This window comes from Cibotium barometz, chromosome 13, assembly GCF_041138505.1.
Source record: "Cibotium barometz isolate CiBa-2024 chromosome 13, ASM4113850v1, whole genome shotgun sequence".
In the NCBI taxonomy this organism is placed as follows: Eukaryota; Viridiplantae; Streptophyta; class Polypodiopsida; order Cyatheales; family Cibotiaceae; genus Cibotium; species Cibotium barometz.
Genome location: NC_141058.1, coordinates 43,785,808 through 43,929,986, shown reverse-complemented (window position 1 = coordinate 43,929,986; position 144,179 = coordinate 43,785,808). Strand labels below are relative to the sequence as shown.

Sequence of the window (144,179 nt, the reverse complement as noted above, 5' to 3'; positions counted from 1 at the left end):
TCACCCAATCTTCTTTGTTTGCTTGGCATGGACATTTCTGGGGAATGTGGCCTCTTACTAGATTCTGCTGGCATTACTAAATCTTGTTGTGCAACTGATGCCTCCTTGTGTATTGGTCCTTCCAAAGAATGATCTTTCAGTGTTTGTTCTCCAGCTTCCTCTTTGTGCATCTCCGCTAGTTGTGAATCCTTTAGCAGGGACAGGTCTTTGAATATTTGTTGTGCATGGCTCATTGGAGGAGAGAGCTTTTGGTGTTGTTCCTGGCATAGTAGGGCTTTGTATTTTTTCTTGGAGAGCCTCTTGGTATGTCTTGATCTCTGATGCCACAGCGGCTTTCAATTGTTGAGATTCTGTGGTGACATCCACTAGTCTTCTTCTTTCGATCTTTCTTGATTGACTTTATGAACTGTTCTATCTCCATCATTAACATTGCTTGTCCTTCATCCATCCTTCTAGTAGCTTCGGTAGGTTAACTGGGGATTAGGGCTAGCGATAAGTTTTCCTTTGGTTCATCTTTTACTGGCCATTGTGCCACATGGTTAAGTATTTGTGTTAACAGGTATGGGTTGTTGACCTTGGACTGATGTGCCTTGAGATAATTTTCCATTCTGCATAAAAAAGGCCCAATCATCCTCCTTTTCTTCATGTGCTTTGGCAATTCTGTTAAGGCTGACCCTGTTATACCTATCAACTGATTTGATTTGCATCATCATGGACATTGCACTGCAAGCTTTCTCCGTGGCTTCATCCTTTATGTTCTTGTACACCCCATCGGAGTTATAAGAATCTCTCTTTAGCATCTCCTTAATGGGCATTATATCTATTGTGTGTCTATGGGCCCTGACTGCTGCGCGGGGACTTGTAAGGTGTCTCTGATAAGGTCTTTTGTTATGAGCAGTTCTTTCGTGGTACCATCTGCCTTTGTAACTTTTCCTCGATTTGTGTCGATCCCTCTGGGTAACACTGTAGCCATTCTAGAGAGGCCGACTTTTTCTAGCTTATCTTTTACTTCTGCATCTTCCAAAATTCTTTACTATGGCACTGTAGAGTGATTTTCCCATGTGGTGTAATGACCTATCTTTTGATGAGTTTTCCCTGGAAGGACTGGGCATAAGGGCCCAAGAAGTTGCTCCTCAGCTTGTTGGCACTCTGGGACCCTGTGACACTACTAGCTTGTGTTGGAGGTGGTTGCTCCCGGGACTCAGATTCTGACATAGACAACTGTACAAGCATATATTGTTAGTCGAATGATTGGTGGAAGCCCACTCCCCCTCCTTTTTTTTGTGTCAGTATGTTGTGAAAGATTCGTGATGGCCTTCCCATATAGTAAAATGTGTGAATTTAAAGGTGTGAAAAGTTTCTGTGAAGCTGCTGACTCGGGGACGTGAAGTTCTCCAGTGAAAGTGTCCCGTGAAGTTGCACACTTGGGGACGTGAAGTTCCCCCGTGAAGTTGCGGACTCGGGAACGTGAAGTACTCCCGTGAAGGTTTCCCGTGAAGTTCTCTCTTGAAGTTCCCCCGTGAAGTTGAAGACTTGGGAACGTGAAGTACTCTCATGAAGTTCCCCCGTGAAGTTACAGTCTTGGGAACGTGAAGTACTCCTGTGAAGGTTTCCCGTGAAGTTCTCCCGTGAAGTTTCCCTGTGAAGTTACAGACTTGGAAACGTGAAGTTACAGACTTGGAAACATGAAGTACTCCCGTGAAGGTTTCTCGTGAAGTTGCAGACTTGGGAACGTGAAGTACTCTCGTGAACTTGCAAACTTGGGAGCGTGAAGTACTCCCGTGAATTACTCCCATGAATTTGTAGATTTTTACATAATTGCGTGACAATGAAGCTTGTTTTTATTTGTTTTCTATACCTTATGTTTTCATGTAGCTATTTTTCAGAAGGCGGATTTGCATTTTACGTTTTCATTTATTTTTCAGTCCATGAATCGGAAATTAAAAGAGATATACTTTAAACACTCATCCCAAAACTTTATACATTCAAAAGAAACAACGAAAACAAAGGATCAAAAAAGGAATGAAAAGAAGGGTATAGCTCCCACCTTGAGAATTCGCGAAGGCGATGTCGGGAGTCAAAGAGTCAAAAGCGCACAAAGAATCGATGAAAGAGAACGTGTAATCGCAAGTGAAAATGATGAAATTAAGAGAACAATCGCTTTTATAGCGTACCCGTCGGACAGGGCGGCTACGTTAAATGATCAATCCATGTGTCAGTTTGTGATTGGCTCCGCATTTTTACCGTTTCACGGTGTGAACTTCTTGTACTTTTTCACGACGTGAAACACTAAAATGGTTCACGTCGTGAAACAGTTTGGGGTTCTTCATGGCGTGAAACATAAAAAATAGTTCACGTCGTGAAACATTTTGGGTACTTCACGGCGTGAAACATAAAAAATAGTTCATGTCGTGAAGTATTTTTCTGCTGTTTCATGTGAAGTTTATAAAATCAAATTTTTGTACTCAAACACACCCGCATGCACATGATGATGCATTGATTTTTTACCATGGAAACCAAAGGTTTTCTTTGGTATTTTTAGGCATTGTTTGATGAAAATTTTTTAATTCTAATCGGGAGAATTACTGATGGAAATGTTAACATTTAAATACCCAATGGCCTTTGTGGTTGTTAAGTGCACACTACGAACTTTTGCATCCGTGTGTTCCAGGTTTGGTTTGCCTAAGGCTATCCAAGTATCATATGAGATTAAGTTGTGGCTCGATCCCGTATTTATCAATGCAACACTTGTTACAATGCCCTTATTTGTTGTGAGTCCCAACTTGAGTCTTGCTGGTTCAATGTTTCGATCCTCTTCGTCCACCAGAGTTATGGACGCCATATTGACATGAATCAGGTCCTGCATTTTAGTTTTTGCTTACCTAGCTTTAGCCTCGTCTTGCGCTTTGCTGGATCTTTTCTTTTGCTAATTGTTTCTGTTTTTTAAGAGGTGTTCTTGGAAGAGCATCTCCTAGGTTAATGGTCCAAAGTCTTTTTTTTAGTTTACTCCCATTGACATAGCCCTCCATTTGGATGTCATCAATTGTCTCTATTCGAACAGACCCTTGAGGTGTGATTTTTGATACTACGCGGAATGGTCCCAGACTGCGGTATTTCAGTTTCTTTTTCCTGGTGCTTCCCACACCATACATGAGGACAAGGTCCCCTGTTTTTAACTCTTTTTGCTTGAGGTTTCTATCAAACCAATGTTTTCTGTGCAACTTTTCAACCATGAGTCCGTGTGATGCTATCAACCGGGTTTCATCCAGTTTTTCCAAGTCAATTAGCCTTTCAGCTAACGCATTTTCAGTTAGATGTTCTTGTATAGCAATTCTTAAGTTGGGGACTAAATACTCCATGGGCATAACCGCTTCAACACCATAAGCTAGACAGAAAGGAGTATATCCTATTGCCACCTTATAGGATGTGCGGTAGGCCCAAAGAGCTGCTGTAACCTTATGCTCCCAATCTGTTCGACTTGCTTCCACAGTTTTCGTCGTCAGGATGGTACACAAAATCTTATTGGTACTTTCTGCCTGACCATTTGCTTGAGGGTAGTATGGTGACGATTTACGATGGATTACCAAGAATCCTGCAAGCAATTGATTAATCACCTCATTAATGAAATGTGAGCTGCGGTCACTCACTAATTCCAATGGGCATCCGAATCGTGATATGATTTGCTCATATACAAATTTTGCAGTTGTTCGTGTATCCACTTTCTTTGAAGTTATGGCCTTGGATGAGCCACTGGACTTATAGGCCCCACAAAATCTATTCCCCATTTCTCAAATGGTTGCATGACAATGATGGGGGTTAGTGGCAGCTTGTCTCTTTTTTGCGGGATGGCGAAACGTTGGCATTCCTCGCATCTTTTGGCGAACTCATTGGCATCCCCAAATAACGTGGGCCACCAGAGTCCAGCTTGGAGCATCTTTCGGGTTGTAATTTCTCCGACAAAATGCCCGCCTACTATCCTGGGATGAGACTCTTCCAGTATGGTCATGAATTCATTCTCCCTTACGCATCATCTGAGCACATTGTCTTTGCCCAGTCCATACAACTCACCGGCACAATCAATTGATATGGTGTTGCAAGCTTGATAAGCCTTCGCATCTTATCCTTATTTAAGGGTACGTTCTGAGGGAAGCCATAAGCTAGATACTCTGAAATCTCTTCACTCTACTCTGGTATCATATCTAATTTGAATAGACAAGCATCAGGGAGGTCATCGTCTACACCAATTGTTGGTTCTCCATTTGGAACTCTAGACAGGTGGTCGGCCAACACATGTTTTTCCTTCCTTACCGTGATAGTAAAGTTAAATTCCAACAACAATAGTAGCCAACGTATGATTCTTCCCATGGTGCAAGGTTTATTCACTAGATATAGCAAAGCTTGATGGTCCACAAAAAATATGAATTTGTTAGCCGAGAGATAATGTCGGTATTTCTTGATTGTGTAGACCATGGCCAATCCTTCTCTTTCGGTAGTGGTGTAGTTCACCTCTGCATCATTCAATTGACGGCTAGCAAAGCAAACTGGATAGTCCAACTTGAATTCACCAGGTTGGGGCTAGCACGCAACCAATGGCAAAATTTGACGCATCGATGTGTACGTGGAATATAAGATCCCAATTGGGGGGTCGCAAAATGGGTGCGCTTGCCAAGGCTTGCTTCAGACGATCATAAGCCTCTTAACACTCTTTGGTCCACTCAAAGACAATGAGCAGTTTATACAAGGGTCTGGCTATCTTTGCATAAAATATGATGAAGCGTCGATTATAACCCACATGACCCATAAACCTTTGCACACCTTTGTAGTTGGTGGGCGGTGGTAGTTCCAAGATCAACTTGACCTTGCTATCATCAGTGGATATGCCATTTTTTGAGACTATGTGTCCTAGTATCACACCATGCTTGACCCAGAACTGGCACTTCAAAGGGTTTAGTGATATCCGATATAATCGGCAACGTTCAAACACCTTCCTCAAATAGTTCAAATGATCTTCCCATTGAGAATGTGCACATAGATAATCAATAAACACTTCCAACCACTTTTGCAAGCAGTCCTTAAAAGCGGTGCACATCAATCTTTGAAAGGTTGCCGGGGCATTTGTAAGACTGAATGGCATAACCTTGTAAGCGAATGTTCCCCACATGGTATTGAAGGCAGTCTTATGTTGGTGGTCTTCTGGTGCTATGGACACCTCGTTGTACCTTGAAAACCCATCCAAGAAGCTGTATGCTTCCTTTCCAGCCACTCTTTCCAGGACATGTTCGGTATACGGCAATGGGTGATGGTCCCTTAGAGTGGCTGCATTTACTTTCTTAAGATCGACACATACTCTCAATTTTCCATTCTTTTTAGGCACTATCACCATGGGTGATAACCAATCCAATCCATATATTTGATCTCATAGATAAAGTTAGCAGAGCTTATCAATTTCCTCCTTTACAATTGCTCCATACTTTGGATTCATTTGGTATGGTTTTTGCCTAGTAGGCCATGATCCTTCCATAATTGGAATCGTATGTTGTACCACCTTGGGCAGTACCCCTTTTATTTCCTTATAGTTCTAGGCGAAACAATCCTTGTATTCCTTGAAAAGAGCAATAAGCTCTGCTTCTTCTGCAGAGGTCAAATCTTTGGAAATATATACGGATCTTGCTTCTTTTGATTCCGCAATATCAACCTCCTTGACTTCTGTCGGGCCATCGTATGATGTCGACAGCCCTTCCTCTCTTAACCTAGTGGCTGTTAACAGGGCCACTCTTCGATCATCAATTGTATAGTTCTTGAAATGGTTAGGCACTGAGAGTACATCCATTTTGTCCTCCTCATTGTCTTTTTTTGTTTCTTCCATGATTTTCTTGGCCTCATGTTTTGCCTCTGCCAAAGCTTTGTTGCGTTTTCTACATCCTATTTTTGTAAGTTTGGGTGTATCGGTTTTCTTAAGGGTGTTTTGCTCTAGATTCCTCCCTTCCAACAATATTTTACTTAACTCTTTGCCCCAATCCTTAGAGAATTCATCATGTACCCTTGTAGCCTCAAGGTATCTCAACCATTGGGCATTCGTTGGTTTGCTTCGCAGCAATGTGTTTCATGGGGCTAGGTACTGTTTTTGTTTCCGCCATCGCCTGATGCGCTGACTACTGGTTTGAATTCGCGCCACGGTGCCTTCTGTCGTAGGGATGTTTCCGGAATCCAAATACTAGGTTCCCTTAGGTTGCATCACATCGATTGTGGCCAACACATGCATCCAATTCTCACAGAAATCCGGGGAGGTAATGATGCATACATCTCCGTACCCTCCTTATCCTTGGTTTCCCCTTCTGTGAGCTAGCATATCTGTAGGGATGTGGTTTGCTCCGTTGTTGTGACTGAGTCGTTACCAAACAATTGCCCTTCCATGGGGTGTGCCTTCCATGCTCTTAGATCAATCTTTAATGTTTGTGAGTCCCCGCATACATATACATGATCCAAGGCCCAATCATGCACTAATTTGGATTCCCTCATGGAAGGTCATCCCAATATTATGTCATATGTATCAGGTTGGCATAAGAATTCCATGACCACCACAAATGTATGACAATATTGAAACGTAAAGAGTCTGAACTTCACATTTTCCAAGAGCCCAATGGGTCTTGAAGATGTTCCATCTGCCATCTTAACGATTAGATCTGCTCTTTTTAGATCCAGCTTACCCCAATTTTCCTAGCAATGTTTGGTAATGATGCTGACACCTGCCCTACCATCCATATGATGAATCGGAATGGTAGCATTCGTGTCGTCACTCTCATAGTAGCGTCCCAGTTGGTTAACTGGTATCTTAACCACTCGCGTTTCCTTTGCATGCCTCAAAGGTCTTTCTACCAAGGGTGGCAGAGCCTCATCCATATTCTCCGCTGGCCTTAGATCTCCTTCGACCCATTCTTTCACATCTGTCCATAGGGTGGGTGAATTGCGTAATAACTGACCCAAGGGCATCTGGACAGGCGTGGATAACACTGCTACTGCTAGGCTTCCTATATCCCTGGGTTCCTTAGATATAGAGTGTTCTTCCCATTGAGGTGTCTCGTATTCTTCCACAGGGAAGGAATGAATGGATCCCCCCAACTCATTTTCCTCGAACAGTCTAGTCATTGTGTTTGTTTGGGAGTCTGCTTTAGTTTCTTCTGGAATCGGGGTGGGTAGGTTCAAGGCCCTATTGTTGCGGGGTGGTACATCCAGTGGATAGATGGTATCACTTACTCGGCTGGCCCTAGGCTCACAGCTTTATAAATTTGTTGGTATTTTTCAACTAGGGCCTTGGCATCTGCTAACTTCCTTATTTCTTCGTCATCAACATTAGGATATTCACCAACCCCCCATTGGGGTTGTTGGTTGTTCTCCTTGTTTTCCCCAATCTAACCCTTCCAGATTGATCCCTTGACTCCCCTCTTCCTTTGATTGTGTGGATCTGGCATCAATTGTGTCTTCTTTGGATCCATCTTGGATTGTAACCCGTGTGTCCCTCTTTCCTAATTTCTTCACTCTTCTCCTGCGACCAGATTTGGAAATAGTAGCATTCGTCCCGGTTCCTCCCTTTGTCACTTGACTGAGCTTGAGCTCGTGTTGTTGGACATTAAGTGAGCGGTGTGATCTTCCTAGACTGTACACTAATGGTACGAATGGTGGTTTGATTAGCAGTAGAAGCTGAACCGCTTGCTCGGTAGGGACAATCTTTGATCAGATAATCAATTCCACACTTAGTGCAAGTGAGCACTCGCATGTCATTGGGTGTGGTCACTACTTGTTGTGGTTGGTGTGTCTGAGTCGTATTCTTATTTGGTTGGTGTGGTCACTACTTATTGTGGTTGGTGTGTATGAGTCATATTCTTATTTGGGCATTCGGCTACTCGATGTGGCCCACCATAGCCATAGCATTGTAAAGGTCCTCTTCTCAGATTTGAGTTGATTTCCTTGCCCTTCCACTGTACCGTGGTTTTTGAAACACAGGTACTGGCTTATTATTATGTAGGACATAATACTTTGGCGTGACATCACCCATATCCTCATAGTATTCCCTACTAAATTCTAGTTCCCGTACCAGTTCAATATCTTCCGATGGCTCTTCAATCACTACTTAATTGATCTTGGCCTCCTGTGGTGGTTGTGGTGGTAGAATTGGTGGTAGCAATGGCAAGGTGTCTTGTACCCGGAACATCCCCTTAGGTAAGTAAGAAAGGTTGGGTTGTACAACAGTGGCAGTGGTTTGCACAAGTGGTGCTGGCAAAGCCAGTGGGGCTCTATTTGTTTGCAATTGTGCTATATTTTGAAACCTTGGAAATCTACATGATGATGTGTCATGATTGCCCAATTTTACACAATGTGCACAATACAGTAATTGTTTGCCCTTAACTGCAGACATTCAGTGGCGGTATGGTTTAATCTATGGAGCACCACACCAGTTCCCTTCAGGGGTAAAGGTGACTATGCCCATGGCCCGATATCTCTCTTCCTTCCCTTACCTTTAATTTCTCCAATATAGCATTGCTGAGCTTATCCACAGTCATATGTCTGACTTGTTTGCTTCGAGTTCCAATTTCTTGATGACTCGAGACACGCGAAGTCGTGGTTGTGCTACCGATGTTCTAACATCCTCAGGTTGTGGCAATTCTAACATGTTATTTTCGTATTCGATTGCCAATTTGCAACATGCATCAAGGGAAGTTGGCCGGGCTAGTACCAAGTAATCATACATTTTATGGTCCCTAACCCAGATTCCTTTCCTCGTGATTGGAGATGGTTAACATTATCTGTCTCCTTTCTCTCAACTCTTGTCCTACGAGTATCAAGCTCTTGTTTTCTTAAGCTTAATTCTCGGAGTTGTCGTTCCACCTCACTTCGTTGGAAGTCCAATTCCAGTTCCTCGGTGGTGGGAAAGAATATTTGACCCGTCCTAACTGCACTTTCTATATCTCCCCTGATTCGAGGGGTGCTAGTATTTGACAGCCTAGAATTCAACGTCTGGAATGGCCCTTCTTGTCTTGGACCGAGTCCAGCACTAGTTGACGGACCCATGCTCGTAGATTGCGCCTCTTCATCATGACTGGTTTGGAGACCAAAAAATCCCTGGGCTATATCAATGATCCCACTGGACTTAGTTGGAGAGTGTGGTTTGTCACCTTCCCCAAACCCAGTGTATCTCAACCCTTCTTCCATGGACTCCTCATCACTACTGGTTTCTGCGGTAGTCAGGTTTCTCAAGACACTTAAGTGTGTGCTTGCAGACTGTCCCGATCCCACACTTCTTTGATAGGAAGTTCTTGGATGATTTGATGCACTATCGTCAGGCGTGAGATCGTCTTCGATGAGTTTTCCAGATCTTAAGTGCATGTATATATGATTTAATAAGATAGTATCCAACCCAAGTGGTTCAATTCCTTGTTCTATCGCTCTATTTAGAAGGTGTGAATTAACAGAGAATATTTCACACTGTGAAATAGCAGGACTTAGCTCATGTCGTGAAATTGCAGAACAAATGGTTCACGTTGTGAAACAAAAAGTGTTTCACGCCATGAACTCCTTCGAAAGTGTTTCACGTCGTGAACTACTCGAAAGGTGTTTCACGTCGTGAGAGTCCACTGCACTTTCACGTGATCCAATCTTTCTCCTTATTAAGATTAAACTCCTTCTTTATCCGAACCTCACAACCTTAGCTTTGTCAATTCGTTGGTTTTAGTCTTCTCGTGAAACAGCAGGATTAAGTTCATGTCGTGAAAACAAAAAGTGTTTCACGCCGTGAACTACTTCAAAAGTGTTTCACGCCGTGAATTACTTCGAAAATGGTTCACGTCATGAAAGTCTATTGCACTTTCATGTGATCCAATTTTTGGTGGACTGAATTGTGTCAGAGGTGTTAGGATAAGGGTTTCTATTTTTGGAATGTAATCTCATGATTTTCACCTAAAATTTTGGCGCTGATTTTGTGAGTGACTCGCGGCGTGAAATTGCAGGAAAATGGTTCACATCATAACAACTTCTTACACTTTCACGTGAAGTTTTCCGTGTCGGTAATTTGTAGTCTTGGGTGCATTATACTTATTCAATTGATGAAAATTAGATTGTGCCAATTCCAGGGAATGGAATGCAAGTTCCTGTCTCAATCAATGGTCCCTTATGTTTTTGTTTTGATGAAAATTAGATTGTGCCAATTCCAGGGAATGGAATGCAAGTTCCTGGCTCAATCAATGGTCCCTTATGTTTTTTATTTTGTTGAATTTTTGAAAAAAGAAGAAAACAACACACATTTTTTTATTTTTTATTTTATTTTGTGTGGTGCTAACATCAACTTATCCAATGAATCCTTTCCTAAACTACTTTCCATACTACTCACAGCATCAAAACTATATTTTTTTTTCAACCACACACACCTTATCCTTCCATTTTCCACACAATGCATTACCAAAATGCAAAGGCAACAATGAATACTATGCAATGGGAGCTGAAACTCTAAGAGTATGGAAGAAACAAAGGTGTTTCCCCGACAACGGCGCCAAAAATGTTATGCTGAACCACACCTCCAAGAGGGAACTTTACACATTCACCTAATGGATGAGCAATGAAACACAACCACTGTGGGGTACTTATTACCAATGCTTCGAGCTTGTGTCTCTTGAAGCCTCCAAGCTCGCATATATGCTCCAAACTCCAAGCTCCACCTCCTCACTGTCACCGTGGAGTTGCTCACACCATCACATAGGCCAATCACACTCTCTCTCACTCTCTCATACAAGCATAAACACACAAGCATGAGAGAGGCACAATGCTAGAATGCTCTCACTCCTCACTCTCTCACAAGTACAAAGGAAGAGCTCTCAATAGCACAAAGGGGATTGTGTTCTTTCATTATGAGAAAATACCTTATATACATTGGCCCTTATTCACACTTGGGCACCCAAAACTTACTAACTAGGCCTTGGGTGGCCAATGTCTCATAATGTACAACCTTTACAGTACCTTTACATAACACTTATTAATGTCCTCAATTGAGGATCATGGTGTTAATCCAAATGGGATTAATAATAGTGGACTTGCTTTAGTAAACAAGCCTATTTTATTCTATGCAAAAAGATATTACATCTTAACAAGCTGCACATTTGTTTATCAAGTAAGTGTTTGTACATCATGGCCTACCCCCCAGGTCATTATGTTTGATAGTGATTCTATGTTTTTCAATCACGATCGGAATGGAAAGAAGTGTAAAACTAGAGAAAGAAAACTGGTATAGAAAGAGAAAATCGAGTCTTTAGAATCTTTTTGAATGAGAATATGGTGCATCTTATTTTCAAACCAAAAATTATATTGTTCTTTACTTAGGAGGGGAAAAGAGAAACAATAAAATCAATTTCATAAGTGGAGAAATAATTTCCACACCATCACCAGAATCAAGCACAATACTTGAAAGTTGAAACAGGTTAAAATGTGACAAGCTTCTTAGCATCCCAAATAGGACCTAACAATCGAGAAGAAATTAACATGAAAGAATGTCATATTGCCTCACCGCCCGCCGGTAGTATAACATTGTCATAAAGGGAAAGCATTATATATCAACATACACTGCAGGGCCATTGAAGGTTTCGAACATAAGTTAAGTCATTTTCTCTCTTAGCCTTAGGGTTTAGAGGGGCCTCTGTCATAAATGCTCTTCTCGAGCAACACAAAGCTTGTTTTATAAACCCACAAAACCCTAACTAGATCTGTTGTACCTTACCTCGTTGTAGAGAGGTGCCTCATGGCATGCAAATTTGCCCCTCTGTTTGCCCAGTGAAGGCTAAACATAAGGATAGAGAAAGAATTTCCATTTTTCACTTAAATAAAAAACTCTTTAATATTGGTGAAAATCTTGATGCCATGTAAAAAACCACAAGGTGCTTACGCAAATATAATTCCTAGGCATCACATTAGGCGACCCCCTACATCCACACACTCACACACACACACACACACACACACACACACACACACACACACACATGTATGTATGCTTGCTCGTGAGGAAGGCTTGAAATTAATAGGAAATAGATATTTGCACTTGGCTTGTGTATGAAACTCATACACAGTGGGGACTAGATCAACAGTCAAAATCTGGTTTCAGAAAGGGGAGGTGAAGGGTGATGTACTGGAAAATCAGGCTCCTAGGGGCTGTTCAACTGAAGCTTTGGTTGAGACTTGAATTTTGCTTGGGTACCAGTTGTCTTGGGATGAATCTTCTTTTGTCTCTGAGGATGATAGATGGGATTTAGTGTGTAGCTTGCTTAATGGAGGTTGACTTATCTGTTGAAAGCTGATTGTGGGGCTAGAAAGAATGCAATGTAAAGTTTTTCTTTTTTTTAGAATATATTGGTCCCAAAAAAATAAAAATAAAACTCATACACACCACTGCCGGCGGCAATTTGTACAAAGGTACGCATGATCTCTCTGATAACACTCGTCCTCTTACACCATGGACAATCAAGGCACAAGGAGAGGAGAGAAAAAAAAATCTTAGATTTATAAAAAATAAGAGAAAAAAATCCCTTCAATTGACCCTTTGTATTCCGGTTTTCGTTCTTGGGTTTTCGCATTTTGTTTCTTAATGTCTTTTACATACCGCAGCATAGAGCGGGTGGTTGAGTACTAGTATATAGATATATGTTCTTACATACACACAGACACACACACACACACACATATATATATATATATATATATATATATTCGAAACAAAAAAAAGTATATATATATATATATTCGAAACAAAAAAAAGTATAATTAAACTGTTATTTCGTCGTAACAACAGAGTGAACACCATGGCCAGAAGGCGGGGCGAGGCCTACCATATCAACAACACGAGCGAATCCCAGCTTGCTGCTTTGATTGATTCGGCCACCACATCGCCTGCCAACGCTCTGGATGTCGCCCTCATCGCCTCCATCAAGCAGATGGTTCGTCTCTCCGATTCAAACGTACGCCTGGCCTTCCGCTTTCTCATGGACAAGCTTAAGCACAAACATTCTCAGGCTAGTTACATCCCAATCTTCATTGAAGTTTGTTTATGATCTAGGGCTTCGTGTGTATCACGATTCTTGTTCATATCAGAAGGGTTTATGACCTAAGATCAGGGTTTCATGGTGATTGTTTATGATTTGAAGAGTGATGTAAGGTCTTACTGTGTCTAATGACCTGAACCTTAAGTTCTACATGCTTGGTACCCGAAAGGGAGCCTGGTCCTTTACTCCCCCTCAGGTTCGCTTGTAGACAATGGGGCCTTCACAGTGATGCAGTGAAAGGACCTCAGATATGACAAAAGCTTACCCTTGACATGTTAGAGGAGGAACCCATGAGTATAGGTCTGTCCAATATCAGGTATTTCATGTGAAGGAATTCGCTTGATCAAATTTTGGCACTGTCCTCTCATGGTTCTTGGATAGTGATTGTGAATAAAACAAACTTGGTTTTAATGATGGTTGATGTGTTCATTATGTATAATGAGCTACTTTATGATGTAAGGGTCAGGGTTTACTGTGTAGAAGGGTGCATGTGAGACAAAACTTCACACAGCAACTAAACACTACCCAATGTTCAATGCCGATTGCATATATAAGAGTATCGTCATTTCCATAGTTGCACCTATATACTACACAAAGCCAATGTAGCATTGTAAATTTGAATGGCAAAGTCAACCAATAAGGTTGTTAGCATGCTCGTGTGTAACCTGGAGGATTTTTGGAAAGGTTTTTCTTTCAAATGTACCACTTGTTTTTATTAAAAGAGTTTTTTCATAATTTAATCTAACTAGTGGCTACATTGATCATGCCAACTAATATCTCTTTCATGATCAGGTACGCTACCTTGCTTTGTTGGTTGCAGATGAGCTCTTCACCAGATCTAAGCTCTATCGGACCCTTCTAGTCAATGATTTCGAAACATTCATGCTTTTTTCAGTTGGATATCGTTCTGATTGTCCGCTTCCCCCTCCAGTAAATCGCGCTACTGTCTTGAGAGCCAAGAGTATGGAAATATTGGAAAAATGGAATGATAGCTTTGGGCCACATTATAAGCCACTCAGATTGGGGTATGAATATTTAAAGAACACATTGCATCTACAGTTCCCCAATTTGAGGCAGGCTGCTGCTCAGGCAGAGCAACAAAGGAAGGAAAGGGAGGCAAGGTCAAGGGCCTTGGTATTGGAAAAATATGAGACTTTGAAAGAAGATTTTCCTGCTCTTTATGCAGATATCCAGCATACTCTGAAGCAGTTGGATGAATGTTTTGAGATTCTTTGTAGTGCCATAAAGCAAGAGGGTTCTTCTGGACAATTGAAGGAAGAATATGATAAAGGGGAGGTGGATGTAAACAATGATGATTTTGAAGAGTGTGGTGTGAACAGCCTTCGACAAATTTTGGCACAAGCAACATGCGGACCTCCTGTTCTGTGCGAAACGCAAGACAACATGCCTGTTTTTGATACAGTTCGTGACCTCTGCAGACTTATTGTCAGCCAACACGTTCCTGCTGTTCAAGGATGGATGTCTATCTTGATGAGGGTGGATACGCAGGATAGAGAGTCCCATGGCTTCTTGCTCAGGAGGGTCATTGATATCCGAAATCAGTTGTCCTCAGCAAAAACTAAATGTGTTGAGCTAGGAGTTGATGTTCATCAACACAGTGAGGCATATGAAGATACAAATGCAGACGACGACGAAATTATCTGGGAAGAAGGATGGTTTGGGGATGGTGAAGCTTCCGAACAGCAGGAAGTGCAGGCATTTGAGCAGATGTCGGTAAAAGCAGAAGAATCGATTCCAGAAGGGCAAAATAAGCCTGTAACACCCCAGAAAGCTGTAAAATCTGACGGTATCAGTAAAGACAACGGTTCTACAAGGGAAACACTCCTTGAGGAAGCTCCTCTATTACCATGGGGCTCATATCTAGACAGGTGGGGAATGGAACATGCGGTGCCTGTGAATCAAAGAGGTTTGCTTCTGGAAAGCCATTGGGGAAAAGTGGACTTTGATGCACTGCTTCCAGTCGACAAGGTTACTGAAATGAATATGCGGGCTTCTTATTATACATCCATAAAATCAGAGATACCACCTTGCTTAGCACCACTTAGGAATGGAGGGTTATGTCAAAGGCGGGACCTTCGAGTCTGTCCTTTACATGGTCCTATCAAACCACGAGACAGCAGTGGCAATCCCATTCCTTTAGACTCAGTTAACCAGAGTCGTAAAGCACAATCCTCATCAAAAGACATTAAGATTTCTGCATTTGATAGTGCCATGATGCCAGACAAGAAAGAGTTTGTGAAAGCAGTTGCGGATGAGGCTGTGGCCAATGTTAGAGCACAAGATGCCATTGAGTTGAGTAAAAAGAGAGAGAGACGACTGCAGGCTAAAAGAAATAGAGAGCACAATGCTGCAGTTCTGCGTGATGCTGCTCTTGCACGCACTTCTCAAGGTCTTGGAGAAACCCTTGGTGAAGATTTGGAAAGATATGAAGACCACAATGAAGGAGGTCATATACAACAAAGCAAGAGGGCGAAGGCTTCCTTGAAGGCTATGCTTCAACCCAAACCAACAGCAAAAGATCGACTTGCTGAACGACTACTCAGTAGTAGAGCCAATGATGCAACTGTTCGTGTGATTACTCGGGATGAGGATGCTGCATATAGAGAAGCTTTTTCAAACCAGTGGTGAGATGGTCCACTCCATGATTGGGCATGAGAGCCAATGGATGTTGTGGTATTCCCAACAAGCATGGATGTTAGTGGATGTGACTAATGTATCCATCTCTGCCATCTTGTAACATGTATACACCCAAAAACATCAGGACTTGATTGTAACCATAGCTTGTAATGTATATTATTTATATAAATGTCCGATGAGATGTTTGATTACTACATGCCCATCTGTGATCCAGCAGATATTAATCAGTGGCCTACAATAACTAAATACTAGATTACCAACCACAGGTAATGCTGCGAGTTGCCACAAATGGTTTTAACGTCTTGAAAGAAGAGAGGGAGAGTGCATGGACAGGGTCTGTCTTGACGAGAGACCTTGATCTCAGTTGTGGCTCGCTGGTTAATGATCGTGCACCTACGCTCCCGTCCCCGTCCCCGCCCCTTCTCTCCCTTCTCTCTTGCCTCTTCCTGTTTTTGCTTGCCGCCTCTCCCCCTTTTTTTTCTCCGTGTGAAAACAGTATTTTATCCAGCCGTGAAAGGTAATTTTCTGGATTTTTTGGTTTTATTTCATGTTTTGTGGGTCTTTGCTGCTGGCCGACAGCTTTTAGCCTGGTCGACCAGCAGCCCCACACACTATATATAGTCTTGCCTCATCACTTCACCACTTGCACCACTTCCTAGATATATTTGGTACCACTTCTGCTGCTGTTGCTGCTGCCGGGGACTGCACGTCATCTGCTTCAGCATCATCGAGCGTTTTACATCAGGCCACACCTTGGGACAGCAGCCCACTCTCTGCTACAGGTCAGTACATCAGCTTTTCATATTAGGCCACACTTTGGGACAGCAGCCCACTCTCTGCTACAGTAGTGGACTTCAGCGTTTTTCCTCAGCTCATGGGACAGCAGCCCACTCTCTGCTACACAGTACAGCGTTTTATCATCGATACCTATCTTGGGGACAACAGCCCACTCTCTGCTACAGTTTATCATCGTTTTTCTTCTTTAGTTCACCTTGGGACAGCAGCCCACTCTCTGCTCACCATCTCACCTCATTGGGATGGCAGCACTCCTCTCCATCCCTCAAGTATTGCAGCACCCTTGTCACCAAAGCTTGCACCACTTCCACCACTCGGGACGGCAACCCTCTCTGCTCGTCTCCATCCCTCAAGTATTGCAACACCCTTGTCACCAGAGCTTTCCCCACCACCACTCGGGACAGCAGCCCTCTTTGCTCCTTATCACCCCTCAGGTACCGCAGCACCCTTGTCACACGAGAGTCTGCATCACTTTGGCATCACTTCACCTTCCGCTGCCCACTACCACCTTGGAGTGCCTCTGCATCCACCGACGCGAGCCTTTGACATCGACCACCTCAAGGAGTGCCTTTGCCTCACATCGACACGAGCCTTCGTCATCGACTGCGCTTCTGCTCCAACATCGTCATTGCTTCTACACTGGTCTTCTACTCAGAGTATCCTCACATCAGAGGGCTCTTGTACATATTTTCACTCACCATCATATATACACTCACTCACTCATTTCATGTTGTGTTGTTTTGCTCTGATCTCTCGTTCATCTGGTCCTTTCGTCCTTTCGCCCTCACACAACACCCTTGTCACAAGAGCTTGCACCACTCGGGATGGCAACCCTCTTTGCTTATCTTCATCACCACTCAGGTACCGCAGCACCCTTGTCACCAGAGTCTGCATCCCTTCCGCTGCTCACTACCACCTCACATCAGAGGGCTCTTGTACATATGCTCACTCACCATTATATATAGACTCACTCACCTACTTCATGTTGTTTGCTCCGATCTCTTGTACATCTAGTCCCTTTGTCCTTTTGCCCTCACATGGATCAGAGCTATCGTGAGCAAAGGGATTGAAGACCTTGAGAGCGCACAGCATGGATCGCCTACCCCCACTCTCGAAGGACCAATTCTTCTCACCAGAAGTTGATTCTCCAAACTTTGATCCGGATCACAGAGGGAATGTTACTTCTTACTCAGAGGAGAGCCCCGTTCAAGATCTTTCTTTGGGAGACGATCAACCCATCTACATCAACTCACCTTCACCACCTTTAACTTTTGATCGCCCCCTCTGACTTTATCAGATTTTTTTTCCAGAGGGTGATACATTCCTTCTGCCAATGCCAGTGTGTCTGTGTGGGATCCTGGCATCCATCATCTTCTCTCATGGTCCTCTTTTTGGCCTGAGAGGTGGTGTAAAAACAATATTTTATCCAGTCCTAAAAAGGATATTTTTTTGGGATTTTTAGGTTTTATTTCATGTTTTGTGGGTCTTTGCTGTTGGCCGATAGCTTTTAGTCTGGTCGACCAATAGTCCCACACACTATATATAGCCTTGCCTCATCACTTCACCACTTGTACCACTTCATAGACATCGGTATCACTTATTGTTACTGCTGTCGGGGACTGCACATCATCTGCTTCATCATGATCGGCTCTTCAGATCAGCACATCAGTGTTTTACATCAGGCCACACCTTGGGATAGCAAGCCTACTGTCCGCTACAGATCAGTACATCATCGTTTTATATCAAGCCACACTTTGGGACAACAACCCACTCTCTGCTACAATAGAGGATTTCAACGTTTTTCCTCTTCTCATGGGACAACAGCCCACTCCTTGCTACACAGTACAACACTTAAGTGTTCTATCATCAGTACCTATCTTGGGACAACAACCCACTCTCTGCTACAATTTATCACATTTTTTCTTCTTCAGTTTATCTTGGGACATCAGCCCACTCTTTCCTCACCATCTCACCTCATCGGGATAGCAGTCTGCTCTGCTTATCTTCACCATCGACACCACTCGGGACGGTAGCCCTGCTTCTCACCATCACTCAGGTACTGTAGCACCCTTGTTACCAGAGCTTGCACCACCACCACTCGGGATGGTAGCCCTCCTTGCTCCTCACCACCCCTCAAGTATTACAACACCCTTGTCACCAGAGCTTGCACCACTCGGGATGGCAGTCTCTTTGCTTATCTTCATCACCACTCAGGTACTGCAACACCCTTGTCACTAGAGTCTGCATCTCTTCCATTGCTCACTACCACCTCACATCAGAGGGCTCTTGTATATATGTTCACTCACCATTATATATAGACTCACTCACCTATTTCATGCTGTGTTGTTTTGCTCTGATCTCTCGTACATCTGGTCCTTTCGCCCTTTTGTCCTCACACCTTGTCCTTGCACGTCCTCCCTTCCTTTAATCCTTCTTGGTTGCTTTTAGGATAAGCGTATCACACGTGCACCTAAATTGCCCTTTTTTGGAAGCAGAGCCTCCAAGTCGTCTTCCTCTGTTGTAAATTGGTTGGCAATAAACCTGCAAGGTGGCATATTTGGATTTTTTGGAAGCCACTCTTGTTTGTGGAGCACGGACACATCATTGGTATTCAATTCCTTGGGAGCAGCGACACCAGGGTCAAGTTTAACACTACCACAATTATAAAGAGAGTCTTGCAGTAGAGCCCCAATGTGGTATGCGGTACCCATGTGCACTTCATTTTGATGGTGGCAAAGATTCTCACCTGACTCAGACCTGTTTGCTGTCAGCTGTGATTGGGCTCATGGTCACAGTTTGTTTCCCATGCATGATCAAACAGCACCACAAGATCCTCTTGGTGATTGTCGATTGAGTGCTTGAGACCTCTCGCACTAAAACGATGACTAAAGCTCAAGCTGTAGGTCTCCTAACCATACAAAGTGCTCATTCTCTCCTTGGAGTATTTTTCACCTTGATCCCCCAATTAAATGACTCGCTCCTCCTCGAGTAGTGTTTTGTTTACCGGTAGAAAGGCCATTTTGTGTGATCTTTCCACATACCAAAATGCAACAGCTAGTAGATACCTTTTGAGCAGGAGTGGCATACCGCAAGTGACAGACACACTTATATAGGGGGTGACATGCCCCAGATGTTGAGCCCGAGGTAACATTCCCACTCAGTATCGTTACTTGCATTTAGTACTGGATGTATCTTTTGATCATCTCGTGGATTTGGTGTGTAAGAGAATACGTGTGGTGTATGCAAGGGAACACTCACAAGGACTATGATCTTTCATATCACAAAACTTTAAGCTGTAAGTTTTGGATCGGAAGGGAACCGTAGTAAGTAATGCTTCAATTGCTTCAAGGTGGTGATTATTCAAGTTTTGTGAGTTTACAATGCCAAGTAAAACAATGGTTTTGAGAATTGCACGATAACGGAGTTAGAGAAGAATATTGTATCATTAAAGTGATAAATAGATGGCAAACCCCCATCACACCTATGTGCTTCTATGAAGGGAGTTTTGATGGTTGATTTGGAACTGATGAGATGAAGGATGTATGCTAGTAGAAGCTAGGGAATAAACTCACAGTGATGGCTATGTGGAGAAGGGGTTGTTTGTATATAGGCCAATATATGTGGGGTGACTACGTAGGTCCGTGGTGGTAATAGTTGGTGCCACCATCCACGGTGTAGACTTGGCCTATAGCACTAGCTCATATAGTCGGGTTCACACTATGGACCTTGTGTATTATATTTTAGTAGTAGAGTACGTTCCCATATAGTATTTACTAGTAGAAGAAAATTCAGCCATCCATCTCTCGTGTGCTTATCTATACTTGTGTGTATGTGTGTGTGTGTGAAGAAGTTTACTTGCAAAGGATCTCAAGATCACCCTCTCCCCCTTGCATTCTTCTCATATCGGACCATAGTGGTAGTTCACTTTCGGGTGTACATTGAAGGGGGTGTTGGATATCAATACTCCACTCTGATATTGTATTGTCCAAGCATTGGTACTGACTAGCTCATGTTTGTACAACCCCCATTATGAGGAGTAGCCATGGTTGTGAGCACTCTGAGCACCATGTATTCACATGGGATGGTGACCTAGAAAGCCAAATGATGAAGAGACAACTTAGATTAGATTTGGCACACTGATAAATAGGCTACATATTATAGCGGACCATTATACCATTAACGTTCCACACATAGAGTTTATAGACTTTACTGTTTGCCTTGACATTGTGGGTCCAAACGGAGCCTAAGATAAGCTCGAATGGCCGTGGACTTAGGTAAATTGTGTAGCATTTTCTACAGTGACATGCGGAGGTGTTATCCTGGCATGTCATCCATATCCACACTAGTTGAGCTCGATATCTCAACACTCCCCCTCGAGCTCAACTTTGTACCCTACCTGTACTCCAAGTAAGCTTTCAAAACTTGGAAGCTTCTCTGTAACCAATGCCTTTGTGAAGATGTCAGCCACATGATCCTCTATGATGCTGACATAAATAAAAAATACGACACCTACTTGAACCTTCTCCCTAACAAAATGATAATGCACCTCAATCTTATTCATCCTAGCATGATACACTAGGTTGTTGGGAATATTTACATTCACCGTAGTGAAAATGTGTAATAGGTTAAAAAATAAAAAGGTTCTAGATCGTTCTGTAAACTAGCACTTGTCTATGTGTGAACCAGGGTTTAAATAAAGCAGCTCTAGTGTGTGTGACTTTAAGCACACGGTAAGACTGCTTTATATATACCAGCGTCATCTTACAAAAGTTGAGTGCCCGTTTGAGCGGGTAAGATGGCAAATGATAGGTTGGGTGAGCGAAACCATGTTAACCTATGGAGTGATTAATAAAAACATTTTTGGGTATCTCCTAAATACAAGTTCTCTTAGATTTTGGATTTTGCTATCCTAGAGTTGGTGCTTGCAGCAACTCAAATTCAACAGGGAGTTTTAAAACATAAAAAACTTCTTATGGAGCTGAGTATAGAGCAGCATTCATCACTCTGCCAAAGTTGAAGACAAGGGCAATGATCCATGACTCGTCGATAGTGGACCAAGATTCAAGGGCAAAGAAGAAAGAGCATTCAAGAGTAAAGTTCAAGGCTTTCCGATAATTCTTGGGCTTCCTAACATGAATTGGGCATTACCACACTATCACTACAAGGGTTTCTTCATAACCTTCTTAAATCCTTTATTTAATCACTTATAAATAGTAGTATATGCTCTTGAGGCAAAATCCAAGCTTTATCACATATGCCTTGGGCATTGTTGGCTGTGAATGTCGCATCTATCTTGTTATATCTTCTGACATTGCTTTAAACTTCTTGTCTTGGAGTGTAGACCTTACCATGTCCTTTCAAAGCACTCTAGCAAAATTGAGCTATCTATCTCATCATTTTCTGTTGCAAGCAGGTGTTGGATATTCTTACAAGCCTTGATTCGTTGTTTCCATTTTCACCTCTAATGACCAACCTATCCATTGGTTTTAGCTCCTTTAGATGTGCTCTTGGCCTGAATGCAGTGTTGTTCTCCAACATTGTTTACATCTTCTTATTGTGTTTCTTAAGAACATGCACCATCTCACTTATTTGGGCATTTTGTGCTTCCATACTATGCATTGTGTCTTGCAAATTTTCACACTCATTCTCTTTCTCAATCAATGATTTTGAGAGTTGAGTTATCATTACTTCCTTACTTGTTAACATACTGTGGGCTGATTTGTAAATATAATGTGATTGTTAGAAAGACTTCTTGTATAACCTAAGAGACCTACATAATCATTATATATATATACTTCATAAGGGAGGCTAATCTTGAAAATAGAGGGGAGCATTTTAATATAGAATGAATTGGATATTTCGACCCCTCTACCCACACAAATCCACATGTTTTTTCCATGCATTTTTGTTCTCTATTATTCTATTAAGGCAACCTCTATCCTCTTGTACATAGGTGTATACTCAGTATCAAGTTAAAGGTGAATTTCTCTTTTCTTTCTTTGTGTATCCTCTGCAACTCCATTAAAATCTTTGATATACATAAGTAATTCATAACAATATTGGATTAAATTCAGCTACAATAATCAAAACCAATGAACTTAAAAAAACTTTTTATCTTAAAACATTGATAAAGCATTAATATTACATATCATTAAACGTTAAATCTTTTAATAGAACATAACATTCAAATTTATGATATTAAAAAAAGTATAGAATACTGACTATTGCCATATATATATAGGCAGTGATGTGTGTGAACACAGTTAGGACCGCCGAGGCACTTTTTCCCTCTTTAGGAGGTTTTTTTCCCCGGCTTGTATATACGCCCATCCTTCTAGGGCTAACTTATCTTTGTACATTGACACAATCTAATACACTTTGTGTTGTGTGCATTCTTGCTTCTTCTTCTCCAAGCTTTGTGTGCTTTCCTGCAACCCTAATTCCAACAATTGGTATCAGAGCAGGCATCGGCTCCCAAGGCTACACCGCCAGCACCCTCCGACTCACGTTCTCCGATTGAGGTGAGCTTTCACGAGCGCTTGCAAGTCCCTATACTCTGTAAGTAAGCCCATAGGGCTTAGCGTTCTCAGAAATCGCATCTGAGGTCGTTTCGGGCTCCGTTTTTGCATTTCAAGTTCTGCACAGGTGTTTTCGTCATTTTGTGCAGAAATTTCGATAGTGCAATTTTCTGCAAAACAGGCATACGTGTTCTATTGTGGACCGTGCTACATAGCACAAGTTGTCTTCTGTTCAGTCTTTGCTTCATTACAGGTAGCTTTTGCATCAGTTTCAGTCAGTGGCCATGGCTGATGATAGCAATAATGTATTTTGCATATTGTCTGCTGAAGACAAACTGGATGGAGACAGCAACTATCCACTTTGGGCATACATGATGCAGTATGTTTTGGTTGCAAAAGGAGTGTGGAACATTGTGCAGGGTATGGATGTACGTCCAGGTTCTGTGGATGTAGGATCTGTTGAGGATATTGCAGGATCTAGCAGCTCTACTGTTGCTGCTGTTTTACCCACTGTTGAACAAGCTCGTTGGGATGGTAAAGATGCGTAGGCTCATGCCTTGATTGCACTTTCTGTCAAACGTAACATCACCCCACATATTCGTTCAGCTAAAACAGCAAAACAGGCTTGGGATATTCTAGCTGGTTTGTATGCAGGTCGTAATGAGGCAAAAATCTCTTACCTGCGTAAAGAGCTAGAATTGAAGATTATGCAGGAAGATGATGACATGAATGTTTTTCTTGTTGAGATTAAAGATCTCAAAGAACAGTTGATTTCTGCAGGTGAGATTATTCCTGATCATTCTCTTGTGCAGACTGTTCTTGATACTTTACCTGAGACATATCAGACTTTTGCTTCCACGTGGAGACTTCTTGCTGAGGACAGACCTGATGCTGTCAAGTATGATACTTTAGTCAACAAGCTCTTGCAAGAAGCACAGTCCAGGCAAAACAGGGCCAGGCAACGTGCAGTTGATCAAGTATTTATTGCTGCCTAGCAGCAGAGAAGAAGTGGTAAGGCAGCCCCTTCCACTGTTTCTTCTCCTATTAGTAGGTCTGCAACTTCTTCTCCTTCCCACAGGTAACAATAATAAGTCTGAGAAGGCTCTTGATAAAGGTAAGAAAAAGACCAGGTGCAACTATTGTAAGGCAAATGATCATGTCATTAAGAATTGCCCTAAGCTAAAGGCTAAAGAGGCAAAGAAGAAAGAGTCAAATGCAGCCACAATAGCGGATGCTTCTACAAATGCAGATTCTGCAAATATTGTGCAGGATACAGAATGGGCATTTAGCGTGTATTGCCAGTATGACCCATCTGTACATGATGCATGTTTGGAAGTTTCTGTTGACTCTCATGTTTGGTATTTTGACAGTGGTGCTACAAAGCACATTACCTCACATCGTGAAATGTTCACTTGTCTTGAGGCTATCCCTAATAGGAATACTGTCACATGTGCCAATAATGCTTCTTACCCAGTGAAGGGCATTGGTAAAATTATGCTTACTGCTGCAAATGGCAGCGTTTTCACACTTTCAGATGCTTTGTATGTGCCACGGATAAAGAAGAATCTATTGTCTGTCTCTGCGCTTGCTAGACTTGGACTTGTAATCAAATTTGTGGATGACAGATGTACTGTTCATGATTTGACTTCTGGTGATACGATTATTGTATCTAGCACCTTGTTTCGTGGGCTGTATAGGCTCAATTCTTATGACAAGTGTGTGGAAGATTCAGCAAATGCAGTTTCTGATGAAAAGGCAGTTTCAGATTCAAAACTATGGCATGCTCGTTTTGGTCATCTGAACTTTGCTAGTTTGCTGCATTTGCAGAAATTTGATATGGTTGCTTCATTGCCCCCTCTTGAGGCACCATTGAAACATGTTTGTGAAGGCTGTATTTTGGGCAAAATGCCGCGTTCTGCGTTTCCAAAGGATGGTTATGTGCGGGCCACTCGCAAATTACAACTTGTACATAGTGATGTATGTGGGCCTATGCAAACTCCGTCATTTGGTAAACACTTGTACTTCGTGACTTTCATTGATGATTACTCAAGGCATGCATGGGTATATCCACTAAAGGCAAAGTCCGAAGTGTTTTTGTGCTTCAAACAGTTTTTTCTTATGGTTGAAAATGTATCCAATTGTACTGTGGGCACCCTCCGTTCTGATCGAGGGGGGGAGTACATGTCTAAAGAGTTTGATGCATTTCTGGCTAGTCGTGGGATAAAACACCAATGTACAGTGCCGTATACCCCTCAGCAAAATGGTGTTGCTGAGAGAAAAAACAGGTCACTTATGGAGATGGCACGATGTATGGTCAAGAGCCAAGCTTTGCCACATGCATTTTGGCTTGAGGCTGTCATGTGTGCTGCATATGTACTCAACAGGTGTCCCACTAAGGCCTTGTAGTCTATTACTCCATACGAAGCTTGGCATGGCAGGAAGCCTTCTATTGGTCACTTGCGTGTCTTTGGTTGCTTGGCCTATGCTTTAGTGCCTATGCAACAACGCAGAAAATTGGATGATAAGGTTGTCAAATGCATTTTTGTTGGTTACAGTGCTGAGAGCAAGGGTTACAGATTGTATCATCCACAGTCAAAGCGTATCTTGATTAGTCGAGATGTTGTTTTTGTGGAAGATGCTGTGCAACCTTTGTTATCATGTACCAAAGAGACAGGTGTGAGTTCACGGGATGTATTTGATACATTGTTGCCTCTATTTACAGGTGGGAATTCAAATGTAAGTCCTAATGAGGCAAATATTCAGCCTATGCAGATTTCAAACGACATCATAGATCAGCTTATTTCTGATGCAGATTTACAGGATGTAATTCATGAAGATAGGGCTGAAAATGAGCAGGCTAGAGGTATGCCAAAATGGCTGGTGCAAACCTTCCGTGATAGTAAAATTGATGCACCTATGACTAGTTGTACTCGTTCAGGTTTTCAGCATGCCTCTTATACATCAGATTATTATGCTTTGGCTGTGTCTAGTATGTGTGAAGAGGAAGAACCTCTTTCATTTGATGAGACACAAAATTTAGAAAATTGGTTGGCTGCAATGCAAAGTGAATATGATGCTATAATGAAGAATGGTACATGGTCTTTGTGTGATTTGCCTGTTGGTAAAAAGGCCATTGGATGTAAGTGGGTTTTTAAGTTGAAACGAAAGCCAGATGGCAGTGTTGATCGCTATAAGGCTAGACTTGTTGCAAAGGGTTATGCTCAAGAAAAGGGCATTGATTTTGATGAGACCTTTGCTCCCACTTGTCGTATGACTACCATTCGTAGCATTTGTGCATTGGCAGCTCATAATGGTTGGAATGTACATCAGTTGGACATAAAGACTGCATTCTTGAATGGAGATTTGCATGAGGAGGTGTATGTATCGTAGCCTCGTGGTTTTGTTCAAAGAGGGCAGGAAAACAAAGTGTGCATGTTAAAAAAGGCTTTATATGGTTTAAAGCAAGCTCCACGAGCTTGGTATGAAAAGATACATGCATATTTGACTGCACATGGTTTTCAGAATAGTCCAACAGAAAGCACTTTGTATGTTAAACGTGTAGATGATGTACATCTAATCATTGCTCTCTATGTCGATGACATGCTGCTCACACGACCAAATGAGAGTCATATTGCTGATTTTAAGGCTGACTTGAATGCCTCTTTTGAGATGTCAGATTTGGGGCATTTGTATCATTATTTGGGGATACAATTTAAGCAGTGTGATGGAGGTATTGCTTTGTGTCAAACAAAGTATATTGAGACATTGTTGCGGAGATTTGGCCTTGAAGACTGCAAGCCTATTGCTACTCCAATGGAGACAGGTTTGAAGTTGAGTCTTCATGATGCTGGAGATCACTTTGATGTCACACTCTATCAGACAACTGTTGGTTGCCTCATTTATGTATGCATTACGAGGCCGGACATTCAGTTTGCAGTCTCACAGGTGAGCAGGTTTATGCATAGCCCAGGGTCTCAGCATTGGAAGGCAATTAAATGCATCTTTTGCTACTTGAGTGGCACCATACATCTTGGGTTGTTTTATCCCAAGGGGGAATCGTTGCCGCCAGATTTACATGCTTTTTCGGACTCAGATTGCGCTGGTTGCTATGACACAAGAGTGTTCACAAGTGGTTTTTGTTTCATGCTCGGTAGCTCATGCATATCTTGGTTGAGCAAGAAGCAACCTACTGTGGCCACTTCTAGTTGTGAAGCTGAGTACAGGGCAGCTTTCACAGCTACGGTTGAGTGTGTGTGGCTTAGACGGCTTATGGTGGCTGACTTGGGTGTTGGATAGGAGTCTGCCACCTCTATCTTCACTGACAGTCAGAGTGCATTGGCAGTTGCGAGAAACCCAGTTTTTCATGCTCGCACAAAGCACATTGAGGTGCATTATCACTATGTCAGGGAGAGACTCTCAGCAGGAGAGATCAACTTGGTCTATGTGCCAACACAGGACAACCTCGCCGATCTTTTCCACAAAGGTGCTTCCTCGTGAGAAGTTCGAAGCTTTCCGCAAAGCTTTGGGCTTGCTCCCCTTTGTGGACTGATCTACTTTGGGCATGGCACTCCCCTATACATGAGTGCCAGCTCTCGTTCACATCATCACTCCCAGGGGAGATTTGTTGCCATATATATATATATATATAGGCAGTGATGTGTGTGAACACACTTAGGACCGCCGGGGCACTTTTTCCCTCTTTAGGAGGTTTTTTCTCCCGGCTTGTATATATGCCCATCCTTCTAGGGCTAACTTATCTTTGTACATTGACACAATCTAACACTTTGTGTTGTGTGCATTCTTGCTTCTTCTTCTCCAAGCTTTGTGTGCTTTCCTGCAACCCTAATTCCAACACTAACCTCTATAGCTTTGTTCTTCTTTGAACTTGTAGCATGATAGGAAAGATCAATAAAGAGTAAAATGTTTTCTTGGCGCCATAAAACCAACTCACTCTTCATCTTTAATCCTTTTTTGCACCCTAATCTTTGTCACAGTTTATCACTATTAATGTGAGAATGGGGAAAAAAAGAAGGAGCTACCCACATAGAAAGGAAAAAAATAAGAAATTCATACTATAAAGCTAACATTATTTCAAAAAACATAGGATTATTGAAAATAATCCAAACCTTACAATCAAAGAATACTCATAGAATTTCTCATACTATAAAAAATTAAAAATACAAGCTAGACTATATAAATTATTAAAATTCGACACATTTAAAATAGTTAGAATGTTATAGAGTATCAAAAGTTAGATTTTGTCCCAAACTTGGTTAGGGTACACAATAATAGTAAATTATTTAATGAATCTATTATAATATTAGTAAAACGTGGTTCGAGAGAGTATACAAAAGAGGGAGAAGAGTCAATATTTTAATGTTATCTTTTCTCTCTCTCTTATCTATGTGGATGAGAGAAAGCTCTTAAATGGCCCTTTTTGGGTGTAAATTTCACCTAATGTCTCCAATAATCTTTCTGATAGATACATTCATTATTATCAATGGTAATGTAAGCCTCTTTCTAATAGATGCATCCACTTTATATGAACCAATCACATCAACATACGACTATCATAAATGTATGGATCCCAAAATCTCTCTAGGCACTTCAAATCAACAGCGCGCATAATAGTCTCTGTGAAACATGCATCAAAACATTGCACAACAAAAAATTGTCATTGTCGACACTTTGTCTTCTTTGTAGAGTGTTTGCAAAAACCTTGGAGGGCCAAAACAGGCTCCAGAATGGCCAAAATAATAATGTCCTTTGGGCTTCAAACATAATATACACTACACTTTTGCTTCACCGAAAGAGGGCTACTGGCAAGATATGGTAGTGTCCCCTCTTGTTGTGCTTAGTTACTATGCTTCACCAAAAGAGGGCTCTGTAAAATATGGCAGTGTCCCCTCTTTCTATGTCTACTACTGTTGTTCTTGACTATCTAGCTACCTGTAGATATTTTCTTCTAAATCAAAGAGAAAGAGATGAAATTTCATGTATTGCTTCCTTTACTTGTGTCTTTCTCACCTCTTGAGCTCGTTATGTAAACCAATGATATGATACCATGAGAAGAATACAGGGGAGAGGGTGAGCTTGAGCTCCTTATTTACAAGTAAAACTTCTTCACACACATATATGAGAGTAGACAAGCACACAAGAGAGATAAGAAAGATATAGATGGTTGAATTTTCTTCTTTCTTCTTATTTCTCTACAATTATAACATAAAGATAAGAACTCATACATACTCTACATACTACTAAAACATAAAGATAAGAGTATATACTAAATACTCTATATACTACTAAAACAGAAAGATAAGAGTATATACAAAATATTCTATATATTGCTTAAACATAAAGACAAGAGTATATAAATACTCTTTATACTACTAAAATATAAAGATAAGAGTACATACTACATGGGAAAGTACTCTACTACTAAAACATATAAGGTCCATGGTGTGAACTTAACTATATGATCTGGATAATCTCACCAACCATACTAATGGCAGTGCAGAGGTATCATACTAGCATGTCATCCATATCTGTACTAGTTAAGCTTGATATCTCAACATTTATGCATATAACTCTCATAGTCGCGCATTAAGAGCTCTATTACTTGTAACTCTCATAGTCATACCTTAAGAGTTATAGCATGTATATAACTCTCATAGTAATGCATTAAGAGCTTCATTGCATGCATTAAAACATGTATAAAATACATGTATAAGAGGTATACATATGTCTAATAGCTTTAATAAATGCATTAAGAGATCTCTTATACCGAGAAAGAGCTTTGATGCTTGCATTACAACTATTATGCATGCATATAGTTCATGTGCATGAATTAGATAGCTTTTGTACATGAACATAGCTCTATATTTTTTCCTTGAGTAGATCCTTCTATAGTAGCAACTTGAGTGCCCACTTGAAAGCGGCTTAGTCTCCCATCTAGAGGCATTATAATTATTGTTGAAATAATATACCAAATTATCATTAGTGACATTGGGGCGGCTTAAGGGCATTATGCTTCTAAGGTCTTCTATATCATATAATATGGTATATTCAACTACATAATTCCACAAGAAGAAGGTGCCTATTGCATTTGGGAAAATATCTTCCTTGCACCTAAATCTAGGCAAATCTTGAAGGTACTCAAATCAAGAGTAGTTTAGGGTTTTTCTTAAGGGTTAACCACCCTCTTAATCCATTGTACACTAGCCTATTTAAAGGCAATGATATGGTGCAATAATATAACATCTTTTTCCTATCTCATTGTGTCATTATGCTGTCCGTCTAACTAAGCCATGTGATTGGTGTTAATCTCATCTTTGCTTCACTTATCTCCATGCTTTCACCACCATGAGTTTAATCATTGACCTTAAGTCATGTGATTAGTGTTAATCATATACCTTAAGCCATGTGATTAATGTTAATCTCATCTTTGCTTTGCTTGTCTCCATGCTTTCACCATGAGTTTAATCATCGACCTTAAGTCATGTGATTAGTGTTAATCATATGCCTTAAGCCATGTGATTAATGTTAATCTCATCTTTGCTTTGCTTGTCTCCATGCTTTCACCATGAGTTTAATCATCTACCTTAAGCCCCATACTATCAACATGGTATCAAAGCCTAGATCCATAGTCCCTTGTCTAGATTTAATCCTTGATCATCATCTATGCTAATTATAATAAGTACTAATCACTTGTTAAGTCAAGATCTCCCTTTGCTTCATCTTCTCCAAAGCTCTCTCTCTTGGGAGGTCTCCCTTTGAAGCTCTTCCTAGCTCAGGGAAACAATGCGTGGAAGCTAAATGGCGATGAAAATGCATGCAACAGCCTAGGAGGAAGAAAGACAAAAGCACCATGTTTTTTGGGGGAAACCCTAGAATCAGCATCTACAGAGCATCAAGGCCTAATTACTCTCACTCCCTATGGGATTTTGGCCATAATAAACATGATTTGCTGCTAGGCTTATTTGTGGGTACATATGGAACATCATCAAGTTGAGATAGTACATGAATGTACCATCTTCCAGGGGGATGGTTGTCTATGATGCAGGTTTTTAGGATATCAAGATCTTCTTCTTAGTGGTGTAGATAATAGTGATAGAGCTACTGGATATGATCTCACTTAGATGTATTTACTTTCAATAATGTTCTTGCACCAGTAGTAGCATGTAGATGTAGTCTAGATAGTTGAATATAGTTTTGTTTGGAGCTTCCTGAGACACTCAGTTGATGTAGCCCCAGCTCTAGAATGTACCTGTATGCTTAGCTTGTGTCAACCGAGGTGGTTGATATAATATGAAACCAATGCAATCAACCGGGTCAAGTGGGTAATTAATATGTAAAGTTGATGCACCTGCTAAAAAAGGTAAGTTGATGGTGATGATGTGGAGAGATCCAAAAGAATAAAGGTGACACTGAAAAGGAAAGAGGGAATGAGAGTTTGTTGAGGGTACCGACGGCAGGCGACAAATTCTTTTTTGGGAGGAAGGAAGGTAGAATAGTCTTCCTTTTGATTTCATATAAAAATAGGTTTTGGCAAAGGAACGTGACATAGAGATAGAGAGGTTCTTGTATCTCTCTCTCTCTCTCTCTATATATATATATATATATATATAAATATATAAACAAGAACCAAAAGTGATGATGTGGAGAGATCTAAGAGAATAAAGGTGACACTGAAAAGGAAAGAAGAAATGAGATTTTTTGGGAGGAAGGACAGTAGAATAGTCTTCCTTCTGGTTAGTGAATGAATTGAGGAAGATGCGGTAGCTATGGCAGAATTTGGGAGCACTATGTTATCTCTCAGTCTCTTCTCTTTCACTGTGTGAGTATGTATGAGACATAGGGTCAGCGCAAACATTTTAGCAAGAAAAAAACTTTAAGGACTCTGATTTGCAACTCTGTTTATTTTCTTGAATCTTGTATCTTGTTTATCTGGCTTACTAGATAAGTACTGATGATGAGAACCTTTATGTTTACTTAGCTTCTCTGAGAATCTTTCTGGTTTCATGCTGAATATTACCTCTAAGTTGTTGTTAGAAGGTTGTGCTTGGGTGAGTTTCTTGTTGGTTGTTGAATTTCTATGAGATAGGAGCTACTGGATCATGTAGGACTTAGTTGCCTGTGGTTTTGAATTGGTAGTCTTAATGAGTGTGGTGTGAGTTGAAATTTAAGAGCAGAGCAATTCAATGTGAGAATAGAGTCTAGAGAGTGAAATTCTTGCAGGTGCAAGATTATCTATTAATGAGAGTGTGGAAGCCATGGGATTTAAACAAATAGCGTTGTCTTGTCTCAAAAATCTAGAGAGTTTAGGGTGTTCTGTTTCAGCCCTGAAATCTCCATACTAGAAAGAGTTAGGGTTTTGCAAGTTACTTATAGGTATATTGGTCGTGAGGTATGCCAAATCTCATCAAGTTTGGCACAGATGAAATTTGCATTTTGGAGATTGTATAGTTAGCTTCCTGAAGATTGTAAACTGTTTGGACAGCTTAATAGCCCAAGGGTCTGAAGGGGTCTAAATCAGAATTGGTCAGATAAGGAAAGTGTTAGATCAAGACTAAGTGGAGTAGGACTGGTCGGCGGATTACTATGTGGAGCAAGACTTGTTAGATAAGGAGCTAGTTAGATCAGAAGCTGATAGGTTAGGAGCTGGTCAGATTAGGAAAGTGTCGGAATAAGACTAGATGGATTAGAAGCTATCAAATTAGGAGCTAGTCGGATCAAGACTGCTGGATCAAGAAAGAGTTGGAACTGGAGTTGTCAGATTAGTAACTGTTCAGATTAGGAGCTGTCAAATTAGAAGCTGGTCAGAGTAAGACTAGATCTATTTTCAAATCAGGTGCTGTTAGATTAGGAACTGGTCAGGAGCTGTCTGAATCAGAACTAATGGGAGTAGGAAGTGTTAGGATCGGAAGTGTCCGATGTGTCCGAATAAGGAGCTGTCTCAATTAGAACTAGTCAGAATAGGAAGTGTTAGGATCAGAAGTGCCTAAATCAAGAGCTGTCTAAAGCAACAAGTGTTCGAATCAGGAGGTGTCTAAATCAAGATCTATTTGGATTAAGGATTTGTCTAAATCAGGAGGTGTTTGAATTAGTATCTGTCTAAATCAGGATTTGTTTGGATTAAGGGGTGTCCAAAGCTGCATTCAAGCAAGGACCATTGAGCTGAAGAGAGGCAAGCAAAGACCTTTAGTATGTGTGGTTGTTTTGTGGGGTTTGGGGTAGTGTCTCATGTCACTATTTCCTGATCAAGCCCTCTTATAGTGCTAGCTAGTTGTAGTTAGTGTGGGATTTAAAATATCTCTCAATGCCTGAACAAAAGTTTAAAATTGGATGTGTCTCACTTGACAGTGTTTAGGTGTATTACATATGTGCATGTTCTCGATGAAGTGAGAACAAAATTGGATCCAAAGACAAAGAAATGCATCTTCATTGGGTTATGCTTTGGAGCAGAAAGGTTATAAATGTTATAACCCTACCACTCGTGAGATGTGAATAAGAAAAGATGTTATCTTTGATGAGATGAGTAGCTGGTATGCACCAGCAATGAAGGAAACATAAGATATTGATGTAAGAAGTTCTGATGATGGTGCACCACATGTAGAGCAGCAAGCACAAGTGCTTAGTGGACTGGAGAAGGAGAATGAGATGATTTTGTGAGAGGGGGTGAAGCAGCATTTTTGCAAGGAAGAGGAAAATGGTGAGAAATGATAAAATGGGTAATTACTCACTAATCATGACTATTATATGTGATGATGAGCAGCGATTAAGCATGAATCACTTAGAATCATGGCTCTAATACTATGTTGGCAATCATAGGTTCAACCATGGAGCTATGGAGGATGAAACCTCTCCATAGTTGAGGAGGAGGAAGAAGAAGAGAGAAAAGACTGAGCAAGAGAGAGCAAGTTGGGCATAAAACAAGGTGATTGTATTATGAATAAATGATAATGAGAGATGAATGAACCACAAAGAACAATACCCTTTTATAGGCATTAAATCCTATCTTTTGACTCTATCTAAGAGGTTGTTCACACCTCACACCAAGTTGGCTATAAGCCTAATGACTGGATGCCGTATCTCCAATGTCACATGGTACTTTGGTGTATTATTTCAACAGTGTATGGGAGTCCAAGTAAAGAAACTTAAAGGATGTCATGCTCGTTGGTTAGCCAACCAAGCAAAGCGGCCTCCAGTGTTAGGCTCATAGGGTGATGAACCCAGAATAAACTATGAGGAAAGTGTGAGTATAGGGTGGTCTTGGTTAGCCACAAATGTTTCTCAATGATAAATCAAAAATCAAGCAAGTGGATTTAGGCATGAAACAAGTACTAAGTTCTTTTCTCAGTCCTTACCCTCAGAAATTCCTTGCAAACAAACATTCTTTCCATGATGTATAAAAGACATTGTGTGCTTTGCATAATCAATTTGTGATGTGTACTCATGTGGAAAAGGCATTCCCAAAATCATGTCAATACCACGCAAAGGTGCTACTAAGACAGTACGTTGATCCGAAAATTGTGCAAGAGAAAAAGCAAGATTCTTTACTTTCTTAGTGCAATTATTCTTTTGGTTTTGAAAAGCAGCCTTTACTTTAAAACGAGAAGGAATCATGTCAAGATGAAGAGCATGTGCAAGATGTTTAGAAATAAAATTGTGTGTGCTACCATCATCATGCAAGATTGTGATTTCCTTATCTTGAAAATTTTCCTTCATTTTAAGTAAAGTATGTGGTGAAAAAGAATGAGGATCAAGGTAAGAAGTACCTTCTTGATCAGATTTACCATTGAACTCATTACCGTTAAACTCTAGCTCATAGTCATCATCGTAAGCATCATCATCGTCTCCATTGCTAGTGTCCTCATCTCCATCCCACCATGTTAAGCCGTGCCATTGGCTTCTTCTTATTGTTGTTGTTGTTGTTGGTGTCATTTGAAAACTTATTAGCATAGTGTCCCCTCTGATGGCAAGTGTAAAATTGAACATTGCTTGCTTTTTCATCTAAAGTCAATGAATCTGGAACATTTTTCTTCTTTGGTTCTCCACTCGCTCCATTTCTATTGTTGCCAATCTTCGCTTTGTTGTTGAACTGTTGGGTTCTTTGATCTTGACCCTTGTTAAAAGGTCGCTTGAATGAAGAACGCCTGTCAAAACCACTATAAGATGTCGAATCTTTGGAGAATTTAGAAGTACAATTCTCCTGTTGGAACCTAGGCACACCATTTTTCTTTCACAATTTAGAGCAAGAGATTTAGTGGGGATTTAGCAGAGGAAAGTGTGTGAGGACGAAACATATTAACCTCCGCTCTAATCTTTGGATCCAATCTTGAGATGAACTTCCTTTTAAGATGCTTCAATATAGGTTTGGACATTCTCCCGTTTCAATTGCCTAAGAGTATCCCAATGCTATGGGCTTTAGTCTTGTACTGAGAGGAGGTAGAAAATGTTTCTTAATTTTGTGCTAAAAATCCTCCCAAGTACGAGGTTTATGCTGACCATTCTTGGTAGCGTTCCGCCATAAAAAAGCAGCATTCTGAATCAAGTGATTCACAGCACACTTGACCTTATCTTTCTCGAAAAAATTTTCTCCCAAAAAATAGTCATTGAATTGGCTAAGCCAAGCCAAAAGAGTGCGTGCGTCCTTCTTTCCATCAAAATTCTGTTAAGAAAAAGCTTTACGACTAATGCGAGATTCTCTTCGAGCTGTTTGAGCATCTAAAGTTGCTTTCATGGTTCGAAGAATAGGATCTTCATCACTATCGCCTTCAGTGTCATGCTTATGCCCCTTACGTGATTTCAATTGATCTTCTTGGCTTGAAGAAGCTTTGCGTATGAATCTCCTCTTATCTTTTTAGACCTTTTTGAGTAAAGCAAATATGTAATTTTTCTCCACCCTTGATTTCTGCAGAGCTTTCTCCACCGTTGTAAATTCAAATGCCCAAATCTTTCACGAAACCTCTCAGACAGGGTATAGGATTTGTGTAAGAGAACATGCCGGACGCATCTGACGGAACATATGTTTGATTCGGTTGCAAAATTGTGAGCCAATCTCCCAAGAGAAAAAGCGCCGTTTCGCGTTTTCGAGCTAGCTTGACGAGCGGGGGATTAGCAGCCGTGCGTAGAAGGTTTGAGTTAAAGCTAAGCTTAAGCTTAAGCTTTAGTTAAGCTTTGTCTTAAGCTTTGTACTAAACTTTGTTTAAAGCCTTGGATAAAGTCTTTATCTCATGGATATTTCCTTGATGTGTAACTTAAAGATGAAACTTTCAACAAGCCTTTAATTCCCTTCTATTTTCTGAATTTTTCTTCTTTCTCAGAAACCAGAAAGTTGCACGTACCTTTTCCCTTTCTTTTGCAAGCCTTCCTCCCTTTGTTTTTTCTCAATATTTTTCACCTTCTCTCTCCCCTTTGCTCTGATACCACTGAAACCACTAGGATCATGGGGAGACACACCATCCAACCAAATACCAACCTGGTTCATCACTTCAATCAAATTACCATAACCGAAAAATTAATAAATCCATTAGAATGCCAGGGGGGTAGAGGGAGTAGAGGGAGGAGGTGCATACTAGTGGGAAGAGGAGGTGAATGTTTAGATGCCCCTAGGGCCTACACCACTTTAGAGATGGCAATGTTTAGATGCCCCTAGGGCCTGCACCACATGACTAAGGTACGGTTGAAAGTACACTTGAGGTGGGAATGACTAAGGTACTACTTACAAAAGTGTTTCTCTGTTCGAGGCTCAGAAAACTAGTCCGCTTGTTTGAGTCTCAGAACGAGTCCGCTCGTCTCTGACCCGCCGGCTCGAAAAACAAAAACAAAAACAAGAAAATAAGGTATTAAAGTTACAAAAACAAGAAAATAAGGTGTAAAACCGAATTATATTTATTGAAGTTACAAAAGAATTGGATGGGAAAAAACAAGAGGGTTCGCCACCCTTCGATGCTCGCGCGTGGTGTCCTCTCTTTCCACCGTCTCTCTCTCTCTCTCTCTCTCTCTCTCGGCTTCTCTGTGCTTAATTGCATGAAAACTCCATTACAAATTAATGGAGCCTTCCGCCTCTCCTTCACAAACTATTATAGAAGCGCATGCCCAACAACCAGAAGAATCAGAAGACCTGAACACAGAGAGACAAATCAAGGAACCCATCAAAACTCTGGCCAAAGAAGTAGACGAAAAGGAGGAGGAGGAGGAGGACGACGACGACGAGGACGACGACCACCACCCCCCCCACCACTGCACCCCATGCCACGATGATCAAGAGGCAATCCTGTTCACAACAGGCTGCACCTTAACCATGGCTGCTCACGACCACGAACCAGCAGATTTAATCTTACAACAATCTCCTACCCATGAAAAAGAAGATGCAGAAGAATTAATGCCCCCTAAGCACGATTTTCTGGCTAACCTTACCCCTAATCCCGATAAAATCGACGCTGAGGATTTGCAGCTGCTTATTGATGAGAATAGCTCCATTATACAAGACATGCAACCTCAATTAAGCACTGATTTTATCTTTAATCCGCACGATAAGGTTGGAATTACCCCTTCCAGAGAGCTTGATACCATCCCGGAAACCACCTTAGAGGAATCGGGCTCGGCTGCAGAAGACGAGATTAAGGAGGTTAAACAGGAGCTGGGATTTGTTAAAGTATCTGAGAAAGAAAACTTAATCCCTCCTGCATTAGCACCTGCTAATCACGATCATTTACACAAATCCCCTCGCTTGTTCAAGAATTTGCCCCCCCTTTTGCCCATCACGCAGCAGCAAAGAATCGCGCCAGCCCCAATAATGATCAAAGTCGGCAAGAGAGAGCAATCTACTGTCAGGAGATTAAGCATAAGCCAGGTTACCGAAGCGGTTAAGGCCACTAATCATGGTTCGAAGAAGGCTAATGAGGGCAACAACAACAACAAGCAGCGCCATTCTCTTCCAAATCGGCCAAGCGTTTCTGCGATTAATTCTAAGAGGAGGATAAGCGCTGATAATTCCTCTAATCAGGACTTTAATCTTAATTCTCCCTCTTCAAGAAACACAACGGACAACGAAGACGAACAGCCGAACAATTGTGGCCGCGCCAGCATTGAAAGCAGCCCATGCCTTCGTAAGCTGATTTTTACTTTAATAACTATTAAGTGACAATTAAAGAATTAAACACTCTTATAAGCTTCGATAACTTTGTTGCTATTATTAACTAGATGCCATTTTAAATTCATAAATATAATTGAGTTTATTGGAATTATTTAAAGCACGTTTGATGCATTAGTTAGAGCTGACTACTAGGCTTTCGGTGCATTATTATTTAATGATAGACTATATATATATATGTATTATACACATATGTATGTATATACGCACGTACATACATACATACACACATACACACGTGTGTGTGTGTGTATATATATATATATATATATATATATATCATAATTACGTGCCAAGGCTAGAACCATGGACTTCACATCTAGGCCAACTTGCCATGGTGTAATTAACCTTCAATAACTAGAAATTGGGTTGACTTTAGCCTAAAGCCATCTCATTCTTTAAATATATATTAAAGAATTGAAACACACCAAAACTCACGTTTTTAGGTAGGAGGCTTAATGTGTGTTTAAATCTAGAAGCTTTTATGTATAGTGAAATGGGAAGCATGGGCTTGGATTTGTAAACGGTTTCTCATTTTTTTAACGGTAAACATCAATCAATTTTTAAAAGGGACACACATGGACAATCAAAAAAGAGGTTTGTCGCTTTTGAAGTAAAGGATATATAATGCACCCAAAGTATGAAAATGAGTCCTTATTGCCAAATCTTGGTCTCCTAGCAACATGGAACACACATACTCTTTTCACCCCTTTGTGAAGTGAGAGGGGGAGGTGGACCAGAATCTAACCTGTGTTCGAGAGGAGAAAGGATGCTGCCTTAACCACCCAGCTATTATCCCCACCCCCAGCAATATGTAGTTAGACTCCCATGCACACAAGGCCACAAGCATGTGAATATTGTCCATCAATAATAATGGGGACCACAAAGTTCCATATGTAGTTTGATCACTCTATGTCTAAGAGTTCTTGACACTTTTTTTTGACTTTTAGTTACACATGAGAAGCTAGTTACAAACCATACCACACACTATTTTTTTAAAGTGCCAAAAGCATTCCATCAATAGCTATTATCCTTTAGTTTCAGTCTTAAAACTTAGAAGCTTTGGATGGTTCTAGCTCATCTACATCCTAGCCCAATAGTAGTACTTATCATAATCCCTAAAAGGAAGGCCTTACTTCAAAAAACTTACAATGGCAATTTGTGAACAATGAGTCTACCAAAAGAAAGAACCTTCATGCCACATGTTGCTATGATGCTAACATATAATTTATTGGTAATAAAAGTGGTTTTGGGTTGTGAGCCCAATACATGTAGACAACTCATGGGATACAATGAGTGTTGACATGTGTATTATTTAGACGGTTGCTAGCATAAAAATATACGTCGATATGTTTGATGTTAATACATGGGTGTGCGTGTACTTGTATATGCTTGTGTGCCTGTGTATGCATACACCATGTATCTATATGTATGCACACATGAGAGAGAGAGAGAGAGAGAGAGAGAGAGAGAGAAAGTGGTTTTACATACTACATGCATTTCTCATCTTTCTCTTTTGATTTTAAAAGGTCAACGAGGATACATGAGCTCAGATGATGTAAGAAGATTCTCCTCTCTTCATATCACAAGTCGCTCTAGTACTAGGTCTGAAAGATCATCGTTAAGAGGTGGTAAAATTGATCGTGTTGCAAGGTAACAATGTCTTTCTCACTCTTTTTATCTCTCTTTTTTTACACAAATATTGTGTAATTTTTTAAATATTAAAATATCTATACTAGGAAGAGAGAAACAATGTCTATCTCACTCTTTTTAATTCTCTTTTTTTAACACAAATATTATACATTTTTTTAAATTAAAATATCTATAATAGGAAGAGATAAAAGAGCTATCAAGTCCATCAATATTTAGAAGGTTTCTAAGTCACTCAAGAGAATAGGCTATAGCCAAATAAACTATAGGAAAGACAATAGGTTACATGAATGCTTAGAAGAAAGGATAACAATTTATACTGGGAGCTCCATGCTACTTTTGTCAAAATATGAAGACGAGTCATGATAATCTACTTCATATACAAACTTACAAGAGTTAGAATATGCATAAAGGATGCTTGAGCCATGGTAATATACTTCATACAAACTTGAGTTAGAATATGCATTAGCATGAGTTTCATGTTAGCTTGGGGTCAGTTTTTATCTCAAGCATTAAGCTTAGTGGAATTAGGGTCCACAATAAGGTGTGTTAAAATTTGTATGTTTACAAAATTTTAAAGCACTTATTGGCACATCATATCATTGTAATGAGTGCACAAACCATCCTATTTACAACAAGGTTATGTAAGGCTCTAGAGTCTACACATTTTTCTCCCAGAGTTATTGTATGGGAGGTGTACAATTTGTTTATATAAATCCTACACAAAACATTGGAAGGATAGGTGAGGATAGGGGACAGTGAGATATAGTGCTCATTAATGAGCACTTATGGTAATTAGTTAAATAATTAATCTTTATATGTTGTAACCTCTTTCTCTAATTTCTTAATATAAGCAGCCTTTATTTGGAAAAAAGTAATAATTAATCTTTTATTGTGTGAAAAAGGTTGAACGATGGGTTTTTTTTTTTGCTTTTTGCTTTTTGCTTTTTCTTTTTTTAACTCAAAGCTCCACATGTTTTTGTGTGTTTTTTTTTTGGTGTTTTTCTTTCTTTTTGGGCGATCTCATTTAAGAAATTTGATTGTTGGTAAAGCCCAGATTTGCACAGCTGCAGAAGATATGGAAGAAGGACTCGTTTGTGAGGGCGATTGATGGGGAGAAGAGGCCACAGATCCTCCACCACCTCTTTGCCCCTCTGCGCTCCACCACCAACTCCACGTGAAGAAACATGAAGCATCTGCCATGCTCGTGTGCAAGACCTCAATCAGAACACACACGTACGTCCCCCTTTAAAAAAAAAAAAAGAATGTTCCTTACTCCCAAAACAAAGGTTTTTTTCCCCATTTTTAAACATTAATTAGTCCATATTTTGATCCATTTTTATATTAATAATTAGTTAGTCCTCCCATCTTTTATATTAATTAGTCCATATTTTGATCTAGGTCCCCCTCATTGTTGGATCAGGCAAAGCATCTCTCCTCATGTTTTACCTCTCTCTTGGTGTGGTGAAGCTCCTCTAGTGTCAATCAAGAGATAGCCAATGCAGTTGGAATTTCAAAATCTAATGAAAAAGGCACCAAAAATTGTCTCTTTCCTTCTTTTTTTAAAAATAAATTATCTTTTATGTTGCCTTGTATCCAATCCACCCACTTATCACCCCCGGCTCCCTACATTATCTCCACCCACTTATTTGGCCTTGCTCAAAATCCTTGGTGAACATTTCCTATGTTCCAATTTTTTCAAAGCTTTGGCTTGTATGAGTAGCTACTTTATCAATTTGTTCACCTTACATTACTTGGCTTGATAATATATAAGAGCAAACTATATTATGCTAAGTTATAACTTGATAATAATGAATTCCAAGCATACTTGCAACAAATAATTAAATGTCCCTTCAAAAGTCCTCGTTAGTTTTGTTTATTAGTAGCATTTGAGAAGAACTATTCACATGGTTTACTTATTATATAGCATGGCTACTTGATGTTTTCTTATTATATAGCATTTGAGAAGAACTATTCACATGGTTTACTTATTATATAGCATGGCTACTTGATGTTTCCTAGTGAGACAAAATAGAAACATGTGCAACTTATTTTAGAGGACGTTTTCTATGACGTTTTCTATTAAGTAAAAGTAGAAAGATTACTTGTTTTTATACTCAATGCAAATCAGTGATATCAGTGAGAAATTTAGGGTTTACTTTACCTACTCTTTTGTCCTATTTGAGCCATTTACTATTGATAAAGAAAGGACATTATCTAACATAATTTATAATCTTGATAGTACTTGTTAACCACTCCATAGGTTAACATGGTTTTACCCACCAGCCTACCATAAGGCGCTTTGCCATCTCACCACGTGAATGAGAACTTATCTTTTATAAAACGACGTTGGAACATATAATGCAACTGTTTAAATGGTACTTGTTAACCACTCCATAGGTTAACATAGTTTCACTCGCTTGACCTAATATGGGTGATGCCATTATTTTAAGTAGGACACTATTAGTCATGAACTTTATGGTCAAGTGGGGATGCCCATGTGATCATTGCTTTCACATAGGAATGTGGATGATGCCATTATTTTAATTTCATAATGTGAAGTACGTAGATCAGGTTAGTATTTATGTATGGGATGCGCCTTTTATTTATATCATTTTTCAAGATTAATAGATGTGTCTGGTATGATATAGTCAAGATTAATGTGTTTAATCGGTTGTGTGCATTGAGTAATATTATTTGTGTAGGCGATGATTGAGTGGCGAACTATTTGTTAGTCGCAGGTGGAACATGTGCTGGAACCACAATGAGATATCTTGGAAGACATGTGATCGCCTCTTAGGTTTTCATATTTGGCATTTATATTTTTGGAAGGCCTTAGGCTCAAACCTTTGTATATACCAAATAGTATTTTTATGCTTTTAGTAGGCCCAAGACTCTATAATTAGGCTTGCTATATTTTTGGAAGGAGCTTGTACGCTTGAAGACTGAAAAAGCTATTAGGCTTTATTTTTGGAGCATCTTTTTGTAAACTCAAGCATTAATATATTTAAATATGGGTGAGCGGTACGATGGGCCATACTCACCCAGGGGAGATCAAACCATACCTTGTGTCGATGGTTCCTTCTTTTCTATTTTCAAGGTTTCATGGTTTATGTTATCTTGTTGAATTGTTTACGTAAGGTTTTGATCTTTACTTTGTGCAAAGTCTATGTTCTATTAATTTTTGTGTTTGAGTTTGAGTAATTCTTCTCCAAGGTGTCATAAGATCATGACAATAGTATTAGAGCTTGGGGGCTACTCAAGGAGAAGAATTCTTGGACAAAAAATAAATAAAGGTAAAAATTTGTTTGAAGCTTTTTGGAGCAAGGAAGATTACTCAAATTATTTTGAGAATTATAAAGCTTCATCAAATCAAAAGGAAGTATTACGGGAATTTGGACAAAGACATGGATTCATTCAAAAATCCAAAGGGCAAAGGAGGCCAAAGTAAAGAGACCTTTGGACAAAGATTCAATGGTTTATGGAAAAAGTTTGGGCCATCGGATCAAGGGATAAAGTTTTAAGCCACCTTTATGCATAAAACCACTTTTCTTGAAGTGAAACCACCCTTCTTCTTTCCAAAACCACCTTCATGAATTTTAATCCTCTCCATAATCCATCAGTATAGATGGAATCATCCCATTGAGGAGATCACTGGCCTAATCTCACGATTGCTAAGCTCTCTTTGCTCAAATCGCATATTGGAGGACTACTATTTTTCTACAAATCCATGCTAGCGAAATTCAACCTTATGGGCAGTTTTGCGCTACCTTTATGCTTAAGTATAAGCTTAACAAAGCCTAGCTTATAGCTTCGTTACCTACCAAAGCTAAAAGCTATTAAAAATATCTTCTTTAATGAGCTACTCTCTAACCTTTCAATATTTCAACTCTTCAAAAATCGAGCTTCAAAACCCATGCCTTCTCTAGTGAACTAAAGGCTACAAATACCCCTTTTTGTTGGAATTTCAGAATTTGCACAAATAAACATAGAGTCCCAAAAATTCAAAATTTTCTTTGGTTAAAGATGGATATAGAGCGGGTTTCCATGCCATAAATTTTTCTTCATCCTCGACTCTCCTATTTTTGAAATTCGGGACAAAAACAAGTGTCTGGGGCTTCCACGCATACAACAAAGTTTGCCATATTGTTAAACCAATTGAAGAGGCTTTTTCAATAATTTTTCTGAGATTCCTCCAAGCTCAAAAAGCCACTCACATATTTATTTGAACCTTGGAGATTGATTCTCACTCGCTCAAGATTTGGTTCAACACTCGACTTCTAACAAATTGAAGCAAGGCCATAAGTATTATTCCACATATATATTGTTTGCTTTGCTTATCTTAAATACTTTTTACAATTTCATTTTATCTTCTCAATTTCGTATCATGAATAATCCCTAACCCCCAAAAGTTATAGAGAAACTTCAATCTATTCAAGCTCAACTTAACCAAGAAAGAGCTAAAAGAATGGAATTGGAGCAAATAGTCAAATCAGTAAGAAACGTGAACGAAGTGTTGAGCCTCAACTTGCCATTCGTCGTATCCAAGAGTCTTTTAGCAAGCAAGAAGAATGAAAAGGCAAGAAGATTAGTAAAAAAGCATTCATTTTTAAGAATTTTAATGGTAAGAAGGAACCAAAGATTGTATTGTCATGGCTTAGTCAACTTGATGACTATTTTTTCTAGGAAAGAATTTTATGATAAAAACAAAGTTAAATGTGTTGCCAACCATTTGGTTGAAAGGGCATCTCTATGGTGGAACGCCATCATCAAGCAAGGACGAGATAGACCAAGGACTTGGAAGGAATTTCAAAAGCTCATCATGACCACAAGAAATCAAGTTAAGTATAGATAAGATATTGTTCAAGTAAAGATCTTACCTTAGTCTTGTTGAAGCATGTGCCATCAAGTCTTGCCTTCGAGCTCCCATTGTAGGTATGTTAGCTTGTCTGTCGTATCTTTACTCCATTGTTACACCTAGAATACTCCTTGGCAAAGTGGTGAAGAAAGAGCTCTCAATGCCTAGATGGAGGCAAGAAGAGAGAGTCCTTCACAATGATTCTCTCTTTACAAAAGGCGCGAGAAGAAGGGAAAACCATTGTAAGAAGAAAACCTACAATCAAACCTATCTTGCATGCATCCATTAAGCAAGCAAGCAAGAAGAGAGAAGGAGAGCTCACAAGAAAACTATTACAATGGAATGATTGTTCATTGCTTATTGTCCAAAATGACTTATAACAAGTGACTTACTTTCACTCTAGGTCAATCAAACTTAAAAATGGTACGGCCTCTATTACTAGTATTAAGCAGCTATGTACACTAAGTTTGTAGACTTTTCCTATTTGACATTAATTGCATGGTAAGGTTGCTTTATATGTTACAACGTCTTACAAAAGATAAGTACCTTTTCGCGTAGGGTAAGATGGCGATAGGTCCAACGAGTGAAACCATGTAAGTTACAAAATGGTTAATATACCAATCTTCTTAATAGTGACTAGGTCCTCGTGTCATCCAAGTCAATGCTAAAGAAACTACATGGAGGGAAAGGTGTGGGTGGTTAAAGATACACCATGAGATTGGTGGTTGAGGTTAAGCAGTATAGTGTGAGACTGATCCGTAGGCTAGATGCAAGGCAAAGTGATGGAAAGCTTCATTGTATGCATTGTTATTTTCAAAGAATAAAGTATCAAGCTATCTCTATTTTATATATTAGTATTCATTGTTTGGGAGTGCCGTGGACCCTTCATTATGAGATAGTTGGTAGAAACGGTCTGCACCCTATCATTGGCAGAATGAGTGGCAGGATCCTATGGAATGATTGGCATGGATAGATGACAATTCGGAAGGTCATGGGCAACACGACAGGATGACGTTTAGAGATTAGGCTTCTACATATCAAATATGTAAACAAGGGCGAGGTGTTGGTGATGTTGAATTAGAGTCGAAGCAGGCAAGCTTGTTGGTGGTATCTACTACGAGGTGGAGGGTTCTTGAAGCAATGGGTCGTATCATGGGCCAAGCTTACGCTCCCCCATCCAGAGATGTACCTAGAGGGTTGGTGTTAACGAGATTAGTTGCACGTGCATGTGTTTGCATGTGTCATGAGATGCAACAAGTTAAAAAAATGTGATATCCGTAGTAGGTATTGTGCATGGATAATGGACGGAAGGTGTGTCTGTGTGGGTGCACTTCTCCAACACGAAGACGTCTCCAATCCAATTGCTTTCTTTGACTCTTTTTGTTGCTTTCTTCAACATTTACTTCACATCCTGATTCGTGGAAAGTCAAGATCATTAGGTTGTTGGAGGCATGGCAATAGACTTGTGCATGGCTTTGCCCATAGCTATAATGGATTTGGGCAACCGATGACTCAATGGGTTTGCCATGGTTGAGCACTTGGGATAGAGGCACTTGTGGGTCAATTGGGTGGTGATGCTACAAAAGGTTTCTGCTGATTTGAGGAAGGTCCAAGCGATTGGATTATAGGCCCATGGTTCCCCCATCCAAAAATGTACTTGGAGGATTATCGACGATGATCATGCCCAATGCAGATTTGTGAAAGAACAGTACCTATGTGTCTATAACATGCAAAGCCCATGTATATATTGCAAGTGGCGTGCATGGACATTACGTAAAAGGTGTGCATGTATGTAAAGACTTCTTTGTGTGAAAACTCCAATACCTTGCTTTCTTTGACATGTTTTATTCTACTTTCTTTGACTCTTACACATGGTTTGAGATAGGGAATTGATTGTTTGCTGTGTAATGAGGCTGGCCAATAAGACGGGTGTGACTAAGGTTGGTTTATGTTAAGAATGGAAGAACTAATGACACACTATCTTACAGGGACATTGGTAAGACGTGAACAATGGGTGGCTTGCCCTACATGGCTAAATTGATCCAGGTTTACTGTGAGCCTCTTTTTGAAGTGTTGGTGGCTCTTCAGTTCACTTGCTCTTGAAGCATGGTAATGGCAATGGAAAGTGATGCATTACCAAGCTCACACGACTTCAAGATAAAATGTTGAATTACCAGACTGTGAAGACCTTGGACATGTGGCGTTGCTTTGACATTTTGGCCATCTCTATCTCGCTTGAGTAGCACAAATTGAGGCAAGTGTTGTGCCTTGAAGGGAGATGTGGAGCATGGTGGATTGAATCCCCACTAAGTGTGAAGACCACCATTTAGGTACATGGATCCGAATGGCTCCATAGACCGTGATTGGGGTACCCATTTGATTGGGAAAGATGGAGGATTCTCCGGTGGCATCTTCACGAAGTCCTAGCAGCCGAGCAAAAATGGAAGGCTAGTAGCTCTTGTGAGTGTGCAGACGCCAGAATGGGAGCAAGAACGAGACTCAATGAATGAAGACGAGATAAGACAACTAGATCAAAGGCAAGCATGCAAATTGTTAGTATGAGGCTGCTACATGCACGAATGGGATCCGGTGTTGGAGTGCCTTGGTAAGGCATGGTTTAGATAATTGGATTCAATTGGCATAAGGCATGGATGTGTGGATTAGTGCCGGATAGAGCACAAGGCAAGAAGGACTATTTGGGGCCGTGTGAATAAGCGTCGGTGGAAAAAAGATGTGGCGACATCCGCCATGATGTGTGCACGAAGGTTCCTTGTGCATGATGGATTAAGTCAAATTTTAGATGAGTGAGTGATTGAAAAGGGTTTTGGATTGTCTAGGAAGATGCATTTGGACTTCCAAAAGAATAGACCAGATGAGAGCATCTTCTCATCAATGGCTTCATCCGAACAACAATGTTACTAGCGTCAAGGTTGGTGTGTCGCTAGCTCAATCATCTCGCTAGGTGGCTTGTAGCCTTATTGGATTACAGACATTTCTTCGAATGAGCCAACGAGTTGTTGACTGGGTGACTTTGTGTGTTGCCCACATAATCTTCATCAACAACACACATCCACCTCAGCCAATAGCTATCAAAGGGGTCAATAAATTACTTCTACAAACAACACTTAGGAAGGTACATATTTGGGGTTTTCATCATTTATTAAAAAAATCCTAGATCTTTTATCATTTCTTAAAACTACAGGACGAGGTTTATGTTGGTGCAGAGAATGGGGAGGTCAATCTCTTTCTGGCCTTGCAAAAGCTTGAGTCCTGACCTACTTCACAGCACTTTTCTCAAGAATATGGCATTAGTAAGCAATTGGGCATATGCTCGAAAGATAACTTCATTACGGAGCATACAGAGTCCTTACATCTGGCTTGCACGTAATGTCGCTCACACACAAGTCAAGGAGCTAAGCATGTGGTTACCATTTCGACGTCCAAAAAGAGTACATAAGTCAATAATAAAAGGTGCAAGGTGACATGTACACAGCCCCAAGAAGATAAATTGCACAATACCATCATTGCGAAATTCCATGTCAGAGAGTCAACATTGTGTGAACATGATTCGTCATTATCCGTGAAAGTTAAGAAAATATTACGCTCCCTCTATACGCATGCACTCACTCTTCCTTTCCATTCATAAAGAGAAGACGAGCATGGAAACCACGAGTGCAATTAATGGGGTAACACGTTAAAAGGAAACAGAGCAGTCTATCTCTTTGTTACAGATAGACACCCTTCATTTTCGTCACAAGCACCAGTTTCACGCATACAAACATACACATGCATGTACATAAAAGAAGATAAGCATGTAAAGCCCATAAGAGGTCATTTAATGGGTCAAATCATTAGACAAAAACAAATATTGTGCTCTCTCTTTCAGAGACATGTATCCTATCTATCGCTCTCTCACAACCATGCAAGATCTTTATCATAAGCCCCTCTCTCTCACTTCCACATATCTTGCCTTCCGATCCCAAGGCTTTTAAATCTTCTTCTTGGTGAGTCGCCTTTTCATGTAGAGAGGTTCTCTATGCAATGCCAAAACGCTAGAAGGACCCAAGGATATGATCATTTACTTATGACTAGTTTTTGTTTATGTAAGAAGTGTTGGACACATTCAAGGACAATTGTTATCATAATAAAGGGTAGACCAAATAAGCTTTGCTTTGTGAAAAAGAAGTACAAGTGTTCAGTAATGTTCACAATAACAAGCTACACATTGCATGCATTTTGATCGTACATAGTTTCGTATTGTTAAAATACGATTCTAAGGACTCCGCATACAAGTTTGCTATGTTAACACATGATTTGAAACATAATTTTATTTTTTTACAAAATTATGAGAAATTAATCTATAAATGTGGGGATATTCATGGAACCATTGTTAGTACATGTAGGTGGTTCGAAAAAATTGACCATACATGCACAATAGAGGGTTTTCACTTTATAGGATATACATGTTCAATATAAGTATTTTGATTAGTCTCAACTATAATTGGCTTATGAAAATTGAAGTCCAAGCATTGCATGCTTATGCGCGCTTGCACATGCACACACTCATACTTACATACACATCATGACACATTTACTAACATTGATTATATTTTTCAATACCATTCTTAATAAATTATGTATTATTTACTTCACACACACACACAAGCACACATGCATGCATTTAGCGCCTCTCTCTCTCTCTCTCTCTCTCACCTTGACACATTCTAAGATTAGTAGAATCATCATATAGGACCTCATTCAGTTGGACACTAGGAGGACATGGCTAGAGCCCTCACAGGAGTTGGGGACGAAGATGGCTTTCTATAGAGACCATCTTCTCCACACCACTGAGGATGGCTTTATACTTAGACCGAGCTACATGGATACCCATCTGTCTCATGGATTGAAGTGTGCCATTGGGCAGATCTGCACCTCTTCACATCAATTAGAGATAGAGACAGGCAAATTTAGAGGCATACCTCCAGGGGACAGGATTTGTTAGATTTGTTGGATAGAGCCAAAGACGGAGAAGCACTACATCTGTTACTGCACAACATATTATGAGATTTAAGGACGCTACCATTGCCTTTTCAGAGAGGGATTTGGACCACTGGCTAGAGTCATGGACTATTGTGATCAGAGATGCTTGGGTTTTTATCTCATGGAGATCCGCAGGCTCAGAGAGTCCATTATCAAGAGCAGACGCCCGATTGGCAAGGAGTCCACACAGAGACAGATTACTGACTTCTTTAGAGGGACTACCCGGGAGGACACACAGCCGATCGCCAAGCAGCAGACACCCTGTGGGACTCTAGTTGAGAGAGCTATCCAGTTGGGCAGATCCAGACGCCCGAGTTTTTGCGGATCCTCACATCGGAGACGATGCCTACACCGGAGGATTCAGAGCATCATTGCGAAGCATCGGGCTCATCCAACTAGGCATGTCACTATGGCAGATATCTAGGCCATCCGGCAGAGACTCATGCTAGAGCTCCTAGGATGATTACCACTCTAGCCATATACTATTGTACTCACTGTAGCCATATACTGTTGTACTCACTGTCACTTTTATACTCCCCCATATTCATGTATTCATGTATCCATGTACTCATGTACCCCATTTTAACTAGTAGCATTAGCTTCCCACTCTCCCTAGTTGTTGCTTCTTCCGGATGCTCACTACTGATGTATTGTAGGGCTAGATACTTACCTTCAGTTCTTTCTTTTCTTTTCCAGACAGTGTATCAGATGTCACATGGTTGTAACTTTGGTCTCATAGGTCACTTTGGCCTTTTGAAGATGTTAATATAACATTTCATTTCATCAATCTCTCTCTCTCTCTCTCTCTCTCTCTCTCGTTGGTAGTTCTGCCTTGCTCGCTGCTAGCGCCACGGGGCGTTGGTGGTTCTGCCTTACTCGCGAAAAGCCGCCTGGTCCATGGTGTGACGTAGTGCAAGCTCTCCGTGCTCGTGCTACGCGCTGGTGGTCCTGCCCGACTCGCGAAAGCCGTCTGGTCCATGACGTGACGTTGCGCAAGCTCTCCCTTCTCGCGCTACGCATTGGTGGTCCTGCCCTGCTCGCGCTACACGCTGGTGGTCCTGCCTTGCTCTCGCAGTGCGCACCCTGGTTATGCTACGCCTGGCGCTGCCCTCATGTCCACGCTGTGCTATGCCTATCCCCACCCGAACTGCCCTGCTTGTGCTGCACACCCCCTGTGCTGCTACGCCTGGAGTTGCTGTGCTTGCATTGTGTTGGCCTGCTTGCGGTGCCACCCAGAAATACTCTCTTTTTGTCTACTGCGATCCCTCTCTGCGATCCCTCTCTTGCTCCGCAGAGTAATCTTGAAGAATGGCTCCGAGTCTCCAAGAGAGGCTCGAGGCCCTCGAGACAGCAATGAAGGCACTAATTAAGGAAAACAAGAAGACATCCGATTCCAACCTCAATGAGGTGGAGAACAAGTTACACCGACACATCATGGCCCTCGAAGTACGGGTCGTGGAACTTGAACAAGAGAACACGGCATTCAAGGAGGAGGTGAGTGCATTGAAAGTGGAACTGGTAGCCATCAAGAACACCGAGAAGGAAGAAGGGGAGATCTATGGCAACACTCTCACAGCCATCAAAGAAGAGATCTCCAAGGAGATCACAAAAGACATGAAGGGGAAACTCGAAGCAAAGCAATCAAGATGGGTTGAAGTGCCGTAAAGAGATGAGGGAGGAGACTCAAAGGAAAGAACACCAAATCATTCACACCACCATTGAAGAGAAGAAGATGAGGCAGGCCCGCCGCCTCAACATTCGAGTCACAGGTGTAACCGAGACACCCGACTCCACTCCCGAGAAAAATGGACAGCTTCTATGCACGAAGCTCGGCTATAGGGAAGAGGAACCTCCCCCCTTCACCAAAGCATGGAGAGTCGGGATAGAATCAATAGGCAAGCGAGCCCTCATCCTACAGTTTGCAGGGGAGACGGAGAGGGCACCTTCATGAGGAAGAGGGTGATTCAACGAGGATTACAGGGAGATCCCATCTATTGAGATGACGACCTTACGAGGATGCAGATAGAACACAGGAAAACATGTATGCCGAGAGTCCTACACACCCGGAAAGAGGGCAAGAGAGCATTCTATCGCGATGGTCGTGTCATCATCGATGGCAAGGCCACCGATTAGCGCGGCAGGTGGCCTATGGAACATTGGCTATGAAGGATCCAGATTCACAGATACACAGAGCAGTTTGGAACTGCAATGGAGCACTTTGGACACATCCTGGGAGGATGGAGGAGGTCATGGAGGGACAGGACATTATACTACTTACAGAGACACACTAGAGCCTAGAGAGGGGACTACACAAAGTAGAGGGTTATCAGTGGGAGTCTACACACAGGGGGACCACATGGCAGAGCACATGGAGAGGATCTGGAGGTATAGCGGTACTCTTCAGGCGAGAGCTACATGGGTGCCTATGGGTGGTAGCACGTGACCAGGAGGCTAGATACATGTGGATCAGACTGCAGCTCTCGGTAGACAAGGTGTTATACACTGCTCTATGCTACTTCTCTCCTAGAGGATTGAGATATGTCATGACAGCAGAGGAGGAGAGTAGAGAGGAGGAGGACACAGGGCCATTAGGAGAGTCACCATATGCAACCCTTTTAGATGAGATCATACACTACTCCAACGTAGGGGAAGTCCTTATGGGGAACTTCAATGCACAGAAACAGAGCCGACAGTGCGACATTTATGATTTCGAGCACCCCGAGGTGATGCACACACTAGAGGTGGAGGACACGGGAGCTTGCAAGGTGTCAAAGGACATGGGGCCGGATAACACCAGATATGGTCATCACCTACTTGAGTTGGGAGCCCGACACCATCTTGTTATTTATAAGGAGATGAGACAGTGGCAGGATTCAAGAGCACTAACATGCTTTCCACGGTCAGGGGGAGGTAGCATAGTGGACTACATCATGGGGTTCATGGAGACCACACAAGCAGTGACATCTTTCACCATCCCCCCTGTCCTATCGGTGCGGATCACACGTACCTCTTGGCGAGCTCCACACTAGCACCCACACAGCCCACACAGGCATCGCATACCACTTTCTACTTCACCCATGACCTGGCAGACATATATGATCATCATGTATATGACGGGCTACTCCAGATGGATCCCCTGTCACCCCTAGACACACTCACCATTCAGATGTCATCTCTACTACATACGGCCACCACCCACAACTTCCCCCACCATACCCACATTGCACACAGATAGATCTGGGAATATACCCCAGAATCGGTGGTATGATGAGTAGTGCAGAGAGCTATACAGACACCTCCGTGCCCAGAGAGCAATGGGGACCTTTACACAGAGACATGCGAGCCAACAGATACGGACCCTCACACGCTGTAAAAGGCATGCATATGATGCGGCACAATATTGGGATATGTACCACCTCACATGAGCAGATATACAACCACTGCATGGCGCAGGATGAGAGAGCCTCACCCTCGTACCCCAATTGAGGATCCACACACATGGCACACATATGCAAAGAGCCTCTACCATATCCCTCAGCAACTGCCCATACCACAGCCACAAGAGCCCTGCCGTACCACCACCTCTACTTTCTTTATCGCCCCGATGGTAGAGAGAGCTATCTGCCGGTTACAGAGCATGGGAGATCGGTTGACCACACAGGTATACAGAGTGAGCATCTTATTTATGCAGCTGACACACTGGCACCCTTTGTTGCTCACCTCTTTAATAGGGCACTAGTGGAGGGCCTACCAGCTAAATGGACTAGGAGGGCCTACCAGCTGAATGGACTATGCACACCATCATGCCTCTCCACAAAGCGGGAGACATGCTAGATCCCAACAACTACGAGACTATCATGATTGGTCATACATTGGCCAAACTTTATGGTGCAGTGCTCGAGGCAGAGTTGAGCTCATATGCAGAGAAGGAGGGACTGCGAGCACCAGGGCTGTGGCTAGATTCCGAGGAGCTTCTTTCTCCACTATTGACCATATATTCACTTTGAGATGTTTGATTGATCAGGCTAGGGCACGGGAGAGGAGATTATACTGTTGCTTTGTGGATTTCCTCAAAGCATTTGACACGATGCCACAAGAGAGACTCTTCCAGCGCCTCCAATCATTGGGAATCCCATTAGAGATGGCCTGGGGCATCTATGCTTTATATGAGAAGGTCATCGAGCGCATACAATACCCCGAGGGGCTATTTGATGTTATTGCTAGCATCATAGGTGTGAAGCAAGGATGCCCACTCTCTCCTACACTATTTGGGCATTACATTGATGAGGTGGCTGACTTCATTGTTCACGGTGGTGGGGACGGGGTAGACATCTCAAGTACCACAGTCCACATTATGCTATATGCAGATGATATCATTTTGGTCTTTGAGTCACAGATGGGACTACAACATCATCTCCATGCACTCGATGACTTCTGCACACAGAGGGGACTTACAATGAACCTTGGAAAAACCAAGGTCATGATTTTCCACACCTCAGGGCCGGTTAGACGACATGCCATCTTTACACTAGCAGGAGGACAGGTAGAGGTGGTAGACTCATATGTGTACTTGGGGATTACATTCGTGACTCCGCCAAGAATATTTACCATGGCACAGGCAGCCAGGGATAGACTCACACGAGGGTATGCAGCTCTGGCCATGCTAGAGAGACAATGTCACCAGGCACACTTCCAGGAACCTTGCACGAAGGGGTGGTTGTTTGACACACTAGTTACCCCTGCTTTGATGTATGCTGCAGTAGTATGGGCACCTGGGCTCGCCACCTCCACATGGTCTCAAATAGAGAGGCCTCAGATTCTCATGCTCTCACGTAGCAAACCCTCCATCCCACATGACATTGTCCGAGCGGAGTTTGCTGCACCTCCTATGCTAGTAGAGGGTGTCTTCCAGATGATCTGCTTCATACAGAGGATCAGAGATATCATGATATGCCATCAGATTGACTCTCACATAGAGCTTTTGAGGTGTCCAGGCAGCTCACAGGGAGTGGAGATAGGAGATCATGGTATTCACAGATGATATAGTGGCTCACTCATCATGGTCTCCACATAGATCACCTGCCACCTTTCCAGTATGATATACATGCACCACACATCCAGCTCTCACAGTGAGAGGAACAGAGTCCTTCGACAAGATTTATGGCAACGATACACCCATGAGACTTGGATTACACCCAGTCAACCTCTACCGCCAAAGATGCTATACTACAGAGATCACTTTATGCGTATCTCAACAGATGGATTCATTTAGTGACCTGGATATATGGATGTGTACATGCCTCACAGTGCCCAAGTGGCGATTGGCCAACTCAAAGTGTCATCACACCAGCTTGAGATTGAGGCAGGTACGTAGCATGGATCCCCAGAGCAGAGAGGATATGACTATGCCAAGAGGAGGTTGAGAGTGAGGAGCATTATGTATGCAGATGCAGAGCATATAGTGTCATTAGAGAGAGATACACCATCTTCAGTGGACATCCCTCACTCTGCCAGATCATGGAGTTCGCAGATCAGCGTAGATTTGGCGTAGATTTGGCCAGTTTTTACCAGAAACACAACGCCACAGAGAGACACTGCTACAGACTCATACCATAGGGAGAGGTGGGTGACAACTCCAGCTCACTGATTTCTTCCAGAGATCTATCCCAGTGCCTACCATGACACAAGAGGGGGTTACACTTCAGCGCGCTGTGGACCTTCGAGTCAGATGGAGAGCGAGAGCACCAGGCTACCAGACTCCCTTAGTACATCAAAGGGAGAACAGAGAGATACGGGCTCGACATCAGCACCATATCCAGGAACAGATAGCTCACTTACACTCACACTCGAAGATCATGCTCCGAGGTTACACCCCCATTATGGTACTGGTTAGAGCTAGACAGATCTGCATTGCATTCTTGTATACCCTACGCATATGGATTGCATACTGAGCCTCTAGCAGTAGTGCTCCATCCATCACACCCCCCCACTAGCTCAACACTTCCATATTTTATTTCATTTTCATTGTCCTTTTTTTTTCTGGACATCCAAAGGACATTGACAATTGTACATTGATTTGTCTCATAGATCGAGTTTGGCCTCTAGTAGGCGTTAATACAGCTTTCTTTCTTTCTTCTCTTTCTCTCTCTCTATTATTCCTTTTCCACTTTTTTTCAATGTAAGTATCTTATTTATCATCCAATTTATGTTCCAATCTAGTATGTATTTTTTTGGCAATCATTCTCTAATCTATAAGGAGTGAGGCCACTTTAGTCACGTAGTTGACATATTAGGATACCTGAGATGGATGCATTTCCCTAAAATCTTCTTTCAATCAAAAAGTTTGACAAACTAAGTGTGACATGTCGGTTTAACAAAGAAAAACTTTGCTAAGGATGTTCAAAAATGGTGCTGGGATATTCACGATGCAAGTCTCATGCCTAACATTTACATATTTATATTTGTAAGAAAGGAAAGATTACAATGTTAAGGATTTGGCTTAAGATAATACGGCATGCAACTTTCAAGTTTTTGCAATGTAGAAAGCCTGCATAATTTGATTTTTGGATAAGCACACCCCAACCATACACCACCTCAACATGATGGACACTTGAAACAAGTAGTAGTTTTTCTTTAGAATAATGAATAAATTGGCCACACTATCATTAAAAAAAACCTCATATAAAAAATTAAGGACTTGCCATCATAATGTGAGCTCCATGTAAGTAATCTTAACCAAAGCTTATTCCAAAATGCAAGGGGGTTGAATTGCAATAGAGAATCTCGGGTTGAAACCCTCAATTTAATTTTTATCAGTTGTAGGAGAAGATGAGCTATAAGACAGCTCAAACCAACTTCATTGACATTTGCATGTAGTCGGGACTGACTCCAATGTTTTGTTGATTTTTTTGAATAAGGCCTCATGCATATCCAAAGCAACTAATTTTTCTGTTTGTCACTTTTGCTCCACTTATTGATCTAAGAATACATGCACAAATATAAGAGTTAAAAATGCTTAAATTCCTGCATTATGCACACTTGATGTGGCTAAGAGTTAACAAAGCATATATAATACAAAGGTTCAACAGAATACAACAGGTAATGATCAGGGCAAAACTTTGGTGTACTTGAATCCATTGCTGCATGAGGCACCCCTAGAGATCCAGTCCAAGACCCTTGACAAGATCTGTGCCACAAAAGAAGTGTGAAGGTAGCCATTTTTATGGCTTAATCTAAGAGGGGAAAACTAAAAAAGGTACACTCAACTATTTCCTTGCATACACTGTGAAATTGTTTAAATTCAGATAAGTGTTGGGCAGCCACGCAAATCCCTTTACATACAAGTGACTTATCATAATGTGAAAGACACGATTACACAAAGACGATGTGCTGAAGTGACGTGAACCTGCGCTGCTGCCCCCGCCTGCCCTCTGTTGCTTCCGCCTGCTTCTTTGCTGCTCCCGCCTGCCTCTGCTGCCTTCACCTGCCCAACTGCTGCCTTCGCAACCCCCCTTCACCTGCCCAACTTCTGCCCTTCGCTACCCTTTCAGTCCCCGCCTGTCCTTCAGCTGCCCCCGCTAGCCCCTCTGCTGCCCCCCGCCTGCCTTCGCCTGCCCCTTTTGCTGCCCCCGCCAGCCCCCCTTTTGCTGCCCCGCCTGCCCTTCAGCTGCCCCCGTCAGCCCCTCTGCTGCCCCCTGCCTGCCCCCTTTTGCTGCCCCGCCTCCCCCTTTGCTGCCTGCCCCCTGCCTTCTTCAGTCCCCCCTCTGCTGCCCCCGCCTGCCCCTTTGCCCTTGCTTCCCCAGCTGCTCCCCACCTTTGCCCCCCTTCCTCTGCTCTCCCGTTTTCCCAGCAGCTATTTTATCTGGATGATTCAAGTAAGCCGCCCACTTTTCTTGATTGGTCTTATGGCTTTTTCTGCCGCAGCCAATCTCTCATCACCCCCACTGGCCGGGAGAATCGTCAATTTTTCACAAGACGAGCTCACCTCTCTTCAGCACGACATTGACCTTGAGGTCCAAACTACCCTTGTTGCGAGAGTTTATGGTTCCCACCCCTCTCGTTCACAGGCCCGTGAATGGCTTCTAGCAACTCTCCCTTCGGAGCTGATTGTGCACTTTCAGGATACTCGTTTACTTGGTCAAGGCTTCTTCCAGGTGGACTTTCATTCTAGCAGCCCCTTTCCTCTTGGTCCTAGGAAGATTTTCTTCTTTCAGTACCAGGTGGGCTTTGATCCAGTGGTGGAGGATCAACGCCTTACCCCGGTCTCACTACAGTTCCCTACTCTTCCTCGGTCCTATTGGAAGCTTTTAGCTTCCATAGGGGCATCCTTTGGCCAAGTTCTAGAGGTACCAATCCTCCCGAGCTCTCCCGCCTGAGCTTCCGCAGACGTTCCCGCCACTCTTGATGGTGTACCCCCAGTCCTTGTGCTTGTTCCTGATCCATCGATTACTGATGATCATGTTATGCTTCAGAGACCTGACGGATCTCATTTCCGCCAAAGGATGGAGATAGCAGGCAAACCTGACCAGTGTCGGATTTATCGTCGACAGGGTCACAATGCTAGAGATTGTCCCAGATCGAGGGGCCACGCTAGGAGGCTGCCCATCAGAAGCCTTCTGCAGATGCCGAGACTCCAGCTGCTCCTTTGCCACAACAGACCACATAGCATTGGGTTGTGGTTAGGGATGGCAGGCACCCTTGGACCCCCGTACTTGCCCCTTCACCCACACCCCCTATGGAGCACCCTAACCCCTATGCAAGCTCTTGCCTCACAGGATGTTGATCCTTTTTTGGAGGATGAGGCCTTGCAGGCACATGATCTTAATCCCTCACAGGAGGATGCTGCATTACAGTTACAGGATGATTTCACCCTTGAGGATGATGTTGCTCATTCGCATTGTCATGGTACCTCTCCAGTTCTGAGGACTAGCCCTGGCTTTTCCCTGGAGTGGGAGAGAGAGGTAAGGTTTACACCGTCAGATTTTCCCTCCCTTACCTATGCGAGACGTACTTCCGCCTCTAAAGGGAGTCCTTCGTCGACCACGAGATCTGGTCGTTCCTACTCTGAGTCTTTATGAGGATTGTCTCTTGCAACATTCAGGGTCTTGGGGGTTTTTTTCCACGTCGATGGAAACAAATTGTAAAAACCCAGCTTCATTGTGCAGTCACAGGTGGACCTATGGATATATTGCTCTTGCAAGAACATAAACTGGATGCTAGTCAGTGTGGGAGATCAGGCAAGCTTCTCTCGGGACACACCTTTTGGTCACCGGTTGTTGGTACCAAGGGTGGTGTTTGTATCTCTGTTTTAGCTTTGATCTTGCCTTGCATCATTGGACATGGTGTCATTTTGCCTGTGAGGGCGCAGTGGATTCTTCTTATGTAGGGTACTACACGCATTGGTAAGAAGGATCTTGCCTTGCATCATTGGACATGGTGTCATTTTGCCTATGAGAGCGCAGTGGATCCTTCTTATGTAGGGTACTACACGCATTGGTATTCTCAACCTCTATGCTCCTAACCATAGAGGTGAGAGGATTGCCTTTTGGAAATCTCTCACTACATTGATGCCTCTTGCCGACCATTGGATTATTGGTGGGGATCTTGAATTTTATGCGTTTCTTCAAGCAATGGGACAAGCTGAAAGGGCTGCATTATTTCCGAAATGAGTCTCTAGATAGGTGTAGCAGGGTTGGTTGCCTGGTACACACTGTGGTGGCTCTCCTTTGGACAATATGTCCGGAGTCCTCCTCTATGCTCACAACGTATCACATAAGCTCACAACGCGACACACGAGACCCTACATAGCAAACACAACACAAAGAGACAAGACGAGACTGCGGAAGGAACATAACGCTTGCACTAATCAGAGAACACTTTATACAGGTCCCTCATTGTCCTTCACTGTGCTGTGCTCACTCAACAGAGGTCCAAGTGAAGAGGACGACACTGCTCAAAGACTGATGACACAGGTACAAGTGGTATGAGGGAAGAGCATAAGGATGTCCTTCAAGGTGAGAGGATGGCGCCGATGATAAGGATATCCTCTAAGGTGGGATGAGGGCCATATATGCTTGAGGTCGAGACGGTGGCATTTGCTATCCTTAGTGGATGCCTTGGGTGGCAGTGTAGCCTTTGGTATCTCTGTGTTAAATTTGCAGCAATGTGATAAGCTATGGTGGATCAAATGCAAGAATCAACATAATTAGCATGTGATTAAGATGAGATTAGTGAACAATTAGCATGTGATTAAGATGAGATTAGTGAACAATTAATCTAATACGATAATGTAGGCATGGGTACTCAAAACCAGCAATTTCTCATTAGGCCAATGTCTCAATTTATAGGTTGTACATCCACAAGATGCCAAGCATCTAATCCCACTGATTTCTCCTTGATTTGTGTCACCTCCCCTACATTTGGGGGCACCTTTTCCTAGAATCTTTCCACACCCCTATATTCACTCATGCTACCCTTGATTCTCTCATCAGTAGATATCTCTCACCTTTGCACTGCTACCCACTCAATTACAGACTCCCTTTTACAGTCTCTTGCTAAGGACTTGTTCCCGCACACACCCATTCACTTGCATATTTCAACACTCTGGAGATGTAGTGGAGTGTCAGTCAGTGCCGTTGGAGCCTTCAATTTACCTCCTTGCGTGGTGGTGCGTCTCCACTTGATGATCCATGCTTGGCGCCTCTGTTGACTCACCAGTCACGCTTTGTAGTGGACAGTCCACATTGGTGGAATCGAGGTTGCATCTTGGGTGGACAGTTCAGGTGTGTGGGCACCCTTGGTGGCTAATTGCATTGTCTAACTGCATGTGGAAAGACAAGCACATAACCATTTTCATCCACAACATCGCATACACGATGAATTCCCAATGTAGAAAGATTGTAGGCCTTCCTTGGTTGACACAAGGCAAGCGGTGAATCAAACACCTTACTCCAATGAATACTCTGTAAGAGTAGCGAGTTTCCTTGATTTGGAGGCCTGCCTGCATTGCAAGTGACATAGTATAAATTGCCAATCTCAAATGAGAGCAGTCGAATATGGAGAGCCTAGAATACGACCACGAAAATGCCCAAAGTTTATATCATCATAATCAATTATGCATCTGTTTGCATGTTAGAGCATAGAACTCCTAGCATGCGTGCCCATGGCTTGACTTGCTCTATAAATGCAGGTAGAAGAGTGGCTTCACTTGCCAGCATATGATAATGAATGTTAAGGACATTGAGCCCGTCATGCATTTTGGGCGAACAGATAAGGTCTTGCCTTAACAAACGTAAAGCTTTTCTATCTGCCTTGGTTTTCCACAGGCATTCCATTGCTTTAAACATGATTTGTTTGCTCGACCAAGGTAAGAGAGGAAGATAGAACTGGACATACTACGATTATCGATTGTACTATACGCAATCGCACATGTAAAGGCCATGTAGATAATTTCCAATATTTGATTTTAGAGTGCAATTTTGCCATCAGCCATTGAGTTTCATCTTCAAAGACAATTCCCAACCAATGGGATAACCAAGATGCCTAAGTATGTCTTTAGGCAGAATGATCTGACCCGGCCACAAAAGTTGATGCCAATCATAATCTTTCAAAGGAAGCAACTTTGATTTTTGAAAATTTACATATAATCCTGCAACCAAACCATAGAGGGACAATGCTTTCACGAGAGTTTTAACATCCACCTCTATATTCTTGGGAAAAAAGGAGTCATCAGCATATGCCTCTGCCACAAATTATGTACCATCAGCCATAAAAAGACCATGCAGCTGTCCATCTCGTGTCAGTCTGTCCATGTAAAGGAGCATTCGTAATGGCATACAAAAGTGCACTAAGTGGACAACCTTGGCGAACAAATTTCCCAAGATACCACGAGGCTGAAAGTTCTCCACCCAAAATGCACTTATAAGCCAAAAGATGACATTTTTAATTTTAGGCCCAAATCCCATTCTGTCCATAACTTGAGCTACAAACTCCCATTGTACAGTGTCAAAAGCCTTAGCTATGTCCACCTGCGTAATAAGAACATCCTGATCCGTATACTTGGCATATTCAATGCCAATATACACATTTGCTATATTGTCAGTGATTTGTCTTCAAGGGACAAATCCATATTGCGCAGGATGCAAACCTGCATGTAAGACACCTTTTATTCTATTAACAAGCATCTTCGTAACCAACTTATATATGACTGGCATTAGAGAGATAGGACGCCAATTTGATATGGTTTCACAAAGCTGTTTTTTGGGTAGTAATTTCAGCAAGCCTTCAATCCATGAGGATGGCACATTCCAACAGTGATTCACCATAAGCAAAACTGGCAATCTCAAAATATCCCAGAATGCTTGAAAGAACTCCACTGTCAAACCATCCCAGCCTCGAGACTTTGATTTACCCAAGCCTTTTAAAGCATCATCCAGTTCTACATCCATGAAGGGCTCATCCATATTGTCACCCTCTTGACATGTAATGATAGGCACAACCTGATGTAAGAAAAGTTCTCGAGCATCAAGAGCCTCTCTTCAAAGTGGGAGAGGGGCAGCGAAAGTGCGAGAAAATTAATCATGGAAGCCTCTGCAAGTTGTGTTTTTGTTTATGTCCAAGTACCATTTGTTCTTTTGACTCTTGTAATGCACTATTTTTGCCTGGAAGCATGGAGACCTTCCTTGCACACACTTTTTTTTAGTAATTCTTATATTAGCGGTGGGAAACCTCGTTGCGAGGTGAAAACCCACAAAACCCACAAACAAAACATCATGATACAACTGAGGTCCCTATATAGGGCCCATGACACTGACTGCCTAGAAACAATCAAAGAAGGCCATGTATTGCTGGTCGTCTATTTGTTGCAAGTTTCGACAGCCCTGTAGAGACTGTCTCAACAAGCGTTGGAAGTAGGTGTATTGATCCATAGGAATGTGTCCAAAATGCCACATTGGTGCATGGATCCCTGTCTACTGGGAAGTGATTTTCGGGCACTTTACAGGGAAAATTCCAGGCTGCCCCTTCAGCTCTAGGTTACTCATGGACTGGAAATCGCTATCAGAGAAACTAGAATGGCATGGAAGATCACCAGATGTTGGAAACACCATGCACCTGGAAAGCATACATTGGAGTAGGCTGTTTCATGGTCCGTTATGCCTTCTTGAACCACGGAAAGATTTCTTCCTATCACAAAAGGAGTGTATGTTTCGTGGTGGATGTGGTCAATGATGAAGGATATGTTATCTCCTTCCCAGAAGCAAGCCGGAGGTATGGGTTAGGCATGCAGTATAGGCCTCTATGGCATCCCTGCACACACACACACACATATGCAAGTACTTGCTTTGAAGTGTACAATGCTCCATCTTGAAAACATAGCTTTTCAAGGTTCCCCACCTATAAACCATGAAACACAAAATCTTAGAGTAGTGCCATGGTCTTAATCTTTGGATCTACAATGGCATGTCCTGCCTGATAAAGCAGAAAAATCAAGGTGCCCTACCCTACCTAGGCCCTACATTTCTTGTAGATGCCAAGACATGACCAGCATCTTCCCTGCTAGCAAGTGCAAACACTGGCCCCTTTCCTCCTGTGCAACGCCCATCCTCCCCTGTAGCATGCAAGACCCCAGCACCCCTCCCCTCACCCATGCACATGTTGCCTGCCCCTTATGGCCTTCTCGCGCTGTTCTCTCACCCACCCCCAAAAAAAGCCTGTGTAGCCTCATCCCCAGGTCTGTTCTGTCGCTTTACCCTGTTCCACAACACTCAATGGATCTTCACCAAGGGGCTTCTCCGCAAGTTTGACACCTCCTTCAAGATCACATTTGTAGCGAGCCTTCTTCAAGCTTGGGCCACCTGAAACCAGTGCTTGTTATGAGCTGGGATCTGAACTAGCTCAGACTCTCAAATCTTGGCTCCATTTCTCACAACTACCATCACAGTTCTAGTCAAGCGCCTCACCAGACTTCAGGTGCGTGAAATGCTCTCCTCCCTCTTTCCAGTCTGGGTGGCAATCTTTTCCCACCATAACATCCTCCTCTTGGTCTTCGGCCTCCACAAAGGCCTCTCCCCTTCGCCTTTGTGGACGGCGAGTTGAGTCACCTTCAGTCTACAAAGACCCCCTCCGAGGAGTCTGTGGGCAGGAGTGGCAAATGACCCATCCACTCGATGCTGCAAACGATCCCACCTCAGGGCTCTTGTTGTCGGATAACCACCCTTGGCCCGACTATAATGGAGCCCTGGAGAGAGGCACTGGAAACTCCACACCCAAGTTTTCCCTTTTTCTCTTCCTTAGCCCACCTTGGACAAAGGATCAAGCTACATGGGGCGGGGGGGCGCACCTGCCACTGCCCGGCATTGGAGAGTCCATGGTATCTCTTCCAACATCCTCTCCCGTCTTTTGGAAGAGGTTTTGGAACAGCTTCCATCTGTGGAAGTTTTCTATTTTATTTTGGCTGGTTGCCTACAGAAGGTTTACCTAGCGTCAATAGTTAGCTCCCCCGCCAGATGTGGCGCCCCCAGGAGTGCAAACACCATTACCTTTGGGATTTCCTGAAAACACATGTTTGGTGGCAGATTCTTTGCATTTTTACGATGGACGAAGTGGTGGTTTGCTTTCTTACTTGAGAAACCATTGCCGATGCTTCTCTACAAGGAGGATGACACGGACCACACACTATGACTATCGAACCCAGGTCACTGCCCCCCATTATTCCACTAACATCCACACATCAGCGGTGGGAGTTTGTAAATAACATAGCACCCTAGCATCTGGCGAGTATGCTACAGCATAAGACTATGGAGCGCAGGGAAATCTCCCTCCCTGGTGGACACTGTCCACTTCATTTAGGTGAAATCATCCACACCCTCCGGGTCCAGTGAGCATCTACAAGGTGATTCAAAGATAATCCAACAGCATCAAGCAGTCTTCCTCACCACATTTGCAGCAGGGAATCCTTTCTATTGAAGCAATGATGGTACTGTATAGCACTACACGCCCTAGCATGGCTCTTCCCCCCAGCTTCAAGGATGTAGTCTCTCTCTGAGAGTGGCCAGCCATAGAGCAAGCTCAACTTTGTACATTCTACCTCTTTTGAGGGTTGTTATCTGCTTCTGAGCAGATGTTTTACCACTTTTTATTCATGGAAGATTTTTTTCCTTGGAGGAAAAAATAAAAGAAAACTCCCATGACTTTGCCATCATGATCCACAGGGATGGCCCAGAGTTGCACACTTCAGGTTATTCCTTGGTCACATGTCACACCATCCCTTGGGAGACTTGATATCACCTGGCAGATTATTGCCAGCATCACTGCCTGGAACATTTGGAGGGCTAGATATACCGAGGCGATCGAGGGCACCCACATGTATGACACTCGATCCATTTGTACCATTTGGGGAGATGATTCATACCGTTATGGCCACCTGGGCGTGTATACAAGGACCTTCTAAATCAGTGCAAGAAAAGCACATTTTCTTCGTGAGGGAGTGGGATCATGGGTATCTTCTCTTCGACTCCCACTCGACTCTCTTGGCATCACTGCACCCCTGATTGGCTGCGATTACCTTACATTCCATGATTTTGTATTGATTCTTTCATACTTAATAAAAGTCTCTTGCGTGCAAAAAAAAAGCATACAGACAATTGTTATTACATGGCCTTTAGAAAGAAAAATTAATTCTTTGCAAAAAGGAGTGATCAAACACAAAGTTCAACACTTAAGCTAATTCAATAATGACATAACCTTGATTGAAATACCTCTCCACTGCGACATTCGATCTTTAAAGAAGCCAAATCATCAGCTCTTGTGGATCCGATATTAATTATCGCCAAGGGTATCCCCTTTTCATGTGCTGTTCTGTAGTGCATTAGAAGAAAACATCAATTGAGCGGATCTCTTTGAATTTACAGCTCTCTCTCTCTCTCATCGGGTGTGGGTAAATAAACAAAAATGGGCTAACCCTTCTGCCGCCCAAATGTGGCAGAAGTGGTAACGTTCATGGAGTTTATATTCAACACGTCCTGTGTTCGAATCTCACTTCCCATTGGATAGATCGTTTCAGTCTCCTGGGATTGTTCCTACAATGTTAAAAGCTTCTCTCATTGTGTGTGTGGGTAAATAAACAAAAATGGGCTAACCCTTTTGCCACCCAAAAGTAGCAGAAGTGGTTAGTTCATGGAGTTGATATTCAACACGTCCTGTGTTCGAATCTCACTTCCCGTCAGATAGATCGTTTCGGTCTCTTGGGATTGTTCCTTCGACATTAAAAGCTTCTCTCTCTCTCTCTCGTGGTACTGTGCCAAACTCTATGGTGCAGTGCTGGAGCAAGAGCTTAGCTTATATGCTGAGCGAGCAGGTTTACGCTCATCAGGGTAGGCAGGCTTCAAGAGAGCTTTCTCTACCACTGACCATGTATTCACTTTGAGATGTATGATTGATCAGGCTAGAGTGAGGAAGAGAAAGCTCTATTGCTGCTTTGTGGATTTCCGCAAGGCATTTGACACAGTACCACGAGAGAGGCTATTTCAGCGCCTGTAGTCTCTTGACATACCAGCAGATATGACATGGGGCATCTATGCATTATATGAGCAGGTTTTTGGGCGAGTCAGATGTCCAGGAGGTATGTCCGAGATTATTGCTAGCACCATTGGTGTGAAGCAAGGATGCCCACTTTCCCCCACGCTATTTGGGTTATACATTGATGAGGTGGCTGACTTCATTACACGGGGAGGCGGAGATGGAGTTGATTTAGCAGGTACCTCAGTACATATTATGCTCTATGCTGATGATATTGTATTAGTGTCTGAGTCTCCAGGTGGTCTACAGCAGCATCTACATGCACTCGATGATTTCTGCACACAGAGGGGTCTTACTGTGAACCTTGGGAAAACCAAGGTTATGGTCTTTCATACATCGAAACAGGGCAGGAGTCAGCTGACATTCACTCTCGCAGGACGCCAGGTGGAGGTGGTGACATCATACGTGTACCTAGGGGTTACCTTCTCTGCAGCAGCCACACGCTTCACCATGGGTTCAGCAGCCAGAGCTAGATTGACATGGGGATATGCAGCATTGGCTATGCTAGAGAGACAGTGCCACTAGGTGCATTTTCAGGAGCCTCGGACGAAGGGATGGCTATTTGACACATTAGTCACACCGGCATTGATGTATGGAGCAGCGGTATGGGCGCCTGGCCTTGCTACCCATTGGTGGACACAGATAGAGAGACCACAGGCCCTCATGATGGCACGCATGATACGCAGCAAACCGTCAGTACCTCATGACATTATCCGAGCAAAGTTTGCTGCGCCTCCTATGATGGTAGAGGCCATATTTCAGACTATATGCCTGCTAGACAGATTCAGAGAGATGCCACAGGACAGATTGTCATACAGAGCTTTTGAGGCATCTAGACAGCTGGCTGAGGCAGGAGACAGAGGATCATGGTATGCACAGGTCACACATTGGTTCTCACAGCATGGCCTAGACATGGATCATCTACCACCATTCTAGTATGACAGGGATGCACCACATATCCGTCTCTCTCATAGTGAGAGGAACAAAGTATTGAGACAGGATCTATGGCAGCTCTATACACGAGAGACATGGATATCGCCTACACAGCCTCTTCCACCGAAGATGCTATACTACAGAGATCACTTCATGAGTATCACTGATGATGGATTTATAGAGAGGCCTAGATACATGGAGGGCTTTTTACCACACGGCTCCCGAGTGGCTATTGGTCAGCTTAGAGTTACATCACACCAGGGAGCTGTGGACACCCCCTTCACTGATGTATACCATCGCCTACACAGCCTCTTCCACCGAAGATGCTATACTACAGAGATCACTTCATGAGTATCACTGATGATGGATTTATAGAGAGGCCTAGATACATGGAGGGCTTTTTACCACACGGCTCCCGAGTGGCTATTGGTCAGCTTAGAGTTACATCACACCAGGGAGCTGTGGACACCCCCTTCATTGATGTATACCATCTTATACCCCCAGTATGGTACAGGATGGAGCTAGCTAGGCTGCATATCATGATTGTATACTCCATGCGTATAGCTTTACATTCTCCTAGTAGTAGAGCTCCATGCCCTTCACCACTCATTGTACTTATTGCACACCCAGATTCAGCTTTTTAGTTCAGTACTTTTTCATTTTGTTGGGATGACAGAGGATACCCCATACAGGTACTCCGATTTGTCTCATAGGCCGAGTTCGGTCTTTTGGAAGACGTTAATAAAATCTTTCTTTCTTTCTTTCTTTTCTCTCTCTCTCTCTCTCTCTCTCTCTCTCTGTCTCTCTCTCTCTCTCTTTGTGGATCCAAGATTAACTTGTAGCCAACAATATCACCTTTCCAGGTGCTATTCTGCACTGCATTACAAGAAAACAAGAAAACATTATTTGACGTGGAGCTGTTAGAATCTATCACGTTGGTCTCATAGGCCCATTGGGCTTTAGTAGACGCTTAATCTCTCTCTCTCTCTCTCTCTCTCTCTCTCTCTCTCTCTCTCTCTCTCTAAACAATCTAAACTCCCGTTTTCTCTAGCTCTCTCATAAAAACACCAAGTGGATTATCTGATTAGATCTTCTCAGCCTGTACATCCATTGCACATGGATCACACCTTCAAAGCTCTCACCGAAGATGCACACCAACCCGATTACCCAGTTAGATCCTCTTAGCCTCTACACCCATTGCACATAGATCACACCTTCGAAGCTCTCATTGAAGATGCACTTCTATAGAGATCACTTCCTCAGGCTCACTGGGGATCGATTTATCCAACAACCGGGCTACCTGAGTGTTCACACGTCCCATCCCATACCATGCGGATTGGGATTGGCCAGATACGGGCTTCATCCCACCGCTCACAGTGGAGATAGGAAGAGGTGAGCACGTCTTCAAAGCCAAGGAGCTCATATAGAGACACACACATGAAAGGATTTGCGGATTATGCCACATAGAGGTTGAGACAGAGGTCCAGACTCCCCCGGGCACCGATGAGGAGCGCCTGAGGCAGCCATTGATCTGGAACCCCTTGATTCGTCTCCCCAGTGGCCATATGGTTGGCTCGCGGTCTCACGTGTCGTGGGGCCCGTTGAGCTCCGGCCCAGCCCAGTCCCTAGACGACTGGATATGTTTTCAGCAGCTGCCTCCAGAGGCTCAGGAGAGGAGACTCAGTGGGATGAGGGGCAGAGAGTTGATGAGACAGGATATTGAGGCGGCCATCCCCCGGGAGTGGAGGACCCCAGTACAGGACCCTTCACCTCCACAGTGGATGGGTGTCTTTACTCGGCATGAGATCCTCCTAGCGGTCTGCGGCACAGCGGAGAGAGTCGCCCCACTCACTTTCGAGGTGGGAGAGGGTGGCCAGCTTCAGAGGTCACGACTAGATTTGGATGGGTTCCAGGGTTGTATCCTTCAGAGGGTTCGGGTGGTCGGCTTTCATCAGAGACAGTGGTATGTAGACCCCTCACCGGCCTCGATAGGGGAGGATTGTTCTTGGAGACGCTGGGCTTGGGACAGCAAGCCTCTTGTTCGCCTTCAGTGGGACCCAGGGGAGTGGTTTTGGCGAGATCCCTACTCGGCCCCTACCAGCCCTGCCATTCCCTTTTTTCAGTACACAGCGAGGCTGGGGCGGCGGATTCAGAGACACAGGATAGAGAGCACCCCGGCAGCGGCCGAGCATTGGCGGCGACAAGGGCTCTCCCCTGCCTTTCTTAGGGACTTCTGGCAGCGCCTTTGGGCCAGCTTCCGTCCCCGGAAGGTGACACTTTTTCTCTGGCTCACAGCGCATAGAGGATTGGCTGTGGGGGCTTGGCTTGCTTTTGGTAGACACCCAGCGTCCTGCCCTCGGTGCGATCATGCACAGGAGTCACAGCGGCACTGCTTATGGGATTGCCCACAGGCACAGCAGGTCTGGCAGCGCGCTCTCAGGATGGTTTTTGCAGGTTCTCCAGGGGAGATGTTGGTGACATGGGGTGCGGTAGCTTGGGCCACGGATAGCGGCCCTGCACTTGGATATGAGGACGCTCCTGGCAGTGTGACCATCCAGGTCTCTGACAGGGCGATGGCGGTGGTTCCGACGCCAGACTTCTCCTCGGCAGCCTCTCAGGAGGGGGTCGGGCAGAGATGGGAGTTGATCAGCAGCATGACGGCCTGGCACATATGGAGAGCCCGATGCAGGGAGGCCATTGACCACCAGACGACTCCACCGGCGGAGGTCATACAGGCCCTCTGGGTGGACATCATCCACACCTTGAGAGGACACTGGGGGAAACTCCAGGGAGACTCGGATCGCATGAGAGGGCGCCGCAAGGCTTTCCTCCGCACTTGGTAGCCTGGCCCTTTCCTCACCGCGAGGGACGAGGATGTCATTTGGCACTATCGGCCGCCAGTTTGGCTTTTCTCACCTCCTTCATGTATTACTAGGTAGCCCCCCCCAGAGAGCGGCCAGCCACGGGGGGGAGCTCAGGTGTTCATTGTGTTTTATCCCTCCTTGCGAGGTGAGCTTTGTAGCCATATGGCGTTTTCTCATTAACTAATAGAAGGATCTTTTTTCCGGGAAAAAAAAAAAAAAAAAAAAGAGGTTGAGACAGAGGAGCATTAAATGTGTCGCTGCCCAGTCTACTATGAGATCTGTGGGAGGTTTCACTATCTGTTCCATGAGGGGTATGGCCCACTCTCCAAGATCATTGACTTCTGGACCAGCGTTGCCTAGCGCTCTTCTTGCTCGAGCTCTGCAGACGCAGGGACACTTCCTTGAGAGAGCTTCAGCCCGACCACCCGATCCCTCCCTCGCGAGTCATCCATCACCACCTTCTTCTGAACCCAAGAGGACGCCGCCCATACAGCGGATCCCATGGACCCACCTCGGCTGAGAAGAGTTACCTCAGAGCATTCCAGCATGCCCCCAACCCGAAGATGCACACCAACCCGATTACCCAGTTAGATCCTCTTAGCCTCTACACCCATTGCACATAGATCACACCTTCGAAGCTCTCATTGAAGATGCACTTCTATAGAGATCACTTCCTCAAGCTCACTGGGGATCGATTTATCCAACAACCGGGCTACGTGAGTGTTCACACGTCCCATCCCATACCATGCGGATTGGGATTGGCTAGATACGGGCTTCATCCCACCGCTCACAGTGGAGATAGGAAGAGGTGAGCATGTCTTCAAAGCCAAGGACCTCATATAGAGACCCACACACGAAAGGATTTGTGGATTATGCCACATAGAGGTTGAGACAGAGGAGCATTAAATGTGTCGCTGCCCAGTCTATTATGAGATCTGTGGGGGGTTTCACTATCTGTTCCATGAGGGGTATGGCCCACTCTCCAAGATCATTGACTTCTGGACCAACGTTGCCTAGCGTTCTTCTTGCTCGAGCTCTGCAGACACAGGGACACTTCCTTGAGAGAGCTTCAGCCCGACCACCCGATCCCTCCCTCGCGAGTCATCCATCACCACCTTCTTCTGAACCCAAGAGGAGGACGCCCATACAGCGGATCCCATGGACCCACCTCGGCTGAGAAGAGTTACCTCAGAGCATTCCAACATGCCCCCAACCCGAAGATGCACACCAACCCGATTACCCAATTAGATCCTCTTAGCCTCTACACCCATTGCACATAGATCACACCTTCGAAGCTCTCATTGAAGATGCACTTCTATAGAGATCACTTCCTCAGGCTCACTGGGGATCGATTTATCCAACAACCGGGCTACCCGAGTGTTCACACGTCCCATCCCATACCATGCGGATTGGGATTGGCCAGATACGGGCTTCATCCCACCGCTCACAGTGGAGATAGGAAGAGGTGAGCGCGTCTTCAAAGCCAAGGAGCTCATATAGAGACCCACACACGAAAGGATTTGCGGATTATGCCACATAGAGGTTGAGACAGAGGAGCATTACATGTGTCACTGCCCAGTCTACTATGAGATCTATGGGAGGTTTCACTATCTGTTCCATGAGGGGTATGGCCCACTCTCCAAGATCATTGACTTCTGGACCAGCGTTGCCTAGCGCTCTTCTTGCTCGAGCTCTGCAGACGCAAGGACACTTCCTTGAGAGAGCTTCAGCCCGACCACCCGATCCCTCCCTCGCGAGTCATCCATCACCACCTTCTTCTGAACCCAAGAGGAGGACGCCCATACAGCGGATCCCATGGACCCATCTCAGCTGAGAAGAGTTACCTCAGAGCATTCCAGCATCCCCCCCCCCCTCTGACGTCAGCCATGATCCCCTCATCAGCTCTAGATCTAGGACATGCTCTATCGCCATTGAGCTACCTTTCCACGTGATGTAGCTGAGAGAGACGTCTCGGCGATTTTCATCAGTCCCATGCTTGATATTTTGGAGTGCTGCTATACCATCTATTGGGGGACTGATGCTCCTCTCATGTTTCATGTTCCTCATATTCCATGATGAGTTTCCCATGGACGATTTTGTATCACTCCACGGAGATGGTTATCATTTGTTTCTATTTTATTTTTCTCCATGATGAGATATGCCATGGAGATTATTGTATCACTTTGGTCTCATAGGCCCATTGGATCTTTAGTAGATGCTCTCTCTCTCTCTCTCTCTCTCTCTCTCTCTCTCTCTCTCTCTCTCTCTTCAATTTTCCATGATTCAATATTCTCATGGATTCATTGTACTTCTTTTTGGTCTCATAGACCCATTCGGTCTTTTGGAGACGTTAATATGACTCTCTCTCTCTCTCTCTCTCTCTCTCTCTCTCTCTCTCTCTCTCTCTCAGAGGGCTTTCCCCCCACTTCGTCATCACACACTACTACACCTATCCATAAGGCAGAGACCCCATGGATCCTAATAACTACAAAACCATCATGATCGACCATATCTTGGCCAACCTCTAGGATCTATACTTGAGCCTGATCTCATCACATTGGTAGAGAGAGAGGGATAAATGGCACCAGGGCAGGCAAGATTCAAGTGGACCTTCTCCACGTCGGATTAGATATTTACGCTTTGGGCTATCATCTAGCAAGGTTGATGGCCGCCGACTTGCTACTTTGTGGACTTCCACAAAGCTTTTGATACAATGCCTTGGGCCCGTCTTCTACAGTGCTTACAGCATCTTGGGGTCCCATTTGACATCATTGCCTTATATGAGTCAGTTATTGGCAGCGTGTGATGCCCGGGAGGACTCTTTGAGGAGGTCTCTAGCACCATTGGAGTGAAACAAGGATGCCCACTATCTCCGACCCTCTTTGGACTTTACATAGATGAGATCAAAGACTTCATTGACACAGCCGGAGGCAGAGGAGCTTCTTGAGGAGGTATTCTTGTTTCAATCCTTTTATATGTTGATGATATTGTACTCATAGTAGATTCTGAGGAGGGGCTACAGAAGCACATGGATGCTTTACAAGGTTTTTGCACACAGAGGGGGCTCTCAGTCAACCTTGGGAAAACCAAGGTTATGGCCTTCCATACCTCCTACCTAGTTGCAGACCGTACAGAGATCACCTACATGGGTGGCAGGGTTGAGGTGGTGCACTCATATGTTTATCGTAGAGCTACCTTCACTAGTCCACGCTTCTCTATGAGACCGGATAGACTCACTAGAGGATATGCAACTCCAGCCCTATTGGAGAGGCAGTGTTTGTAGGCGCATTTTTCAGGAGCCGAAGATGAAGGGTTGGCTTTTTCACACCCTAGTCACCCTGGCAGTTATGTATGTAGCTCCCTTCTACACACTAGATTTATTCCCGGGAGATTGGTAATGCATAGAGCGTCCTCAGATCACGATGTTTCACGGATGCTACACAACAAACCATCTGTCCCCCACCAAATCATCTAGGCAGATTTTTCTGTGGCCTGGAGGGGATGGATCCACTTCAACTCCCATGACTTGCACTTTAGTCATCACTTCAGATAGCAACCAGAGGAGAGCATTCATCCTAGTATGGAACAATACTCACTTGGTTCTAGGCACATGGTCTACACATGGACCGGCTCCCTCCATTTCAGTATGATCTAGATTCCCCATACATTAAACTATTTATATGATATGGCGACATGAATCGGGCGTGGATCACACCGAAGGCCAATTACCTACCAAGATGCAGTACTATAGAGATCATTTCCTGAGATTCACAGCACCTGGTTTCATATAGAGACTAGGTTATCTCGATGTCTTCGTGTCACATGCTATGGGGATAGCCATTGGCCAGCTTAGGGTATCATCACATAGATTGAGGACAGAGACTGACAAAGCTGAGCGGATACCCAGAGAGGACATAACATGTAGACTGGGGGTTGACTCAGAGGAGCTCTATGTTTGCTAGTGCCCAACCTACTATCAGATCAGAGGGATATTTCACTGTCCATTCAGAGAGGGCTTTGGACCCTTATCTTGGATCATGGAGCACCCAAATCAAAGGTGCCTTGGACTCTTCCTTCTGGAGCTTAACTGACACAGAGAGTCACTACTTAGAGATCCTTGCACCCAACACTCCTCTCAGCTTACCATCACCAGTTTTTTCCAGCCTAGAGGGGTGGATAGGGGGGCACCAGAGCCCACCACAGTGGATATGGGAGCCTATACCACCGTGCCCCTTCACAGAAGGTCCATGGGAGTCACATCAGATCAGGCATGCACACTCCAGAGAGCTAGACGCCCTTGTCCCATCAGACCCCCCAACTCATCAGCTCTAGATTCAAAGATCTTGCACCGCCATCGAGCAGCCTCATCTCACAGCAGACTATCAACATTGCTAGCCTTCTTGTATCACCCATGATGGACCTCCTGGATAGGGCCTTGCCCAGCATACAGGGTTAACTGACTGTTTTACATCATTTTGGTCTCATAGACCCTTTGGGGGTCTTTTGGAGATGTTAATATAACGTTCTTTCTTTCTTTCGTTCTCTCTCTCTGGCAGCCATTGACAACATGTGCCACCCCACCTCCCATGCATCTCCCTAGACATAGCAATCCAGGTGCAGTGAGCTAGACTCTAAAGACCCATTGGTATGAGGAGATGCTCCACCCAATACCTTCAGATCTGCCGAGAGATCCTCAAGAGATACACAAGTTCCCCTCCATAGGCAATGGATGTGGAGAGCCTCTATGCAGTCAAAGATGTTGAGGACCCACTTTGATCCCCTTACATTGGGCCCCATTGGTTACAGATGCCCTTTTTCAGACTGTCACTTATATTCAGCATATATACACGCTTGACAGAGATCACCTCCCACGACTAGCACTAAAGTCCTCTATGCAATCCTCAACGACACGGCTGCCACCATTACCGACACATGCATGGTACTCTGAGGTAGTTGAGTGGTTTCATGCACATGGCATTCAGATGGACTGTCTCCCCCCGTTTTAGTATAGCCTGGATTCCCCCTACCTTGCTCTCTCACGATAGGAGATCAACTGGATCATCTGCTTAGATCTACTTGCGCTACACATACACCAAACATGGGTGTCTCTGTCAAAGATTGGTAAGAAGTGTGAGTACTACATAGATCACTTCTTGAGACTCTCCGAGGATGGATTCTTTGAGATCCCGGGGGCCGAGATACATACAGATACACATGTCACATGCTATACGTATCACAATCGGCCAGTTCAGGGTATCCTCCCACCGCCTAGAGTAGAGACTGGTAGAGCTAAGCATATCCCACATGAGGAGAGGACATGCACAATATGCATCACAGGAGCAGTAAAGGATGAGGCCCATTATATGTTCAGTTGCTCGGCTTACTATGAGATAGGGGGGAAATTCCACTGCCTCTTCCAAGAGGGATTCGGACCACTCACACGGGTGATACAATTTGAGGATCATAGGTGCTTGGCATGTACTTGATGGAGCTCAGATGACACATGGATGTAGTGTTGAGGCAGCATGCTGAGAGACAGCCCCGGCTCCGACAGGACACCTCATAGAGAGCCATCACAGATTTCTTTGTGGTACACACATCCACATCATAATCCACTGTCCACAACAGTTCCTCTACTACGACATCAGAGCCCACCCATACACTGCAGCTCCACGCCCAAGAGGAGTTCTTAGTGAGAGAGCTCGATCCATTCTGCAAGCCAGACATCCCCGACCAAAAAGCATCAGGACCCTCCACCACAGAGAAGGATTCGTGAGGTTCTCAACTGACATGACATGCTCCCATCACAGAGGCCGAACATTCACTCCACCATCAGATCGGTTCTAGCCGAGGCAGGTATCGTCATTAGCTAATCATAGCATATCTCACACTACACAGGATCATCTGTTGATAACATGTACTGTCAAATGTTTTCATTCTACTTTTTCTTTCAGTTTTCCATGGCTTAGTATATCCATGGTACCATTGTATTACTTTTGGTCTCACACGTCCTTGGGATCTTCCGTAGATGTTAATATAACTTTCTTTCTTTCTGTCTCTGTCTCTCTCTCTCTCTCTCTCTCTCTCTCTCTCGTACATGTTAATATATCTTTCTTTCTTTCTTTCTTTCTTTCTTTCTCTCTTACACGGTACATGTTATCATCTGTTGATAACATGTACTGTCAGATGTTTTCATTTTACTTTTTCTTTCAGTTTTCCATGGCTTAGTATCTCCATGGTACCATTGTATTACTTTTGGTCTCACAGGCCCTTGGGGTCTTCCGTAGATGTTAATATAACTTTCTCTCTCTCTCTCTCTCTCTCAACAAAATGAAAAAGTACTGAATAAAAAAGCTGAATTTGGGATGACAGAGGATACCCCATACATGTACTCCGATTTGTCTCATAGGCCGAGTTCGGTCTTTTGGAAGACGTTAATAAAATCTCTCTCTCTCTCTCTCTCTCTCTCTCTCTCTCTCTCTCTCTCTCTCTCTCTCTCTCTCTCTCTCTCTCTCTCTCTCTCTCTCTCTCTCAGTTTCAGTTAGTTGTTTAGTTGTTTTTAGCTTTTCTTACACAGACATTGTATCAGATCCACCAATTGTTGTAACCTTTTTGGTCTCATAGGTCATTTTGGTCTTCTGAAGACGTTAATATATCATTTCATTTCATTTCATTTCATTTCATTTCTCTCTCTCTCTCTTTCTTTCCTGACCCGCCAGCACCATGCCCACAGACATGTACTTTCTTTACCGCAGAGATGGTAAGGAAGGCCATTGATAGGATGAAGACTGGAAGAGCATATGATCATGATGGATTGGTCGCTCAGCACTTTATTCATGCGAGAGACATGCTGGCAGAGCTTCTAGCAGTGATGTTCAATCGTGCTGTGTGTGAAGGCTTACCTGAGACTTGGAGTATGTCCACCATCGTGCCTATCTACAAGTCAGGGGACCCTATGGAGCCAGGGAATTATCGCACTATTATGATTGGTCACACACTAGCACGATTGTATGCATCCATTCTTGAGCAGCAGTTGAGTAGATGGGCAGAGAGAGAGGGCATTCGAGCAGAGGGACAAGCATGGTTCAGAAGAGGTTTCTCTACTCTTGACTCTGCGGGCCATTATTGAGGAGGGTAGGTCGCATGGGCGACGGATTTATTGTAGCTTTGTGGACTTCCGCAAAGCATTTGATATAGTGCCCAGAGCCAGATTGATGAGGCGATTACAGGAGATGGGGGTACCCACAGAGCTCATATGGGGGATTATGGCTTTATATAGATCAGTTGCAGGATAGGTACGCACCACAAAGGGGGTCTCTACTTTGGTTCACTCCACTATAGGAGTGAAGCAAGGTTGCCCGTTATCTCCTTCATTGTTTGGTATGTATGTGGATGAGGCTTCTGACTACATTGAGAGATTGGGGGACAGAGGAGCCCAGCTAGCAGGTACTTGGATCCCACTATTGTTATATGCTGATGATATTGTGTTGATCTCTGACTCCCCTGACAGTATGCAACGTCATCTGGATGCTTTACATGAGTTTGCACATGATAGTGGATTGTCTGTCAACCTTGGCAAAACCAAGGTTATGGTGTTTAACACCACGCCATAGTGGGTTAGGCGATCAGCTCCCACATTTACATATGGGCAGGAGATTGTGGAGTATACAGATGCATATACATATCTTGGGGTAGTATTCAGTGGGCCAGTGTTTTCGATGAGGAGAGCAGCAGAGACTAGATTGACTAGAGCACATGCAGCCCTGGGTGGTTTGGAGAGGATGTGTTCGCAGGTTCAGTTTCAGGAACCTCGAACGAAACTTTGGCTTTTTGACACTCTAGTGACATCAGCTATGCTTTATGGAGTGCAGATATGGGGACCTTCAGAGGGCCATCACAGCGCGGGCGGGTGGAGAGATATGGAGAGGCCTTTGGTATCTATGATTGCTAGGATTATTAGAGCCAAGGCCGTGGTACCTCATGAGATTATTCGAGCAGAGCTGGCGGCTGCCCCTCTGGTGATTGAGGCTCTTACGAGATCAGTCTCCTACATACATGGCTTGTGGGATCTCCCCCGAGACAGATATGCACGCCTCGCCCTTGAGTCCTCCCGACAGTTAGCTTTACAGGGAGACACGGCTTGTTGGTATGGACAGATGACATCTTGGTTCCAGGCACATGGTTTTAGCATGGACAGATTGCCTCCCTTCTAGTATTCTCTGGAGGCACCCTCTCTCACTCTCACACGGACAGAGATTACCAGACTCATCTGTCAGGATTTAGTTCAGCTGAACATTAGAAGGACATGGATACAGCCGACTGAGGAGCTGGGCACGAAGATGGCTTTCTACAGAGAGCATTTTCTTCAGCTCACAGTAGATGGTTTTGTGATCAGACCCAATTACATGGATGTACACTTGTCTCATGCAGTACGATGTGCTATTGGTTAGATTCGCACATCCTCACACCAGCTTGAGATTGAGATTGGCCGATATAGAGGTATACCAACTGAGGCCAGGATATGTCGAGTATGCCATGAGGAGCCAGAGACAGAGCTGCATTATATATGCCATTGTACTGCATACTATGAGATACGTGGTCGTTTCCATTGTTTATTCAGAGAGGGTTTTGGACCACTTTCCAGAGTCATGAGGTACCAGGACCAGAGATGTTTGGGATTGTTCTTGATTGAGTTGCGGAGATATAGAGATAGCCTGCTTAGGCGCACAGAGAGCCAGACTCAGAGGCACGTTACAGACTTCTTTAGTCCAGCCATCACTGCGCCAGATGGACCACAACAGCAGCAGGACATGGATATCGCCTACACCAGCGGTACACTGATTGATCGTGCGATTGAGCTTGGGTGGTCCAGACGCCCACGACTACGGAGGAGGGCATCCCAGCATAGACGGAGGTTGCAGCGGCGGATTCAGATTATTCTTGCGAGACATGCAGGACACCCAGTCAGGGTGCTGACCACAGAGGATATTGAGGAGATCCGCCAGCGTCCGATGCGGCACATATTATGAGATGGAGCACCTCCATAGTGTACCCCCCGTCCCACATGATATTGTATCCCCTCACTGTACTCCACTCACCTCCATAGCGTACCCTCCCCCTCACTATATTCACACCCTATAAGGGTTTCTGTTTACCTTCCAGTTCCAGTTCCATTTTCTAGGTGCCAGTAGTATCATCTTTATTTTTCATTTTCTGGTTTTTTATCCATACATTATATCAGATCCACCATGATGTAACTTTTTGGTCTCATAGGTCATTATGGCCTTTTGAAGACGTTAATATAACATTTCATTTCATTTCATTTCTCTCTCTCTCTCTCTCTCTCTCTCTCTCTCTCTCTCTCTCTCTCTCTCTCTCTCTCTCTCTCTCTCTCTCTCTCTCTCTCTCTTTTGTAGACGTTAATAGAGCTTCCATGGACAAGATGTAAAATTTTGGTCTCATAGGTCATTTTGGCCTTTTGAAGACGTTAATACTGTTAGAAAAAGTGATCTATGTCATATCATAGACAAGGTCAAAGGGATGTGGATGAATGTGGTGAAGGCTAGGAGTTATCCCACATGCAAAGGCAAAGCCCATATGGTACTTGGACCTATATAAAGGGTCATTTCAATGTAATGATACACAACAATTCATTCTCAAGTACACAATCTCTTGGTCAAGTAAGTGCATCTTGTGTTGCTTTGTATTGCTTTTGTCATTTGTTTATAATCATGTTTAGCATTATGTTTGAGCCTCCATAGGCTAGCCTAGTCCTAGATCCATGATTTCCAACATGGTATCAGAGCCAGGTTGGCTATGGTTTAGCTTAGTTTAGTTGTTTTGCCATTTCTCTTCAATATGGTGCCCGTAAAAGGAAGTGCCATTGAGAAGAAGGAATAACAAAATTATTGCATTAGTCTTTGCACCATTAGGGATCTGGTAGGTTCAGCTCTCCAATAGCTTAGATCCTTTCTCTCTTAGCATTGATTTAGGTTTTCATTAGAAAAAGATTTAAGGTTTTTTAAGTCTTAGGAGTTTCTCCATCCTCCTTAGCATCCACAATTAGGGATCACAAGTAGTGCTTGAATCCTTTGCAAACATAGTTACTTGAGAAGCAGCCATTTGCAAAGCAAATCCTCAGTCCTTCGAAGAGCACTAACTCCACCATCTTCACACAAAGCAATAGCAAGGAGTGTTGTATACTTTTGAAAGAAAGCTATGTGTGGGAGAAGCTGAAAACTGAAGTGTTGAAGCTGAGAGGACAGTAAAGAGAGAGAAGAGGAGGCTCCACTGTGGCAGAGGGTGCTGCGACAGAGCCTGTAAGTGGAGTAGCTGATCTTGTTGACAAGTTCTTGCGTGTGGAGGGTAGCAAAGCAGCTTCAAGAAGCCATGGATGCAAGCTTCACCTCATGCCTGCAGTTGAAGAAGTAATCTAGTAAGCAGAACAAACGTAGCAGAGATCGTCTCATCATCATCAACAGTAGCAGCTACTACGGCCAAAGCAAAGAAAAGAAGCAGCAGCTTCACACCGGCAGCAGCCAGCACAGCAGGCGGCTCCTTCAAGCAGTCAACGAAACGGCGTACAGCAGTGTCGTCAGTAAAAAAAAAAAAAAAAACATCAAAAGCACGAAGCAGCACGCAGAGAAGAAGCTCGACACAGTTGACCAGATCAGAAGATCGCAGCTGCGAATCCGAAATCAGCGCCGCTGACAAAGCCAAAATCACCGCCGGTGGAATCAAATCGGCCGTTTTCATTACAAAAAAATGGATTTATTCTTTATTTTGAGTCTAAGGTTTAAAAACCTTAAAGCCATATAAGAGGTTGTTCCTATGGCACTTAAGGATGATGTTCTTTTACCTCTTTTTTGGAAAATTCTCTGCATTATGCCGATGCCTCAAGGATGGGAATGCACGCACAGTCTATGTGCAATGTCAGGACGGAGAAGATGCTATGCAAAAATAAAGATGCAGATGAAGACGCAAGAATGGATGAAGACAAAGACGAAGATGTCAATGAAGATGAACAAGATGCTGTCTATGTTATGTCATAATGACGAATGAATTATGCCCTCTCTTACCCAAATGTTTATGTATGGACACCTCTAACCACCGATGATGTAGGTTATGTGTTATTATGATGCCCACAATATCTCTCAGTAGGCCATGTAGCCCTCAAGGGGGGATTGATGGGAGTTGGGTCTCCATGCTCAACACATGATGGTGCACATGAGGCACAATGTTCATGGATATGATGATGATGATGCTATGATGATGATGGGGTATGGGAGAGGAATGTTTTCATGTAGGAATGTTTTTCATGTCATGTCATTTCTTTTCGCAATGTAGAGCTATGCTCCCTATGAGCGATGCTAATTTCTTTTATGTACTGTAGAGCTATACTCCTTATGAGTTAAGCTTTTTCTTTCATGTAATGTTAGAAGCAAGGAAGGGCATTATGATATGCCATGATCAAGGAAGGGTGTTAGAAAAAGTGATCTATGTCATATCATAGACAAGGTCAAAGGGATGTGGATGAATGTGGTGAAGGCTAGGAGTTATCCCACATGCAAAGGCAAAGCCCATATGGTACTTGGACCTATATAAAGGGTCATTTCAATGTAATGATACACAACAATTCATTCTCAAGTACACAATCTCTTGGTCAAGTAAGTGCATCTTGTGTTGCTTTGTATTGCTTTTGTCATTTGTTTATAATCATGTTTAGCATTATGTTTGAGCCTCCATAGGCTAGCCTAGTCCTAGATCCATGATTTCCAACAAATACAACTTTCTTTCTTTCTCTCTTTTCTTGATGCTCACACCAAGAGCCTACTTTTGTCTCCATGATCCAACATGCAGCCATGTATGAGCCTTGAGGCATCCTTTTGGGGACTTGATCTAGATAGAAAAGGATGGACCAAGTTGAAAACTTTTAAATCATTTTGCTTTGGAGGCCTATTATAAGAAGGCCATCAGTATTTCACCAAATCATATTGTTTGCTGAATTTGGGATCTCATTGCTTGAGATTGATGCAATCTTTCAAACAGTAACATGCCTTTAAACTTGTCTCTTACACTTGACCATGTACCAAAGATTGCACTTACGTCATCTATGTAGCTAGCAAGTAATGAAACAGGGTGGTACTTGAGATGTGGATAGATCATAGACTATGACTAAAGTCTTGGTGCTCCCAACCTCAACCTTATTAGACAAGAGCTCAAATTTGGCTCAATATCATTCATTCCCTATAGGTCAGTGAGGGCAGCTTCAGGGCGGCTCAGACCGCATGAGGAACCCACTTGCATTACAAACCACCTGTTGGTTATTTCCCGCTCCTTCCATTGTATGAGGTTGCCTTCTCCTCCTAGGGTGGCCAACCAGATGAGAAGTGCATCCTCCCCTTTGCTCATCTCCACTCACGTTTACCTTTGGAGCCGGATTTGTACTTGGCCATTTTGCCTATTTTTCTCGGTAACTAATAGAAGGATCTTTTCCCAGGAAAAGAAAAAGGTGTATCATGTATGGATGATGTATGATATGTGCTCCATTTTTTCCTTTTAAGATAGATTCTTCTATTAGTCGAGAAAGAGAAACGCGTGCATATAGGAGACTACAACCGTCAAAAGAGGCCAACAAAATGCTCCAAGATGGTCAAGATACAAAAAGAGGAGGGGGGCTTCTTTGCTTGGCTGACCGCCCTCGGAAGGATGATGCTCCTAAACTATGAGAATATCAAGATCACCACCAACCAAGAAACTGAGAAACCTTGTGGAGCCCTAAATAGCGAAAGAAAGGTGGTGCCTCCTTTGGGCTACTACCATCCCAAAGCAAGGAGAAGAGAGGGGCCAGTTTGGTAGCCAGTTAGAGGGCTCAAAGGGATTGTGTGTTCGAAGATCTTGCACACAGCAAGTGTTTCCTGATCAAACTTAGTGAGGTGAACTAGCTGCAATGACTACACTTGCCTTCTTCACTTCTTGATAAACTACTTCGAGAGAAAAAGGCAAACATTCCAAGATTAGTCTTAAAATACAATCCTTTAAATTAGAAATGAAGGCATCGACCAAATTTTCAGCTCATATGAATCATATGAAGCATCATTTGGATGGATATCCTCGAGCTACATTACTTTCGAAAATGGATTGAGCCGCCATGTCCCCACAAGGCTGGATTTCTATAGGGATAACTTTTTTGCATATTAATTTAGATGGATCGATTGCAAAGCTAGGGTACCTACAGAAACATGTCAATACCTGGAGAATTGCTATTGGTCATATAAGAGCATGATCACACTGATTGTGAACATAAATAATCATGGAAGACATAATCTTTTTCGATGTCCTATCTTTTATGAGATCTGCCATAGATTTCATTGCCTTTTCACAATGGTTTTGGACCTCTCTCCAGTTTAATCAATGTACACTAATCACAGTTGTATAAACTTCTTTCTTATAGACATGAGAAAGCATAGGGATAGTCTATTGATGGTCTCACAGAACCTTTGGGTCTTTTTGAAGATGTCAATCTATCTCTCTCTCTCTCTGTCTCTGTCTCTCTCTCTCTCTCTCTCCGTAGACACAAGGAGTCCTTAGTGAGATCCAGATCAGCTGTACTTGCTCGAGGACCAGCACAGAGAGCTCTCACTAACTTCTTCCATACCAGCACTCCGAGGGCCGATCCACCCATCATACCCAGACCACAGGCTAGTGTAGGAGCTCGGCCAAGAAATACTATGTTGGCAATCATAGGTTCAACCATGGAGCTATGGAGGATGAAACCTCTCCAGAGTTGAGGAGGAAGAAGAAGAGAGAAAAGACAGAGCAAGAGAGAGCAAGTTGGGCACAACACAAGGTGATTGTATTATGAATAAATGATAATGAGAGATGAATGAACCACCAAGAACAATACCCTTTTATAGGCATTAAATCCTATCTTTTGACTCTATCTAAGAGGTTGTTCACACCTCACACCAAGCTGGCTATAAGCCTAATGACCGGATGCTCGTATCTCCAATGTAACATGGTATTTTGGTGTATTCCAAGTAAAGCAACTTAAAGGATGTCATGCTCGTTGGTTAGCCAACCAAGCAAAGCGGCCTCCAGTGTTAGGCTCATTGGGCGATGAACCCGGAATAAACTATGAGGATATGGCTAGGATGGAGCTTCTGCACCTTCTCCCAAGAGAAGAAGGGATTTGATCTATTCATCTACTTTTACCTTACCTTTCTCACTGAAAAGGACACTTAGAGGATCCTTCACCTCCCGGACATCCCGCCGAGCAAGCATGAGCAAAGGCGCTTGGCCACCTAGCCACCACCATTCAAAGTTACTTGGAGCAGCTTCGCCGACGGGAGGACTACTCCCCCTTGAAGCCAGCCCCTAAGGTGCAACGATTGAGGGAGTCTCTGGCCGTTTGACCCCATCTAAGCTTCCTGCCATGAGGATTGCCTCATGGAACATCCGAGGCCTAGGCAGTGCCTACCATACTACTGCAAATCTCCCATCTTTGGCTAGAACTTGGGTCCAACGACCAGTAGGTGGAGCTCGAATTGGCACAGTGGAAATATAAAGGTAAGAGACCTAAAGGGCTAGTCCCCCACCTTCCTCCTCATACGGAATGATGATCGTGGCCTCAATGGCTCAAGCAACAGTGCCTCACGTAACAATACAGGCAAGAGCCCGACCCATAGTGAAGATGCGTAGGATCCTCTGCAGACCTGTTGTGGGCATAGTCACAGGGAATGGGCATTTTTAGACTTGGGATGGTAGCAAGGTGGTTCCAAACGTTATGTACTGTACGGATCCGTACGTACTGTACGTTGTTTGGTACGGGAAAAAATTTTAAGGTACGTAAAAATACATAAAAATACATAAAATCTCAGAAATTTCAGCCACCTACATAAAATTTCAGTCCATATCCACATTGACATATAATTTTATAAAACTTTCGAAATAGAGACACAACAAGGTCAAAAACCTACTAATTCAAAAGTGAGAAATTAGAATCACAAAGTCGTCAATCATACTTAAGTTAATCGTACTTAATACTTAATACTTATTACTTAAGACAAGTCACATTGTCACAAGTGAGTCGTGACAACTCGCAATTCACATCAAAAAATGATGAAATTTGAAAATGAGTCTATGAATAATGACAAAATGTGCCATGTCCATACAACACTAAATCAAAACTAAGGTAATCCAAATCAAAACTCATCATCCGATGAGGATGATGACCCTGGAGAATCAAGCATATAACCCTCCGTGATGACATTGCCCTCGTCATCATACTCAGGCCCTGTCATCATGGGCACAGGTGGGTGGGCTGCCTCAGATGTCCTTGTCCCTGCCTCTGCATCACATCCTGCTGGGTAGTGTGAATGAGGCGAACGGCCTCATTCGCACGTGCTCGAGGAGTCTGAATAGGCAGCTTCCCTCTCCGGGGGCCTCTCCGGCCAGAACTCTCTGCATCTGCAGGTCCCTCATGTAGCTGAATTTTATAAGCCCGAGCTCTCGATCTCGTCACCCGCCTGTCTACACTCTCCAGCTCTCTATGCAGGAGGCAAAGAATCTCGTCCTGCTCATCTCTCAACCGTTGCTCTGCCTCATCAATGGTGGTAGGATCTGGGACCAGCTTGACACATGTTGGATCCACCTATTCAACGTAAAACCAAAGAGAACGCGGAGTGTCAACGACTCAACTTTTTGTATACTATAGTTACTAGTATAAAAGCTATGTAAATGGGAGGCCAATCCCCATAAGAGAATGAATAGGATAAACTCACCTGTTTTGGGGTGCCCAAAGCATGATAAGCTCGTACGAGCTTCATGTTGGCCCTACAATAGACCAGTCTCTCTAGTTGAGAGGTGCTCAAACGATTACGTATCTTTGTATGTATGAGCGAGTAAGCGCTCCAGTTGCGCTCACAAGCACCTGCTGAACAATCCTGCACTCCAATTCAAAAAAAGTGCTTCATTCATGTGAGCTCGGCAATTCCCAACAAGCTTCACAAGGCTAGTTCAAATGGCATAGTACATACATGATATACATACCTGAGATAGCACTCGCAGAGCTATATCTGTAAGCTGTGGAAGACCCTGTCTTCCATAGCTTTGCCACCAAGTAAGAGGAAGCTTGGTGGCCTTTGGTCTAAGAGCAACAACTCTAGCAAATGAGAGTCCCAAGTTGTTGACCCAGCTGCAGAGCTCCGCATCAATCTCCAATTGCTGCTCCACATTATACATACTATTAATGTACCTATCTCGTAAGGTGAGTAGCTCCCTATCATGAAAGAGAAGTGGCGTCTTGTAGAAAGGATGGAGGAATATTGGAGTTTAGGCAGGCTTTCCCTAGCTAGCCGGGTAGTGGTGGCGAACCATGTTCTTTTAGCCACCATGTGGTACATTACCTCTTGCTAGTCTTTCTCTTGGGTATGTATTGGTCAGGTTCAACGGCTGATCCAAAACTTTCTATGGGCCGGCATTGATGGGAGACCGCAGAGTCAAGGTGGCCTGGAGAGTGATCATTTAGCCGCAATGCAGAGGGGGCCTTGGCATCATCGGCCCCTCCATTCAGAGCCATGCCTTGTTGGGCAAGTTGATTATTCGAGATGGTCTTCCGGGCAGTGAGCCTTGGAAGGACTTCCTCTTTGCTAGGATTTCCGCCTACACTCCGATCCTGGGGGGGGCCTAGTCCTCAGAGAGCACGAGATGGATCTTCATAGAGATGCGGGCACATGGCTTTAGCCTAGCATTTGAAGACAAATTTGCAGCCAGTCTCTTGCGCGCTTGGGGTCATCTCAGGCCGGCCTTGCAACAGTCAACTCCAATGGCCTCCGAGGAGCGGCTTCGGCAACCTTTGATCAACTCTCCCATACCTCTTGAGTGGCTGGCCCCGATATTGGATCCTTCTCCGCAATGGCTGGGAGAGTTCACGAGGCATGGTATACCCCTACCAGTTCCTAGCGTGGATGAGTACTCTTTTGGGGTTTCACATTCTTTTGGGTTTCCACGCAGGTTGATGAATCTTAGCCTGCCTCTTCTGAGCAGGCATCGTCTGCCAGAAAGAGGCCTTCTGTCATGCAAGATGAGAATGAGGGTGATACACATACGGAAAGGCAAACCACCTTGCCTTCTCGTGTGCATGCACAGTCTTGGGTCAAAGAAAGGCAAAAGGTGGCTGAGATGGAGATTGCTCGCACTCTCATAGAGTGCAATATCTCCTTCAATGTTTTGAGGACTAACCAATGGAAGAGGATGGTCAAAGCTATAGCCCAGGTTGGACACACGGAGTCATGGTCAGGGCTTGAGTACAAAAAGATGCGCACCACGATGCTTGATGAGCAAAAGGCCTTGATAGACAAGGCTTTGGTGCCAGTGAAAGCAGGTTGGCAACAATTTGGTTGCACTATCATTTCGGATGGCTGGAGTGACACACGGCGACGACACATCATCAATATTCTTGTCTCTTCATGTCTTGGTACGTATTTCTTACGCGCTGTGGATGCTGGGAAGGCAGGCGAACGCATCACTGCTGAGAGTATCTATGAGCATATTCGCCAGGCAATTGTTGAGGTTGGTCCAGAGAATGTGGTGCAGGTTGTAACAGACAATGCTGCTAATTGCAAGGCAATGGGAGACATGGTGGAGGCGGAGTTTCCTCGCATTGTGTGGACTCCATGTGCAACCCATTGCCTTGATTTGCTTATGGAGGACATAGGCAAGCTGAGTTGGGTGCAACCCACAGTTTCTGATGCCACGAAGATCACTACATTCTTCAGAAAGAAGCAGCAGGCATTGGCTATCTTTAGGAGCCACAGCAACCTAGATATGGTGCGGCCATCCAAGACAAGATTTACCTATATGTATTTGGTGCTACACAGGTTTTTCAAATTAAGAGATCCACTATTACAGACAGTTGTGGATCCAAAGTGGAGAGATATGTATCATTCACAGACAGAGCCGACCAAATACATACAGAGACGGATACTGGATGAGACCCTCTGGACGGATGTGCAAACTCTCTTAGTGGCTTTGCAGCCAGTATTTGTAGTTCTGCGAGTCACAGACATGGAGGGCTCCACTTTGGGCTTAGTGTACCACCTCTTCATGCAGATGAAGAGTCATATTGCAGCCTGTACGTCCCTCACACAGAATTGGTAAGTAAAATCTTGATTCTTGATGGCCGATTACAGAATCTTGATTCTTGAGTCTTGACTTACTAATTGCTCTACTTCTGTGTTTATTTTACTCTTGCAGCCGAGATGATATATTGGCTATTGTGGATTATCGATGGGGGTATATGAGTCGCCCCATTCATGGGATGGCTGCATAATAGGGCACCGCGAGCGTTTTCAGATTTCCCGTTTGGTGAGGCAGGGCTGTCCCCTCGCCCCTTTACTGTACCTCATTGTAGCTAAGGCTATGAGCAGGTTTCTTTGGGCTGCCCCTGGTGCTGTGGGTCTTAGGTTGCCTTTATGCACGGAGGAAGAGTTTTTGGACTCTGAGTTAGCAGATGATACAGCGTTGTTCATTGAGGCTTCACATGCTTGTTTATGCGCTTTCCGGACAGCCTTGGAGGCCTTCTGTTTGGCAACAGGAGCTACTATCAATTGGCATAAATCAGTTGGTTTTTGGATCAGTGATTCTCCTCTTCCAGATTGGGGTAGAGATGTTGGTTTTACTTGGATTGAGAGAGGATGCTCTGCAGATACCTTGGTTGTCAGGTGGGCGTTGACATCTCCCTTGCACAACAGTTTGCTCCAACGCTCTTAAGCATTAAAAGCAAACTTCATCACTGGAGTAGGAGGAAGCTCGACTTGGCCTCTAGAGCTTTGGTGGTTAACCAAGTTTTGCTAGCCACAGCTTGGTTTATTGCTTCGTGCTGGATTTTTCATAAGGGCTGCATTGGCCACCTTCGTCGCCTTATTCGGAACTTTCTTTGGTCAGGGCTTGATGGAAATGCACACACCAAGGCCAGAGTTGCTTGGGAAACCATTATCAGGCCTAAGCAGGAAGGGGGATTGAATATCATTGACCCTGAGGTGCAATGTAAAGATTTGCTCTGTAAGCTTGTTGTTAGGGGCTTTCTTCCAGGCACTGAGCCATGGAAGGACTTTCTCATGCAGCAGATCACGAAGTGTGTCCCTGTTCGCGGAGGTGACTGGACTCTCAGCTCACGCTTTATTTTTTCGATTGCAATTCACCACTCCCCTTCGTCCCCCTTGGTTAGGTCCCTCCTATGGGCCTGGGACTGCCTGAGGAGTCTTTTGGTACACACCCCCCCGCGTTCAGCGGGAGGAAGCTAACCGGCAGCCCATTCCGTGGAATGATTTGATCTTAGATCTGCATGGTAGGCCTCTTCGGGCAGCTATGCATATTCTTTGGGCTGGCTGGGAGACCCTATGCCCCACAGTGCTGGCTTGGAAGAGGCTTCAGAGCCTCACCGAGGTGCAGAGATTGGATTTCATGTAGCATTTGAGAGGCTCTAGCCGGAGGATTGCATAGATTGATGCAGCCATTCTCGACCACTGGATTACTGGATCTTTTTTGGAAGGTCGTCATCATTCTTGGTTTGGGGTTTTTTTTGGGATAGGTGCTCTTCAGGTTATGGGTCTCTCCTTGCCTAGGGAGGATGATGTACCGATCTTTTTTTCTGTACAGGATGGATGGCAGCTGGAGAGATGTGATGTGCAGGACCTTATTGAGGGCCCCTAGATTCGTCCAGTCAGAGTTGTTGGCAGGTTAGGGAAGCACGTCTTTGTTGACCCCCCACCCCCACCCCCGCCCCCACCCCACACCACCCCAGGGATGATCATAGAGAGTGTTAGCCTTTGGTTGTATGGTGGCTGCCCTATCAGACATTTGCATTGGGACCCCAGTGAGTGGGAGTGGAAGGATGCTTGTAACCCTTTGAAAAGCATGCCTTTTTTCAATTATACGGTGCGGAATGCCAGACATCTGACATCTTATCTTGGGACACATTAAGAGTGTCCCTACTCTTAGACCCCATTGGGAGTCTTACGGCATTTCGATTGACATTCAGAGGGTATTTTGGCGGAGTATCTGCCATTCTTATAGGAATGCCACAGATTTCCTCCTTTATCTGGGTTTCCCTTCATGGTGGTCTCGTCACCAATCAGTGGAAGTCTATTACTGGTGCTTGCCCAGCATGCCCTAGATGTGCAGGAGTTTCAGAGTTAGTTTACCATTGTTTATGGGAATGCAGGGAAGCACAGAGGGTTTGGTCTGCGATTGCACACCTCTTTGGTAGGATTAAGAGGGATGCTATCATTTCTTTTGGTTCTATCATTTGGTTGACACAGTTAGGGCCTCAGCTGAGATTCGAGGGGACTGACAGGAGCTTCGCCATTATGGTTAGGCAAGGAGTTGCTCGGCAGTGTTGTCTTCAGGATTTGCCACTTTCACACTTTGTCCCTCCGGCACAGAGGTTAGACAGTTCTAGGGAGATTATTGCTAGCATCTCAGCCTGGAATATCTGGAAGGCTAGATGCACTGAGGCCATTGAGGGTACTCCCGTTCTTGTTTCTCAGTGTCTTTGCAGGATTTGAAGTGATATTATTCACACCATTATGGCTACCTCGGCCAGAATCCAAGGATCTTCGAGGGCTGCGGAGAGGAAGCGTGGCCAATTTATGAGAGAGTGGGACATTGGTATCTTTTTCACATCCTCTCATTCGGGACCCTATTGGCAGCACGGGGTTCCTGATTGGTTGAGATCTCCACCTTGCTTGGTGTGAAATCTCCATTTTGTAAAAAAATTTCATACTTAATAGAAGTCTCCTTTCTGGAAAAAAAAAACTCCAATATAATAGCTTCTTTCGAATGCTCAGAAGACGGGGGGGCGAGTTGCTGCTTAGGGGAGATGTCAATGCCAACCTAGCATCCAAGATAACAAACTGGAGTTTCCCTCGGGAACCAATGAAAAGCCTCAATTGGATGCCAAGTCGGGGCTGGCGATCAGCCAACCCAAAATCCACATGACTTGTGCCAGTTGATTTGTGCTCTGGATGCATGAAAAAAAATCTCAATCGCCTTGGCAAATCTCAGAAGATTCCCCGACAGGTATGCAGCTATGTCGTCGGCGAACTTGGAATCAAGAAGGCTCCTCCTGCACTCGGATGGGGAGACGCCTGGAGTCCAATCTCCTAGGTAGAGAGAAAACTGATCATGGCCTCAGTGATGAACATGAAGAGATAAGGTGCTAGAGGGAACCCTTGCCGGACTGAGTGTGAAAGTGGAAATCTGTCACCTCGAGCACCTTGAAAAAGAACCTTGTTATGAGAAGTAGAGTAGAGTCCTGATACACCTCGGACCCACTCCTCCCGGAAACCCATCCTGCACACATCGTCCCCTCCAGAAAGCCCCAATCCACTCTATCATAGGCTTTCTCAAAATCAAGGAGCACAATCAGATCCTGCTGCCATATCCTAGCCGATGCGGTCACCTCCCAGAAGGTGAAGATGTTGTCTAGAAGACTTCTACCCTGAACTTAAACATTCTATGTACCATGAATCAAGTCGGGGAGAAAGGGCTACAATCTCAGCTGATGGCCTTGGCCATAATTTTGTAGATAGTCCCTAGGAGGGTGATTGGTCTCCACTGCCGTATCTCCAATCTGTCACCACCCTCCTTGGGAATCAAGTGGATCAAACCCTCTGACAACCTCTCCGGCATGGCCACTTTCCATGAGATCCTAATGCTACAGAAATAAAGAGGCTAGAAGACCGTCTCACTAGCCTTCGTGCATCTAGCTCTCCAAATCTGCCATGCTGTAATACTGGCAATAATCTCCCAACTGGTGTCAATCCTCTGTCTAGGGGGTGTACAATCACAGTGAGGAACATCCTGCAATAAACCATGCTGGGCAATACCTCTACGAATGAAAAAAACAGAATCTGTACCACTGCCCTCATAAAAAAGTTGCGGACCCGATTGGGAGAGCCAAGCAACTGCCCCCCAAGTCACATGCATGGCTCGGCCACTCAATTTGCCCATAAGTTGGGCTACAGGATCCCAAATCTGTTGTGCAATGCTGCATCCCCATAGACAATGTTGTACAGACTCAGAATCTGCCGCACATCTAGGACAGGAAGGTGCTACACCGAAAACTGATCTCCACTGATTGGTGGGGAGACCACCATGTAAGAATAACCAAAAGAAATGAGAGATCTGGCTCCTTCTGTATGAGTGCCAAAGTCTATGCCAATATCTGCGCTGTATCACTGGAGAGATATCATAGCTCTCCCAATGAGGCCTGAGAGTAGGGATCCTATGCATCTGTCGAGTGAGGAGAAGCCTGGCATTCCGAACAGTGAAACTGAAAAAAGGAAGGCTTTCCAAAGGATCAAAGGCATCAATCCACTCCCACTCTCCTGGATCCCATTGAAGATATCTGATAGGACTGCTACCATATAGCCACAAACACCAAGAGCCATGAGTCACTATCTGAGGAGAAGGGTCAATGAACCAGTGCTTCCCCGAGCGACCAACAATCCTCACTGGACTAAGCCTAAAATTGGTATAATCTCCTCCATACTACATCTCCTCAATCTCCCACCAGGCATGATAGAATAAATGAGGAAATCTGTATCCTCCTGGCCTGGCAGAGCAATGACTTGCAGAGGTATGCCTATCCTCGAAAAAACTCCCAGCCAACTCGGATGATAGTCTCCGTGAAAGGTCCCAGAAAGCCACTCATGCGGAATAGCTGCATCAATCTGATCAATACGAATGCGAGAGCTCCTAAGATGCTGAGTGGATGTAACTCTCTGATCCTCCGGAAGACCCTTAAAGGTCTTCCAAGCAAGAACTGTGTATGCGCATCTCTCCCATCCTGACCATTGCATATAACGAGATGCACCAAGTGGCCGACCAACCTCATCCCTAATGAACTCGTTCCACATAATAGGTTGTCGGTCAGCCTCGTCCAAAGACCTAGGAAGCCTTTGTCGCAAAAAATATCTCATGCTTCTCCATGCTCTGACAATGGCTGCAATACGAGGGGAAGATGGTGCCCTAATATCAGCCTTTGTGAACAAAAAACGTGTGTTGGACATCCAGTCTCTTCCGACCCTGGGTGTACATCTGGAAATCTGAGACAAGAAAAAATCCTTCCAAGGCTCAGTGCCTGGTAGGAAACCTCTGACCACAAGTTTGCAAAGCAACGCCTGCATTGAACATCCGGATCGATAATATTCAAGCCCCCCTCTCTTTTGGGTTGAATAACTGTGAGCCAAGCTACCCTGGCACGAGTGTTTGAGGTGCCATCCAAGCCCGACCAGAGAAAACTGCGGATCAATCTCCGCAATTGGCCAACGCACGCACGAGAGAAGCACCAACAAGAGGCAATAAACATGGCTGAGGCAATCAAAACCTGATTAGCCACGAAAGCTCTGGAGGCTAAATCTAATCTCTTGGAGCTCCAATGGAGGAGCTTCTTCCGGATACTCATAAGTATCGGAGCAAACTGCTGTGCAGGAGAAATATCAATCCCAACTTGGCATCCCAAATATCTAGCAGTGCATCCTCTGTTGATCCAAGTAAAACCAAGCTCTGCACCCCAATCAACTCTCGATGAATCACTAACCCAAAAACCAACAGATTTGTGCCAATTAATGAGCGCCCCTGTTGCCAAACAGAACTCCTCTAGTGCTACCCGGAAGGAACATAAGCATATATGTGAAGCCTCCAAAAACACGGCTGTGTCATCAACTAACTCAGAGTCAACCAACTCCTCATGACTACGAAGAGGGAACCTCAATCCTGAAATACCAGCAGTGGAGCGGAGAAAGATGCTCATGACCTCTGCAACTATGATATATAATAAAGGGGCTAATGGGCAGCCCTGTCGTACTGAGCGAGAAATCTGAAACCGCTCTCCTCTATCACCGCAAGCAAGAACTCTACTGTGGGCATCACGATACGTGCATGAAACTCCCTTGATCCATCTCTGAGAGAAGCCCATATGACTAAGAGTACCCTCAAGGAAGTCCCAATCCACTCTATCATAAGCCTTCTCAAGAGCAGAATGGCTAAGGGCTAATTGATCGCTTTAGCCCATTTGACGGCCTCCCAAAACGAGAAAATGTTATCAAAGATGCTCCTGCTGTGTAAGAATCCATTCTGGGTATCATGAATAACATCCTACAAAATTGGCTGCAACCTGATGCTTACTGCCTTAGCAAGAATCTTATAGGCAGTCCCAAGTAAGGTGATAGGTCTCCACTGGCCAATCAATGTCTTATCCCCTCTCTTAGGAATAAGATAAATAAGCCCCTCGGTGAGAGAAGAAGGCATAGAACCTGTGTCCCACATCTCCTGCAAAGCCGATGTTATCTCAGCCCCAATCTCATCCCAAAAAGGAGTGAAAAAAACAGGGGAGAGGCCATCCTCCCCTGGACACTTACCATGAGGTAAGGCATGAAGAGCATAACTGAACTCCTGCATAGAAAAAGGGGCATCCAGAGCGGCACACATCTCCTCGGTGATCAAATGTGGCAATGCATTCCAAACCTTCCTCTGTGCCCTGTGTCTCAGATCAGAATGCGGCTTAGCACTAACAAGCTGGCAATAGAAATCGGTGGCAATCTGTCTAACCATAAGAGGATCTGAGTGAAGAGTGCCATGTGAATCCTGCACCTGCCTAACACTATCTTTGGCATGAGATGGGCCGTGAGAAGCAAAGAAATGTTTCTTACATCTGCCACCCATCTGTGTCCAAAAGGATTCCTGGGCATGGAAACGGTATTCCGCGCGCTGCTCAAGAGAGTGATGAAGTTCTTCTCTAATAGTACATAAAGAATCTGCAACCCATTGAGCATGAGGATGTTTCTCGTGCTCTTTCTACAAGGCAGCCAATCTACGTCTAATAGCCCTTTCTAAGTCCAAGGCCTCTTGCCTCTTAGACAGGGCACATGTGTGATAAAAGTCACTAATATCACAGAGAGCACAGGCCAGGCTTCGAGAGGCCTGTAAGAAGTCATGAGATCTCCAAATATCAAGCATACGACGCGATAGTTCTGCATCTGAAAACAAATGATCAAGGATGCGTACATGGGGTGATGATCCATGGCGATTCGGATCTCTTAAACATAAAACCACTGGGCAATGATCCGATTTGGAGGTGCCTGTAGCAATCAAAGTATGTCCACCTCTGTCAAGCACCCAATCATCCACATAAAATCTGTCTAACCGTGCATAGATACATCCTACATCTCTTCTCCTCTTAGACCATGAATAAAGAAGAGTGGATGGACTCCTCAAAATGTCATCCTCATGCCAATAATCTCTACCATGAATGGAGAGTATAAACCTCTCCCAAGACGCTCTTTCAAGAGGATGCACCAAGCCCTCATGTCCACCTCTTTTATTCGTTGGCATCTCAACCATGTTAAAATCCCCACCAATAAGCCAATGGTCGGCAAGAGGCATCGATGTAGTGAGAGATTTCCAAAAGGGAATCCTCTCACCTCTATGGTTAGGAGCATAGAGGTTGAGAATACCAATGCGTGTAGTACCCTGCATAAGAAGGATCCATTGCGCTCTCACAGGCAAAATGACACCATGTCCAATGATGCAAGGCAGATCAAAGCTGAAACAGAGATACAAACACCACCCTTGGTACCAACAACCAGTGACCAAAAGGTGTGTCCCGAGAGAAGCTTGCCTGATCTCCCACACTGACTAGCATCCAGTTTATGCTCTTGCAAGAGCAATATATCCATAGGTCCACCTGTGACTGCACAATGAAGCTGGGTTTTTACAATTTGTTTCCGTCGACGCGGAAAAAAACCCCCAAGACCCTGAATGTTCCAAGAGACAATCCTCATAAAGACTCAGAGTAGGAACGACCAGATCTCGTGGTCGACAAAGGACCCCCTTTAGAGGCGGAAGTACGTCTCGCATAGCTTGGGCCTTGAATTTGGATTACACTTGAAGTGGTTAGAGCTGGATTAGTCACTGTTAATCACTGTTTACAGGTTTACATCAAAACAGAGAGCTATCTTTGATACTTGGTGACCTCGGATGATGTTTATATGCGACATGGAGCATGTATGGATGTAAAGGCAGGTGGTATACACTCGATTGAATCATTTCCCAGTGATTTGGCACATTAATGAGCTCGGTATTGTGTGGGATTGCAAGCTATAGTGGACTGTTTGTACCGGATAGTGGATCTATGTGAACAAATGGATGTAAATCATCAAGATTGAGCTCAAGTGAGTACATTGGAGTGTTTCGGAAAGTGGAGGACTCTTTGGGATGTGTTTCTCAGATTTTGTGAGCGGTGCTAAGTTATTTTCAGCTTATGCAAACAATGGTTTTGAGTCCTGGATTTTGTCGCCATAAAAGTTGTAGAATGTGCAGACAACATTGGTGACGAAGTACATGATTGTATGTGTGTTTGAGTTGATTGTTTGCAATACTCAGAGAAATTGTGCATAGCAAATTGAGTGACAATCCAGACAAGATTGTTGGGAACAAGCTTGATAGACACAACTTCCGGATTTGGAAGTACCGCATGACAAACTTTCTTAAAGGCAAAGCGCTTTGGCATTTGGTGACAAGTGAGGAGACAGAGCCAAGGGTTCCCCCAATGAATACAACACCCACCCAACTTACTACACATAGGAATTGGATAGAGAGGGCTTTCTAAGTGCTACATTATTTCTCAATTTGTGTGACAAATGCCATGTTATGCCATATTCAAGACACATAATCCCAGGGATGCATGGGATACATTGGTGAAGCTATATGATACAACTACACAACCAAAGAAGATGCAATTGAAGTAAAAGATACATGGTGTGACTCGAAAAAACAAGAGCATAAATGCTTATGTTCAGGAGATTAAAGAATGTGCTGATGCACTTGCATCTATTGGTGCCCCCATGGAAGATGATGATTTGGTTACCATTAAGTGAATGGTTTGGGCAAGGATTACAAAGCATTTGAAACATCTATCAGGGTTAGAGGTGGAGACTCCCTAGATTTTGATGACTAGATTTCTTTGCTTATTGTGGAGGAGATGAAACTTGGTTTTGGTGCTTCATCTAGTACTAGTGGACATGCAAGGGACCAAGCATTCTACACTCATAGAGGTGCTAGAGACAGGGGGAGATCTAGTTCGAGAGGACGTACAGGTGGACGTGGTTGGCATGATAGGTCATCACAACAACACCAGAATTCACATCCATCATTTGGTGCATGTGGTGGTAGAGGTTTTTACTCTCATGCTGGAGGGAGGTTTGGATCTCATGGTAGAGGTCGTTGGCAACCACAACACCAAATTATGCATGGCATTGAGTGTCATTATTGTGGCAAACTTAGACATATGGCTAGAGATTGCTACAAAAAGCAAAATGATGTTCGTGGTGGTAGAGTACAACATGGAAATTATGCATCATCTAGCAATGAAGAACATACAGATCATTTGTTTGCCATGAAGCATGTGAGGGTACTATGACATCTCGCAAAGAGAGTGATGACATATGGCACATGGATTCAAGTGCATCAAACCACATGACATGTCATGGAGAGTGGTTTGATAACATGATGCCAACACAAAATCAGGGTTATGTTACTATAGGTGATGATACTCAACATCCTATTACACATGTTGGTAGTGTGCCATTGAGGATGCATGATGAAAGGGTGAAAACTATGTTTGAGGTGTTGTATGTGCCATCTATTACAAAGAGTTTGGCATCGATTGGACAAATGGTTGAACAAGGACTGCAAGTGAGAGTTAATGAACATGGTTGTTTTGTTGAGGACTTTAAGCATGGCAGCAAATTGATTGCTAAAGGTCAAAAGGAAGGAAGATTGTTCAAGCTAGATACAAGCATTCCAGAATTAAAGTTAGCCATGTTTTCTCATAGTCGTGGGATAGTACCAGACATTGATATTTGACACAAAAGGATTGGTCATGTAAACATTCAAAAGCTGAAATCTATGCAAATAAAAGGCATTGTTGGTGGTCTACCTAGATTCAAATATAATGAGAGTACACATGTTTGTGATGCATGCCAATTTGGGAAACAAGTAAGGTTGCCATTTCCTAGGGATAGTCAAATGAGTAGAAGAACTTGAGGTTATGCATAGTGATATATGGAGTCCCATGCAAGCCCAATCAATAAATGGAAGCAGGTATCACATCACATTTATTGATGATTTCAGCACGATTTTTCTGAAAGAGAAGAGTGAAGCCTTCTGCAAGTTCAAAGAATTTAAAGCACTTGTGGAAAAGCAATATAGTCATTGGATTAAATGTTTGAGGATAGATGGTGGTGGTAATTACATCTCACATGCATTTGATGCATTGTTGAGAGACCATGGTATTAGAAGACAAATTACATGTAGGTATACTCCTCAACAAAATGGAGTTGTTGAGAGAAAGAATCGTGTGATAGTTGAAGTGGCAAGAGCATTGATGAATGAGAAGAGTATGCCTTTGTATTTTTAGGTAGAATCATGTGCCACAGCTGTGTATATTTTGAATAAGACACCTACAACTGCTATACATGAAAGTACTTCTGAGACATTGTAGCTGAGGCTATTGTCACGATTGTGACGTATGTACGTATCAGATCCTCTCTTCATTGCTAATTCATGTTGCAGATGCAAAGAGTAACCAGCCAAGGGAACCCCTACCCTCGACTGGTTGCGACTCTTCGCCAAAGGATGTACCTCTTCATCGAATAGCCACATCCCTTCGATGAATGGTTGTATCCCTTGATGAATGGTTGTGCCTCTACATCGAATAGACACATCCCTTAGCCTAAAGTTGTATCCTTTCGTCTATGGTCATGTCCTTTCATCTAAGGACATGTCTCTTCAAATGTGTCTCTTCATCTCCTATATAAGAGACCTATTGTACTCAGTTTAATCAATTCAAGTCAATTCAATCTTCTCTCAAGTGTTCTCCTGAAGGTTCTTGTTCTCTAAGTTAAGTACTTAAGTAGTAATTAGTACACAATATGAGGGATTAACAACATAATCCTCACAGTGGTATCAGAGCAAATTTTTTTCCTACCCGTGGGTTGTGAAGCCCTCACCCTCTCCGCGGTACTCCCTCGTCCACCCCTCTTCTCGGTGTTGTATGGAAGCAGCGGAGCGATGGTGGACTTGGAGTAAAGCTTTGCCCATGGTGATGTAAAATATTTTTTATTTCTCCCCCATGGATTATGCGGGCCATTTAGCCTCTTCACTCAACGTTCTCCCCCCTCGACAACCCACAAATGTGTTGGAGCGATGGCGGACTTGGCATAAAACCTCCCTCTCACGGTGGTGGTAGTCGTTCGCTACATGGCAGGAACTCCCCCCTCTCTGCTGAAAATGGAGCACCCCCCCCCCCTCGCTTCTTGCGCTGCAGGCCGTGAGCCCCTCGCTTGCTTCGTGCAGCTGCCGGCCCTGAGCCCCTCGCCGCCGAATAGCAACCGCCATCTACCTCTTCGCTTATTTGCTGGCGGCGCCTTTTCGAAGCGGCGCACCTTTTGTTTCCTCCGGGCGGCTACGCGATCCAGGCTTGTCACCTTTACACCATTAAACAAAAAAAAAAAATTAATACATAACATTGACACGTGGGTCTTCAAAAAAAAAAAAAAACGGGCGTGCGCTAGTGTGAACCAACACCCCTGTCCGTTGGCGATTCGGCTACAACCACCTTCCCCCGGCTGTCAGGATGCCGCCATCTTCACGTTCGCCCCCCTCTCCCCGGCGATTCGGCGACCATCTTCCTCCCGGCGGTCAGTGGGTTCTCCCGGCTCTGCCCACGCCACACCGTCTGTGCGCCCTCGCCATCTACGTGCATGCTTCATGGACAACTTTCCAGAGGAGCCCGACATGCACATCTCCTACCTAAGTTACATCGACGAGATCCCCGAGGCTCTTCTTCCCGACACAGCCCTCCTCGTGCCCCCACTCCGAAACCGGTGCCACTTTCCGTCGATGCTGGGTGGATCCCAAGTCTCTTGGGCTCTCCTATCCCAGTAGCCCCGACCTCACAGGTGTACCGCATACATGTCAACAGCCCGCATGTAACTGAACCCGACACTTGGGCGATCTGAACTATTTTCCTCACTTGCGAGCCACTGCACCTTACTTATTTTGAGTACTTTCTGTCACGGTACCCTCAGTTGGCACACTTTCTTCCAGAGTGCAGTGTGGATGGCCTCCGCAATATCTCCTCCACACGCCCTCCTGTGACATTCTACTGCGAGATCTTCGTCCCCGATTATACTCCATTATCTCCGGTGACCAGCTCTTTGGCAGAACCAAACGAAGCAGTGGAAGCAAACGAAGTAACCTATCCCGAGGAAGTAGAGGACCCCGACTTCAAGTACGAGGATCCCGTTACTGCCTCTCCAATAGCTGTTCCTTCCATCCTACATTTCGGGTGGACCTTTCTTGCTTCACCTCAGTACTCTCTCTAAGTTCTTCTGATGTCGATTTCGCACGACAACGTGCCACCCACCGATCCTCAGATGGAGGCCTTGCAGATGACCACTCTTCAACAATAGATGGAGGACTTGCAATGGGTCCTTTTCGACAGTATGGCATCAATGCGATCACAAATGGAAGACATGCAACAACGGCACCAACATCACCGCGAAGGATCCAGGAAGTCACAGCGAGCGCGTCGTTCGCGTTCTCCAACATCATCATCATCATCCTCGGTGGGCCAACAGGACGATCCTGCAACTCCTCCCGATCCGACCGCCGAGGTAGACAATGTTGAACTCAAACTTTTGTATAAATTAATGACCATAGCACAGACAAGAAAGATGGATATCAAGTTACCTGAGCCCTACAATGGCCGCCGCGATAAGCGGTTAGTCGATCACTGGCTCTACAAGATGGAGGTTTATTTCTCAAATACCGAATTGCCCAAAAATAAAAAGGTGGCATTGGCCAGTACCCTCTTGAAAGATACCGCCTTTCTTTGGTGGCAACGCAGGATTTCAGATGGCAAGTCTATTCCGACGTGGGATAAATTCCAGCGTGCTCTTCGCAAGGCTTTTGAGCCTGCAAATGCGAACTTTCATGCCAGGTCTTCTCTCCGCCGCCTGAGTCAAACTAGCTCCGTGGCCGCGTACATCTCAGAGTTTCAAAAACTGGCTCTCGAGATAGAGACACTCAACCCCTTTGACCAGCTTCACAACTTCATTGACGGGCTTGAACCCACGATCCAATACGAAGTTCATAAGTACAATCCTGCCACCCTGGATGAAGCAATCTCGTATGTCGAGCGCATTAGTCATTACAGGCGTCCTCCCAGGAACTTTTCCTCCGGCGCCCGTTCTTACCAGCGGAATCGACCCAATAGGACTAGCCGACCCCAGCGTACCAATCCTGGACAACCCAACTCTTGACGACCATATTCTGGACAACAATCCTTCCGGTCGCACTTCTCCGGGCAAGTTCCCGCGTCAAACGCAGGATCCTCTCAGACCGAATCCTCTGGCAGCAGAAACCGAGATCGGTCCCGACAGGACCATCGCAGCAATGATCAGCGCAACTTCAAGCGAGAAACCTCTTCAGGACAGCAAACCTCTTCATCGACTACCACTTCATCCCAACCTAGTCGTCCAGGCCTCTGTACAATTTGTTCTAGCGATCACCGGTGGTATGAATGTCCTCAGCGCCCTAAACCCTCCAACACTCGGCGCAATTCTCAGGTGGACAGTTGCCACCATGCCGATCATGACCCGCCTCCTGTGAAAGACAAAAACAAACAAATAGCTTGTTCTGTTCGCGTTTCTGAAGTTGTCAGTACCCTGATGCTTAATGGCCAGAGTATCAACCCTGTTCCGGTGAATCTTTCCAAGCAGGTCCTTAGTCTTCTCGGTTTCATTGGCGACCATCCCATCAATGTGCTGGTGGACAGTGGCTGTTCCACTAATTTTGTGGGCACTTCTTTGGTTCACAAGCTTCGCCTACAGACCCGACATTTTGTGGATGCTTTTCAAGTAGAGCTTGCTGATGGTTCCTTCCTTAATTGTAACAAAAAGGTGCAACAGCTTCAGTTCCAGATTCAAGATTACCAAGATCACCTTAATTTTTCAGTGATGCCGTTGTCACATTATGACATGATACTGGGACAATCTTGGCTGTATCAATATGATCCAGTGATCAGCTTTCGTTCTCATTCAATGCACTTATACCATGATGGTCGAGAGCTGGAACTTCGTGGCCTTTTCAATGCCAAACCCATCACTGTTGTTTCTGCCCTGCAAGTCAAACGCCTCGTCCGCAAACGTGACTGTACAACATCCTTGGTCATGTTACGGGAGATTGAAGCAGAAACTAGTGAGCAATCTCAAGCCTCGTAATCAACAACTGCTTACTTGGAGCAACCCTTCTTCAGGCCTTTTCAGGATCTGTTTCCGAATGATCTTCCGACGACATTACCTCCTCGTCATCCTGTGGATCACCCGATTGATCTTATCCCAGGTCAACCTCCTCCAACCCGAGCTCCATACCGTGTTTCTTACTCTGAATCTCAGGAGATACACAAGCAATTACAGGAGTTGCTGGACAAAGGTCACATCCGTCCCAACAAAAGTCCCTTCGGAGCCCCGGTTTTGCTTGTCAAAAAGAAGGATGGATCAATGCGGCTTTGCATTGATTACCGTGCTCTCAACAAGCTGACAATCAAGAACAAATTCCCTTTGCCTCGCATCGATGAGTTGTTCGACCAACTGCTTGGTGCAAAGGTGTTTTCCAAGATTGATTTGAAGTCCGTCTATCATCAAATTCGTATCCGTAATGGTGATGAATACAAGACAGCCTTTCGGACAAAATATGGACATTATGAATTCTTGGTCATACCTTTTGGGTTAACCAATGCCCCGGCCACTTTCATGACCCTAATGAATGAAATTTTTGGGCCGTACTTGGACAAGTTTGTGATCGTTTATCTCGATGATATTTTGGTTTTTAGCCGATCTATGGTCGATCACAAAGAGTATTTACAGATTGTCTTTGAAGTACTACGCACCAATATGCTGTACATCAACAAGAAGAAGAGCGAATTTTTCAAGAACCATGTGGAATATCTTGGTCACATCATTTCTGCTAATGGGATTGCAGTAGATCCTAAGAAGATTCAGGCAATTGTGGATTGGCCTTTGTCTCTCACCATTTCAGATATTCGATCTTTCTTGGGACTTGCTAACTTTTATCACAGCAAGGTGCATAGGTTTTCAGAGATTGCTGCCCCTTTGACAAAATTGACAAAGATGGACAAACTTCAGTGGTCTTCTGAAGCTGAACAATCCTTCAAGGATCTCAAGCATGCCTTGACGACAACCCCGATCATGGCCATTGCAGATCCCACCCAGCCCTTTGATGTAATGACAGATGCCTCAGATCGTGCTTCTGGTGGAGTTTTGATGCAGAATGATCGTGTCATTGCTTTTGACAACGCAGGAAATTTTCAGCCATTCAAAGCAGGTATCCTGTGTATGATAAGGAGTTTTTGGCAATCGTGCATGCTTATCGGACTTGGAGACATTATCTTCTTGGAGCAGATTCAGTTGTACGTACAGATCATCAATCTCTGACGTACATTTTCACTCAACCTGTTATGAACTCTCGACAAGGCCGATGGATTGAATTCTTGGCTAATTTCCACATGATCCAGTATGTTGCTGGTCTTCAGAATGTGGTTGCAGATGCTTTGAGCCGCATGCCTCGAGCCACTAATTTTGCCATCACAGATGTACAAATGGAAATCCCAGCTTGTTTCAAAAATGAGTATTTGACTGATAGAGATTTTGGAGATGCGTTCCGTGCTCTCAAATCTTCTAATCCCAGTCCTGCAGAAATGAACATGTTTGCAACCTACACCATCATAGATGAGTTGCTGTTCTTTTCTGATCGCATTTGTGTGCCTCATAATACTTCATTGCGGAAGATTCTCATTCAAGAGCATCATGAGGTTCCTTATGCTGCTCATCCTGGTATCAACAAGACATATCGGCTTTTGTCTACTACATACTTCTGGCCACAGATGTAGCAAGATGTTATCAAATTTGTCAAAGCTTGTCATTCATGTCAGATAATGAAAGCATCTCGACAACTTTCTCAAGGGTTACTTCAACCGTTGCCACTTCCCAATGAGAGATGGAAAAGTATCAGTATGGATTTTATTACCACTTTGCCTCGTTCATCCAAAGGCAATGCTCAAATTCTTGTGGTGGTTGATCGATTTTCCAAAATGGCGCATTTCATTCCTTGCAAGAAAGCTGCTTCAGCCCCAGATGTGGCGTCATTGTTCGTGCAACATGTCTTCAAATTGCATGGTTTGTCGAAGACCATCATCTCTGACAGAGATCCAAAGTTCATTGGACATTTTTGGACGTCTTTGTTCAAATCTCTTGGCACAAATTTGTTGTTCAGTTCAGCCTATCATCCTCAAACAGATGGACAGACTGAAAGAGTCAATCAGATTTTGGAAGTAATGATTCGACATTACATTCAATCCCGTTTGGCATCATGGGAAGATTATTTGCCACTCGTGGAATTTGCTTATAATAATTCCCATCATTCAGCAATTGGATTAACTCCATTTCAAGCACTATATGGGAATACTCCTCTTGTGCCTACAAACTTTGTTTTAAAACACAAAGTGGCGTTGGCAGATCAGTTGGTTCTGGAGATGCAAGATGTGCTTGTGCAAGCTCAAGATAAATTGGTCCATGTGCAACAAAAATATCAAAAACAAGCCAACAAGCATCGTTGACATGCAGATTTTCAAGAAGGAGATTTGGTCTTGTTATATGTGGCACCTCACCGCTACAAAACAATGATGTCAATTTTTCCAAAGTTGCGACCTCGCTTCTATGGGCCTTTCAAAATTATTAAGAAAAATTCAATTGTCAGTTACAAGTTGGAACTTCCACCTTCATGGGGGAAGATTCATCCAACTTTTCACATTTCTTGGCTCAAACAGTATGTTCAAGGAGATTCGCCTGTTCCAGACTTATCTTCATATGTACCAGAAATTGAAGATGACCATATTATCCTTGTTCCAGAAGTAATTCTTGACGTGCGACAGAAGGAAACAAGAAGAAAGTTGACTACAGAATTTCTTGTGAAGTGGATGGATTTGGACGAGTCTGATTCCACTTGGCAAACAGATGAAGAAATGCAGCAGTACCCTAATCTTCTTCAGGAGTTCTTTGACAAACGGATGTCTATCATTTGACACATGGGTTTTATTTTAAATGGGAGGGAATGTCACGATTGTGACGTATGTATGTATCAGATCCTCTCTTCATTGCTGATTCCTCTTGCAGATGCAAAGAGTAACCAGCCAAGGGAACCCCTACCCTCGACTGGTTGCGACTCTTCGCCAAAGGATGTACCTCTTCATCGAATAGCCACATCCCTTCGACGAATGGTTGTATCCCTTGATGAATGGTTGTGCCTCTACATCGAATAGACACATCCCTTAGCCTAAAGTTGTATCCTTTCGTCTATGGACATGTCCTTTCATCTAAGGACATGTCCTTTCATCTAAGGACATGCCTCTTCAAATGTGTCTCTTCATCTCCTATATAAGAGACCTATTGTACTCAGTTTAATCAATTCAAGTCAATTCAATCTTCTCTCAAGTGTTCTCCTAAAGGTTCTTGTTCTCTAAGTTAAGTACTTAAGTAGTAATTAGTACACAATATGAGGGATTAACAACATAATCCTCACAGCTATGAGCAGGTTTCTTCGGGCTGCTCCTGGTGTTGTGGGTCTCAGGCTGCAGTTATGTACGGAGGAAGAGTTTTTGGACTCTGAGTTAGCAGATGATACGGCGTTGTTCCTTGAGGCTTCAAATGCTTGTTTATGTGCTTTCCGGACAGCTTTGGAGGCCTTTAGTTTGGCAGCAGGAGCTACTATCAATTGGCATAAGTCAGTTGGTTTTTGGATCAGTGATTCTCCTCTTGCAGATTGGGGTACAGATGTTGGTTTTAGTTGGATTGAGAGAGGATGCTATGCTAGGTACCTTGGTTGTCAGGTAGGCGTTGACATCTCCCCTCCACAACAGTTTGCTCTTGTGCTCTTAAGCATTAAAAGCAAACTTCATCACTGGAGTAGGAGGAAGCTCAACTTGGCCTCTAGAGCTTTGGTGGATAACCAAGTGTTGCTAGCCACGACTTGGTTTATTGCTTCGTGCTGGATTTTTCATAAGGGCTGCATTGGACAGCTTCGCCGCCTTATTCAAAACTTTCTTTGGTCAGGGCTTGATGGAAATGCACACACCAGGGCTAGAGTTGCTTGGGAAACCATTATCAGGCCCAAGCAGGAAGGGGGATTGAATATCATTGACCCTGAGGTGCAATGTAAGGCTTTGCTATGTAAGCTGGTTGTTAGGGGCTTTCTTCCAGGCTCTGAGCCGTGGAAGGACTTTCTCATGCAGCAAATCATGAAGTGTGTCCCTGTTCGCGGAGGTGACTGGACTCTCAGCTCACGCTTTATTTTTTCGGATGCAGTTCACCGCTCCCCTTCATCCCTCCTGGTTAGGTCCCTCCTACGGGCCTAGGACTGCATGAGGAGTTTTTTGGTACACATCTCCCCGCGTTCAGCAAAGGAAGTTAACCGGCAGCCCATTCTGTGGAATGATTTGATCTTAGATGTGCATGGTAGGCCTCTTGGGGTAGCTATGCATATTCTTTGGGCTGGCTGGGAGACGCTTTGCCCCACAGTGTTGGCTTCGAAGAGGTTTCAGAGCCTCACCGAGGTACAAAGATTGGATCTCACGCAGCATTTGAGAGGCTCTGGTCAGAGGATTGCACAAATTGACGCACCCATTCCCAACCACTGGATTACTAGATCTTTCTTCTTAGCAGACCGTCATCATTCTTGGTTTGGGGTTTTTTCTGGGACAGGTGTTCCTCTTCAGGTTATGGGTCTCCCCTTGCCTAGGGAGGATGATGTACCAGTCTTCTTTTCTGTACAGGATGGATGGCAGTTGGAGAGATGTGATGTACAGGACCTTATTGAGGGCCCGCAGATTCGTCCAGTCAGAATTGTTGGCAGGTTAGGAAAGCACGTTTTTGTTGACCCCCCCGGGATGATCACACAGAGTGTTAGCCTTTGGTTGTATGGTGGCTGCCCTATCAGACATTTGCATTGGGACCTCGGTGAGTGGGTGTGGAAGGATGCTTGTAACCCCTTGAAAAGCATGCCTTTTTTCAGTTATACGGTACGGAATGCCAGACATCTTATCTTGGGACACAGTTAGGTGTCCCTACTCTTAGACCCCATTGGGAATCTTACGGCATTTCGACTGACATTCAGAGGGTTTTTTGGCGGAGATTGTGGCGTTCTTATAGGAAGCCACAGATTTCCTTCTTTATCTGGGTTTCTCTTCGTGGTGGTCTGGCCACCAATCAGTGGAGGTCAGTTACTAGTGCTTGCCCAGCATGCCCTAGATGTGCCGGAGTTTCGGAGTCAGTTTACCATTGTTTATGGGAATGCAGGGAAGCACAGAGGGTTTGGTTTGCGATTGCTCACCTCTTTGGTAGGATTAAGAGGGATGCTATCATTTCTTTTGGTTCTATCATTTGGTTGACACAGTCTGGGCCACAGCAGAGATTCGAGGGGACTGACAGGAGCTTGGCCATTATGGTTAGGCAAGGAGTTGCTCGGCAGTGTTGTCTTCAGGATTTGCCACTTTCACACTTTGTCCCTCCGGCACAGAGGTTAGACAGTTCTAGGGAGATTATTGCTAGCATCTCAGCCTGGAATATCTGGAAGGCTAGATGCACTGAGGCCATTGAGGGTACTCCCATTTTTGTTTCTCAGTGTCTTTGCAGGATTTGGCGTGATATTATTCACACCATCATGGCTACTTGGACCAAAATCCAGGGATCTTCGAGGGTTGCGGAGAGGAAGCGCGGCCAGTTTATGAGAGTGGGACATTGGTATCTTTTTCACGTTCTCTCATTCGGGACCCTATTGGTATAGGTAGGCTAGACAGTCAGATCCTCAGGTTATGTACGAGGGAGAAGATTTGGACATGGCCATTTTGATCTAGAGGAGTCCCTAAACCTATCACCCTAGATGCACTGCTCGTATTTGTGCCAAAGGACGGTCCCTTAGTCATGAACGCTACACTGGGAGACCTTTGGTATTGCATTACCCATGCAGGTTCTTTTTTGGAGACAATTGGGAGATCCAACCAGGAGAGACACATCTCCATGTTCTGGTTCCTCAAGCAGTGTAGACTCCTCCCCCCCCCCCCCCCCCCCCCCCCCCAACCTTTCCTCACATTCAAGCTTGAAGCTCCATAGTTTGTAAGTGAACAAAAAAAACCGTATTTTATCGTACGACATCCGAAAATTTCATATTGTACCAAAAATTCCCGTACGGTATCGTATTTTCATACCGTGACAACTATGGGATTAGATATCCAGTGGAGAGATTGACATATGATGGGTATGCAATGCATTATGCATACATGACATCAATGATAAAGCATGTGGAAACATCATGTTTTGGAGAAGCTATTGGAAAGCATGTATGGGAGAAAGCAATGGACGAAGAAATGGATGAGTTGGTACACAATGATACATGGGACTTGGTTGCATTACAAAGTGGAAAGAATGTCATTGGTTGCAAATGGGTGTATAAAGTCAAATGTAAGTCGAATGGATCAATAGAAAGGCATAAAGCAAGGCTAGTTGCAAAGGGATATGCACAGACACATGGTTCGGATTATGATGAAACATTTAGCCCCATGGCTAACATGGGAACAATGAGATTTGTGACTGCATTGGCTGCGTCAAATGGTTGGGAAATGCATCAAATGGATGTAAAGAATGCATTTCTAAATGGTGAATTGCAAGAAGAAGTGTTCATGGAGCAGCCAGAAGGCTATGTGCATCCCAAATATCCTACATATGTAAGTAAGTTGAAGAAGGCCTTGTATGGATTGAAGCAAGCACCATGTGCTTGGACAGACAAGATAAGCACGTATCTCATTAGCATTGGTTTTCATGTGGGAACATCAAATTCATCATTATATGCAAAGAAGATAGCACATGGTATTGTGGTGATTGTCATCTATGTAGATAACTTGATTGTGACAAGTGATTCAAGCAAGGATATTGCTGATGTGAAAGCTTCATTATGTGGTGAATTTGACATGAATGACTTGGGAGAATTGAGATATTTTCTTGGCATTGAAGTGGTGAAGACAAAGAAAGACATTTGGTTGGTTCAGAGGCAATATGCATTGAATATGCTAGCAAAGTATGTCATGACAGGTTGTAAGCCAATAAGCACACCATTGGAACAAAATGTAAAGCTAAGGACTGATTGTGGTGAAGAGATTGAGGATGTGACAATGTATAGAAAGATGGTTGGTAGTTTGATATACATGACTATCACAAGACCGGATTTATGCTATGCGGTTGGGCTTGTGAGTCAATTTATGCAAAGCCCAAGGAAACAACATTTGGATGTACTGAGAAGAATCTTGAGATATGTGAAAGCTATAGTACATTATGGACTCCTTTATGAGTATGACAAAGCTATGGATGTTCATGGATATACAGATGCACATTGGACAGGTAGTTCTTATGATAGAAGATCTACTAGTGGCTATGCTTTCACATTAGGAAGTGCAGTGGTGAGTTGGAGTAGCAAAAAGCAACCAACACTTGCTTTATCTAGCACAGAGGCAGAGTATAGAGGCGCAGCTATGGCTGCATGTGAGGTGGTATGGTTGAAAAAGCGACTCGAAGATTTGGGACAACAATGTGATGGGAAAGTCGTCATACATTGTGATAATATGAGCAGCATACACTTGGCAAGCAATCCGGTCTATCATGCGAGGACCAAACACATAGAAGTCCACTATCATTTCATCAAGGAGAAAGTGTTGGATGGACATATAGAGTTGACATATGCGAAGACTCAAGAGCAGGTTGTAGATATCTTTACTAAACCACTTGGTAAAGAGAAGTTTGAGTACTTCAGAGACAAGCTTGGAGTACATGAGAACATGGTCACCATGAAACTCGTTTCACGTTTCAGTGTTGAAACGTTTCATGTGCACATTGAAACCATATCGTTTCATGTGGGAAAAAAGGTTGTGATTTTGTGTGCTTTTTAGCCTTTATAATTCTTTCTCTTTCCTTCTTTTATCCTATTTGTCCTTTTCTCTTCTGTTTTGTATGTCTTCTTTGTTTACTGATGATAAATATGCTAATATCATCTTATAACTATTGGCCTATACCTTCACATTTTATGTATATGATTGTTTCGGTCCAACGTTTCATCGTCCACCTACTTGGTGTTGAAACGTTTTGTTCCAAAATAAATCGTTTCAGCATCGTTTCGTTTCGATAGTGAAACGTTTCACGGTGACCTTGCATGAAAAGGATATGGTGAGCTTGAGAGAGAGTGTTGAGAATGCAAGCTCATCGGAATCTGGTGGATAGCGTTAGTGTGTGGACACCAGTCTAGCAGTGTGTGTGCGGACAATAATGGCCGCGTCCAGTCGGCCAAGTGTGTGGACATTAGACTTAGGTTATTTTAGTGTGAACTTATCACTAGGATAATGTGGTGTGTGTTGTGGTGTGCAATGAAGGAACGCTATGGTGCTTCTCTATCACATATGTGTTGATGGTTTAAGATAATGAGAGATAATTAGGGTTTGCCTCTCTACCTTGGTGTCTATCTTCTCTCTCTTTTCAGGGACTATGTGCAAACTCTAGAAGATGCCATGGGTCCGTCCCCTGAGAGCCAAAATCAACTCCTCAAGGGATCGGGTTTGGATTGAGGTATCATTGTTAAGAGATGTCTTTGTAGGCATCATTGTTAGAGATTGGCAAGGAGAATAAAGTAAACCTTCGAATCTGTCATTAGTCGACTCTAGTATGTTAAAGTCCCCACCCATACATCGCTTGCGGCAGGGACTAGACGAACGAAACTCCAGAAAGGGCCTCTGCCTGTTGCTATCCTGATGGTCACCCACTGAGCCTGTCCAATGACAATGGTGCTTGAGTCGACCACTGCTCACTGATGGAAATGCATACACTCCACCCTGTGTCCCAGAGGGGTCAAAAGAGTGGGACTAGAAGGTGTGACTCGTGCCCTAAAGCGGGTCCATCCCTCTGAAAGATGGCGCTCCTATAAGAAGAGAATGTCAATGGGTCTGCCAACTGCTGCTTTGCTATGTGGAGCTCCTCTCAAAGGACACCATGCCTCTGGAAGCATTGTGGAGCCCCTAAACCCTGCATGAGACGATCCGCATAGCTAAGAGCAGTGGAAAGCAGAGCCGTCTTAACTCCCTCCACTCGAAGAGCCTTGGGTGTGGGTTTCGATGGAGAGTAGTCACTATCGGTCTTGGGAGTCAAGTCGCAGCTACGCCAGATGGGCACGTATCCTGGCCTCCATGTGGATCCACTCTGTTTGAGCCCTAGAGTATGCGTACTTCAGACTCCATCTGTCACAATGTAGGTATTTCTAGGAGGGGGGGAAGTGGTACTGCCCCACTGAAACATGAAGAAATACAAAAAGAAGTACCTCCAGGCTAGAGGACACCATCTCCCCTAGCTGATCATTGAGGCTGAAGCCGCCAACTCCATCCAAGCCAAAGGCCAAAGGTGGGTAAGCACATTCGTGATGCGTAGGTTGTGTAGATGACTGCCCTTGTATAGCAGAGGATAATGACTCCGAGCTCTAGTCCGTTCCCTTGTGCTACACTCAGGGGAAAGGAGGAGATCATCGCTCCACTCTTTGGATGGCCGGCCTAGAGTGGTATAACACAACACAAATGCAGATGGGAGCCACCCTGTCCTCAAACATGCTAGCTCCATCAACATGGAGCACTGGAAGAAACTGTAGTCGACTGGCTGTCTTGAGCACCCTTGGGGGGGGGGGGGGGGGGGGGGGGGGGGAATGGGGGGTTTTGTTGTTTCTTGGGAGGGAGTGCCCGAATTGGAGAGGCAACAATGGTTATCTCTACCGGCTCCAAAAAATGATGAATCAACCGGCGGCGGACGGAGCTGGCCGGCTATCGTTGCTCCGGATCTTGGCGCACCCGGAGGGTGACGGGAATGCTCTAGAAAAGCTAATGGGGGAGGGGGGAATCTGGTACCACCAGAGCAAAGGAAGCTAGAGGGGGGAGAGTCAAAGCAGGCGACGGGGGAGGGGGAGGCGACGAGGGAGGGGGTGGCAGAGAGAGGGGGGAGAAGGGTTCACCTGCGAGGGGGGGGGGGGGGTGCTGTGCAGGCTTTGAAGGGTCAACGAGCTCCACAGGTTGAAAACCTGGAGGGGGGTTTCGAGATAAGGTAATGGTCTCCAGAAGGGGGGGACCTAGGGCAGGTTTCTTGAGGGAATTGTAGGGGCCCATCATCATTAGGGGGCTGCTGAGATAAATGCTCAGAACGGTTCTTTGAGAAAACCGTATCCTCCTGGATCTACCAGCCTATCGCGCTTGATGACACTGCTAGGCTCTCGTCGTCATCAGTCGGTAGTCACGCCTTGGACCAGCAGTTTGCCATGCTCCTACGCTGGCCTCAGCTGAGGCATGGTGCTCTGGTACATGGTGGCCTGTGTCACTCCCACCCGTCTTGAGGAGGGTTTGAACAAGGGCCACGGGGGGGGATTGGAGGCGGCCTCCTAGACTTCCGGCAGGGGCAGACTCTAGCGAGGTGTCCCATCTGGCAACAAATGAAACATTGGCCTGGAAGGCCCAAGTACTCGATTCTCTGCAAAATCGGGTCCCCCCTGCAAACAAGGGAGAGAAATGATGTCAAGGGAGAAATGATGTAAGGCACGAGTTTGGGGAGGCGATGCAGATACGAAGGGATGGAATCCTGGTCGTCTGCGCAAGAACCAAAGCCGTGGTGGGCGGAGATTCCATTACCCCTCTAATAGCACTACCTATCACTGGGAGGAGAGGAAGGTATTCAGGGAGAAGACGAAGGTATTCCTTCTCGAGACTTGGAAAGTAGACTATCATAGGAAAGCTTGAGATGCTAGCCAAAGGATTAGATGCTGGGTTGAAATCATACTGCCACCTAGCAAAGAAGGCTTGGGGCGTACGCAATGTGATGGGCTCAATTGCATGACTCTGTCTGAAGTTGCAGGCGAATTGAACTCAACTTGGTCGTAGCCACGCCCCAGAGGACGAATATATGTGATCTTTTCGGGCGCGCTAAGAAGACTTGCCTATAATAGATCCCTGAGCTGTCCGCACGCTGGGCGGCCACCCACAATCTTGCATACCAAGGTGGAGGCATCCAAAGAGGCAACTGTCGAAGCGAGGAGATGGAGATCCTCTTCGGAAAAGGAGAGGCAAGGAACATCAGCCTCGGTCGGGGATGATGGACCGGCTACCATGGAGTCCTGGGGTTTCAAGACTAGAAGTTGCCAAATCTTGCCTAAGAGTTAGAAACAGCCCAAAGTAGCACCTGTGCTACGAAGATGAGGGAGAAGGGGAAAGACGGATGGAGAAGAAGAAATATTGAGTGGACTGGAAGAGATCTCGAAAGGGGGAGGATGGGCAGCGGACAGCACAATGGAGGAAAAAACGGAGGTGAGCACAAGGAGGCTGTACAGGCGGTGTCGAAAAGGTAAGTGGGCAGCCCAAAGGGAAGGCAGGGGGCAGCAGCACAGGTGGAAGGGGGGGGAGGGCTGAGCGGCACACAGGAGGAGGGGATGCGGTGGCACAGAATACGCAAGCTGCACAAGGGGCAAAGGGAGGGAGGCGCGGCAGAGGAGATGGAGGCGAAGAGGGGCAAGGTGATGGCAAGGGCAGAAAGGAGAGGCAACGATGGCAAGGGCAGGCGAAGGCTACAACGAATGTTGTTTGGGTTCCCATACATGATACACCTTTCCATAACATTCAATACATCAATCCATACATGATACATCTTATCATATCATTCATCAACGTTATCTATTACACCATTATGCGTTAAATTAGATTGCTAAGCAAAGTTGGAGTTACACAAAATGAGAAACACAAACAAGGGCATTGTTTTGCTTGCATAAAAGTTAAAGGACAACAATTTGTACTTGGCAAGCCGGAAGGCAGATAAAACCATCAGCGAGGATCCCACCACAAGAAGTGCGTCCGCATTGTTTATCATGGTCAATGCTTTGTCAGCTCTTGACTTCGGAAGATTATCTCCAAATAACACCACCTATGATAAACAAAGAAGGTTATACATGGGGGGAAACACAAAGATAACATGTTAGCAGAGATTCATGTGCATGCATGCGTAGATGCGTGAGTGTGCATGTGCCTGCATTTGCTTATGTGCATGTGTGCATGTGTTGTGTGGAGGAAAGGGGGGGCAAATATGTGATATCACTGGATATTGATGGAGGGAACCTAATGAAAAATTAAGATCAAATGTGAATTGGACTTACATTAGGTTTTAGCACGCCCCCGCACAGTTGACAAACAGGAATCTGGAATTTCCCTTCCCAGAAGCTTTCATCTATTTCTATATCCCCATCTGGACGTTGTTGCATCCCAACATTTGAGACTGCCTTGCCATTTTCCATAGCCTCCATTGCTAATGCCCACTGAAAACTAAGCATCCAATGTCACTTGAGACTCTTTCTTATTCTTTTTCAAAAAAGAATCTATAAACAGACTAAACTCAAGCTTAACCAAGGAATAAGGATGAATCCTTAAAAAAAAAAAAAAAAAACTATTGGAGTCAAGAATGTGGTAAATGAGTAAATACCCTTCAACCAAGTGCTCGCGTTCGTGCGCGCGTGCACACACACACACACTCACACTTATATTTATGTTTACAAAAGACCAAAGGGTCTATGAGCCTAGTAGTTTTATTGTATAACCATGAAGTAGTTGTATAACCATGAAGTCTGTTGATAGCCAGGGGGTTATGGGAGATTTTCAGAGGAGAGGAAGGAGTCCCCTTATGCATCAATTGTCTGATGAGCTCAGCGATGTTGGGACTAGGTGAAGTTCCTCATTGGGAACTTCAACATTAGGACTAAGAGTGAGCAGTCTCAGTAATATAGCTTTGAGGACCTTATCAGACTACACGCACATGACCGAGAGGGCACAGGATTGCAGCGGGCTTCTCAAGACCTTGGAGCTATCACTAGATATGGGAGGCACCTCTTGGAGTTGGGTTCTCGGCAATATAGAGAGAGGGGGAAGGAGGCTGGTTGTGGATGCCAATATAGCCAAATCTTGCAGCTTAAAAGAGGTGGGCGTACTCTGTGATCATGGGCGATCTACATAGCATATGAGATGTGCCTTTGCAAATACCTAAGTCTCTATATGACACCATCACTAGTAATTTGTAAGAAATATTCCTTGTAAAATAGTATCCTCATTCAAAAGTAAAGAAGCTCAATCCATGTCAGGAAGATATTAAGCTGCAGGATGTCCATCCTCATAATTGGTAAGGCAAAGGTCAGGGGTATCAAGGCTGTACTGGAAAGGTGGAAGCTGTCCACCACCTAGATGCCATCTAGCAATCCTATAATACCACCCAGTTCTGTTGCCAACCTTTCTGGTGGCATACATGTTACAGAAATACAACTAAAACTTAAATTGTACAGATCTTGAGAAAAGATGAGAAGTTACTTCTAAACTTCACCCAAATGACAACTACATGCACAGTTTAGGAAAATGACAGAACCTCTGGATTTAATTCTTTCACTCGGTCTTGGAATTCATGCCGACTTGTTAAGTCACTGCAGTTCAAACATATAACTTCATGCGTTGTGCCATGCAATTCAAGAGGATTGCTGCCTGCACAATGATGCAACCTGCATGTGTCACTTTTCGATCATTGATTTGCCAAAACCTAAAATTTGGTGCAAAGAAATAAACAAATATATTCTAAATAAAACCCCAAGATAATGGGTATGATTCTGACCTATCAACATTTTGGGTGACAATACTCTCAACGTATCCTCTTGATTCAAGTTGTGCAATAGCTCTATGTGTTGGCCCTGGTTGAGCAGAAGTGAATCGTTGCCAGCCTGCATAACTTCTTGCCCAGTACCTTCTTCGACTCCGTTCAGAACGAACAAACTCCTGCAAAAAAAAAATGTGTATTGCATTACTAAGCTGCTTGAACACAGTTTTGCAAATTGCACCCCATGAACATGAGTTGGCCTGCAAAGGAGGTGCATTCTTGTATTGTTGTGTTGAATTGAATTCTAGTTGTTCTAGTTGTACATTAGAGAGCACTCCAACAAAAAGCTGTGTTGAATTAAATTCTAGATGTACATTAGAGAGCACTCAACAAAAAAAAAAAAAACCTAAAAAGGCTGATTAGTCCTCCTGAGATCATGACTTGTTTCCTATTAAACAAATCAGGCCACAAAAAATAACAAGGCCTTATCATACTAATGACCTCCATCAGACATTAATAATCAATCTTACTTTCATTGAAGGTCCTCCTTTTGGTCCAAAAAACGTGTCTTCTCAAAGCAGACAAAAACCCTCAAAAGATGTCCACAATAAAGAAAACCCATATGCAAGGTCGAAAACCATAGAACAAAAGAAGGGGGGTCTCCCTTTCTGGCTGGCCGCTCTTAGAAAGAAAGAAAGATTTTATTAACGTCTTCCAAAAGACCGAACTCGGCCTATGAGACAAATCAGTGTACCTGTGTGGGGTATCCTTTGTCATCCCAACAAAATGAAAAAGTACTGAACTAAAAAGCTGAATTTGGGTGTGCAATAAGTACAATGAGTGGGGGAGGGGATGAAGCTCTACTACTAGGAGAATGCAAAGCTATATGCATGGAGTATACAATCATGATATGCAACCTAGCTAGCTCCATCCTGTACCATACTGGGGGTATAAAATGGTATACATCAATGAAGAGGGTGTCCACAGCTCCCTGAAGAACATGCCTGGGTTTGCTCTGAAGCGAGCTAGTTGCTCCGCACCCTCTGTGTGAAACTAAGCTCTGATCTCTGTCATCTCTCTCTGGTATAGGCGTGGTGTCCGAAAGCTAGGTGTCCTCTGTCTCCTGCGGGCTCTAAGTGTCTCTGCTCTCTGGAGAGTAATTCCCTGCTGTGTAGGGACTCGGAGTGGGGTGGATCTCTGAAAAAATGTAGTAATCTGTGTCTGTCGTCCCCCCTCTCGAGCTGTCTGAGCCTGTAATGATGTCTCTCTGTGACGCTATATGTCTAGAATGAATCTCCCCAGTATGCACTGGTCTGCTGCCTCAAAAATCTGGCGTAGGGAATGTGGCTCTTTGAATAAAATGGGATATCTCTCTCTCATGGCTGTATATGCTGTGCATCTGCATACATAATGCTCCTCACTCTCCACCTCCTCTCTGCACAATCTGCATACCCTCTCCTCTCGGGGGATCCATGCTGCTCTGCCAGTCTCGATCTCCAATCGATGTGATGAGACTCTAAACCGACCAATAGCTACTCGGGAGCCGTGTGGTAAAAAGCCCTCCATGTATCTAGGCCTCTCTATAAATCCATCATCAGTGATACTCATGAAGTGATCTCTGTAGTATAGCATCTTCGGTGGAAGAGGCTGTGTAGGCGATATCCATGTCTCTCGTGTATAGAGCTGCCATAGGTTCTGTCTCAATACTCTGTTCCTCTCACTATGAGAGAGACGGATATGTGGTGCATCCCTGTCATACTGGAATGGTGGTAGATGATCCATGTCTAGGCCATGCTGTGAGAACCAATGTGTGACCTGTGCATACCATGATCCTCTGTCTCCCGCCTCAGCCAGCTATCTAGATGCCTCAAAAGCTCTGTATGACAATCTGTCTTGTGGCATCTCTCTGAATCTGTCTAGCAGGCATATAGTCTGGAATATGGCCTCTACCATCATAGGAGGCGCAACAAACTCTGCTCGGATAACGTCATGAGGTACTGACGGTTTGCTGCGTATCATGCGTGCCATCATGAGGGCCTGTGGTCTCTCTATCTGTGTCCACCAATCGGTAGCAAGGCCTGGCGCCCATACCGCTGCTCCATACATCAGTGCCGATGTGACTAATGTGTCAAATAGCCACCCCTTCGTCCGGGGCTCCTGAAAATGCGCCTGGTGGCACTGTCTCTCTAGCATAGCCAATGCTGCATATCCCCGTGTCAATCTAGCTCTGGCTGCTGAACCCATGGTGAAGCGCGTGGCTGCTGCAAAGAAGGTAACCCCTAGGTACACGTATGATGTCACCACCTCCACCTGGTGTCCTGCGAGAGTGAATGTCAGCTGACTCTTGCCCTGTCTCGATGTATGAAAGACCATAACCTTGGTTTTCCCAAGGTTCACAGTAAGACCCCTCTGTGTGCAAAAATCATCGAGTGCATGTAGATGCTGTTGTAGACCTCCTAGAGACTCAGACACTAATACAATATCATCAGCATAAAGCATAATATGTACTGGGGTACCTGCTAGATCAACTCCATCTCCGCCTCCTCGTGTAACGAAGTCAGTCACCTCATCACTGTATAACCCAAATAGCATGGGGGAAAGTGGGCATCCTTGCTTCACACCAATGGTGCTAGCAATTGTCTCGGACATACCTCCTGGGCATCTGACTCGCCCAAAAACCTACTCATATAATGCATAGATGCCCCATGTCATATCTGCTGGTATGCCAAGAGACTGCAGGCGCTAAAAGAGCCTCTCTCGTGGTACTGTGTCAAATGCCTTGCGGAAATCCACAAAGCAACAATAGAGCTTTCTCTTCCTCACTCCGGCCCGATCAATCATACATGAGAGAGAGAGAGAGAAATGAAATGAAAATGAAATGATATATTAACGTCTTCAGAAGACCAAAATGACCTATGAGACCAAAAAGGTTACAACAATTGGTGGATCTGATACAATGTCTGTGTAAGAAAAGCTAAAAACAACTAAACAACTAAGAGAGAGAGAGAGAGAGAGAGAGAGAGAGAGAGAGAGAGAGATCTATTAACGTCTGCAAAAGGCCAAAATTGGCCTATGAGACAAACAAGTAGTACAATGATGTTCCTTCAGTCATCAAGAGGAGAATGTGGAGTGAGAATAAAATGTACAAGTATGACAACATGACCATAGGGGACTCAATAGTGGTGTACAAACGAGAGGGTGCGGATGGAGTACTAGGGCTACTAATGCATCTCTATATGCTGAAGGGGTGATACAAGTATGATATGTTATCTACTCCTAACTCCATCCAGTCCCATAGTCTGGGTCATGGTTAGTTAGTACGAAAGGTACGGTACGGTACGGTACGATAAAATACGGTACTAATTGGTACCTTAAAATTTTTTGAGGTACGGTACGCTATTAGTACGTTTTTTTTTAAGAAATACTTCCTAAACTTAAAAATTGTAGACAAGAAGTTACAAAATAGTAGAACCATGAACATAATGTCATCATGCCATTAGAGTACAAAATTGCTACAAAAGGATAGGCCAAAAACTCATGGCATGGGTGACCGCCAACATGCGTACATACATGATACTACATACTACAATACATCATCTATGGGCTAGAAGGAGATAGATGCCCAATGCCTAGAGAGCTATAACATATCAAAAGTCTACATCATCACCAACATCTGCATGATCATCAACATGATCACTACTAGAGTGTCCATCAAGAGAGTTCTCTGAAGAGGACTATTCGAAGGTGGACGAGACACTCTGGGGATCATTCTCGCTAAGTAGGTTGCCATCATCATCAAACAAGGACTCTCTAGGCCGTGGGGTATCATCATGAGGGGGCAATGGAATATCATCATGAAGGCGGGGATTGGAGCTCGAGGATCCCCGTCTCACATATGTGCGAAGGCCACCCTTTGCCGATACCGAAGGAGGAGGCCTATGAACTCCAACTGCTCAGCCCCGTCCATGCTGACTCCTGGTGCTGCGAGTATCTGCTGCCACAAGCTCACTATAGAGCTCCATGAAGATTGCCTCCTCCTCATCAGGCAATATGATCACTTGCCTAATATGGCAATGGCAAGTGCACATGCTCCTGACAAACAACTCCCTATAGGCTGCAAAGGGCAATGAATGGCTCTCTAGAAGACTGAAATTGCTCCACGCAACAACAACACTGCAAAGGGCAATGAATCGCTCTCTAGAAGACTGAAATTGCTCCACGCAACAACACCACTGCAAAAAAAAAAAAAAAAATAAAAAAAAAAAAACGTACGGTATCGTACGAATCCGTACGGTGCCGTACCGTACAACAGGTACGTACGACTGCAATCGTACGACGTACGGAACTAACCCTGGTCTGGGTACAATATGTCATACATCCGATCTGAGGATGCCGTAAATGTCTGGAACATGCGTCCTGGATCAGAGCGAAAATGTGCCAGCTGCTCCTGGACCTCCTGTGCCAGCTGCTCCTGGACCTCCTGTTGGTGTCGAGACCGGATGGCCGCAATCTCTCTGTGGTGTAGCCGTGGTGTCCAGTAGCCTAGTCTGGGTCGTCGCCTAGCTCGAATCTCCTCCGCTCGCTGAGATGTCACTCCCAATGTGTGTGGCTGGGCTACTGGTGCCAATCTCTAGAAGAAGTCACTCAACTGGGATTGTCTTCCTCCGCTATGATGTGCGGGTGTCTGAAGTAAGATCTCCCTGTGTCTCTGTAGTGCTAGTAGTAGTCTGCCTAGCTGTCTCTGGTCCGATCTCTCCCAGATCTGTCTAAGTGATGTGGTCCCTCTAAAAACCTCAGGATAGCATGCCCTGATCTCCTGCAAAGCACCACACTGGCAAACAAAATGCTCCTCTGTCTCTACCCCCGTCTGGCATAATCTGCAAATGCGCTCTGCTCGAGGGATGCATGCTGCTCTCCCAGTCTCGATCTCTAGTTGGTGTGATGAGACCCTTAGTCGCCCAATGGCTACTCTGGCTCCATGTGATAAGTGGACCTCCAAGTATCGTGGTCGCTGGATGAAGCCGTCTGTGGAGGTGCTCAAGAAGTGGTCTCTATAGTAGAGCATCTTCGTCGGGAGTGGCTGACTGGGAGATAGCCAAGTCTCCTATATGTGGCCCTGCCAAATGTCATGTCTCATGACTCTGTTCCTCTCTGTCTGAGAGAGGCGTCTGTGTGGTGCAACTAGGTCATACTGTAAGGGTGGTAATCTGTCAATATCAATCCTGTGTGATGATATCCACTGTACCACCTGGGAGTACCATGACCAGCTATGTCCCTCCTCAGCAAGCTGTCTGGATGCCTCCAAAGCAACCCGAGATACCCGATTTAGTGGGAGCTCGCATCCTGTGTATAAAAGATATAGTCTGGAACATGGCCTCTACTAACATAGGTGGTACAGCAAACTCCGCTCGAAGGATATCATGTGGTACTGAAAGTTTGCTGCGGATCATCCGTGAGAGCATCAAAATCTGAGGGCGCTCTGTCTCTACCTCCTGGTAGCATAGCTGACAAATGCGGTCATCCACGATCTGGTGCACATATCGCCCTATCTCAATCCGCAGCTGGTGTGATGAGGTCCGGATCTGTCCAATGGCACAACGTATCCCATGTGATAGGTGTAAATCCATGTACGCCGGGCGGGTGATAAAATCATCCGGTGAGAGGTGTAGAAAATGGCTCTTGTAATGCGCCAATTTCGTGCCCAAGGGCTCAAGGGGGCTAGTCCATGTCCTCTCTGTGTCCACTCTGATGATATCCATCCTGATCACACGGTTTTGCTCTGAGCGGGTGAGATCCAAAAATGGACAATCCAGACTGTACTGAAAGGGTGGTAGTGCCTCTATCCGCAAACCATGTAGGTCAAACCATGATCTCATCTGAGCGTACCAACAATGAGTATCTCCATCCTCTGCCAACAATATGGATGAGGTCAATGCCAAACGGGAGTACCTCTACTGAGGGAGCTCCCATAGCCGCTGTAAAAAGGTAACTGGTTTATGGGTTGGAAGGGTTTATAACCACCACTCGTTGGCAACCAGTCTATAAATTGAGAGCATGACAAATGGCAACTGGCTACCAACTTGTTGACAACTATCTCTGATTCACCAAAGGGGCTACAGAGGCACTTGGATGCATTACGGGCTTTTGCGAGGACCGGGAGCTCACAGTGAACCTTTGGAAGACCAAGTTTATGATCTTTAACACATCCCCACAATGGGTAGGCAGATCCACAGCTCACTTTACATACAGTGGGCAGCCCATGGAGTCTGTGGCCTCGTGTGTACATATTGGGATCACTTTTTCCGGGCCTCAGTTCTCTATGTGGAAGGCAGTCGGAACCAGATTGATGCAAGGGTATGCAGCTCTAGGCTCACTTGAGAGAGGATTGTTGGGTTTTATGCTGTGTATGCACCCAGAGGAGTGCTAGTGATCATCAGTAGATTACTGGGGCACTTTTTACTTCAGTTAGTGGAGGTTTTTTCCCCCAGTTTAGCTTAGTTTCACTTATAAACAGTTTATAAGTGTTTTGGTCCACCCGGCACATTTTATGGCTGGACATGTGAACACATCTTTTAGGTCACTTTATTATGTGGCTATTGTACTTCACATTATCAACTGAATACACAACAAGAGTCGTGTTCTCTCTCTGCTTCCCCACGTTTGTGTTTGCAGTACCTCCAAACCCTAACCCTAACAGCTGAAAGCCTACATTTGGTATGAGAGCCTCCAGGTTGGCCTACCCTTGCCCTGCCCGTACTGTTCAACACCACCTTCCGTACTGCACTGCTCGTACAGCTTCGCCTGCAACAGCCCGTACACTGCAGCTGTCCGTACGAGTTCGCCGACAGCAGCTACTGACCTGCTCCGTACACATGTGCCTACCCGTACACAGACAGCGCCTCCGTACAAACCTGCGCAGATAGCAGTACTGTCCTGTGCAGACAGCCGTACAGCTGTCAGTACAAGCGACCTGCATCATTCAGTGCTCCGTACCTGCTTCTGTACCAGTCGACTGTACCTACTGTGCATTCGACTGCAGCTTCCGTACCTGCTTCTGTACTAGTCGACTGTACATGCTGTGCATTCGGCTGCAGCTTCCGTACCTGCTTCTATACCAGTCGACTGTACTGCTGTGCATTCGACTGAAGCTTCCGTACCTACTTCCATACAATATTGCTTCCGTACCTGCTTCCGTACAGTACCACGATTGTAGCTGCTATGTACCTGCACAGTATAGTCAACTGTACTTGTTCATTACAACTACCACAACCTACTCCGTACAGTTGTGGTAAGCATTACAAGTTTTGAATTTTGGGCATTTTTCTCTGTGAAAATCTTCTGGCAGATACAGGCAGACTTTCTTGCAAAGAAATCTCTACAGGTTTCTTGCAAGGTTTTGGGTGCAGTAACTTTGGGCAATTTTTGGGCATTTTGGCATTGTGTAAGCCATTTTTGCTGCTCTACTCAGTCAGTGGTGCATTGTGTTGCACATTCAAAGGATTGAGAGTGCAGGCATATTTGGGTTAACTATATTCAATGGAGTACAGTTGCTTTCAAGGTTCTTGCTATTGGGTTTTTTGATACACAGGTACAACATTGTGCATTGGCATAATGGCAAATCAACAGCAGAGTGATGTATTCATGTATTTGTCTAAGGAAGACAAATTGGACGGCACGAACTACTCCTTGTGGAGTTTTATGCTGAAAAATGTGCTCGTGGCAAAAGGTCTTTGGGATTTTGTTAGTGGTGATGAACCACGTCCAGGTCTATTGGCTCCAGAGACTCCTCCCCAAGGGGGTGCTCGTGGACGAGGACAATAGGTACAGGCTCCAGGCCAGCCATTGCCTGTTCAAAGAACAAATGCTCAGAAGACATGGGATGCCAGAGATGCACAAGCCTTGTCACTCATTGCATTGTCAGTACAGAGGTCTATTATACCTCATATTCGTTCAGCTGGCTCTTCACAGAATGCATGGGTGACTTTGGAGCAGATGTATGCTGCTCGTAATGAGGCTCGGATCTCGTTTCTGAAAAGAGAGCTGGAAAATCTGAAAATGCATGAAGGAGATGATATGTCTAGACACTTAAACAAGCTGCAGGATTTGAGAGAGCAACTCATCAATGTGGATGAGATTATTCCTGAGACACAGCTTGTGTCCACCATCTTGCACTCTTTGCCAAGATCTTACTTGGCTTTTCATACCTCTTTGAACCTCAGCATGAGGAATGCTGTTGAACCCCTCAAGTAGCAGGAACTTGTTGCTCTCTTGCTACAAGACGAGCAAATGAGGAAGAATATGAATATGAACACAAGTGCTGAACAAGCATTTACTACAGGTCAAAAGGGGAAAGGCAAATCTCAGCCAAAGAGTTCAAATCAGAATTCAGGTGATGGTGGTTCATCTCAGGATACCAAGAAAGGTGATGGACAGCCCAAGAAGAAGGGAAAATGCCATTACTGTAAGAAGCCAGGTCACTACATCACAGAGTGTAGAAAGAGGATTGCCAAAGAGAAGGCAAAAGAATCTGGCATGTCTGTAAATGATGCCTCTAAAGCTCCTCCAGAGACTGCTTCGTTTGTTGAGGACAGGGATTACTGTTTCTATACATGCAGCTATGATGCCTCTTGGTCTTCACAGGCACTCAGTATGACAGAGCATGCATGTACTTGGTATTTTGATAGTGGTGCTTCAAAGCATATCACATCTCGCAGGGATTTGTTTTGTCATGTAGGCCCTGCCCTTGTTGGCAAAACTGTGCAGTGTGCCAACAATGCTTCATATCCAGTTCGTGGCATTGGGGAGATTCAGCTCACAGCCATTGATGGCTCTATTCTTCGCCTGACAGATGCCTTATATGTACCAGGAATAAAGAAGAATTTGTTGTCCATTTCTTCTTTAGCACATTGTGGTATGCAAGTCCACTTTGATGATGACAAATGCATGGTCAGAGACAAAGCTAATGCTTTGACCTTGATGCTTACTGGTACATTATGTCATGGACTTTATCAGTTGGATGCATTTCAGCCAGTGGATCAGTCTCTTATAATGCATTCACTCTTACTCCAGCTATGGTTGATGCGGAGTTATGGCATGCTCGCATGGGGCATGTAAATTTTGGTAGTCTTATGCTTATGCAGCGACATAACATGTTTACAGACCTACCTCTCATGGAGAGGCCTCCAGATCACATTTGTGAAGGATGTATTTTGGGAAAAATGCATCGGTTTTCCTTCCCACGTGATCAGGCTCTACGAGCAACTGCAAGTTGCAACTTATACAAAGTGATCTTTGTGGTCCCATGCAGACGAAGTCATTAAGAGGTTGCTTCTATTTTGCTACATTTATTGATGACTTCTCTCGTATATGTTGGGCCTATCCTTTGACACAGAAATCACAAGTATATGATGCATTTTTGGCCTTTGTAGCACTTGCTGAAACAGAGTCAGGGTGCAAGGTTAAGACTCTCCGTTCTGACTGAGGGGGGGAATATATGTCACACATGTTGAATTCCTTTCTTGACAGTAGAGGTATAAAACATCAGTATACTACTCCTTATACTCCACAGCAGAATGGGGTTGCAGAAAGGAAGAATCGGTCACTCATGGAGATGGCCAGATGTATGCTAAAGGCAAAGAAGCTACCACATATCTTTTGGGTGGAAGCTGTCATGTGTGCTTGTCATATTTTGAATCGGTGTCCCACAAAGGCATTGGTTTCCATTACTCCTTTTGAGGCTTGGCATGGCCGCAAGCCTTCGGTATCACATTTTCGTATTTTTGGGTGTCTTGCATATGCACACATACCCAAAGAGTTGAGGAGGAAGTTGGATGATAAAGCCACAAAATGCATTTTTGTTGGGTATAGCCGCGCGAGAGCAAGGGCTACCGGTTATATGACCCACTATCCAGGAAGATATTCACTAGTCGGGATGTGATTTTTGATGAAAAATCAGAAATATCCATGGCTGGTTATGATGCAAATCAAGCTGAAAATGATGTGTTTGAAGGTCTACTACCTATGGAGTTTCATTCCACAGTTGGTGATCCAACTCATGAGGGTACAGGACAGCCAGCAAATCATGAAGGTGGTGCAGAAATTCAGCAGCAAAATGAGCCAGAAGCTGAACCAAATATGGGGCAGCAGGCACCACAGGTCAGACACATACCTAGATGGTATTTGAGGACATTACAGGACAGCCATTTAGAGGGTCCTCTTGCTGGTCGTACTCGTAGGGAGACACGGACCAATGAGCATGCACACATCATGGATTTGAATATGGTTATGGCAACCAGTTTACAGGATGATGATGAGCCTGATTCATTTGTGGATGCACGAGACAATGTGCATTGGAACAAAGCCATGCAGGATAAGCTTGATTCTATTAAAAGGAATCAAACATGGGATTTGGTTGATCTGCCCAAAGGCAAGAAAGCAATTGGTACTAAGTGGGTCTGAAAAGACATGCAGATGGATCCATTGACAGGTACAAAGCCCGTCTAGTTGCAAAGGGCTATGCACAGAAGAAGGGCATTGATTATGAGGAGACATTTGCTCCTACATCCCGTATGTCGACACTTAGGTGTGTCATTGCATTGGCTGCACATCGTGGTTGGGTTGTTCACCAGTTGGACATAAAAACTGCTTTCCTACATGGGGACCTCGAGGAGGAAGTTTATGTATATCAGCCCATAGGTTTTGCAGAACATGGTCATGAAGGGAAAGTATGCAGGCTGAAAAAGGCCTTGTATGGTTTGAAACAAGCTCCACGAGCTTGGTATGCAAAGATAGATGCTTTCCTACTCACTCAAGGATTTGTGAACAGTCCATCAGAAGCCACCTTGTATGTAAAGAAAGAAGAGAAAGATCTGCTGGTCATCAGTCTTTATGTAGATGATCTCTTGCTCATGGGATCAAATGATGACAAAATTGCAACTTTTAAAGAGATACTGCAACAGACATTTGACATGTCTGATTTGGGGCTTGTACACTATTATTTGGGCATACAGTTTGTGCAGGATAACAGAGGAATTGGGTTGTTGCAATCTCGGTATGTTGCTAAACTTTTGGAGAAGTTTAAATTTCAGGATTGCAAGCCTATTAGTCCTATGGAGCCTGGGATGAAACCGTCACTACAAGATGACAGTATTTCCTTTGATGGCACTACATATGCTCCGGCTGTTGGGTGCCTTATTTATTTGTGTACTACACGGCCAGATATTCAGTATGCCGTATCTCAGTTGAGCAGATTCATGCACAGCCCGCGGTTGTCACATTGGCAAGCTATGAAGCGTGTATTCCGGTACTTGCAGGGTACCTTGTCTCTTGGATTGCTTTATCCTGAGGGGGGTGACATGCAGTTATACGCTTACAGTGATTCAGATTGGGCTGGTGATTTTGATACCACACATTCCACTAGTGGAAATTGTTTCTTTCTTGGCTCTTCATGCATTTCTTGGCTAAGCAAGAAACAGACCACAGTGGCCACTTCGTCTTGTGAGGCAGAGTACAAAGCAGCCTACACTACTACTGTTGAGTGTGTTTGGCTGCGTCGTCTCATGACTGATATGGATATTTCAGTGGAGGAGCCTACACCTATCTATACTGATAGTTAGAGTGCCATTGCTGTGGCCAAGAATCCTGTGTTTCATGCTCGCACGAAACACATTGAGATTCACTATCATTTTGTTCGGGAGAGACTCCAGGCAGGTGATATCAGTCTGATCTACTGTCCTACAGATCAGAATGTGGCAGACATCTTCACCAAGGCATTACCACGTCCGAAATTCGAAGCATTCCGCACTGCTTTGAATTTGTTTCCTTTTGGTGGATGATGTACAGTGATCACATATCACTCCAGGGGGGTTTGTTGGGTTTTATGCTGTGTATGCACCCAGAGGAGTGCTAGTGATCATCAGTAGATTACTGGGGCACTTTTTACTTCAGTTAGTGGAGGTTTTTTCCCCCAGTTTAGCTTAGTTTCACTAATAACAGTTTATAAGTGTTTTGGTCCACCCGGCACATTTTATGGCCGGACATGTGAACACATCTTTTAGGTCACTTTATTATGTGGCTATTGTACTTCACATTATCAACTGAATACACAACAAGAGTCGTGTTCTCTCTCTGCTTCCCCACGTTTGTGTTTGCAGTACCTCCAAACCCTAACCCTAACAGCTGAAAGCCTACAAGGATGAAGGCTTGGCTATTTGACACATTAGTCACACCTGCATTATTGTATGGCGCTCAAATCGACACCTTTCTCCATCTCCTCCTGCGGTATATAGTGGGATTCCAAATGGGACTAGTGATGATCATCTCGCACATGATCAAGAGTAAGCCTTCAGTGCCACATGAGATTGTGTGCGCGGAGATGGGGACTCCACCTATCGTGACACAGGCTCTTTTCCAGACACTGACATACTGACACAGACTATCGGGGCTCCCACCAGATAGATACCCCGGCTTGCCCTAGAGTCCTCTCTCTCTCTCTCTCTCTCTCTCTCTCTCTCTCTCTCTGTGAGTATTTGAAAATAACAAGTTTGCAGTAAATAAACATTGATTTTATAAACTTATACCTAACATCTAAAAATAACTTTAAAGCTATTCCTAAATTAACATTGATTCTATAAACTTAAAGTGTATACATACTTTTTCTCAGATGGCTGATAATAATGAAGCCGCAAAGAAGGCATTTGAACGCTTAAAGCAAATCTCGGGCACTGGCACTGTGAATGATGCGGCACGTATTGCCGGACGCACCTCCAAATGGGCACCGGCCCATGGATTACAGTATGCCCAAGTAAATAAGAATGTGTCCAAAGAGATGGTCAAGAGCATCTGGCCTGACGTCTCCAATGATGCCATAAAAAAAGGGCGCTTGAAGCTAACACAATGTAGTGTTCCTTTAATTATCGAGCATGCGGAGCGCATTTTTGTGGATGTCATGGCCCAACCCATGCATCACGGTGACTGTCCCCTCTGGTTTGCTAAAATGCTATATGCACAATTTGTGCAGAATTCAGTTGTAGACTTTAGCTCTCAACCTCCTCATCTACATGTGGAAGACATTCGGAGTGAGTCAATCACTATGCCTCGAGATGAGTTGTAACTGGCCATTCTTGGAGCCTCAATGGAAGTTCATCACACGGTTGATGAGCTTCAAACTCAAATCAACCAAATTAGAGGCACCCAAGGCCCTCAACAGACGGAAGCAGCACCAGAGCGCGGGCAAGCACCTGAAAGTTCAAGCACTAGAGATATACTAAGAGAGAACAAGCTCTTGAAGAGACGCATAACGCAAATGGAGGAGCAAGGCCATGCAAACTCTCCTATGACGGCATTTGAACACCCGAATAGTTTGGAGCAACCACCTCTACATGGGCACGAAAGTGGCGGACCATGCCCTATTTGTTATAGTTTCTTTCACTCATGGTCTGGCCACTACACTGTCCCATGTGGGCACATGTACCACTTGACCTGTCTTTTGCAACACATGGTCAACAGTACTACGTGTGCTTTGTGTGGCAAAGAATTTCACAAAAATTTGTATATATGTTTTAAATTGGGTGCCGACTATGATCGGTTGACCAATGCACGACACATGGACGAGTTAGAGCCGCATTTAAACTTATCTCTCTCTTAAATGCAACCCTGGAATTTAACAAGATTCGGCAACTTTGTTCAAAAGATTTCCAATGCTCTCTCTCTCTCTCTCTCTCTCGCACACACACAAACACATGCACACAGATTACTTTGGAGTGTGTCAAAACTAACATGTTTTCGTATTCTAAATTTAACATGACATGACTAAAAACCATACTCTCTAAATTGACACTAACATGTTTGATATCCAGTTGTTGCAAGACGGATTACTTTGGAGTGTCTCAAAACTAACATGATTTCGTATTCTAAGTTTAACATGACATGACTAAAAACCATACTCTCTAAATTGACACTAACATGTTTGATATCCAGTTGTTGCAAGACGGATTACTTTGGAGTGTCTCAAAACTAACATGATTTCGTATTCTAAGTTTAACATGACATGACATGACTAAAAACCATACTCTCTAAATTGATCACCAACATGTTTGATATCCAGTTGTTGCAAGACGGATTACATTGGAGTGTGTCAAAACTAACATGATTTCGTATTCTAAGTTTAACATGACATGACTAAAAACCATTCTCTCTAAAATGTTCACCAACATGTTTGATATCCAGTTGTTGCAAGACGGATTACATTGGAGTGTGTCAAAACTAACATGATTACATCAAACGTGAGGAGCGTCTGCGGGTGGCTTTACTAACACCAAAATCGGGTTGCAAGTTTTCTTCTATCTCTTCAATAAAGCACAAGTTATCGCTCGTATGTGGGACATTAGGCTCTACATCTCCATTCTCTTCTGCATCATACTCATCCTGAGTAATGTCATATGTCCACTTAGGCATCTCTTCGTTGTAATCATCTGACTCAATTGACTTCACCAATTTATCATTACAATACATATACACCAACTTCTCAGCTCTATCACTCAATAAACGATTTCTGCTAATAGAATGCACATACTTGTAACTGCTCCAATTACGTTCAGAACTAGAATTTGAAGCACATTGCGCAAGCACTCTCACAGCTAAGCGTCGCAAAGTTGGAACACTTCCCCCATTCAACATCCACCATTTCCAAGCAGGCTGTTCCTTAGCAAGCTTTTCCACAAACTCCAAGGCAAATCTACCTTCTTTCAATTTATACTTGGTTAGCTCAATTACCGCTGTTGCTTGCTCATCTGGATCTTCATAAAATCGCTCCACAACATCATAGAAATCATCGATTACCTCCTCATCTAGGGCATTCACGTCCATATGCCAGTATTCTGGGTCAAGACAATATGCAACACTATGCAATGGACTATGTGCTCCTACCCACCGAGCGCTTACATACTTGGCCAAGATATTTCTCCTTGCTCTGGTGAATGGAGGACTCCAATGCTTGACAATAGTTTTAGTGGGCTCCTCTGGGTTTGCGAGGCTTTCTTGAATGGACCACCACGCCATCCAAACCTTCCCGATATTTGGCAATCTAGAATCCAACTGGCGCAAAGCAAGCATAACTGGCATCATAACATGATAACAATCTGCTGCTTCCTCCCATAAACTACGATCCGATATCAAAGATCGCATGTACCTCACCTTTTCTTTAACCTTTTCGGACTGGTCAGCCTCCCACTCAGAGAAGCCAGCACACACAAAGGTTTCCATGACTGCATTCCTATTTCTTAGGAGAGATTGAAGCATATAAAAATTAGTGCAAAATCTGGTTTCACAAGGCAACTTTAGCATAGTTTCCATGCGTTGACGATACATATCTAAAACACGTTGCCGTTTGAGCACAAATTTGACAATCTTACTTGCACTATCGATAATCTCCTTGAACCACTCTGTATCAGCATTTTTGTACCAATCTTGTAACACCAAGTTAAGGCTATGAGTGTTACAACCAAATGTATAGATATTGGAAAATCGAGATTCCAACATACGACCTGCTGCTCGACAATTAGCTGCATTATCCATAATCACTTGAAGCACATTTTCAGACCCAACTTGGTCGATAGCATCACCAATGATATCGGCGATAAATTGACCAGATTTAATTTCCCCGGAGCTATCAACAGCTTTGATAAAGCATTCCCCACGAGGACATACCAACATTACATTTATCAATGGACGTCTTTGGGCATTCGACCAACCATCACTGACAATTGCGCATCCAGACTGATTTGTGGTGTCAATTATGAGTCTTTGAACGCTTTCCCGTGTGTTGTCATAGCACTTGTCAAGTAATTGATTTCGCATGTGGTGATAAGTTGGTGGACAAAACCCAGGTCCATATTCTCCAATCTTCTTCCAAGCCATCTTCCATGAATCTTTCGTGACCATAGACAATGAAGAACCAGTAAAGAAGATCGCTTTCGCTAAAGCAAGTTGAGCATCCTCTAAAGCAGTGGCACGAAAGCTGTCAACTAGATTAGTTTGTCTGGTACGAGACATACCCACCTGAAACTCAGGAGATGCATCCATCGGTATTAAGACATCTGGACCTTGGGTGTCATTTTGGCAAGTAGTATATGTTGGAGTCACTCCTTGGTTGGAGATCCCTCCACTTGATGCTGCCAAATTCGGCGATTGGTGATTTCTTGCACAGAGATTGGGCCTCTTGTTTTGTGATGCTTGTTTACTTATCAAAGCTCTAAGGCGCTTTGCAGCATCATCAGCTCCTGCACCCTTGCATTTACCTCCGGGATTTTTTGTGCTAGTGCCAAGCAAATGCTCCCTTATTCTGGGAGCACCCCCAGATTTTACCAAGCCACAAAAATTACACTTCCATTCGACAAATCTAGAAAGATTGGAAGCAAATTGCCATTCAGGTCCCGGTGATTTTCCTCCGCTCCTCCTCTTGCCACTTTGAGACGCAACATTCAAAGTTTGTGCTGTCATATCTCGTTGCAAGGAAACTCCACTAGTTTCTAATGGTCTGTTGCTTCGTTGGGTTGATGTGCCGCAATTAGAAGCAACCATTGTAACACCTAAACAACAATCATGCAAGATTTGAGATCCAAAACAGCCTGAGTAAAACTAAAATCTGCAATTATAAAGTCTAAAACCCACTTCTTTCCAATGCAACCGAACGTTTGGTGAGATGCATTTGAGGCAATCCATCCCTAAATAGAGATGATGTCCCGAACATCTCACCACCTATATCCTCCTCTAGAGAAGCTCCTACCCAGACCAAATGGCACTCGAGTAGACCACCCAAGAGGAGGTATTGCTAGTCGACCTAAAGAAACCAAACGTTTGGTGAGATGCATTTGAGACAATCCATCCCTAAATAGAGATGATGTCCCGAACATCTCACCACCTATATCCTCCTCTAGAGAAGCTTCTACCCAGACCAAATGGCACTCGAGTAGACCACCCAAGAGGAGGTATTGCTAGTCGACCTAAAGAAACCAAACGTTTGGTGAGATGCATTTGAGGCAATCCATCCCTAGATAGAGATGATGTCCCGAACATCTCACCACCTATACCCTCCTCTAGGGAAGCTCCTACCCAGACCAATTGGCACTCGAGTAGACCACCCAAGAGGAGACATTGCTAGTCCACGTAACAAATACGATAAACCATTTACAATCAAAATCTTATAAAATACAAAATATTATTAACAAGCTTCAAACAAAAATCCAGAATATTTATACTCACCTCTTGTGTCTTTTAGCCTGAGGTGAGCCACCCAAGTGCTTTGGTAAAGCACATTTGGAAGTGAGGGGAAACCCTTTATATAGGTCCCTCCAAAACAGCCAAGTTTTTGGCGCAAAAAAAAAGGCCCCGGGGCCCGCCGGGCTAGATAAGTAACCCGCCGGGCTAAACAGTGGCCCGCCGGGCCAAGCTAGTAGCCCGCCGGGAAAACCGGGATAGCAAGTTTCTCTCGGTTGTGTGAATATCTATGATATTAACAAGTGTGTGAGAGTGTTATTAACTAGTGTTATTACCACTTCGCGGTTAACGTGATCACGTGAATGAAATCCTTGCAACACCCTCAACAAAGGAGGTGCATGCAAGGCAACTGAAGTATGATGCAACAAAGTATGGATCCAAAGAAAAGGCGGGTTGTCTCCCACAATTTGTAAGTTTTCTCTTTGCCAGTTTTCAATAAGTTCACTTCATCTGTCGTCGTAATTTTCATATCTCGTGCATGTTGTAATTTGTTGTAGGAAATGGTAATAGGTCATCTCCCAACATCTGGGGAGAATAGGTACCACAAGCATCACAATGAAGCCAACACCTGGGAGTGGCTTAAATGTGAGGGAGTGGTCACTGAAATGGATATCCAACGAGCTCGGTAGGGCAACTTGGTGAGATCCTAAACTTGAACACCCAACTTGCTTGGCTTGTGACTAACTTTTTTACATTGTACCATTATTTAGCGTAGGAATACAATGCTCAAAAGTGACGGTGATAGTGAAGGTGGTGGTGCACACGGTGAAGATGTGGGTGAAGATGAAGATGAAGATGAAAATGATGGATTAATTCAAGTAGTTTTCAATGTCTTGATCTTTATTTATTTTCGGATATGAACACCTTATGTAATTTGAAACATAAACCATGACTTCATTGTATTACAGCTGTTTTTGTGTTTTTGTGTTTAAGTGTTCTAAAAGAAGTGTTTAAGTAATTTTTAAATAATATTATTTTTTTAAAAAAAGTGGGGAACAAAATGGGGGAGAGATATAGAGACACTTGTCGCCACATATCTCACCCATTCTGTCCCTTTTTTTTTGCAGACAATTTATGATGTACGCGGTTGGTGTTAATCCAATTCTAGGGTTAACAAGATCTACTACCATTACACGATAGATACACCAAAGGGTCATACATTCAAGATATGAAGCAATAGTGTCCAAAGCTACAACTTGGACGGACGCCCGTAATGGTGTGATGGAGTATTTATGGCAAATCCCGCTTCAAGAGCGTGGGGTAACAAGTTAGAATGAAGTCCTAAGTGATGTATTTCATGGATATATTATGAGAGTAGTCATTGTAATAGCAATAGGCTTGTTATAAGCCTAAATTGCCAAGCCCGCCAGAGTTTAAGTGAGTGTGAACACTTATGGCCATGTATATAAGTGAATTTCTCTCAAAATACAACATACTCTCCCATTGTGCAATGGAGTCTTTCTCTTACTAATCCTCAGCTTGCTAATCTCTCACCCTAATGCGTGCTAGTGAGTGTGTGTGAGTGAAGTGAGGTGAGAGGAGGGATGAGTACCCGTAGTGCAATGCGGCTGTATGACAACACTCGTGGGAGGCATGGTGGAATTACTTCTCAAGGAGTTATAGAGCTTGGAGACCTCAAGGGTTGCGAGCTCGGCCATTGGAAAGATCCTCAGGACAGTTGCGGTTCACCAGGTAATCTCTTTTTAGATGTGTTTCAAGAAGGGTTAGGGTAAGCCATAGCAGTTGGTTATATGTACAGCTATACATATTGTTGTATATGCAGTTATATGCACGGTTGATGGCGTGGCTTAGCCGCATGCATAGCCGGGCTGATAGCCACATAAATATTTATTTCATATATAGATTCTTTTAAATTTCTGTGACTATTGATACATCTATGCTCTTTGTTTGTTGTAGTCTAGGACCACATTCTCAATGTTCCAATCTTTGTTATCCACACCGTGAGCTTGTATTTTAGATGATGGACAAAAGCCTTTATTATTAACGATGCAAGCTAAACCCCATAGACATGAAGAGTTCTCAGTTGAAAGAAAAAGTCATATTTTGTTTGTAACAATTCCTCAAGTTCATATTTTGGCCTGCAACACATATTTTGGCCTGCAACATGCAGCAGATACAAAGGACCCACAACACACTTGTGAGGGGCAAGAAGATGTCGACCCTGTCCTGGCTGAAGAAGAAGCTAGCCTGCAATATGAGCATGCTGAAAATATGACCCTAATCTAAAGGCAGCCATATGAAAAGCATGCCACAGCAAGATAATTCCGCCCTTGCAGAGGTTGGCGACTTCAATCATCAAGAAGGTGATATGATTCTTCTCCCTTCCACTCTGCTTCAAGCCTTGCATGAAGATGTTCTGTTTCATTAGAATGATCTATCATTATGTTAGCTTGTGGAGGCCGCATGTCAAAATGAAGGTTGAAATCATGCTACAATACTTGATCACGGACACGCTTGATCCCGCCATAGTGAGCCTCTTCTTGGGTCTCTTCTTGCAGGATAAGCTTGGGCATGCAATGGTCTACCATGAACCTCGCATGATGTTCTTTTCCCTGCAGATTACAAAGAATTCAGGTCGTTGTTGGTAGATGGTCTTTACATGGTGACCTTCCCTTGGCTATGAACATGGAAGTTGGAACCGCATCCCCATCATCGACACTCTTCCTATGGGGTGCATATTTCTCGTACATAAGTACAACCTTCCTTATAATATACCAACACTCGCATTAAGGAGGAGTGTCGTTAGGTAATGCACATGTCCGCCCAAAGATGTGAAAGGACGTGGCACTATTAAAAAAATATATGTAAGAGTCTCATTTGGTAATGAGGAAGGAGGTAGTTACAACGCCTCTACATGCAGAGCTCTACGTGTGTGTGTCTGAGGGAGAAAGCTTGAGAGGCATGCACCAAATTCTAAAGTTGCCAAAGCGGTTGCTAACACTAGTGGAGTTCATACTCTTGCCCACCTACTGTGAATTGATGCCTGCCAAAAGGCATGCAATAATAAAAACAATCGCCTCATACACCTTCAACGAGTCTCCTTCTCTTGTCTATGTGCATCCATGGCCACTTGCACATAGAAGCTGAGTATTTTGATTTATGCTTTTCATCTGATGTTGTATGTTGATGATGATAATAGTAATTATTGCTTCCCCTCTCCCCTCTCAAATTTTCACATGATTTTCAGTCGGCTTGTGGGGAGCCCTTAGGCTCATTCTTTTGTCGCTACATTACTTTTCGTGCTCAAATGATGCGTCTTGCCATAGCTTGGGGGGGGTCACTCAAAAATATGTAAGATAGTAAAGTAAGTTCAAGAGAAGGGATTTTTTCTCTTGTGGGGTTATTAAAAATTTACATACATTAGGGGATTTTTAATTAAAACGGTGATAATTTTGGTACAGCCATAGCACAGTCTTACTATGCACTTAATCCATTGCGTGCACGTATTCCCTTTACTTTGCATGTGTGTAAGCTTTTGTTAACCCCTTAGTAAGGGGAGGTTCCTTGACTAGTCCTACTTATGCATAGACTTAGGGTTAGGTCAATACGCTTATGCAATAGGCCTTATGCATAGACTATGAAATAGGCCTTGCATAGGCCTTATGTATAATATGTTAAAATGAACTAATTTTATGAATTTTTATGATATAATATTTTGTAGGTCTATTCAAGCGAACAACCAAGGGTTTAGGCCACGGGTGGAACATACAGATTCGGCTAAAGAGGTAAGCCCTCTTTTTCCATTCTTTGTTTATGCTTATTCTCTTTGTACTTTTGCACCCTTGGGTGCCAGGGATTAGGGTTAGGTCAATAAACTTATGCATACCCTATGCATAGTGCTTATGCATAGGGTATGCATATTGCTTATGCTTAGCCTATGTATACGCTATGTATAGTGCTTATGCATACCCTATGCATAGGGCTAATGAACTAATATTTTGATTTATTATGATAATTTTTTGTAGCTCTATTCAAGCAAACAACCACCAAGGGTTTCGGCCACGTAGTGGTTCATACGAATTCCGCTAGAAGAGATAACCCCTCTTTTTCCATTGTTTGTTTATGCTTCTTCTCTTTGTGTTTTTGGATTCTTGAGTGCCGGGGATTAGGTTTATGTCAAGATCCTATGGCCCCTATATGCATAGCCTATGCATAGGGTATGCAAAGGTTATGTATAAGCTATGCATAGGGTATGCATTGGCTATGCATAGGGTATGCATAGGGTATGCATAGGAGGGTATACATAGGTTATGTATAAGCTATGCATAGGGTATGCATTGGCTATGCATAGGGTATACATAGGGTATGCTTAGGCTATGCATAAGCTATGCCTAGGGTATGCATAGGGTATGTGGTGGCTATGCATAGGTTATGCATACGGTATGCATGGGCTTATGCATAGAGATATGGGGCATTGTTATATGCCGGCTAGAATGCTACTTATGTCAAGTTAGTAGTGGTTATCCGCGAGTAGGTGGTTATAGTCGAGGGGGAGCCCTCGATCCTCTCACTATCCTTCTCTTATAAAAGAGGAGTTTCCTTTGCCTTTAATAGTGGGGAGCGTGTGGAAAGTCCGTAGAAGCTATCATCCGAAAGGAGCATTGTCCATCATGCCTATCTCAGCATCATTATAGGAGGTCTTAACAATGTTCTAATATCACATGTTGTATGTTTTGTCTAAGCTTTAAGCATGGCTTTGTTAGAGCAATCATGTTTTGTTGCCTCATGCATGAATGTATAGGCAATGTCGATCGACATGTCCGTGTGCATCCATGGCCAGTTGCACATAGAACTTGAGTATTTTGATTTATGTTTTTCATCTGATTTTGTATGTTGATGATGATAATAGTAATTATTGTTGAATAACTATTAAAATTATTGCTTTTTATTTGATTTTGTGTGTTGATGATGATAATACTAATTACTAATACTCACTACAAGGGATCGGGCTCATACCCGCGCTCCTAGCCGCTAACGGGGACTCGTGTATCACCGCGTGTATAATCGCGGCCAGAGACATGCGTGTAAAAGCGCGTGTATAGGAATAGTGAGACGCGCTGATACACGGGCGTATACACGCGTTCTGTCAGTTTAGCTGCGCTTAGACGCGCTGATAGGAGGGTGTATACACGCATTTTGTCAGTTTAGGTGCGCTTATACACGCGTATTTCACAGATTATCTGCATATATACATGCGCCTTTTATAGATTTGATGCATCTATACACGCGTATTTCACAGATTATCCACGTATATACACGCGACTTTTTACAGAGTTGACGCGTCTATACACGCAAACAGAGAGCCAAAAAAAAAATCCAGAGAGTGCTATTTGGTACCTGAATGCTGTTCCAGCATTCCAGCACCCAATAACACTCTGGATTTTTTTTTTTTGGGTGCATTGGACCATCCACGAGGAAGATTTAAGACAAGAATGACATGAATGCATACATTGTCAATACACGATTCAAGACAGACATGAATGCAATACTATCGATTCACGATTCAATATTACTATCAAAATTTTATGTGTACACATATATACAAGGGAGTCCATATGTCGAAGTAGCCCATGGCTTCAGTTACAAAAATATATATACAACCACATCCTCAATATGGAATGTGATACTATAAGTCTGAGTATTACTCAGACCCAGATGATGACTCGCTGCTCCCTCCATGATCAGATGAGCTCACATCGGTTGCAGTGGCGGCGGGTGGATCATCAGCAGCTTGTCATGTTCAAGTAATATATAGTATATAAGTATATATATATGTAATTCAATAAACCGAAATCATTCGTTTAGAGTTTTCAAGTACCTGTCGACCGTATGGTCTCATGGCCATCTCAAACTGCGTGTCCGCCGTACTACGTCCCTCGGCTCTGAAGAGGGCCCACGTGTCACGTTTGCTATGCCGACGAGCATACCCAGTATCGTGGGCTGTGGGCTTCCTCCCCGTAACCCGTCGCTGTATCATAATCAACACAATTTGTAAGATTAAAACAATCATAGAATCAATGAATTAAGTAAACAATCAAATAAAGTGGCAAGATACTTACGAACTCTGCCTCCCATGACTCGACACCGCCAGATCCGAAATGTGAAGATCCAATGGTCTCCATCTAGATCTGTCGTGCCTCCACATGCTACCTGCTATTCACGCCACCCTCTGCTTGTTTCTTTGCCTCCTTCCACTCTCGTTTGTGCGCAGTGGTAGGTTTCTCGGCAGGATAGCCACTCGCAGCTACATTTAGCCCATCATCGTACGCGAGTTTCTTAAGGTGAGATCTTTTATTACTTAAGATCTCCCTTATTCACGTCTTTTCCCATACATCCGAGAATGTCGCATGTGGGGGATTGGGGTACCGACTATGTACAGCATCTATCACCTCCCCAACTACTCGGCTATTTTGATCTTTAAATCTAATAAAATAATTTCTATACAAGTTTGATACTACCCCACGCATGTACTCCATTACCTCTTTCCCCCTCGCATCCATCACTATCCCGCCCCTATCCGTCACATCATAGCAGATCACTCCCTCCACCTCTCTCATCTCCTCCTCATCCTCACTGTCTCCTCTAACTCTTCTCCCTCTATCTCCTCTCTCACCACGTGCCCTAATACCTCCCCCACCAAAGCACCCGCCGCATCCTCCACTCCCACTCTTCCTACTACTGCGGGTGGAGTCATGACTATGGGATTGTCTACGTGACGGTGGCTGTGAGCCCTGACGTGACAGTGGCTCTGAGGGAGTACGTGATGGTGGTTGTGAGCCCTCACGTGATGGTGCCTGGGAGGGTGTGCGTGAGTGTGCCTGGGAGGGTGTGCGTGAGTGTGTCTGGGAGGGGGTATGTCTCCTCAGTGGGCGTGGAAGAGGAGAAGCTGCATGCCGTCTCATCGGACTCACAGGCATAGACAGCAGTGGAGTGACCTAGATACTCACAGGAAGGGTATAGATACCAGGAATGGAAGGAGGGGGATGGGCATACATGTACTCTGTAAGCTCAACTGGACCAGGATGGCGCCCAAAATGATTTAGCATCTCCATCAGCCAATTGCTGTACGCAAACGGATCGGATAAAGGACCTGGATCCATAAAGAATCTGCAAAAATAAAAGTATATACATGATTGCATCAAAGCACAAATGCAAGCTAGCACATATGATTTTGTGAAGGCAAGCCATATGCAGATGGGATCATATCTCTGAAGAACCTGGATAGCAAGCATGGGTGAAACACAGTCGCGTGTATACACCCATCAAAAAACGCGTGTATATATGCGCGTGAACATCTGTGCAGACAGCATACACGCAGACATACACACGTTCGTACACGCGGCCTGTGAAATTTTTTTTTGAAAACGATCGACCTCCGACAAATCGTCCGTATAAAAAGCTCACTGTCGCCCACTGTCACAATCGTTCACCAGATGGCAACCAGAGAAGGAGAAGGACGGAAACAAACGCATAAAGGAAAGAGACAATAGCATAAACAAATGGAAGGAAAGAGACAGGACAAAGGACAAACTGACTCACCTCTGAAAAAGTGAGTCTTCTTTTTGGCTGGTTTCCTTCACCCGTGTGTGCTCCTTGTCTGCTCCTTGCACTTAGGTTTAGTGCTCTGTTGGAAGAGGCGCGACGAAGGAGAGCAAATCTTTAGTTTGAAAATGTTTATTTGGAGAAGGCGGATTATTTTTAGGTATGGACAGGTCATCGCGTGTAAAAGCACGTGTATTTTTGCATTTATAATAAATCAGCCGCGTTTATACACGCGATTTTTAGGATGTAGCCGCGTTTATACACGTGATTTTCAGGATATAGCCGCGTTGATACACGCGATTTTTAGGATGTAGCCACATTGATACACGCGATTTTTAGGATGTAGCCGCATTTATACACGCGATTTTCATACTTTCATTAAAAACTGATTATGATTTTGTGTTTACTCTTTTGTACATAGGATGTCATCAACCTCCTCAAGCAGTTCTGGTGAGGATGAGACAATGCTTCATCGTAATCGCGATGTGTGGTTGGGACAAAGGATCAAGTGTATGTGTAATCCATGTCAAGGATGCATTGTACGAGCGCGTCGAATTACCTTGAATCACATCTCCATGTATGGAGAATGGAATCAAACAGGTTTAGAGGTGAGTAGATGTAAATTGATAGTATTCAAATGACTCATGGTATCCAAATTAAATTAATGGAGTTGTAATATATATACTCTAATTGAAGCAGGATGCAGTACCACACCCTAACATGGTGCCCTATGCACGGCGAGAGCACGCAAAATGTCGACGAGATGATGCTGGAGCTTCGGGATCTATTGTCAGAGATGAGTGGGAAAGGGATGACAATAGCCCTGCACCCCACGAAGTTGTGGAAGAGGAAGTGTTTGATGATATGGTGCGGTATCTTTTCAGGGATGATCCCAAAGGTATGGATGATGATGATATGGAACAAGAGCATCTTTACAAGGCTTCATCGACACCGGTTTTTGAAGGGTGCACATTCTCTACTTTACGTGCTTCACTTGAACTACTCAATATACAAACAGTTTATGGATGGAGCAATGCAAGTCTTGACGCATTATTGAAGTAAGCATTCTAACTTGTAAATTTGAATTAGTGGTTTAGGGTTTAGGGTTTAGGACTAATTGATGATATTGGATGCAGGCTATTATCAAACATGCTTCCAAAGGGAAATAGACTACCCACCTCAAGAGACATAGCGAGGCGCTATGTGACATCTGTTGGAGGATTGGATTATGATCGCATACATGCATACGTCAATGATTGCATTCTCTTTCGTGGGACGCATAAGGAGGCTCGACATTGTCCCACTTGTGGTGAAGTAAGGTATAGAACAGATGTGAAGAGTTTTGATGTACCTCATAAAGTCTTGCGACACTTTCCTATAATTCCTCGCATCAAACACATGTTCAAGTGCAAATCCATAGCTGAGCTCATGTCGTGGCATTCCTCACATCGATCGGATGATGGCATGTGGAGAATTCCCGCAGACACTCCTGCTTGGAAGCATATTGAAGATGAGTGGCCCAGCTTTAAAATAGAGCCCAGAAACTTGAGACTTGGCCTAGGTATGGATGGAGTGAATTTATTTGGTTTGAAAAGCACCGCATACAGCGTGTGGCCAATTGTGTTGGTGAATTACACCTATTACATTTCCTACAACAAATTACAACATGCATGAGATATGAAAATCATGACGACAAATGAAGTAAACTTATTGAAAACTGGCAAAAGAGAAAACTTACAAATCGTGGGAGACAACCTGCCTTTTCTCTGGATCCATACTTTGTTGCATTGTACTTCAGTTGACTTGCATGCGCCTCCTTTGTTGAGGGTGTTAAGTACCCTCCCTAGCTTCCTTCTTTTCCTTCCTTGAGTCCTTAATGGTACAGTTGACGGGCATTCAGCTCCCATCTCTCATGCACCTCCTTGCATGAGACCTCCTATTATTGAGGATCTTTACTATGCAATTCCTTGTCCACTCATCGAAAAAACAGGTGTAGTGGGTTTGGGAACTGCTCATGGATGCACTGTACCACATACATGAAATCTCAATCTTTATGTTCTCCTCTTGGTTAGAGGGCATCCTTATAGGTTTGGTTGACTAAATGATGGAAGGTATAATAACCCTTCGTCTCCTGTCCGCCATATAAGGCCCACCCTCCTCATCAAGGGTATACTAAATCATACCACGCTCCTCGAGCACGTCCTTCGTCTCCTGTCCTCCATATAAGGCCCACCCTCCTCATCAAGGGTATACTATCTCGTCATAGGCATAGGTGACTATGCAACTTCCACAAAGCATCTACTACACCCACCTCCCCCACTACTAGATCACGGACAGCTTTGAGAAGCCCTCGACCTATCACCACTTGAGTGGTGAGTGGTAACGTGAAGATGCTGCATGCTGGGGACATGGCGCCATGGATGGGATAGAAGTGCACTAAGAACTAGGAGGAGATAAAGGAAGAGAGGTAGGGAAAGTGGAAGAGTGAGGGGTAGGCAAAGTAGAAGTGAGAGGGGTAAGGAAGGTGGTGGGATGCATGGATAAGGGCAATTGTGGGATAGCTAACATGTCTCGCACATAAAAGGTAGGGGATAATCCCAAGTGACTCAATTGCTCGGCTTTGTACCTATAATGTAGCCGATTCCAACAAGTAGCATGTGCCTCTAAAACACATTGCAAATCTGGGTCATCTACGCATATGAGAGGTGTACTAGAGGATGCCCCTCCATATATCTGATCTTGGTTCATTGGTGATGATCCCCGTGATGGCCACATCTACATGCATAAAAACATTACATAAAAACATCACATACAACATATATTACATAAAAAGATTTATGCATAAAAACATTACATAGCTGACATAGAGCATACATAGCTCACATATGCATACATAGCTTACAGAGAGCATGTGTATGCTCTATGCATGCTCACTACTACACGATGCTTATGTTCCGATGATGATTTTTGAGGATTGTTTCGATACCCAAAATAACATCTACAATAGAATCGATACTAGCGTCACTAAAAAACGTCCGTATTAGCATCGAAAATGCCGTGGAAATAGAAGTCGAAAATTATTTTATTTTATTTTATTTTTAGCTTATTTATATCCTAACCAATATATATATATATATTTCACTTTTGGTATATACAAATACCTGTAAAGTACATCAAACCAATAAATACATTACCATCAAATTATAGCATGTGAGAATATTTACATGTTTATAAAATCATAGTTGTTCATTATTAACTCTCTCATCGCCGAAAAGATCATTGGCCCTAAAAAGATATATCTCAAGGAAAATCCCTGCACTTTGAATTGTGTAGG

General features: G+C 43.9%; 5 protein-coding genes across 5 annotated transcripts; 3 read left to right on the top strand and 2 right to left on the bottom strand.

Annotated features, from left to right (window-relative positions):
• Nucleotides 1-12,796: 12,796 nt before the first annotated feature.
• LOC147632711 (ENTH/VHS protein) lies at nt 12,797-15,925 on the top strand. The gene is made up of 2 exons (XM_086807533.1): nt 12,797-13,046; nt 13,869-15,925. The coding sequence occupies exons 1-2, from the start codon at nt 12,837-12,839 to the stop codon at nt 15,723-15,725; spliced, it is 2,067 nt and encodes a 688-aa protein (XP_086663659.1). The 5' UTR covers nt 12,797-12,836; the 3' UTR covers nt 15,726-15,925.
• A 21,110-nt stretch (nt 15,926-37,035) lies between these two features.
• LOC147632710 (uncharacterized) lies at nt 37,036-41,490 on the top strand. Its single transcript, XM_086806912.1, has 4 exons — nt 37,036-38,160; nt 39,734-39,857; nt 40,912-41,090; nt 41,278-41,490. Exons 1-3 carry the CDS (start codon nt 37,101-37,103, stop codon nt 41,033-41,035), a joined length of 1,308 nt encoding a protein of 435 aa, XP_086663038.1. The 5' UTR covers nt 37,036-37,100; the 3' UTR covers nt 41,036-41,090; nt 41,278-41,490.
• A 14,888-nt stretch (nt 41,491-56,378) lies between these two features.
• On the bottom strand, nt 56,379-116,254 carry LOC147632707 (NAD-dependent protein deacylase SRT2-like). The gene is made up of 8 exons (XM_086807039.1): nt 116,250-116,254; nt 116,027-116,187; nt 115,787-115,899; nt 114,534-114,692; nt 114,177-114,304; nt 65,508-65,607; nt 56,880-56,938; nt 56,379-56,730 (listed from the first exon to the last, which is right to left on the bottom strand). Exons 1-8 carry the CDS (start codon nt 116,252-116,254, stop codon nt 56,673-56,675), a joined length of 783 nt encoding a protein of 260 aa, XP_086663165.1. The 3' UTR covers nt 56,379-56,672.
• On the bottom strand, nt 85,328-86,703 carry LOC147632709 (uncharacterized). Its single transcript, XM_086807838.1, has 5 exons — nt 86,531-86,703; nt 86,175-86,319; nt 85,907-86,068; nt 85,527-85,776; nt 85,328-85,419 (listed from the first exon to the last, which is right to left on the bottom strand). The coding sequence occupies exons 1-5, from the start codon at nt 86,701-86,703 to the stop codon at nt 85,328-85,330; spliced, it is 822 nt and encodes a 273-aa protein (XP_086663964.1).
• On the top strand, nt 87,194-88,455 carry LOC147632708 (uncharacterized). Its single transcript, XM_086807837.1, has 2 exons — nt 87,194-88,279; nt 88,380-88,455. The coding sequence occupies exons 1-2, from the start codon at nt 87,201-87,203 to the stop codon at nt 88,453-88,455; spliced, it is 1,155 nt and encodes a 384-aa protein (XP_086663963.1). The 5' UTR covers nt 87,194-87,200.
• Nucleotides 116,255-144,179: the final 27,925 nt, after the last annotated feature.

Bases quoted from the DNA above. Each gene is read 5' to 3' on its own strand.
- LOC147632708 (XM_086807837.1), top strand. From the start codon at position 87,201: ATGCAAGATGAGAATGAGGGTGATACACATACGGAAAGGCAAACCACC. The intron at 88,280-88,379 runs GTAAGTAAAATC...TTACTCTTGCAG, and splicing joins ACGTCCCTCACACAGAATTG to CCGAGATGATATATTGGCTA.
- LOC147632709 (XM_086807838.1), bottom strand. From the start codon at position 86,703: ATGGCTCTGAATGGAGGGGCCGATGATGCCAAGGCCCCCTCTGCATTG. The intron at 86,069-86,174 runs GTATGTATATCA...ATTGGAGTGCAG, and splicing joins CTCTGCGAGTGCTATCTCAG to GATTGTTCAGCAGGTGCTTG. The intron at 85,777-85,906 runs GTGAGTTTATCC...TACGTTGAATAG, and splicing joins CTTTGGGCACCCCAAAACAG to GTGGATCCAACATGTGTCAA.
- LOC147632711 (XM_086807533.1), top strand. From the start codon at position 12,837: ATGGCCAGAAGGCGGGGCGAGGCCTACCATATCAACAACACGAGCGAA. The intron at 13,047-13,868 runs GCTAGTTACATC...TTTCATGATCAG, and splicing joins TTAAGCACAAACATTCTCAG to GTACGCTACCTTGCTTTGTT.
- LOC147632710 (XM_086806912.1), top strand. From the start codon at position 37,101: ATGGAGCCTTCCGCCTCTCCTTCACAAACTATTATAGAAGCGCATGCC. The intron at 38,161-39,733 runs GTAAGCTGATTT...TGATTTTAAAAG, and splicing joins TGAAAGCAGCCCATGCCTTC to GTCAACGAGGATACATGAGC. The intron at 39,858-40,911 runs GTAACAATGTCT...GGTAAAGCCCAG, and splicing joins AAAATTGATCGTGTTGCAAG to ATTTGCACAGCTGCAGAAGA.
- LOC147632707 (XM_086807039.1), bottom strand. The intron at 114,305-114,533 runs GTAAGTCCAATT...TGTTTATCATAG, and splicing joins GGGGCGTGCTAAAACCTAAT to GTGGTGTTATTTGGAGATAA. The intron at 56,731-56,879 runs GTACACCAAAGT...ATGTATTCTTAG, and splicing joins TCATGCAGCAATGGATTCAA to ATCAATAAGTGGAGCAAAAG.